The following is a 144,179-nucleotide window of genomic DNA, read 5'->3' as shown; positions in this document are numbered from 1 at the left end:
TCCCAATTAAACTACGTTCATATGCCCCAAGGGGCTTCTTGATTCAAACTTATATTGACTAGTGCAGGGCCAAAACAAGGATGAGTTGAATAAAGTGATTCCTGGGGAGTGGGGGGTTGGAGGAGAATTTAAGGGACAGTCAAGAAAAGCTCAATCAAGATAGCTTAACTGAATGGCTTAAAATAAAATTAATGCAAAAATCCATAATGAACAAAACATCAAAATTTTAAATGAAGACAGGATTAGGGTTACTGACTTTTTCTGTTGCTTCAAGTTTCATTATGGTTGTACCCATCACTGAACTGCTGTGAACAGTATGAAATGTTCATAAAAACTTTTTAGAACGCAACCACATTGAAGCAAATCAGTATGGCTCTAGCATAAACATCTAAGTCACAGTATCAGACAACAGCATTGACACACATTGGAAAAAGTCATTTTTCAAATGATTTCATACATTATCAAAAAATCTAGATGAGTAGTGACTAAAAGACATAGTACTTAATGACTTAATTGACCTCAATTAAAATTACTAACCTACTTGCGATGAAATTAGGAAGCTCTCTTTTCTCTCCTCTCCTTTCCTCCTTCCTCTCTACCTCTGTCACGTTTACTTTCTCTAATAAAAAGTCTACTGAAGACCAATAAAAAAAGAAATTATAAAGTTAAGATGACCCTTACATCTGACTCTTCTACTGGCTTGAAAACATAGACAAAATTCAATAAATATTGTAATTCAACAATTATTATAAAATTGAAAGTATTCTATTATAAACATGTCAATTATCAATAACTCATCAATAGGTATTATTAGCATTTGAAAATTTTAAATTTAAAATAACAGTGTTTTAATGGGCTCTAGATAATTGGCTATTAATATAGCATGGTCAGTGCTTTTAAATGTAGAAGTAAAAAGTACTCTGATTGAAACTTGTCTTATTTGGAGTTCCAGAATTGGTGAGCATCTATTAAATTGATCTGTGTACACATTATCAAACATCAGGATGAAAAGCAGAAAAATTCAGTCACCTGGATGTTTGTTTTTCTCAGCTACACATTGTCTTACTTGGAAAGAGCCAGCATATCTAGGCTACAAATGTTTTCTGAAAGTCTCACTAAATGCTAATGTCCATATACCAAATTTGGTTTCAAACGAATTTATAAATAATGCAAACTCACAACTTTCTGCTCTGCAATTTCAAAAAGTCAAATGAACTTTTTTTCAATGTTGGCATCTATTTACTCCATCTGAACCATGAGTAATGTGCTTTATTTTAGAGACACAATTAGGCAGTTGATCATTTGAAGCTAATGGTTTATTATTAATGAGCTTTTCTAATTGTGGATTCCACAGAGTTAACTGACCCAGGTAAAACCAGTGTAGCCTTAACTGAAACTTGGAGATATGCTCACAGATGAACTGCAAGGGAGAGTTGCCATGGTAACAGCATCAGGCAGGCCCAGGCATCTTTATGTTGTCTTTAAAGTAGAAGAGATGAAGGATGGAGGAGAAACCCTGTTAGCTTGGTAAAGGTTGGGGTTCCATTCAGATTGAGTTTCATGGAAGATAAAGTAGAGGACAGTTCTGTCTCAGTTTCAATCTGGACAGAGGGTGCTTTATACTGAAGTGTCTCTGGGAGTTTATAATAGGAGCAATTTTCCTTTAACACAATGACATGAAAATTCAGTGAGGTGAATAGAATACCTAAGATACAAGGAAATACTCTTCCCCACAACTGATTTGTGAGAAATTCTGTTAGTATATAGGCATTAGATAGATTGCTTTCCTCGTTTGTTTTAGTAATATAAATAAAACGACATGCAGTAAATACATACATATTGCTATCTGTTGCTACACTATATTTACAGAGAAGCAGCACCACACACCCCCAGTACATGAGATGTTGCCACCTGGAGTGGTTGTGAATGATTCAAGAGCAAGGATTATGTTTTTTCTTCCAGACCCCTGCATAGTGTTTAATATTATTAACTGGAGGTAAAATCTAATCCTATAAATACTGCTTTCTTATCCTCTGTACCAGTTGCATCATTTTATTTATGTTTTCTATGGAAAACTCCAAAAAGAGCCTAAGACTGCTTTCTTCTTGGAGTTGGGTAGTCCTGTTCAGACTACACAAACTTATTGTTATCATTTGTTATTCTATTTTGTTATTAAAATGGATTTCATGCTGGGATTTAACTGCCTTGTAATCCACAGATTAGTAGAGAAACTTCCATTTGATGTTTTGTAAGTGAATAAGGCAACAGTCCTTTGTAATGCAGACATGCAAGGAACTTTTAATGATAGTAGCAAATGTGAATTAGGAAAAATCTATACATTTGCTTCATCCAAAATAAACTTATCTTTTAATTCCATTTTTTTGTGAACTTTTTGAGGTATTCTTATACAAGATCCTAAAATGCTAGAGTGACAAGAATGCTTAGACACTGGATTTCCATATACCACATTTTACAGGAAAGGAAGAAGAGGCTCAGAAACTTTTTTAAAAAACACCCAGATAGGATTGTTTTTAGCCCCATCCTCATGGGAGTGCAACCTGTGCATTGAAAAATTATTCTCATCATAAAATACTCTAATTAAGGTTGCCAGATAAAATATAGATTGTTCATCAATTTATTGTTTATCTGAAATTCAAATTTGTCTTGATGGCTTGTCTTCTCATTTGTTGTATCTAGGGCGTGCTAAATCCTAGTCACATAGCCTGCGCACATTCATGAGCATCCAAAAATTAAGATGTATGTCTTTGTGTGAATATTATACATTTGTCTTTTGGACATAAATAGAAAATTCAAGTTAATTTTGCATAGCTTTTGTATTTATAAATAACGTAGTCTATACTAAGATAATATATTTTGTAAATTCATTTACAAATGTATTTACATACATTTATTGTTACTGCTTTACATGCATGACTTCTTTTAATCTTTATAGTCACTCATCTCACATACCTGTTTTGCAGAGAAAGAAATCTTGGTTTTGAGAGATAAAGGGAATTGACCAAGGTCACAAAACAAAGATGGAGCATAAAGGAGATTTACACCTGGGTCCACTGAGGGAAAAGGTTGTACTTTTGACCATTTGTGTTCTAACTGCTTCTTTAGGTGATGTAAACGGGAAGAAGTCAATTGTTTTATTAAAATGTCACACATATACACATACATATACATATACATATACATATAGGGATGTATAAGAAGGGAAGGGAAAACAAGCCAGAGTTTCAAAAATAGAAGCTCAAATTTGATTATAATTTGTGACAGACACTTCATTTTCTCATAATGGGTTGCATAGTCACATTTAAACTTATTTTGTAAATAAAATCTAAAATGTAATGTCCTGGGTGAAATCTTCCTTTGCAAATGGACAATTATATCCAATGAAAGGGAGTTCAGGTTTTTTACTTCTGCTTCTACTTTTTATTTAGTTTTTAATTTTATTTAAGTTATACAAGTTTCATGTATTTCATATATACATATTTAGGAACATAGTGGCTCTTCCTCCCCTACCCTCCCTCCCACCCATACTCTATCCCTTCTTTCTCCTCCCTTTCTTATCCCCACTCTTAATTTTTACAAAGATCTATTTTCAGTTTACTTAACAATCATATAGTTAACCTTACTCTTAGTAAAAGAGTTAAAATGTACATATTAAAAAACAAAAACAAAAACAAAAGCAAAAGCAAAAACAAAAACAAAAACTGGTTCTTTAGTGAAATAAGGCAGTCCCAAAAAGACAGACAGATATCATATGCTTTTCCTGATCCGAGGTAACTAGTAGAGTACCTGAAATGTAATGTATTGGAGTGAAATAGACATTTTGAGATTTGATGATTGTTTATAGCCCTTGTCTCTTGAAGAACAGCTTCTATCTTTTAATGTCTTTTAAGAATTAATTCAAATTTTTACCATTTCTTTGATAAGCCAATGCAGTTTATTGTACTTGAATAATAAGGTCCACACATAAGTACTGACATTTTTCTGAAACCGTATCCATTCTTTATTTTTCTGTGGTATAATTTGCCCTTAATGGGTAGGAAATGAATATGGAACGTGAGCAGTCATTTAAAATTGCCTTTATGATCATCTAATTATCCAATCCCCAAAGATGCTATTTTGTTACCCTGAAATAATTAAATGAAATGAATGAAAACTCCCCCTTTTTGCATCTCTAATCCATTAGTCAAAAAATATATGTTCCCTATCTTCTACTGGAAATAGAAATAATTCTCCCAAGAGATTTTTGCCATAAACATATACGTTTGTAGACTCTTTTCTCCTCTTACTTTTGATAATTCTATTAATTCAAAAATAATTTTTGTCCTACAATAGTATTTTTAAAGTTCAAAAATAATGACCTGAGTGCTATTATATTCTTTCTGACTCCATGCAGTATTGTTTAATATCTGCAATTCTGCTATTGTCCATTATTAATCTACATATCAAATTTTTACAAATTCACTATTAAACAAATTAAATCAGGAAATGATCCCCATTATTCTGGACAGGTCTTTTTGCTGTTGTAATCAGACTCCACATAAAAAGCGGTTTCATGGGGCACTGTGGCTTAGCGGGTAAAGCTACAGTTCTGGCATCCCATATGGGCACCCATTGAATCCCAGCTGCTCCACTTCCAATCCAGCTCTCTGTTGTGGCCTGGGAAATCAGTGGAGAATGGTCCAAGTCCTTGGGCCCCTGCACCCATGTGGGAGACCTGAAAGAAGCCCCTGGCTCCTGGCTTCGGATTGGCGCAATTCCAGCCATTGCAGCCAATTGGGAGTGAACCGTCAGATGGAAGACCTCTCTCTCTCTGCCTCTTCTCTCGCTGTGTAACTCTGCCTTAAAATAAATAAATAAATCTTAAAAAAAAACTGTTATTATTTGGATTTCTGCCAATCATAGGGACAAATGCAGTTTCAGTGACATATATGGACATGTAGCCTCTCCCAAGTTAAAACAAAAAATATGAGCAAATTTGATGATATATGAGTGATAAAACAGAGAATTAATATGTTCCTTCCTTGTTATCACTGGGAAATTGATTACAGGGCCTCCCATGGACAACCAAATCCTCAAATGCTCAAGTCCCTTATACCAAAAGGTATTGTATTTGCCTATAATCTGCATGCGTGTTCCCACATACTTTAAATCATATCTGATTGGTTATAATGACTAATTCTATTTAAATTCTATGTAAATAGTTGTTTTGCTGTATGGCTTCTGGAATGACAAAAAAGAAAAAAAAATATGTGCATGTTCTGCATGGACACACTTTTTTTTCACAGGTTTTTCTTCACCCTGGTTGGTTGGATTTATAGATGCAGAAACTTGAGATACTGAGGGCCAACTATAGCTGGGAAGCTCTGCCTACTTGAATATGCTCTTTCAATATCAGTTTTTGTCTCCATCCCTACCTCTTAAGAAGTTCCCATTTATTTCAGTTGCTATTCTGGACTTTATTTTTAACTTGTCATAATTTTCAACATGTACCTATGTCTGTTTGCACAATCTTTCTTTACAAATATATGAATAACTAATTGATAAAACAAAGGTTATTTGAAAAGGGAAATATATTCCTATTAAGTGAATGCCAGTTCTGCATCAGGTGTTCCGTATGGATTACGTATACAGTATCTTATCTAATAGTTACATCAACGTTGTGAAGCTGGTAATATTGTCAGCAGGTGAAGAACATGCTCAGAGAGGGCAATCATGTGCTCAAGGTCGCACAGTTGCTAAGAATCACAATGAGTAATCGATATTTGGTCTCGCTCAGTAAATCTGTGAGTTTTATCTGCTAAACAAGGCTGCCTCTGAGTCATTCAAGCTGTCTATTAAACATCAATAAACTGACTACTGACTTTTTGTTCAAGGACATACTGTAGTCTGTCAAAACATGCCAAACCATTCTATCAGTGCAATAAAAATGAAGTTTACATAGGTTATAGGCAAATTAACAATCGAGTAAAGTTTTTTTTTTTAAATATGTATACATTGTCCAAATGCAACGGGTGTGTATACATAGAGCAAAAACTATGGGAAAATGACAGAGATGCTTTTTGTGGTCTGTCAGTTGGATCTATGCATATGATTTCTCACCCATGCGCCTCTGCATCATTAGTAAATGTTGGTGATTATGTCAAGTGTAATCCTTTACCAGAGAGATTACTTAGCTGATGTGTTAATTTTGCTTGCACATGTTTATTTTTGATGTTAGACAGACTTTTTCAGTAAGTGTTATCTAAGTCTGAACCTTTAAACCAGCAGTCTCCTGGATTCTTTTGTAAAGGAAAAATTAGTAAATATTTTAGGGCTTATCAAATTTACTGTTTTATTGCAAAAACACTCATTGGCAATGCATAAGTGCACAGGTATATTTGCATTCTGATAAAACTCTATTTACTAAACCAGGGTGATCTGGATTTGGACAAAGGGCCAAGGTTGGCCAAATTTTGCTTTCTACCACAAGCTAATGGTGTGTGTATTCATACATGACACATATGCGTGCTCATGTGCCATTATTTTGTAATGCAAGTGAACCATTATTAAGATGCCTTTTAAATAGTTATTATAATCTGAATTTTATGTGAAATTGCTGATAACCTGCAGTTGAAGATTATTTAATTCTTCTGTAATGTTAGCACTATTCTTCTGAATAAACTACCTGATAATTAAGATGAAATTTGGTTGAATTGTATTTGAGAAAGAGATTGTAGGCAATAGATTACAGTTCTCTTCAGTTTTAATTGAAAACCAAGTTAAATTAGCTCTGCAATGGCATGGTTCTATAAAGGAGTTCATTATAAGCATTTGTAAAAGTCATGCATAGTCTAAGGGCACTTTTCTACTATTGCTATAATTAAGAGCATGTCCACATTTCCAAGGGTTATTTTAAGACTTTTCTTCTTAGTCTTATATAATCTTTTCATATTGAAACCTAATAAACAAAAATGACCTCTATTGTGAGGATTAGAGAAAGACTTTGGGAATACAAATTGCGGCCAATTGGGGAGTTGAACCAGTAGATGGAAGACCTCTCTCTCTCTCTCTCTCTCTGCCTCTCCTTCTCTCTGTGTAACTCTTTCAAATAAATAAATAAATCTTTAAAAAAGATTTTAGTTATTTATTTAAGAGGTAGAGTTACAGACAAAGAGAGGGAGAGACAAAGAGAAAGGTCTTCCTTGCAATGGTTTACTGAGCTGAGCTTATCAAAAGCCAGGAGCCAGGAGCTTCTTCCAGGTCTCCCACAGCGGAGCAGGGCCCCGAGCACTTGGGCCATCTTCTACTGCTTTTTTGGGCCGTAGTAGAGAGCTGGATTAGATGAGAAGAAGCCAGGTTACGAACTGGCACCCATATGGGATGCAGGGAGAGGCTTAGCCAACTACGCCACAGCTCTGGCCCCCAAAACACACTTTTAACATAAATTTAGCTTAACATGCCAACTCAAAATATTTGAATAAAGCTCAACTTCCATATCACGATGATCAAGGCCCTTACACTCTAACCCCAGCCTATTTTTTTTTGCTACTCTTTGCCTGTATCTTTTACCCCAGTCAAATATTCATAGAATTTGTTTCTTTTTTCCTGAAAATGCCCTGTATGGGCTGGCTTCATAAGCAACATTTTAAAATAAATAGATGAAGTTAGTTTTAAAACTCAGTGGAACCATTTATTTTAGTTCTATAGTCAGATGTCAATCACATAATATATTAGAAGTGTAGTCTAACCCGATCTTTGGTTGTTTCCAGGACATCAAAAATGTGGAATTGTTCAGCTACTTCTTATGTAGTTCCTTTATTACTTGTACTCTATACAATATTTTCTACTTTGTGATATTTTACCAATTCTGTCATCTTGATTTGTAAATTACTTTCAGACTTCAAGGATTTATTTGTGAAAACACAGAGGATTATGAATTGTGGGACCCTTGAATGGAAGCTTGTGAGAGTGCGGATGCATAATTGAATCAAGAATGAGCATAATCCCTTGTGTACAGCCTGTCTGGCTTCTTCCTCTCTTTTGTTCTCCCCTCCCCATTCAAATGATGGGCACTTGTTCTCATGAACATTAAGAAATAAATATGACAATACATTTGAAAAGAGCATCTTAACCTAAGAATGTCCATACACCTTCACCGCAAAACCCCCAAATTTTCTCTGCCTCAACTTCTGGCTACAATATGGTTATGAAGGGAGGAAAATTCCAATGTGGGTCTAGGAAGAGCCAGAAGTGTTTTGCAGAAGAATATCTACTGGGAGGAGAAAGTAGATTATAGGTAATGAGAATCATAAAAAGCATGATGATGATTATGATGACGATGATGAATGTTTCTGACCATTTACCAGTTGTCAGGCACAAGATTCAGTGCTCTCTTCAAATTATGTCAATGAATGATCATGAAAGTGGTAGGTACTATTGGTTCATGGCACTTCACAGATAGGGACTCTGAGGCTCATATACTCATTGGGGTCTTACTCTGCTGTAGTCATTATTCTAAGATATTTTTATCTACTATGAAATTCAATCTTCATAACTAATCTGTGAGGTATAGGCTATTATTATTTTCACCTTACAGATAAGAAAACTATGGAAATACAAGCCCATTGGTTTTTGAGTTTGTACTTTCAATGCCTGTGTTAATGAGCAGCTTATCTTCACTTTGCGTTCTCTTTAATTGGAATCCTTTTAGTTTTCCTTCTTTTTTTTTTTTATTTTTGGCACTGTTGCTAAGCACCATTTGGTTGTCTTGCAATGTCCAGATGCATGAAATATGCCTCTTGGCCCTGGGGACACTTTCTTTTTCGTGCCACATTCGCCATGCCCTATGACAACCTAGTAGGACCGGAATCTGGATGAGCAATCCAGAGCAAGGAGCTCTGGAAAGATGACCTATGCCAAATCAGTTACAAGTCTTTCAGGAGAGGGTTCTTGCCGTCTCGGAATTTGCTTGTCCAAGCTGCTCTCTCTATCATCATGGTAAAATCCAGAAAGGGGACTACAAAATGGCTTGACTGTATTTTCCTGTTTAGGGTGAAACTTGTATTTTATATCATTTATCTTGGACATATTTGTCTTAGTCATGTGAGCCTCCCAACATGTACCTGGTTCTGTGCATCTGTTCAATGTTAAAATAGGAATAAAATAATCTTTCCTAAACAAAAAAGAATCAGAGAAAATCTGAGTGAATTTCTGTTTTTAATAAAGATTGGGGAATCTGATCCAGAATGAAACCAATTAGTGTATGTGTCTTCAGATATTAAGAAGCTGATTTCTCAGGCAAAGTTGCTATCAGACGACGTAGTTGGGGACTTTTTCATCAGTTTCATTTTGACAGACCATCTGTTGGCTGTCAGCTTTGGATTTTTGCCTTCAGTAAGTACTGACATTTTATAAGGAATGCACTATTTTTACTTTAATTATTATATGAATGACATTGAACATTTGAATGGGAAGTTTCTTGTTATCATACCTAAGGTTCAAAGTTTCCTGATTATGAAGTCAGAGAATATAGTAAATAAAACATAGAGTATATGAAGTACATTATTTTCTTTATGTGTATTTTATTATTTCAAAACAATGATTGAATTTTCATCTGTCTCCCCCAAAAAAGTATTCTGGTTTTCAACAAACATAGGATTAATTTGTGATTTTAGCCAGCACAAATGGTATTTGGGTTATAATGCTAAAAAGCTAAATGATTCATACTTGAAAAATTTGGGGGTCCAGCAATGTGGCCCAGAGGGTTAATGCCCTGGCCTGAAGTACCGGCATCCCATATGGGCGCTGGTTTGAGACCCGGCTGCTCCACTTCCAGTCCAGCTCTCTGCTATGGCCTGCGACAGCAGTAGAAGATGGCCCAAGTTGTTGGGCCCCTGCACCTGAATGGGAGACCCGGAAGAAGCTCCTGGCTCCTGGCTTCAGATCAGCGCAGCTCCGGCCATTGCGGCCAATTGGGGAGTAAACCAGCGGATGGAAGACCTCTCTCTCTCTCTCTCTCTCTCTGCATAATTCTGACTTGCAAATAAATAAATAAATCTTTTTTTTTTAAAGAAAACTTTGGGACCTCATTTTTAAAGTGTTCTTTTTTTAGTTTTTAAATGATTTATTTTAATGATGAGGAAGTTAATTCTTATACAATGGTTTTCCTCTGAGACATTTATTTTTAAATATTTATTCATTTTTATGTATTTGAAAGGCAGAGTGATGGAAAAAAAAAAGAGAGAGTGAGAGAATCTTCCATATGCTGGTTCACTTCCCAACACTCCAATGTCTGCAAAAGCTGGGGCTGGGCCAAAGCAAAGCCAGGACGTAGGAACTACATCCAGGTCTCCTATGTGGATGGCAGAAGTCCAAGTACTTGAGCTATTATCTACTGCCTCCAAGCCACCTTAGCAGGAAGCTGGATCATGAGTAGAGGTGGAGACAAGATTAGAATCCAGGCACTGCAATATGGGATGTGAACAATCCAAACAGCAGCTTAACCCTTGTTAAAACAAAGTCTGCCTCTGGAACATCTTCAAAATTATGCTAATCCCAAACTGTTTCTATGTAAACACAGAGCATATAGTAGAAGAAACAGTAATGGCTTTTTTTGGTGAATGTCATGGTCCAAAAAGGCTCTCTTTTGTACTTCAAGCATAATATATCTGCTAGGTTTCTTGATTGCAACCAGACAAAGCTGACTCTTACCAAGTGAAAATAAGAATCATTATAAAGATATCAGGGGTTCAAAATTAAAAAGAAAAGTATTAGAAAAACCAAATTCAGAAATGAGAGACAGAAAAGTTTTAATGGAAGAGCCAAAAAGCAGAAAGCACAGCTACTGTCTTCTCTCACTACTACATGAGAATCTCCCACCCTTGTTCTCTATTTCTACTACCAAGAAAAAACCATGACATTCACCACTGAAAATTGTGAATGAACTTTTATTTTTGTGTCACTTATTCAATATTCAAAATCTTAGATGGAAGTATTCTACAGGCCTTTCCCTACTGCATACCCAAAGGTGCTGACAGAGAATACATAGAACACTGCTTCACTTTGGCTCCCAAATTAGGATGCAGAGTAAGCACAGCACCACACAAAAGGGTTAACACCCTGGCCTGGAACGCCGGCATCCCATATGAGCACTGGTTCCAGTCCCGGCTGCTCCTCTTCCGAACCAGCTCTCTATTATGGCCTAGGAAAGCATTAGAAGATGGCCCAAGTCTTGGACCCCTGCACCTGAATGGGAGACCCGGAAGAAGCTCCTGGCTCCTGGCTTCGGATCAGCGCAGCTCCGGCCATTGCGGCCAATTGGGGAGTAAACCAGCGGATGGAAGACCTCTCTCTCTCTCTCTCTCTCTCTCTCCCCGGCTCTCCTCCTCTCTCTGTGTAACTCTGACTTTAAAATAAATAAATAAATCTTTAAAAAATAATTTGTGATTTAGTTATGTTTGTATTAATGTTATAATGAATAATAGTATATATTATTAGAAATGGTTCAGTACTTTGCAAAATTCAAAGAGATTAACATAAACAGTCAGATAAATCAAAGCACATTTACCTTTGCCAATTTCATGAACTTGAATAAGTTCCTTAACCTCTTAGGCTTCAATTTTCCTCTTTTTACAATAAGAATAATGGATTCTAGGCTATATTTACCATGAAAGTTACATAATATAATGAAATTGTGCTAAGTACACAACATATATCCCAATAAATGGTATTACTAGTCTACATAGAATATGCAAGTCACTAGATTTGGATATACAAATTCACAAATTAATTTGACATCATTTTTATAACTCTATTAAAATGTATTTAACTTAACCTTGCCATATAACTGATTGAGTACTTCCATTTGTCTGTGTATAGAACGTTTATTGTGTTAACAGAATTTTATACGTCTTAAGTGAATTTAAAGAATATCATCATCATTTTCAATTACTGCTGCTAGAACTCCTGAGCAGTCTATCTTTAAAAATTCCCCAAATACAAAGGAAAGCAGTGTTGGTTTCTAATCTGGTTTTGTAAGAACAAATTACTTCAGATACAGTTCTTAGCATTCATGGGAATTAAGAAATCTTATACCCTGTGCAGATTTTCTTTATTGTTATTTTCATTCCTGAGTTTTTAATCTTCAAATTTGTTTAACATTTTAATTTTTACTCTGTTGAAAATCACTTCATGGTGCTTAATTATCTATGCCACCGTACAATTGACTAGGAATTTTGGAAATTATTCCAAACTGAAAACATTTAAATCTTCACTGTCTTCCTTGATTGGTAAATTGCTTTAATATTTCAATGACTCAACATTGAACAGTTCAGATTTTTCTAAAGACAAAAATATTCTTATTTGATATTATTCCATCCATCTCCTACATGACCTCCTACCTTACACTCAATCTCAGACAACTAATTAGCAGATTAGAAAATACTGGCTTGTGTCAATCATTTTGATCTCTTCTCTATGTACTGTTCTCAGAGACTACTATTCTCCCTTAATTTCTCTCTGAATTGTTACTGATGTTAAAAAAATTATGTTTGCTTCAGCTTTCTAATAGGTAGTCCTGCAACTTGAACACGAATAATGTAGTAACATACATGTTACTTATTACTGTGCAGGTCATGCTCTATTCTCAGTAATACCAAATAAAGAATATTGCCACTCAGATAACATTTATCACCCAAATATTTCCACAGTACTGAAATCAAGATGTATCCTGTTTAAGGCCAAAATTGCACTTTGACTTTCTTTCTATATACAGCCACCCATCTATTGAATTTTACAGATCACTAAGGGATGTGTTGCAAAGTTAAATCTATGTTGTTAAATATCCAGTGTCTAATGAATTTCAATATGCCATTTTATTAGAAATTTATAAATTTAACAATGGGTGATGTGTTGGTAAATATTTAACATCTAGCTGAGGTTTTGGATGGGGAAGTCTGAGCCACAGCATTTGCTGCTTTTCCTGGTATAAATATTCTCAACAAGGGAAATTTTAAGTTATCAATATGACATTGAATGTAAAGTTGAGAAAAAAATACAATCTTGTCTCATGCCAGAGTAAGAGCCATCTCCTACACACCACAGAATATATATTTAAACTATTTCATTTTTTCATTAAAAAATGAAACAGGAGGCTAGCAAATATATCTTCTATAGTCAGTTTAAAATATTCAATTTAACTCTAACATTTTAATAACGCTCTAACATTTTAATACAAATGCAATCTATTATATTAACCAATTCACAGTTCAAAAATGCTTCAAAGGAATCAAACAAAAAGGAATACTACTATTTAAAGTATAATATATGGAAAAGACACTCCACAGGTTAATTAGAACGTTGTTATTGTGGTCACAACCCAGATGCTGTTATTTTGCTTGTTCATTTGTTTTGTTTAATGAGACAAGGTAAGTGGGGAAACGAAACCACTTTGAGTGGATCCTTTGTCACTTGAGACAACACAAAACTAAGGTACTAAGGGAGAGTTTTATAATGAGTACTACTCACATCACATAAATGTGAAACACTTTGGATTTTCAATGCATTCAACATATTTTGTTAAGTGAAGGAAGAATACAAACAAGCCCTTTTCATACTGAGTGTATTGAAAATCCCTAGGTCATGGAGAGGAAATGGAGCATAAAACAACAGTTTAAGTTAATAGGAGACAAGTATGTCCCTGATCTATATGTTTTACACTCACATAAAGTGCTAACTATTTGCTTTGAGACAACAAACCAGCTTTTGCATGAGAAATCTCTTTCAGCTCAGTCTCATTGATTTTTTTTAAACCTTTGCTGTCAAACACTCAAAAAGCAGCAGCAGGCATAGGGTTGAAGATGATCATGAGAAATCTAATTGGAGGCATGAAAACAGAAGGTCACACATTGAGTAAAATGGTTGAACATCACAAAAAGTTTCCCCTAAAATCGAGTACTCCTTTTGTCACATTCACTGTTCCCTTTCTCCCATAATTGCCACCAGAGTGTGATCATCCACACTGTTGCATACATCATTCTCTAGTCTACAACTGTGAATTTTCCCAGACTTTTAATTGCTCAAGTTGTGGCTGACTTCCCCCAGTATGTTGGTTCTGAGAAGTTTAGAGGCACTATAATGCAATGCCATAAATACAGCCTGACTTCACTTTCTGAAATATACTTAAAAGTATATTGCTCATCTGCTTCAGATCCATTTGATCCACATAATAATAGCAATAATAATAATAGTAGTAATAAAACTTTCATTTTGAGTGCTTTCTAGTTTTCTTTCTTTTATTAATGTCTTCCAGTGTTATATTTCCTTTAATCTTCACCATAGCACTGCAAATAGGTATTATTATCTCAGTTATACAAATGGAAAATTGACACTTAGTGAGCTTCACCTGGTAAGTAGAGGAGCTAAACTTAAATTCAGTTTTATCTGGCTCCAAAGCATACCGTTTAAATTTCTTAAGCCACTTAAAACCTTAACTATACTACACAACATGCAGCAATGAAATACCTTCCAAAAGGAAAAATGATTGTAGGATGCAATGTGTTCCCTACAATTCTGTTGGCCACTGCTTGATTCTGAAAAAATGTAAGTAATATCGACATTTTGAGGGCAAACGACAATTAATAAGGTAACTCCAAATTAATTTATAGAGAGAAAAACAAACTCTCTTCAAACTAATGAACACATGAACACACAAGAACGAGCAGTCAAGGTAAATGTCTTTGTGAGAATATCTGTTTTCTGGGGGCATATTTGCTACTGTGACTTGTTTATTTTGGACTGTCATATAACACAGCCACAAAGTTCATTTTAATTTCTTGAGACTGCTCACTGGGGAAATATTTGATGTACTTGAGGGCTGTAGCACTAAAAGGATTCAAAGTTGATTTCATCACTTAATAGAAATATAATCATGGTAAATATATTGATGCAATAGCATCCACCATCTTCCTGGCCCCTTCACCTTGGGCAAGACGTGCAAGTCATTCTGGCTGTTCACTGCATACTTATTTTTGGAAATAATAAAGAGGAGAGAGAAATGGTAGGAATCAAGATCGACTTTTTAAAGTTCTCTGGAAGGGTACCCTGAAAAAGGTAGTATTTTTCGTCTGGGGGCAGTGGTATTGGAGGGAGAGTTTTCACAGTATAACTTTTTGAACTTTTAAATTTGTAACTGTTTAATGAGTGTCCTATTCACATTGCCATCTAATAACATATAATTGGGATCGGCACTGTGGTGCAGCAGGTCAAAGCCCCGCACTGCAGCCCCGACCTGCAGCACCAACATCGGTTGGACTTCCGCTGCTCCACTTCCTATCTAGCTCTCTGCTAATGTGCTTGGAAAAGCAGCGGAGGATGGTCCAAGTCCTTGGGCCTCTGAACCCACATGGAAGACCTAGAAGAAGCTCCTGAATCCTGGTTTTGGCTCTGCTAAGCTCCAGCCATTGCAGCCATTTTGGGAGTGAACCAGCAGATGGAAGACCTCTCTATCTCTCTGTCTCTACCATTCTCTGTAAATCTGTCTTTCAATTAAATAAAATAAATCTTAATAAACCACATATAATTTATATATATATATATATATATATATATATATATATATGTTTACATATGTCTTCCTGGTTGCAAAATAGGATTATTTCAATTAGAAATTTTAAACTCATGCTGGCTTGTCTTGTCTTCTGTTTTGTGATCAAATAATTTTGTTTATGAAGCAAAGAGTTACCAATGATTGGAGATATGAAAGTAGAAAAGTGATCTGCTCAATTTTAAAGGTTTACTTATTTATTTGAAAGACAGAGTTACAGAGAGAGAGGGAGAGACAAACAGAGAACTAGAGATCATCCATCCACTGGTTCACTCCCATATGGCCACAACAGCCAGGGCTGGCCCAGGATGAAGCCAGGAACCAGTAGCTTTCTCTGGTTCTCCCACATGGGTGGCAGGGCCCAAACACTTGGGTCATTTTCCACTGCTTTTCTCAGGTCATTAGCAGGGAGCTGGATTAGAAATGGAGCAGCCTAGATGTATACTAGTTCCCTTATTGGGTGGTTATGTTGCAGAGGGTGGGTTTACCGGCTATACCACAAAGCCAGCCCTATTTGCTCTTTTTTAAAAAATACATCATAGTATGAATAAAATGTTTGAATTAAACACTGGCGGCTTGAAAACAAACATGCAAAATAATTTGTACAATACCCTGAAAGTGACAGATGTCACTAAATGCTTCTGAATGTAGAAGTAAATTTAAAAAAAAAAAAACTTTTAAGTATGACTCTCAATGATATTGTTCCATCTGAATCTCATGCTTCAATACATTGTAAATTTCCTAGTAAGGTAAAAAAAGAAGAGCCTCCTTCATCTGATCTTCAAAGATCTTCTATTTCAGAGTTGAACCAGACTCAGGCACCATAATGAGCACTATATAAACTTTTGCTATCTTTTTCCCCCATACAAACCTTTTGGTTAAGGTATACAAACTTCTTGCATTTCATAAATACATCTTTAGGAACATAGTGCTTCTTCCCACAGTACCTTCCCTCCAACCCACTAGCCAATGCTTTTCCCTCCTCCCTCTCCTATTACCATTCTTATTTTTTTACAAAGATCTATTTCCAATTAACTTTATACAGATAAGATTAACTCTATGCTAAGTAATGAGTTCAACAAATAGTATGAAAAAAAAAACTATTTCTCAACAGTGACACAAGGGCTTTTCAAAGACATCATATCTCGAAGTGTCAATTTCACTTCTATAGATGACATTTTTGGTGCTCTATTAGTTACCGCAGATCAGGGAGAACATGGTATTTGACCTTTTGAAACTGGCTTATTTCATTAAGTATAATATGCTCTAGTTGTACCCATTTTGTTGCAAACAACAGGATTTCATTTTTTACCTCTGTGTAGATTTCCATGGCATACATACTGTATAATTTCCTTGTCTACTCTTCAGTTGATGGATATTTGGGTAGATTCCATATCTTAGCTATTGTGAATTGAGCTTCAATAAACACAGGGGTACAGATAACACTTTCATATGCTGATTTTATTTCCCTTGGGTAAATTCCCAGGAGTGGGATGGTTGGGTCATATGGTAGGTATATATTCAGCTTTCTGAGGTATCTTCATACTGTCTTCCACAGTGGCTTTACCAGTTTACATTCCCACCAACACTGGATTAGGCTACCTTTTTCCCTACACCCAGGCCTGCATTTGTCGTTTGTTGATTTCTGTATGAAAGCCATTCTAACAGGGGTGATGTGAAAACCTCACTGTGGTTTTGATTTGCATTTCCCTGACAGCTAGTGATCCTGACCATTTTTTCATCTGTCTGTTGGTCATTTGGATTTCCTCTTGAAAAATGTCATTTAAGTACTTGGCCCATCTCTTAACTGGGTCATTTGTTGTATTGTTGTTGAGTTTCTTGATCTCTTTGTAGATGCTGTTATTAATCCTTTATCAGTTGCATAATTTTCAAATAATTTCTCCCATTCTGTTGGTTGCCTCTTCACTTTGCTGAGTGTTTTCTTTGTAGCACAAAAGCTTCTCAATTTGATGTTATCCCATTTGTCAATATTGGCTTTGATTGCCTGTGCCTCTGGGGTCTCTTCCAAGAACTCTGCCTATGCCAATGTCTTGCAGTGTCTCCTCAATGTTTTCTAATAATTTGATGGTAATGGGTGTTAAATTTATGTCTTTGATCCACTTTGCGTGAGTTTTTGTGTTTTTGGATTTGACTGGTTAGTATTTTGTTGAGGACTTTTGGGTCTATATTTATCAAGGAAGTCTGTCTGTGGTTCTGTTTCTCTGTTGTATCTTTTTCAGGTTTAGGAATTAAGGTGATGCTGGTCTCCTAGAAAGAACTTTGGAGGATTCCCTCACTTTCACTTGTTTTGAATAGCTTGAAAATATTGAAGTTAATTCTTTATATGTCTGGTAGTATTCAGCAGTAAAGTCACCTGGTCCTAGGTTTTCCTTTGCTGGGAGGGTCTTTATTACTGATTCAATTTCTGTCTTGGTTAATGCTATGTTTAGGTTTTTATGTCTTCGTGGCTCAATTTATGTGAGTTGTATGTGTCCGGGAATCTATCCATTACTTCTATGGTTTCATTTGCTGCTGTTTTTCTAGGTCCTTGAGAACCATTGATAGCTCATTATTTAGTGCCTTTCCAATTTCTTGATGTAGGCACCAATTGCTATAAACTTTCCTCTTCATACTGCTTTTTCTATAAGTTATTATGAAGAATACCATAACAATGACTGCATATTAACTGCCTTCTGTGTGCCATATCATTTCTAAACTTCCATACAGTCCTTCAAAGTCTAAATTATTATTCTTGCTTCCCAGATAACCCAAAGCGAGGCTGAGGGAAATCATATCACTTGCAAAAGGTGACACGGCTAATATACAGGACTTTGGCTATATGACCCCAGATTTGTCAATCTCTAATATCTGAAACTCTTTGCACCATAACACCCTGTCTCCAAGTAAAGCTCTACAGTGTACTTTTTACAGAAACTAACTTCACACACCCAATACACACACACATGCACACACATAAAGGGAAGCATAATGTCCATTATGAAGAAAGGGAAGTTTATCATCTGATATGGAATGAAGTGAATTTTCCATCATTCAAGCTGAATAAATTAAATACAGGAAAAATCAGTTACCTCTCCACAGTAATAAGTTTCTTCATTTATGAGTCCTTTATCTCCCTAAGAAAGAAAAACATATATATTAAGGTTAACTATTTTAGGCATAATTCAGGTACTCAGTCTCATCTGAGAAAAATCAAATGAAATATTTCCATAACAATGTATTAAATATTTTTTAAAGATTTGTTCATTTATTTGAAAGGCAGAGCTACAGAGAGGCAGAGGCAGAGGCAGAGAGAGGTCTTCCATTCACTGGTTCACTCCCCAGAAGGCCACAAGGGCTGGAGCTGAGTCAATCTGAAGGCAAGAGCCAGGCGCTTCTTCTGAGTCTCCCACATGGATGCAGGGGCCCAAGCAGTTGGGCCATTTTTACTGCTCTCCCAGGCTATTGCAGAGAGCTGGATCGGAAGTGAAGTAGCCGTGACTGGAACCACCACCCATATGGGATGCTGGCACTGCAGGCAGTGGCTTTACCTGCTATGCCACAACTCTGACCCCATATTTATTATTTATTTGAAAGGCAGAGTTACAGAGAGGCGGGGGGGGGGGGGTCTTCCTTCCGCTGGTCCACTTCCCAAATGGCCGGGGCTGAGCCCTTCCAAAGTCAGGAGCCAGGAACTTCTTCCGGATCTCCCGTGTGGGTGCAAAGGCCCAGGGACTTGGGCCATCCTCCTCCATTTTTCCAAGCACATTAGCAGGGAGCTGGATTGGAAGTGGGGCAGTTGGGACTTGAACCAGGGTCCATATGGGATGTCAGCAGTGCAGGCGGTAGCTTTACCTGCTACGCCACAGAGCCAGCCCCCAGTTAAAATAGTTTTAAGATGATACTCGTGGGGCTGGCATTGTGACATAGCAGGTAAAGCTACCAGCTGCAATGCTGGCATCCAATATGGGCACTTTTTTGGTGTTCTGGCTGCTCTTTTTCTGATCTACTCCCTGATAACGTCCTGGGAAATCAGCAGAAGATGGCCCAAAATGTTTGGGCCCCTCAATTCCACGTGGGAGATTTGGAAAAAGCTCCTGAATCCTGGCTTCTGCCTGTTCCAGTCCTGGCCATTGTGGCCATTTGGAGAGTGAACCAGTGCATGGAAGATCTCTCTCCCACTCTGTCTCCTCTCTCTGTGTAACTATGACTTTCAAATAAATAAATAACCTTTTAAAAAACGATACAAAAGATAAAAAATACGAGGGAATTTTAAAAACTACTAGATTTATTCAATATTTTCCAGTGAGGTTTAAGTGACTAAAGCAGAAAGCAAAAACAAAAACAAAAACAAAACAAACAAAAAACCCTTCCAAAATAGCAAAAGAGTTTGCCAGTAAAATGCCTTTCTTGAGATCAATTGCTCTTGATTAGATAAAATGTAATGTATGGAAAAATGCCAGTGACTAAATCATGCCCTAAACATTACTATCCTATAAGAATTATTGATCTTGTTTTCAAATATAAAAGTTTATACCAGTGTAGATAAATTATCTTTATTTATTTATTTATTTATTTATTTATTATTTACTGGATCATAGGAATTACATGGAATGACAAAACCAAGAACAACATAACATAAATCCCAATTTCTGAAATTAAATGAATAGATATACAATGATATGCCATCAAATTGCTTCTCTCACTAATGTGGAACACAGTCAGGGGCTCATAATACAGGACAATGTCTTAGTAGCGGCTTAACACAAAGTTGTGATGTCCAATAAGGTTGATGGATTTCATTCTCTTGTCCTTCTTCGTTAATCTCATTTTAACTGCAATGCTAATAAATGTGAGTTATTGTGCTTCAAAACCCAAAATACATAAGTAGCAAATTAGAAGTGAGAGAAGTTTCTAAAGATTGCAATGCTTGCTGAAGTGGTAACATTACTACAGAATGGAATGTAAGAAAACAATAAAAAAAAAAAACCCTAAAATCTGTCTAGGGCAAATAATCTTACTGCTGTATGAATAGCTTCCAGGATGCCAAATTATATTGCAACAACTAGTATCCACAGTTAATACCTTAGCAATGGGGAATGTTTAATTACTATTTTTATTTCTCATTTAATGAAGGTATCTATTACAGAGATATTTACATCATCATTCTAACTGAATAAATTAAAATTTAAAAACTAAATTAAAATTAAAACACAGTATGTTTAAATTGGTAAAATATAAGCTATAGAGAAACCACAGATTCAGAGAAACTGGGTCTGTAAACTGTGAAATACAGATATTCAAAATATTTATTAGGCTCATATTAGGCTCACATCTTCTAACATTAGAAGAGTGTGTTTCTCATCATTAAAAAAGCAATAAACTACAAAGAAGTTGGATTAGGTGGTTTGTGTGAAATTGTAGTTATTTAGCAAAAGATACTTTACAATAGTCATTACACAATTATGTCATTGCCTTGTATTCAAAGAAAGCTTTGGCAGATACTGGTAAAAATTTGGAAAAACAAGTGGGAGACAACTGAAGCACGCTGCCATTTAGGTCCTCCAAATTATGACTGGTTGTTGTGCACTTATTAGAAGGTATTTAGATCATCCTGTCTTTGCAATTTCTGACGAGGCAGCAGCTCTTCACCCAGATGCTCTTGAATTCATTCTTCGGCTCTGGGGCCGTATTCACCGAGGGACTGCTATCCTCTGGGATTCACTGGCTGGCTTTGGACTCACCGGCAACCTTGATGCTTTCCTACGCAAATAGCATAACTCCATTAGTTGCCCTCCACTAATTTGGGATTTGCTCTGCTTTATAAACTTGAAGAGCTGCTGTTCTTTTCATCTGCTTCAAAGGGGGAAAAGGGCAAAGTCTCTGCAAGAAGCAATATGACTCTGACTGTGAGTCAGGTTATAAATTGCTAATAGTCTTAACAGAAGCAGACAGGTTGGTTTCAATAAGAACAATAATAAAAATGCACATGTTGCTGTGAGGCGTTATGTGCAGCCATGAATCAAAATTGTGTTTTCTGAGAGTAGAATATCAGGAGATTGAAGGGCTGGGAGTGGCATAGTGAGGAACCAAAAAGGGAAGGAAATTATGGCAACAGCTTGTACTTAAGCCATGGGGAGTAGAATACAGAGGTGACCTTTTCCCATTTTCAAATCAAAGAATGAATACCAACATATTGCGTTGTTCTGACAGTCCCCTGGGGATCAGGAATAGTTACTGCATTTTATTCACCAAGTAATTCTGGTTAGCCATGCAATTGCTATTTCTGCGCTAAAATGGCCAATCTCTAAGGAAGTTTCTGCCACCTTTAAGCCTGAAGGAGAACCAACAAATTCCTGCAGGTGCCTTTAACCAGACAACTATTTAGTAAAACTAGAAGCAAGCCTGTTTTTGTTTTTGTTGTTTTTACTGATTGAAATATCAGCAAGCCCTAAATAGAGCCTAATTATTAGACTATGATACAAACCTTAGAGTTATCTAAATATTAATTGATAACCCCTGAAATAGAGGCAATTTAAATTGAATTAAGTACAGTTAATAAGGCAGCTGAGTTCCAAACCCAAGTTCTGCAATAAAAACAAGAGGGCAAAACTGTCTCTTTGGGTTATAAAAACACAGAAATCATTTTAGAAAATGTTTTGGGTTAAGTTTATTTAACTAAGAAAAAGTTAGCTGAGAAATTGTGCAGGAGGGGATGTATTTATACTGTCTAAGAGACCAGATTGCTTCTAGTATCTTTGGCCACTGTCAAAGTAGCTCTTTGCATAAAGCCATCCACCTAAAGAATTATATAAAACTTATATATTCACTAAGAGAACTATATAAGGCAATACTTTGTTTTTCTAATTTGAGTTATGCATGAATCTGAAAATAACTTTCTCCTGTTTTTTTTTTTTTAAAGCATAGTTTAGACTACTAGTTTTAAAGATCTGTTCTACTTAGCCCCAGGTGCTCTACTGAGCCCCATTAAGGCAATGGACAGGGAAGGTGACTTATGGAACTGCTAACTACAAGGAATATAATGTAATCATTTGCATCTGACCCAGGAATATGTTAACTATCATTTAAATATAATGTATACTGCAGAGCAATTTGTTAGTAATGAATCATGCTCTGGCAAGAAATATAATAATGCATGCAATGGACATTACTGAAAATGCAAAAAAAATCTAGGAATAAAGAATTTGAGGACCACAAGCATATTATCCTTTCAAAGACTAAGCTTTTATTACTCAAGCAAATTCAGAAAACGAGTTTTAAAAAACTTGAGTTAGCAATTCTGTGGTTGACTCAAACTATTCTGCAGTTAATTTCTTGGTTTTGTTAATTGATTTTTATTTTGTAATCACTAACCTGTCACACCATTTACAGAAGATTAAGTCATTAATTCCACTTAAAAACACATGTAAAATACGGTGATTGGCTTTTTTCCATCTATTATTTTAAGTTTACAAGCTACAAACAAAACACTTATTTAAAGTCATTTGTAATGTGCACCATCAGAGAAGACTGAGAGCTCTTGGGCCACTTGCTTTGTGCTGGTTTATATGTGTGTGTGTGTGTGCGCATGTGTGTGTGTGTTTGAAAGGCAGAGTTAGAGAAACAGAAGAAGAGACTCAGAAAGAGAGAGATCTTCCATCTGCTGGTTTACTCCCCAAATGGCTGCAGCAGTAAGGGCTGTGCTAAGCCAAAGCCAGGATCTAGGAGCTTCTTCCAGGTCTCTCTCATGGGTGCAGGGGTATATGGTATATATTGCTTCAGTCTTCATTTTGTAAATGAGGAAATTGAGGCTAAGAGGTTAAGGGATTTCTTGAAATTCACATAGCTAATTTTAATGGGCAATAAAGCCTGAATCCAATGTATATTTCAAACTTTCCAAATCTTCTGACTTCCTTCCTTCTTTTCTTTCTCTTTGCTTCTTTCCTTCTTCATCCCTTTCTTCCTGTATTCTTGCCATTGTTTTCTTCCTTTTTCCTAGACATTGTTTGTAGGTTGCCATCATTCTAAAAATGTGCTACCTTTCTGAGCTTTTCCTTTGTTTTCCATTTTTCTTAAAGCTTTAGTCTAACTGCTCTCATTTCTATCTCTTATCCTCTGCAGTTGGAAGTCAACCCTCATAAATCTCTAACACTGTTCCCTTCAAGGTCATGAAAATCTTCTTAAATATATATCTAACAAAGGTTTCTTAGTTCTCATCAGCCTGGACTTCTTTGCTCAGGGTAATCAACAAAGACAACTGAGCAAAGAATAGGCTACTAACTTGGTTGTTTAAATGCATTACTAACATGCTTTTATTCCTTTTCTTCTTCTTTTTTTTTTTTTCTTTGTCTTTTCGGGTTTTTGTTTTGTTTTGTTTTCACCCAGAAGCCAAGACTTTGCAGTAAGTGAGCAATGTTGCTTAACCAAGGGTTCACATAAGCGGCAGCCTCAAGGATTTTTGATTCAGGAGTTCTGGAGTGGAACGAGGCATATACATTTTCAACTTGTTTTCCACATAATTCTGCCTTGTACCAAATATTGGGATTAGCTGCTGGAGAATTAGCAGCTGTTTGCCTTTCTTACTGAAATGTGCTCCACAAAATAATTATTTGGCTTCTGTGTTTCATTTGAAGAAGATGCTTTCTTGCCTTCATGTTTTCATATTTGCAGTTGTTTTTCTTGTAGAGTCTAGTGATATATTTTAACCTTCCCCCTATGCCTTTAAATCTGCAGAAATTATGGCCCTGAAAAAGACAACTAAAGAATTATAGATATTAACCTCATGAAGTTTGAAGTTTAAAGTAGTAAATAGGGAGATTGTAAATATAATTATCTTTAGAAGTTTATTAGATCATATTATCATTGGTTTTTCAATGACAATTGAAGATTTTTAAGAATTACTATGTAAACTGCAGTGTATTAAAATTTATCCTTGATGGCTTAATTGTTGGGTAAAAATGAGATCTTTTATGTCTCTTCACTTTATAAATGTCCCTCTTGCTTTTATGCACGTTAATTTTTTATAAGTGAATTCTACTGAATCACTTTGCTGCTACTTTAACTAGTGTAACTAATTTTTTAACCCAAGCCAAAAATGTCTATTGAAACATATATACCATGCACCAGAGAAAATAAAAAATTCATACAAACTGGCCTAAGTAATAATTTTCCTAGTAAAATAAAGATGTTTTAAATGAATTAATATGGGTCAGTCTAATTTCTACCAAATTCCAGAAAATATACCTCAGGGTAATTATTGTCATCCTTGAGCATTTGTAAAGTTAGAAAAGATCCTTGAAGTCTAGATACCATTTATTCATTTCAGCCTAATTTTTGCTTTGTTTCCTCTCAATAAATGGTTTTAGAAAATAATTTTGTATATTGATACATACAACTTATTTTTTCTAGGATCAAAAGGTTATTATATTTTTACCTGTGTGATTATTTTTATAATTTTCAATATCTTAGGAAATAGGTCAGTTTGGAGACACAAAAGAAGTGGTCTCAATTCCAATTTCCATAGAATCAAAACATGGGAAAGAAACTACTATGAAACAGATAATCACAAATGTTTATCTTAATTCTTTTGTGATTATGAACAAACAGTTGCTTGATTTGTAATTATTTGGCAAATTCATGCTTCAAAATATCTGCTATTTCAGAAAATAATTATTATTGTCTTGGTTAGTTTAGTTTTATGTGGGTACATAATGAAGAACATATATGAGAAATGTGACTACAAAATTTGAGTGACTATTCAACATTTCTACACTCAGAAAGCTAAGGTCATTTCCAGGGTGACCAACTAATGCTAGATGGCATTAAGAATGTCTCAATTTTATAGCTTGAAGATCCACATTTTGAGATCCCTCTGTCTTTAAATAAACCAGATGGCTTAATGTATTCTCAAAATAATGCAAAACTCAATTCCACTAATTTATTTCTTCATGGATTCATTCATTTATGCATTATTTCAATAGTTTTTTAATCAATTGTGAAAATTGTGACTACTACATCATTTCTGCCCTAAAGGAAGTTAAAATATAGTGGATGAGGGCCGGCGCCATGGCTTACTAAGCTAATCCTCCACCTGTGGCTCCAGCACCCAGGGTTCTAGTCCCAACTGGGGAGCTGGTTCTGTCCTGGTTGCTTCTCTTCCAGTCCAGCTCTCAGCTGTGGCCCGGGAAGGCAGTGGAGGATGGCCCGAGTGCTTGGGCCCTGCACCCACATGGGAGACCAGGAGGAGGTGCCTGGCTCCTGGCTTCGGATCTGCGCAGCTCACCGACCGCAGCGGCCTTGTGGGGGGTGAACCAACGGAGGTATGACCTTTCTCTCTGTCTCTCTCTCTCACTGTCTGAACTCTGCCTGTCAAAAAAATATATAGTGGATGAGATGGATAGTAAACAAATGTGGTATTGTTACCAGAAGGGAGAAGTTCAAAGTCATATAGGGAAATTTAAACAGTAAGAGACTAGGTTCTGGGAATCTAAGTGCTTCTCTCTGAGTGTTGATGGAAGGAATACAGAAAATTAGTATTGAGAGATGAGTAGAGACCTGTAAATCATGCAAAAGACTTTGGATTTTATTACAAGAGAAATGAGAAGTCAGATGTTTCCTTTCTGATAATGTTTTGACACAAAAATATCTGTTATTTATTATTATACCATTAAGAAGAAACCCACTTGAACAGTAAAAGAAAACAATGCTTGATGCCTGGCTATATCTGACTTAATAGAATCCAGCTTTTTTTTTTTTTTTTTTTTTTTTCAGACCAAGTCAGCAATAATTTGCCAAGATCCATTCAGAATCAGTGAACTTATCCCCAGATAACTTACAAAAATACAGTCACCCAAAGGAAAAGTCTGCTTTGCTGCCTTCTATTTTTGAAGTATCTTCAAACACTGTTGTAATTGTCAATTTATTTAAACTGGCATGTGAGAATGGAATCATTGTCATAAAGGCATGGAGTACACAACTACAGCTGCTGGCTAAAATAATCTTATCTAAGTAGTTTTTTCATCTGGGAGAAACACAGCCCATACTGCACATGCTCACATAGTGTGTCCTGTGTAGAGATAAACAGTTATCTGCCTTTCCTTATTGAATGCTGTCTAATGGTAAAGCCTCCTAAAGAAAGCTTGTGTGTGTAAACAATAGGGTATTATATACAGTTACATGGTTCTGGGTAATCCAGCCGAGACTCTGCCTTTTCTTCTGTATTGTATAGATCATGAAACTAAGTTGGCTGGTACTATAACTATGCAAAGTTTTCTGAGGGGCAGACATTTTACACAGTGGTTAAGTTGATGCATGAGACACTTACAATTGATATTGGAGTGACAGGGTTCGCATCCCAGTACCACATATGATCCAGCTCCCTAGCAGAAAGCAGATGATGGTTCAAGTTCTTGGGTACCTGCCACACATGTGAAAGACCTGGATGGAGTTCTAGCCTCCTGGCTTTGGCCTGACCCAGCCCAGGGTGTTGTGGGCATTTGCTGAGTGAATCATCAGGTTCTCTCTGGATATCCCCCCCCCCCAACACACACACACAAAAGTACATAAAAATTTTAAAACACAAAAATATTTTCTGTATTTTCAAATGCTGACGCTGCATAGATATAGAATCTGAATATTTTTCACAGTTTTCACCTTTAAAGCAGATTTTGGTATCACAGACATAGCTTACCTTCAAGTAGCAAGATAGATCAATCAGGCCTTTGCAGCTATTCTCAAATCAGTGTCACTGTGTATAGTCAGATTAATCTAGGAGTGAGGCCTACTAATCTACCAAATGGGAGAAGTCTTTTATTTGGGATCGTCATATTCTATATACTTTGGATACATAGCCTGAGAAACAATCATTAGTATGAATGACATGCATATTGAATCATCAGTCCAGCTCTTAGTGAAATATGATAACTGAACAAAATAAACTGATTTTAGGAAAGCTTTAAGAAACCCATAAATACTATTGCATTTTTGGAGAATATGTTTAAAATTTTAGCCATAAAGCCTAGTAATTTTTCATAATCCTCAGATACAATTTTCTTTTTGTTTGTTTTGTTCTTATGTATTTTTGAGACAGAGAGAGTAAGAGAGAGAGAGAAAGAGAATGCTCCCATATACAGATTCACGCCCCCAAATGCCTGCAACAGCTAGTACTATAGCTTGGCTAAAGTCAGAATTCACTCCATGTCTCTCACACAGGTGGCAGTGACCCAATTACTTCAGCTACCACCTGTTGTCTCTCAGGATCTGCATTGACAAGAAAACAGAATCAGGAGCAGTAGCCTCTATTAAACCACACTACTCCAATGTGGTATGTGGATGTCCTAAGCAATAGGCTGAATGCTGTACCCTCAGAATTTTTTAAAGAAAAAAAAATTATAAATTTCCAGAAAAATATGTTCTGCAAGCAGCTATCAAAGTTCATAGAACATTTTTCTTTGCTTCGGTGAATTTCTAATGGTGTTAATATGTTATATTGGAAAAATATTCATTTTAAATTTAGAAATAGTTATGTAATAGAGGTGAAAGATTTCCTGAATCATTTGTATAACATATATTGTTGCCTTAGATCTATTTGTTTTCTAGCTGGAAAATTATTAGTTTCTACATACACTTATTTTAATTAGGAACCCCTCTCCCATAAAATAGCAGTCAAGTGGCAAAAAAGACTGCGAGAGATCAATCTGGCTATATTCTGGATTCCATAAATTTGTCTATAATTAAAGGACACTTCATACTTAGAACCATGGTGTATTCATCTATAACACGACACACAAAGTTTCCATTAAATTGAATGTATGAAAAATGCTTTGTACGATATTTGGTACAAAATAGGTACTAAATGGGCCAGCACCGTGGCTCGCTTGGTTAATCCTCTGCCTGAGGCGCTGGCATCCCATATAGGCGCCGGGTTCTAGTCCCGGTTGCTCCTCTTCCAGTCCAGCTCTCTGCTGTGGCCCGAAAAGGCAGTGGAGGGTGGCCCAAGTGCTTGGGCCCCTGCACCCGCATGGGAGACCAGGAAGAGGCATCTGGTTCTTGGCTTCGGATTGGCGTAGCTCTGGCCATAGCAGTCATTTGGAGGGTGAACTAACAGAAGGAAGACCTTTCTCTCTGTCTCTCTCTCTCACTGTCTAACTCTATCTGTCAAATAAATTTTTAAAAAGGTACTTAAATATTACTTTACTCAGAAATTAATTTTAATATCACTCAGGTTGAGTGTAGACATCTCTACTTTTTAAAGATTTTATTGATTTATCTGAGAGGTAGAGTTACAGACAGAGAGAAGGAGAGACACAGAGAGAGGTCTTCCATCCATTGATTCACTCCCCAAATGGCTGCAATGGGAGGAGCTGCACCGATTCGAAGCCAAGAGACAGGTGCTTCTTCTGCATCTTCCACACAGGTGCAGGGGCCCAAGGATATGGGCCATTCTATACTGCTATCCCAGGCCATAGTAGAGAACTGGATCAGAAGTGGATCAGCTGGGACTAGAATTGGCACCCATCTAGGATGCTAGTGCTGCAGACAGAGGATTAACCTACGGTGCCACAGCTGGGGCCTCTAGACAGCTCTATTTAATGATTCCAGTCATCTTTATCTAACTTATTAAAACTGTCTTCTGAGAATATTTTCTATTCAGTATTTAAAATTTCATGGTGCGTGGGAAGCCATATAGAAATGTATTGGACAGAGCATATCATTTAGCCATGAATACAATAAAGAAGTACTGGTGTAGTTCATGTTCCTTAGCTGTCCAGTTGACATGCTTTGGTGTTATCAATAGTAGCATTATCTAATATCACTAATTCAAGTCATATTACATATTACTGCTGAATTATTTCTCTGTTAATGTTTTTGAATGGATGATTAAGTAATTATAAGCAAAATGACTCTAAGTAGCTTCTTCAATGTCAGTTTATTGCACTAATGGGGTATTAATTCCTTCACAGCTTTGAGTAGAGGCACAATCTATTGAATGTGTATAAACAAGCATTGACTTTGAACCATGTATTTTTGAGTGAGAATATCACTGAAAATTTCTTGTTTATGGGAAAGAAACTACACTGGTAATTTTCAAAGAAAGGCTTGACTAATGGAGGTTACTATCTTAGAGATGAAAAAAGTAATAATTAGAGATTAAAATTGTAGTTCATATAATTTCCCCCTTCAGAAATAAGGTTGCCAAGTTCTGAAACTCTGAAATTTTCTTGGCAGCACAATTTAACATAATTCTAAACATTTTTGTAAATTATGTACCTCTAGGAATAAAAAGCAAAAGTAGACTCATCTATTTTTTAATTTATACTCTACAGAGAGAAAGTGAATATTTTATTTTTTAAGGAATTGCTGTTGGAAAGCTCCATGGAGACATATGTTTGACTTGGTTATAGAGTTAGTTTTCAATTATTCATTTTGTTAAAAAGTTCCATATGATCATTCATACCACTGAGTAGAGTTGTTCTTATATCCACTTACTCTTAGAATTAGAAAAAGAATGCAAAAAATTAGAAGTACTAGTCCCTAAATGACACTTTCAACTAGCATATTTTATTTGATCTTCAGTGTTGTATAAGCATTTATATTTTATATCAAAATAGTCAACAAAATATGCAACTGGGAAATACTCTGATATTCATGAGCTCTAGCTGAAATATAGATTTCAGGTTTAAATTTGTATGTCACAACACAGAATATGTTCTCAGCTCAAACTATTTTCATGCATACCTTAGATTATCCCCACATCAAAGGGCACAAGAGACTGATCCCAATTTCTTGTGCTTAATAATCAATAATGGAGGTATGACTGTCAGTTTATGTGAATGAACCAGACAAAAATTCCAGGGCTTAAGACAACAAAAACTTAATTAGCGTAACATTCTATGGATAGACATTTCAGTATGGGCTCAACTCAATGGTTCTATTCTTAGCTGAGATCCATCACAATCTGTGTTCATCTGTAGGCTAGGAGGCTGATCACAGGAAGCTGGTCTGCTATTAGCTGCTTAATGGGAGTCATTGGGTCAGATATCTTTACTTCTTTATGAGATTTTCCTGGGATTATTCATATGGCAGCTTGACTGTGTTCCAAAGCAGTGAATATAGGCAATACCTCTTAAGGCTTAGATTCAGAATGGAATACTATCATTTTTATCCAGTTCTATTTGCAGTGGAATACTGGAGCCATTTGGCACCACATCATGAGAGCTGAAAATACACATTTCTTCCCAACTTTGCATCTACTTGTAATTGGCCATGGGGGAATATTTACATTTTGGAAGTCAGCAAATGCTATAAATAACAATGTTTGAGGAGAGTGGGTTATTTACCATTTGCCAGTACACTGATGTCTATTAGAAAACAAGTTACAAGACCATTCCAGGTTGAAAGAGAAACTGACTCCATCATTTGATTATAGGACCTAGAAAGTCACATTGCAAGAATCTGGATTATAGGGAAGTTAGTAATAGTGACTTTTTGTCCCCAAATAATCTATCATGTATGGTATCTGAGATCCATCATTTGGCTGTTAAATTCCACAAATTACTCTTCCCAACAAAGAAAATACACCACAAGCAAATATCATAACTTATAATCATGATGCTTTACATTTGAACAGAATTTATTTATCACAGTGTTTTTATCTTCATTATTTTATAAGTAAAACATAAAGGCAACTATTTTTCCAATTTTACCTATGATAAAATTGATAAACAGATTTTACATGACTTTCCCAAGTTAAGCAAATCATGTAAGAATACATTCAGAATCTGAATTTAACTCTTCTAAATTGTTATTTTTATGTCTCTATGCTGTCCACCCAGATTAAATCAAATGCAGAAGACTATAGAAGTACTGACTAAGAAATGTTAGTGACAAATGACTACTATGTATTCATGCTATTGTGTTAATGGGGTTGTCCTACTATCTGAATATAGATGCCATAATATCAAATAATAGCTCCTCCAAAGCAGATTTTAAAATCTAACAACACCTTAATGAAGGCACAGCTCAGGAAATTAGTTAATCCGTATATATTGAATTCCAAATATATAACTTACCGGAATGTAAATTATTAGAGGTAAAGCGTTTGCTTTTATTTAGCAATTTCTGTAAGATAAAATAGTTTATGAAGCATCAAGTCTTCAGATGTATGTTGCCTCTGGTTACCTGTTAATTTATTAATTCTCCCTACCTTGGCTGCTTTGTAGAGCCTGAGACTAGAATATAAAACTACCTATGGGGCTAAATTCTTCTCACAACTACAAACAAGTAATGATCCAGTAAATGATCAGTGTGAAATTTCCCGGCCTTCACAAGAACTGAATTTTAATATTTTGAGAATTTAAGCATCTTTTCCTCATCATGTTAGGATATTTAAAATATAGAATCTTCTATTTCAGGCTTGTTGTGTGTGTGTGTGTGTGTATGTGTGCCATTCACTACATGTGTCATTAGAAATGGAAGATGCGCAGGTAAGCTCCTATAAACATTTCGAACAATTCAGAAAAATCTATAAAAGTGAGCATTATCTTTTTTGTAAATAGAATTGTTTAACAGTGTTCTTTATAACAGTGATTCCATATGTTTTTCTTCAGACTTTCTAATTATACCACTACTAAATTGTAATTGATTCAGCACAATTCAGTAATTCATCAAATTTTAAAAATGTCTAGATTACATATATAGCTTATATAGTTTAGATGGCATCAGTATATTTAACACAATTTACTTTCATGGGGTTTGCTACTTACCTTCTTAGAGATTCTGGATGGAGAATTTGCATGAATTTCTCTTCTGAATTTTTATACTCCCTTTCAGTAAGTTTGGTAAATGGGTATTAGTAGAGATTTAAATATAGATGAAGAAGGTAAAGAATTATCTCTTCACAATTTTTCTCTGGAAGGCAATGTGATTTAATGGAGAAAGCACTCTACAAAAGTTTGAATACTTACTTCTATATCCACCTCCCTATTTTACAAATATATGGCATTGCAAAAGCCAGCTCGGCTCAATTTCCTTGAAATAAAGCATGAAAAATTTGTCTCATAGATATAGAAGAATCAAATAACACAATGTGTGGAAAAGAAGTTAAAATGATTTTTATGATACACTTCTTGATAGTATAAGATATTGATTATATATAAAAATGATATTGCATAATCATGACACCATAATGCAATATTATAACTACCTACATGTTCCTTTCATATCCAATTTCACTGAATCCTTCTATTAAGATCTTCTCCTTGCCCCCCCCCCCTTTTTTTTTTTTACAGGCAGAGTGGACAGTGAGAGAGAGACAGACAGAGAGAAAGGTCTTCCTTTTGCCCTTGGTTCACCCTCCAATGGCCGCCACAGCCGGCGCATCGCGCTGATCCGAAGCCAGGAGCCAGGTGCTTTTCCCGGTCTCCCATGCGGGTGCAGGGCCCAAGCACTTGGGCCATCCTCCACTGCACTCCCTGGCCACAGCAGAGAGCTGGCCTGGAAGAGGGGCAACCGGGACAGAATCCGGCCCAACTAGAACCCCGTGTGCCGGCGCTGCAAGGCGGAGGATTAGCCTATTGAGCCACGGCACCGACCCTCCTCGCTTTTGAAGTTTTGAATTTTCACTACAATGTTTTAATGTGTATAGTGGTCTAATATATATAGATGGTCTCTGACTTAACAATGGTTTCACTTACAACATTTCAACTTTATAATGGATTCAGTAGAAACCAAAATTCAAATTTTGAATGTACTTAAAGATTATTTATTTATTTGAAAGGCAGAGTTACACAGAAGCAGAGAAAGAATGAGAGAGAGAGAGAGAGAGAGAGAGAGAGAGAGAGAGTCTTCCATCCACTGGTTCACTCCCCAAATGGCCGTAATGGTTAGAGCTGGACCAATCCAAAGCTAGGAGCCAGGAACTTCTTCTGGGTCTCCTACATGGGTGCAGGATATACTGCTTTCCCAGGCCATCAGCAGGGAGCTGGCTCAGAAGTGGAACAGCTGGGACTTTACCTGGCATCTACATGGGATGCCCGTACTGCAGGTGGCAGCTTGACCAACTTTGCCACAGCCCGGCCCCCAAATTTTGAATTTTTCCAGACTAGCAATAGTCTATCTTTCAGTGTTGAGCAATGTCAGCAAACACAGCACCCAGTGAGTCCTGTGATCATGAGGGAAATTTGTCAATATTCTACATTATACTGTACTGTCATCATTTTATACACATTGAATTTTCTATTTTTTACATTTTGTCATGTCTACAAATTGCTCATATGTACTCATACATTCAATATTCAAAGCTTATATAATTAAATATAAATTATAAATATATATAATTAAAATAAATAAAAATAATTAAAATAATTTCTGTTATATGATTTTGCAAAACTATAGGCTAGTGTAACTGATCTGAGCATGCTGAAGGTAGGTAACACTAACTATGATATTCAGTGGATTAGATTAAGTGAATTCAACATATTTTGATTAGCAATTTATATAACTTATGATGACTTTTCTAGGATGGACCCTCATCATAAGTCAAAGAGAAGCCATCTTGCTATGCAGCCACTGTTTTTCCAGTAAGTGTATATAGGCATGTTAGTCCTTCATTATCCTAGACAATTTAGCATTACTTTATTTTTATGTACTTCCAAGTATATGCTTAATTCCCCCAAATTTCTTCAGGTTCATTTTGAAGTCAGCAATTCAGACATTTGCTGTGTTCATCTCCTGTGTAAACAATTTAATTTTTTATTTCAACAAACTTGCATATTTCAATTAAACTTCTTGAATTGGTTTGGTTTTCTTATTTTTCTGTTTTAAAGGTGTTTTGAAAATTTTGATACAAGTCGTTTATTAGGTGTTTTGCAAGTATTTTCTACTAGTCAGGGATTGCATTTTCCTTAACAGCATCTTTTGTAGAGCAGAAGTTATTATTTTTAGTAAAGTCTAGCTTATTAATTTTTTATTTCCTGCAAAATGCCTTTCGTTGTTGTATTAAAAAGTTATCACCAAACCCATGTTCATCTAAACATTTTTATGTTATTTTTAGGCATTGTATATTTATGTGATTTCATATTTATTTCTGTGTTCCATCCTGAATTATTTTTGGTTAAAGATGAGAAATGTTTCTAGATTTGGTTTTATTTACTTAATTATATGTGGATATCAACATTGTGTTATCACCGTTTGTTGAAAAGATTATACTACATTGGATTGTTTTTTGTTATTTTTCAAAGATCAATATACCATATTTATTTGGGTATATTTGGAGCTCTACTTTCATCCTATTAATTTTAGCAATATCACATTATCTTGATTACTATATATTCATAGTAAGATTTTGAAGTTGAGTAGGTCAGTTCTTGGACTCTTTTGATAACGATTTAGTTAGCTATATCTAGGTCTTTTGCCTTTTAGTATAAACTTTAAATTCAGTTTTTAATATTGGCAAAATAACTTGCAGTGACTTTGAATGGTATTGCACTGACTCTACAAATCAAGTTGGAAAAGGCTGACACTTTAAGAACATTTAGTCATCCAGTCCATAAGATGGATGGTCCCTCCATTTACTTAGACCTTTAACTTTTTTGTAATAAAATTTTGTAGATTTCCATATATATAGTATAAATTTTGTTAGACTTATACATGTTGTTTCATATGAGGTACGCTAACATAAATGGTGTTGGCATTTGCAATTTCAAACTATAAATTTTTATTTATAGTGTATAAGAAAGCAATCGTTGGTTATCTATTAACTTTGTATACTATATCCTTGGGATAATAGCTTATTAGTTACAGAATTCTTTTTAATTTTCTGATTATTCAAGATTTTTATAGAGGCAATCTTATCATCTATGAGCAAAGTTTTAATTATTTTTAACAACTCTATATATGCTTCATTCGCTTTTCTTGCCTTATTACTTCAGTTACGATTTGCAACACAGTGTTAAATAGGCATCATGAGAGGACATAATTATCTTGTTAGTAATCTTAGAGGGAAACTGCATAGTTTCTCATTGAAATAAGTTAGCTATAGGTTTTTGCAGATATTCTTTTTCTCAGGTTAAAGTTCCCTTCATTCCTGGCTTGCTGAGATTTCTTGTTTGACAAATATGGGATTGGATTTTATTAATAGTGCTTTTGTACAGCTATATATATATATATATAAAATTCTATGAATTATCTTCATTAGTCTGTTAATGTGATAGACTACATTAAATGATTTTTGAATGTTAAGATAGCCTTGAACACCTGGTAAACAACTCACTTGGTCATGTTATATGCTTACTTTCATTTTTTTTTTCCACTGATGGATTTTATCTTTGAACTGTGCATCTGTGGATTAGTGGAGGCTCTGCTCCTTCAGTGAAAACTCAGAAGCATGTGCTGGGTGAGACCAAGGAGCTCTGTTTGGTGTTCCAATGTGGGCCAAAAATCCAGGGTGACACCCAATTTGGGCATCATAGATCTCTTTTGTCAGCAGAGTAGAGGGTATGATCATACCTCTTGGCATAATCACATCGTTTCCTGTTTTCCAAGGTGATAATTTCCCCAGATTATCCCACAGCGTATATAACCCTCACCCACACTGTGCAGGAACCACACAAAGGGATCTGTGCAGTCCTCCTTGTAAGCACAGAACCCTATGCAATGAACCACCACAGACAGTCAGAGAGATCAGAGCCTCTGACGCCAGACACAGTGATTGCCCAGAGACCCAGCTATACGTCATGCCCTATCACGTAGTGTCAGAATCCTCAGTCACTGCGTACAGTGCTTCCTCAGCCACAGGGTGCAGAGGATCCCCTCTCCATACCATGAGCCTGCCCTACCCACAGAGAAAGCAGAGGCATTCCCAGATCCAGCTGCCTGTGGGTGCTCTGCCTTGGCAGTTTGATTCCCAGACCCTGTAATACATTGAAAGCTTGGGGATACCTCTCAATCCTAAGTGGGTGAGCAGTTTCCTGACAACCCTCCCTGCCAGACTCAAATCAGTATTTTTCCCTCTTGTAAAATCCCCTGGTTGTGTGCGTGAGAGCCACTGCAGCCTCCACTGGTGTCTAGATGCTGCTTCTCACCATCAGTGTCCAGCACCCAGAGGGGGATGGGGAGAAAGCAATATGCTCTTCCTTCACTGGATTAGGTGGGTAACCTGTCTCCCTCCAAGGCTTCAGGTAGGACTCAAAGTCAGTATGGTCCACAACGTCCTCCCTCATGCAGTATCACCAGTGGCATGGGCTGCCACAATGTGCCCTCACCTCTCTCTCAGAAACTGGCATCTCCTCCAGCCCCTGGCTGGGGAGTCATGTGTGGTGTCCCCCCTCTCAGCTGTGTGCTCTTTCCACACTGCTCCACAGAGGCCTCTTCTTCCACAGAATTTCCTCTGCAAATTTCTCTCGGACTCTCCCTTGGGAATACATGCCCTCTGCTGTTCTTCTGCAATCTTCCCCTGGTTAAAATCAGCATGTCTTTTCCCTCTCCAGCCATCTTGGAATCCCAATCTTACTAATCGTTTTTTTTTCCTAAGTCTCTTTATTGTTCAGTAGTATGATGCGGTGGTGGAATATTGCTTTTTGTGACTTTTGTTAATATTAAAGCAAAATATTCAAGTAGTCTGAAACATCTAAAAAGATTTAGTATGTCCTTGATATTTATTTCTGATGTCACATCTCATTCAGAGATGATTTCCAATCACCAATTCTCTAACAATCTTGGATTTCTATAATTACATGCAAGCACTATATCAATAATACCAAATAAATGCATTAAAAGAAAAACAGAAAAATTACCTGTTAGGCATTTCCTATGTCGCACTACCAGTTACATCCTTATTTTAGAATTTACTATTTTAAATTACATTGACTAAATGTTCTGATTACCAAAAAATTACTTTTTATTAAGAAGTTACCAACATCGTTAAAGTTTTCTTCCACGAAAAAATTGGTATTATTATGGACACATTCACACTTTGAATAGGTAAAGTAAAATTATATAGCTTCTCAGAAAGAAATTTCATGCCCTCTGGGTCTGTCTATGTGATTTCAATAATTAAAAAATCTTTCAAAGAAAGGCCTTCAGTTGCTTCAAATATTATGTATATGACTGATGAGAAACTGTTTTTTTTTTCTATCAAAGAAATCAGGACTCTTTTGGTGGCTGCTTTAGGTTCTAAGTAACAAAATAACCAAGGTTCAATGAACAAAGCGGTAGGAGAGTGAGACTGACCAAGAACATGGATTTTCTATCATGCCTTTATCAAACTATCTAGCCATATCATGGCTTTGCTAATTTGTGAGTGTTGGCTTTATTTACTCAGGCTGCTTATCAATTTATGGTATAGATCTTGTCAAATGTTAGCTTCTGGTTTTGGACCATTTTATACTGTGCAAGAGGAGAAAATGGGCTGCTTTCTGCAATTAGTAATTTGAAAATTCTTATTATACTGGTAAGACACATATCTACCAACGGGACTAGTCACGAGGTTTCATTTGTGGTGAAGTGCCCATTCACTAGTTCACTCATTGGGATTATGGCTACAGAATCAATGTACTCCCACTCGGGCTACTTGTAAGATTGGACAAGGGAACAAAAATTGTTCCTCCAAAATAAGCATGAGTGCAGCAAAGGCATAGCCCCTGGGGGAATTTCTTTGACTTGGGCAGCCATCCAAATTTGTGTCTGGTACAGGCCTATGATTCATAGAGTAAAAATATCCATGAATACTCTGATACCAAAAAAGGAGCTTAGATTATTTATTTTCTCCTTAAAATATACACGAGGGCACTTCAAATAGTTCATAAAATGGCATTAAAAGATAAGTTTGTTTTTATACAAAAACTTTTGAAACCTATGCATAGTTTTTTTAATAGTATACATTTCCACAAACTTTTTAAAGAAGGCTGATATAGTGCATTTCTCAATTCCTAGCTGCTCCCTGAGGAGTTAAAAGGTTTGAATCACACCTATGGATTTCAAATCACCTGGATATGCAGGTGGAGAGAAATCAGCATTTGTGACTTTCCCTGACCACGCAGAATCAAGAGTTGGTTTTGTACAGACTTGTGAACACTTCCAGCAGCTGTTGCCCCTGGAATCATTATACAGAGCATGGGTTAAAGCATCCCACTGCCCGTTCCTTTATGGAAAGGGTTTGCATGCTTTCTCAGCAGCCTTCTGAAAGGCAATCTGCCGGATAACCAATGGCACAGATAAACAAAAAACTTCCACACGCAAAAGGGAGGGTGGATACTTCTTGTGCTTTCTTTTTCTTCTCATAAATGGGCACTCTTCCTTTAGTTATTCCCTGGGCTCAAGTGTGTAATGTGAAGGACAGATCGGGCATTTTTCATAGATCCTCTCTCTGACTTAGTGCAGAGATAATGGGAGATAAACTTTAAACGTTTACAGAATTTTTCACTCGACAGTAGCAGAATACATACTCTTCTAAAGTACACATAGGATGCTTTCCAGTATAGATCACATATTAGGGAAAAAGAAGTCTTAGCAAATAATAGAAGATTAGAATTATACCAATACCTTTTCTGGCCAAAGCGGTATAAAACTATAAAGAAATAACAGTAAGAAATTGGAGAACAGTCACAAATGTGTGAAAACTAAATAACACACTTAAAAACATATTTATGGGAGCTGGCGTTGTGGCACGGTAGGTCAAAGACCAGGCCTGAAGAGCTGGCATCCCATATGAGCACTGGTTTGAGTCCCTGCTACTCCACCTCTGATTCAGTTCCCTGATAATGTGCCTGGGAAGGCAGCCAAGGATGGCCCAAGTGTTTGGGCCACTGCATCTATGTGGAAGACCTGAGAAAGAAGCTCCTGGCTCCTGGCTTCAGATAGGTTCAGCTCTGGTTGTTGCAACTATTTGGAGAGTGAACAGAGGATAGAAAATTCTCTCTCTCTCTCTCTCTCTGTGTAACTCTTTCAAATAAATAAATTAAATTAAATAAATCTTATATATATATATATGTATTTATTTATTTTTAAATCAGAATTACACAGAGAGAGGGGGAGAAAGACAAAGAGATCTTCCATCTTCTGGTTCACTTCTGAATGGCTATAATGGCCAGTTCTGGCCCAGGCTGAAGTCAGGAATCTGGAGCCAGAAGCTTCATCCAGATCTCTCACTTGGGTAGCAGGGGCCCAAGTACTTGGGTCACCTTCCACTGTTTTTCCCAGGCTATTAGCAGGGAGCTGGGTGAGAAGTGGAGAACCACAAGCACAAACCAGTACCTTCATGGAAGTCTGGCATGGCAGAGGGTGGCTTAACCCGCTACACCACAATGCTGGCCCCTTAAATAACACACGTTGGAACAATCACTGGTCACAGAGAACATCAAAAGGAATGGTTAAAAGATATCTGAGATGAATTAAAGTAAAAGCAGCAGCCCAAAACTTCAGGGATATAACAAAAGTAGTTGATAACAGGGAAAATAATAGCAATAAATTCTTATACAAGCACCTGAAATAAGAGGAGGAGATGTACAATTTCGGACATGCTCAATCGGACTTGCCCCAAATGGTGGAGTTAGAAATGTGTCAGGGGATTCCAATACAATCCCATCAAGACTGCATGTACCAATGCCATCTCACTAGTCCAAGTGATCAATTTCAATTCACAATTGATCACACTGATAGGTCTAAGAGTCAAAGGGATCACACAAACAAGACTAGTGTCTGTGAATACTAACTGATGGAATAAAAAAGGGAGAGAACGATTCAACATGGGAAGCGAGATACACAGCAGACTCATAGAATGGCAGATGTCTTAAATAGCACCCTGGCCTCAGAATCAGCCCTTAAGGCACTCAGATCTGGCTGAAGAACCCATGAGAGTATTTCAGGCATGGAAAGCCAAGACACTTTGGGGAAAAAAAAATGACCTAAATGAAAGATCTCCGCGAGTGAGATCCCAGTGGAAAGAATGGGTCATCAAAGAAGGAGGTACCTTTCTCTGAAGGGAGGAGAGAACTTCCACTTTGACTATGACCTTGTCTAAAGAAGATCGAAGTCAGCAAACTCAAAAGGCTTCCATAGCCTTGGAAACTCATTACTAGAACCTAGGGAGATTTCTGACGCCATACACAAGAGTGTCAAATTGTTAAGTCAACACCAGGTGTCACTTTGTACTTAATCCTTATGTGGGATCTCTGTCCTTAATGTGTTGTCCAATGTGAATTAATGCTATAACTAGTACTGAAACAGTATTTTACACTTTGTGTTTCTGTGTGGGTGCAAACTGATGAAATCTTTACTTAATATATACTGAATTGATCTTCTGTATATAAAGATAATTGAAAATGAATCTTGATGTGAATGGAATGGGAGAGGGAGCGGGAGATGGGAGGGATGCGGGTAGGAGGGAAGTTATGGGGGGGGAAGCCATTGTAATCCATAAACTTTAGTTTGGAAAATTATATTTACTAAATAAAAGTTTAAAAAAGGAAATATTAAAAACACACCCCTATCTCAATAGATGCAGTAAAAATATTTGACAAAGTTTGACATCTTTTCAGGTTAAAAACTCTCAACAAGATAGCTATAGGAGATATAGGTATAGGATATATAGATATATAAACATAGGCATAGGTATAGGAGACAGTTTTCTCAAATAATAAAGTATGTTTATCAGTCATGCAGGTAATATCATAATCAATATGAAAAAACTGACAGCATTTCCTTTAAAATTGGTACAAAGCAATGATGTCCCATTCTAACCACTTATAATTAATAGAATATTGTATATACTTTTATAAAGAGATTTCTTTATATTTACTAAATAAAAAAATTTTTAAAAATCACAAGGGGACTTTTCACAAAAATTGAAAAAAAATTCTAAAATTTATATGACACCAAAACACCACACATAAGAGAAACAATCTGGAGAAAGAAAAAGAGAGTTGCAGGCATCACATTTTTCTGATTTTAAATTATATACAAAGCTATCAAAGTCCATTCAATATGGCCGTAGCATTAAAACAGATATATAGAAAAGAACAAAATTGACTGCATAGAAATAAACCCAAGCATATACAAATAATTTTTGAAAAAGCCACTAAGAAGATACAACGGAGAAAGAATAGTCTCTTGAATAAATGGTGTTGGGAAAACTGGGTATTAATTTTCACAAGAATGCAACTGGAGTCTTATCTTACCACATGCACAAAAATGATCTTAAAGTGGATTAAAGATCTAAATGTAAGATACAAAAGCACAAAACCTCTGGAATAAAGCACATGGGAAATGCTCGCAATTCCATGATAGTACATGCTATGTGCTCTTTCCCCAAGAAAAGTGATGCATGGGCTAATTTTCTTACCTGTAATAATCATTTCACGATTGTGTATATCAAAACATCCTGTTGTATATCTTAAGTGCATCTGATAAACTTAAAATATATATTTGTGTATACATACATATACATTTGACTTACTCGCTATTAGAACTTCACATGTACAATCTTAAAACCAAATGAAGACAATAACCTTTATATTCTGTTTAATTTTTGAGGGTGACACAAGAGGATACATATGAAGAGTCTATACAAATTATACATCACGGTATATATTATCATAATCACTCTTTATATTGGAGGCAGAAAATTATGATAGGGGTCTCTATGTTCTTTATTAGCATTCTTGCTTTCTCTTACCCTACTTCCTAGGGGGATTATAATACAAATGAAGATTCTGATAGACGACATTTCCACAATTTAACAGTTTGGTAGGCTAGCACTGTTACACAGTGAGTTAAGACACCGCTTGTGTTGCTAGCATCTCATATCAGAGTGCTGATTCAAGGACCAGTTACCATGCTTCTAATCCAGATTCCTACTAATGCACCTGGAAAGTCGCTCACAACAAAGGTTTCAACTCTTCAAACTGACAGTTGCTACTCAAAATGCTCATGCATAGAGAAACACTGCCATAAAGCCAAAAATTCTTATAGGGAAGTAATGTCAAGAAGCTAGGCAAGATTTACAAGAAGCAGATCTTAAAGCATATTGACTGGTGAATGTGGAATCCAACATACAGAACTTAAAAGAAACTTAAAAGACAGGAGGTGATGTATACCAAATGCGGTTTGTTGAGTACAGATCCTTATAACTAAGGGAGTTAAAGGTAGTTATTTTGTCATAGTCTAGGCAGGGGTTTACTAGGGCCTAAGACAAAAAGACACAGGCTGCAGTAAAATAAAGTCTTATATTAGTTGAAATGATTAAAGTTTAAAATCACCCGTTCAGCTAAAAACTTTTAACATACTTCTCAGTATTATTAACTGAGTCCATCTAAAACTTGCTGTCAAGGCTGAAATCCTTTGGCCAGATTGCATGATTAAATTTTAAAATTATTAAGAGGTTACCAGGCTTTAGATTCACAATGTGCATTGGCTTTTGGTATTTCAAATGCAAATTTCATTTGGGAAAATATATACATATATATTTCAATATGTAAACAAATTTCATGTATTTCATATATACATATTTATGAGTATAGTGATACTTCCTATCCTACCTCCCCTCCTCATTCTTCCATGCCCATGCTTCCACCCTCCCTCCTCTTTCCATTCTTGTTCTTTTAATTTTTTTAAGATTTATTTTGTCTATTAATCCAGCAAAATCAAAATTTTATTTAATTTTTATTGCTAAATAAAATTTTTGTTGGAAATTTGGTCATACAATACTAAATACCTTTTAATGCATAAGAAAGTCACAAAAACAGATACTAATGCAAACATAATTTCTTGGGTGAGAATATAACCTAAATTGGTTCATACAAAGCTTGTTTACATTATAGATGATATTAGACTATTCCCAATTTTTCTCAGCTGTTTAAGCTTTTATTTATTTTATTTTTTACATTATCACTCTAATCACATTTTTCTTTTTTTAACTTTTGTTTAATGAATATAAATTTCCAAAGTACGACTTATGTAATCCATAAGATTTATTTTATTTATTTGAAAGACAGAGTTACAAAGAGAGGTAGAGACAGAGAGAGAGGTCTTCCATCTGCTGGTTCACTCCCCAATTGGCCACAACGGCAGAAGTTGTGCCGATCCAAAGCTGTGAGCCAGGAGCTTCTTCCGGGTCTCCCATATGCATGCAGAAGCCCAAGTACTAGGGCCATCTTCTACAGTTATCCCAGGATATATCTGAGTGTTGGACTAGAACCGGCGCCCATATGGGATGTCAGTGATTCAGGCCAGGGCTTTAACCCACTGTGCCACAGCACTGACCTCTGTTCTTTTAATTTTCATAATGACATATTTACAATTTATTTTCTAATCACAAGGTTACTCCTCCATTAGGTAAATAATTCAACAGATGGTAAAAATAAAAAAGCAGTGTTATTCAATAGACAAGGGCTGTAAACAATAACAAAATCTCAAATGTCAATTTGGCTCATATACATTACATTTTTTATACTCAATTGGCAATCACAGATCGGGGAAAACATGACATCTGTCTCTTGGGGACTGTCATTTCACTAAATGTAAGGTTTCTAGTTGCATCCATTTTGTTTTAAGGGACAGGATTTCATTCTTTACAGCTCAGTAGTATTCTATAGTGTAAATATACTGCATTTTCTTTTTCTAGTCATCAGTTTATGGACATCTGGGTTGATTCCATATCTTAGTTTTGTAAAGAGCTGAAATAAATATGGGGCTACAAGATAACTCTTTAATTTACTGATTTCATTTCCCTTCAATAAATTTCCAGGAGAGAGATGGTTGGGTCATAAGGCTGATCTATTTACAGATTTCTGGGGAATCGCCACACTGCCTTCCACAATGACTGTACCAGTTTACATTCTCACCAATAGTGGATTACGGTACCTTTTTCCAAACATACTCACCACCATTTATTGTTTTTAGATTTTTGTATGAGACTCAATCTTAATGGGGTAAGGTAAAATCTCATTATGGTTTTGATTTGCATTTTCCTAATGGCTAATGATCCTGAGCATTGTTCCATGTGTCTAGCCATGTGTATGATGTCTGTTCAAGTCCTTTGTCCATTTCTTAACTGAATTGTTTTGTTTTTGTTGAGCTTCTTTTTTTTTAACTTTTATTTAATGAATATAAATTTCCAAAGTACAGCTTATGGATTACAATGGCTTCCCCCCATAACTTCCTTCCCACCCACAACCCTCCCCTTTCCCGCTCCCTCTCACCTTCCATTCACATCAAGATTCATTTTCAATTCTCTTTATATACAGAAGATCAGTTTAACATACATTGAGTAAAGATTTCAACAGTTTGCACCCACATAGAAACACAAAGTAAAAAACACTGTTTGAGTACTAGTATAGCATTAAATCACAATGTACAGCACATTAAGGACAGAGATCCTACATGAGGAGTAAGTGCACAGTGACTCCTGTTGTTGACTTAACAGATTGACACTCTTGTTTATGGCATCAGTAATCACCCTAGGCTCTTGTCATGAGTTGCCAAGGCTATGGAAGCCTTTTGAGTTCACCAACTCTGATCATATTTAGGCAAGGTCGTAGTCAGAGTGGAAGTTCTCTCCTCCCTTCAGAGAAAGGTACCTCCTTCTTTGATGACCCGTTCTTTCCACTGGGATCTCACTCGCGGAGATCTTTCATTTAGGTTATTTTTTTTTTCCCCAAAGTGTCTTGGCTTTCCATGCCTGAAATACTCTCATGGGCTTTTCAGCCAGATCCACATGCCTTAAGGACTGATTCTGAGGCCAGAGTGCTGTTTAGGACATCTGCCACTCTGAGTCGGCTGTGTATCTTGCTTCCCATTTTGGAGTGTTCTCTCCCTTTTTTATTCCATCAGTTAGTATTTGCAGACACTAGTCTTGTTTATGTGATCCCTTTGGTTCTTAGTCCTATCATTATGATCAATTGTGAACAGAAATTGATCACTGGGACTAGTGAGATGGCATTGGTACATGCAACCTTTATGGGATTGAATTGGAGTCCCCTGGTATGTTTCTAATTCTACTGTTTGGGGTAAGTCAGCTTGAGCATGTCCCAAATTGCACATCTCTTCCCTCTCTTATTCCCATTCTTATATTTAACAGCAATCACTTTTCAGTTAAGTTTCGACACCTAAGAATAACTGTGTATTGATTACAGTATTCAATCAAAAGTATTAAGTAGAACAAACAAAAAAAATACTAAGAGGGATAACATATTAAGTTGTTTATCTTCAGTCAGGGCAAGGGCTAATCAAGTCACCATTTTTCATAGTGTTCATTTCACTTTAACAGGTTTCCTTTTTGGTGCTCGGTTAGTTGTCACCTATCAGGGAGAACAAGTGGTATTTGTCCCTTTGGGATTGGCTTATTTCACTCAGCATAATGTTTTCCAAATTCCTAACAGGGATCACTTTTCATTTAAAATTTAAACACCTAAGAATAATTGTGTGTTAATCACAGAGTTCAACCAATAGTACTAGAACAAAAAAAATACTAAAATGGATAAAGTATTACATTGTACATCAACCGTCAGGACAAGAGCTGATCAAGTCACTGTTTCTCATAGTGTCCATTTCACTTCAACAAGTTTCCCCTTTGGTGCTCAGTTAGTTGTCGCCGATCAGGGAGAACATATGATATTTGTCCCTTTGGACTGGCTTAATTCACTCAGCATGATGTTTTCCAAATTCCTCCATCTTGTTGCAAATGACCGGGTTTTGTTGTTTTTGACTGCTGTATAGTATTCTATAGAGTACATGTCCCATAATTTCTTTATCCAGTCTACTGTTGATGGGCATTTGTGTTGGTTCCAGATCTTAGCTATTGTGAATTGAGCTGCAATAAACATTAATTGTTAATGAATTAATTGTTAATGAATTGTTTGTTTTGTTGTTGTTGAGTTTCTTGAGCTCTTTAAAATTCCATATATTAATCCTTTATCAGTTGCATAGTTTGAAATATATTCTCCCATTCTGTCAGTTGCCTGTTCACTTTGTTGAATGTTTCTTTTGCAGTGGAGAAGCATCTTAGTTTGATGTAATCTCAACTGTCTATTTTGGCTTTGATTGCCTATGCTTCTGGGGTTTTTTCCTAGAAGTCTTTGCCCATGCCAATATCTTGTATTTCCCTCAGTGTTCTCCTCTAGTAATTTGATTGTATCAGGTTATAGATTTAGAGCTTTGAACCATTTTGTGTTGATTTTTATATAAGGTGTAAGATAGAGGTCTTGTTTCACACTTCAGCATGCAGAGAGAAAATATCACAGCACCATTTGTTGAAGAGACACCTTACTCCAAGTATTGATTCTAGCTCCTTTGTCAAAGTTTAGTTGGTAGGTAGTAGATGTGTGATTTGATTTCTGAGGTTTCTATTTTGTTCTAATTTGCTACAAGTTTATTTTTGCAGCAGTACCAGGCTGTACTGATTATGACTGCTTTGTAGTATGTCTTGAAATCTGGTATTATGATCCCTCCAGATTTGTTTTTGTTTTTTAACATTACTTTAGCTATTCAGGGGTCTCTTGTGTTTCCAGATGAATTTTACCATCATTTTTTTCTAGATGTGAGAAGAATGTCATTGGAATTTATATTAGAATTACATTGAATCTGGCCGGTGCCGCGGCTCACTAGGCTAATCCTCCGCCTAGCGGCGCCAGCACACCGGGTTCTAGTCCCGGTTGGGGCGCCGGATTCTGTCCCGGTTGCCCCTCTTCCAGGCCAGCTCTCTGCTGTGGCCAGGGAGTGCAGTGGAGGATGGCCCAGGTGCTTGGGTCCTGCACCCCATGGGAGACCAGGGAAAGCACCTTGCTCCTGGCTCCTGCCATCGGATCAGCGCGGTGCGCCGGCCGCAGCGCGCCAGCCGTGGCAGCCATAGGAGGGTGAACCAACGGCAAAAGGAAGACCTTTCTCTCTGTCTCTCTCTCTCACTGTCCACTCTGCCTGTCAAAAAAAAAAAAAAAAAGAATTACATTGAATCTGTAAATTGCTTTAGGCAGTGTGGGCATTTTGATGACATTAATTTTTCCTAATCATTCACATAGAAGATTTTTCCATTGATTGTGTCATATATTTATTTTTCACTGTAATCTTTCAGTGTAACCTTCATCTTAGAGATCGTTCAACTCATGATTAAATTTATTCCAAGGTTTTTAGGTTTTTTTGTAGTTATTGTGAATGGGATAGATCTTACAAGGTCTGTTTATACACAGGTACTGATTTTTGTGTGTTGACTTTTTATCTTGCCATGTTGCCAAACTTTCTTGTGAGTTCCAGTTGTTTCTTATTGAGTCTTTTGGTTCCCCTACATATGGAATCATGTCATCTGCTAACAGGGATAACCTGACTTCCTCATTTTTAATTTGTATCCTGCTGATTTCTTTTCTTGCTTACTGGCTCTGGTTAAAACTTCCAGGACTTTATTAAATAGCAATGGTGAAAGTTGGCATATTTGTCTGGTCTCATATCTTAGTGAAAATGCTTGCAACTTTCCTCATTGGAAAATTCTGAGCCGCCCTTCCTTTTTGTGAGGGCTTATAAATATATAAGAGTTTTGATATTCATGTATTAATGTAACTTTTTTCTTTGTGATTCAAGAATACTTTCAGATTTTGTGAAAAGGGTCACTAACTTATTATGTACAGACACAGAATAAATACACGAGAATTTCTTAATGATTGTATCAAAATATTGTTTCTGTTAGGCCACTCTCCATTTCACCCTTGCCTTTCACCACTCTACACAAAAGTAAACACTAACCTTTTTATTTGGATAGGTTTGCAACCTTGGGATCACAGACCTTGCAACATGATAGATGAGCCCAAGAAGCAAAATTGCTCCAAGAAATCTAATTGAGAAGAAAACCGGATGTTGGCACCTCAGCGATGATAAATGAATATAAAATGTTGTTACCCATTACCAAGTCATAATTCATAACCTGACATTCCCCCTTCTCTCCATCTACAGCTTTAGATAAATATTTGCAGGTTTTTTTTTCTCATTCCAGAGTTTGATCTAAGTGGTAAGTAGTCTATGAGATGATAGACTATTTCCCAATCACTACAGTAATTAACAAAAAAGGAGGTATAACAAAATAAATGAAAAAGCCTTCTCCAATTATTACTAAACAGTGAGATGAAATGTGTAATAAATACCTATGTCAAAGAAATATGCTCTAAAATATATTTATTTTGCCTGGTTTGTGAGAATAATATCCCTCTCTGTAAGGCATTAAGAGTAATTTATATTTCTATAAGACTAGGACAAAATTATTTGACTAGGGTCCTTTTTATATGACTAACAAAATCATTTCCACTGTATGAAATGGATCTCTACCTCCATCTTCCTCAAATTCAATTAAAAAAGGTTTAAACATAGATCCATGTCAAGTTATGTTTTGCTTTGTTTGGTGGTTTTATAAGCTTAAGCCAGCAACTGTGCATGTTTCTTCAATTCTAAAGTCAGGATTTATATATGTACTTTTTCAACAGAGAGAAAAAAAGTTAAAAAATAACTGAAGAATCACATAGAAAGCCACTGGAAGAAATATAACACCAAAGAAGATGATCTATTTCTTTTTTTCCTTTGTCAGCCTACATATTTATACAATTTATAATGGAACTGATAGAGTCCTCTCACAGAATAAGGCTTATCTTCCTATAAACTGAGTGAGTTAATATTTCATGGAGTAATTCAGAAGAACAAGCAGGATATTGATCTTTTGTATGGTTCCAAGCAGCAGATTTGAATGATGCTCTTCATGAAAAAAGCTTCAACATTACTAATAATCAGGAAAATGCTAATCAAAGACACAATAATGAAGCAGGCATTTGGTGTAGCTATTGGGAAGCTGCTTAGGATTCCAATATCCCATTTTGAAGCGCCTGGCTTCAAGTTGCAGTTCCGTTTTCAATTCTAACTTCCTGCTAGTGAACACTCTTGAAGGCATATGTTATGGCCCAAGTACTTAGGTTTCTGACACCTGCAATGGGAGACATAAATTGAGTTCCAGGCTCCTTGCTTCACTTTGGCCCAGCCCCAGCTATTGCAGGAAATTTGAAAGTAAACTAGTGGATGTAAGTTTCCTCTCTTTACCTCTCCCTCCCTATCTCTCTCTCATTGTCTCCTCCACTTTCAAATAAAATGCAAATAAATAAATAAATCTTTAAAAAACATAGTAAGACATCACTCTGGATAGAATAGCTATTATAAAAAAAGACAAATGATAGGAAATGTTGATAAGTATATGGAGAAAAGTAAATCCTTACACATTCTTAGTGGGAATGTAAACTAGAAAGGCTATTGTTGAAAATGATACGTGGCTTATTCAAAATATTAAAAATAAACCACCATATGATTCAACAATCCCTCTACTGGGGATATATGCAAGGCTTATATGCAAGTTGGATTCTCAAAGAAGCATCTGCTCTCCCATTTTTATTGCAGCAGTATTTTCAATAGCCACAAAATGGAAACAACATAACTGTCTATAAACTGATAAATATATAAAGAAAATATGAGATAGACCCATGTAAATACACACACACACACACACACACATACACTGACATCCTTTTCTGTCTCCAAAAAGGACACCCTACAATTTGTAAGAACATGGCTGAATCAGGAAGAAATTACGCTAAATGAATAAGCAGGCATATAAAGACATTTTGACTTGATCAGCCCTCACCCTGACTGTTGATGAGCAACTTAATATGTTATCCCTCTTAGTATTTTTTTTGTTTGTTCTACTTAATACTTTTGATTGAATACTGTAATCAATACACAGTTATTCTTAGGTGTCGAAACTTAACTGAAAAGTGATCGCTGTTAAATATAAGATGTGCAATTTGGGACATGCTCAAGCTGACTTACCTCAAAGGGTAGAGTTAGAAACATACCAGGGGACTCCAATTCAATCCCATAAAGGTGGCATGTACCAATACCATCTCACTAGTCCCAGTGATCAATTTCTGTTCACAATTGATCATAATGATAGGACTAAGAACCAAAGGGATCACATAAACAAGAATAGTGTCTGCAAATACTAGCTGATAGAATAAAAAAGGGAGAGAGCACTCCAACATGGGAAGTGAGATACACAGCAGACCCATAGAATGGCAGATGTCCTAAACAGCACTCTGGCCTCAGAATCAGCCCTTAAGGCATGCAGATCCAGCTGAAAAGCCCATGAGAGTATTTCAGGCATGGAAAGCCAAGACACTCTGCCAAAAAAAAGAAAAAAAAAACACCTAAATGAAAGATCTCCGCGAGTGAGATCCCAGTGGAAAGAATGGGTCATCAAAGAAGGAGGTACCTTTCTCTGAAGGGAGGAGAGAACTTCCACTCTGACGACGACCTTGCCTAAATATGATCAGAGTTGGTGAACTCAGGGGGCTTCCATAGCCTTGGCAGCTCATGACAAGAGCCTAGGGTGATTACTGATGCCATAAACAAGAGTGCCAGTTTGTTATGTCAACAACAGGAGTCACTGTGCACTTACTCCTCATGTAGGATCTTTGTCCTCAGTGTGCTGTACATTGAGATTTAATGCTATACTAGTACTCAAACAGTATTTTTCACTTTATGTTTCTGTGTGGGAGCAAACTGTTGAAATCTTTACTCAATGTATGCTAAACTGATCTTCTGTATATAAAGAGAATTGAAAATGAATCTTGCTGTGAATGGAAGGGGAGAGGGAGTGGGAAAGGGGAGGGTTGCGGGTGGGAGGGACGTTATGGGAAGGGAAGCCATTGTAATCCATAAGCTGTACTTTGGAAATTTGTATTCATTAAATAAAAGTTAAAAAAAAGACATGTATCACATTATCTCACTCAATATGTCAGATCAAAAAAAAAGTCTTACAGAAGAGGTAAGGATGATGTTGATCACCAGAGTTGGGGAAAATGGAAGGAAGAAGACTGACCAAGGAGTACTGTTATAGTCAGACAGGAGGAGCAAGTTCTGGTCCTCTGTTGCACTGTAGGGTGACTAGAGATAAAATTAATGTACTGTATACTTGGTTAAAAGGAAGTATTTTGAATGCTTTCTCCAAAAAGAAATAAATGTTTGAAGAGATAGCCCTGCTTACCCTGATTTGAATATTTCGCAAGGTATGCATATATCAAAAACTCACATAGTACCCCCACAGAGATGTACAATTTGTGTGTGTCAGTTTAAAATAAACAAGTAAGTAAATATTTCTCAACAACCTTCCTCCTGGGACACATACACCCTATCTTACTCAAAAAACTCTAAATTCAGAGTTCAGATCGCAACTGACCTTTTCTAGGATAAAGAATATTATAAAACCAGAATTGCTGGTACAGCAGAACCCCTTCAGAAGCACCAATGTTTTGCAAAATCAGCATAAATATATTTTTTAAAACCTGTCTCTTATTGGAGAGGGTAAGCAAATTGATTTGATAAAACACTACTGTATCTTTGTAGGAAGTGCTATTAAGTCACATTTCCCCCAACATTTTTCTTTGCTGAGATGGCAAAACAAAAAGAAAGAAAGAAAAAAGACGAACTCCCTTAAGCCTGAAATCTACTTTCTTTCTGGGTCTTTACATCCTTCTCCTTTGTCAGCCTTTAACTCATACCCTGGCTGTCCGACAGCTACCTGCCTTGCTGACACAGTTTACAAGTCAAATTCCTCTCCCTACTGTCACAGTTTTCACTCAAGTGTGAAGCATTATCACACCAATTTTGCACACACCTAATCTGTTGTTACTTGAATGAAGACATAGGGAAAGTTTGACTTAGTCCTATGTATATATTCAACTCAATAAGATATGCACAATAATACTGCTCATATCCTGATCTTACTGCATTAATTGAAGGCACTCAGCACCCAAACGTTGAGACACTGCAGTACCTTTGAGGCTTTCTCACAGAAGGAAGGTGTTTTTCTACTCATTTTATATCCACCCTGGAAATCTGGCAGAGGGCCATAGCTTGTGCTCTCTAAACACTAGCTTTGCCCAGGTATTAGACTCACAACATAATTTTAGCGTCACCCTTCCAGCTGAAAGATGGAGTGAAAATGAATAGAAGCCAATGTCCTTCTTTAACATTAACTTTTTAATGAATTGAGAGTTCTTTTGATTTATTATGAAGAGAAGCAAGCGAAGCTTTCCCTTCCATCTGTTTTGATCAAAATACGATTTTCCTCTGCCTTCTGCATAATACCATCAATGACCAGAATAGAAGGAAACTTTCTCTGCCTTCTATTCTGCACCCAATACACAGAACAGTGCTCAGCCTATGCAGCAAAGAGGTGCCCGGTGACTAAACATTCTGGCAATGATCCAGTACTACTCCTAATAGCAGTAGTAACAGATCATATTACCCGGATACTTTCTGCATGATGGACATTGTACTTACTACTTATGCACATCAGCTTATCAAATCTTTATTATTGCCATATTGAATGCCAGTGATGTTACCAAATCATTTTTATTTCAGCTAAAAAATCCTGACACCTAGGAGCTGGTGTTGTGTTGTCAAGGGTGAATCCACTGCCAGTGATGCCTGCAACTCATATGGGCTCCAGTTAGGCTTCCAGTTGCTCCATTTCTGATCTTCTGATCCACCTCCCTGATAATCCACCTGGGACAGCAGCAGAAGATGGCCCAAGTGCTTGTGAACCTGCACCCACGTGGGAGACCTGGAGGAGGCTCTTGGCTCCTGGCTTTGGCCAGGCCCAACCCTAGCCATTGCAGCTATCTGGAGAGTGAACCAGTAGACAGAAGCTTATTTTCTCTCTCTCTCTCTCTCTCTCTCTCTCCCTCACTTTTGCTCTCTTTCTCCCCTCTGATTTTCAAATAAATAAATCTTTAAAAAAATCCTGACATCTAACAATAGGAGGTCTACCAGAATTTTCCATTAAAAAGATCAAATATAATAGGATCAAAGAATATTGAAATATATAAGAAGCAAAATAATGGCATATTTCTTCTTGAATTGGTAAGATCCACTGTTTTAGTGTAATTTTTAAAAGATTTATGTATTTATTTGAAAGAGAGAGCTACAGAGAGAAGGAGAGAGAGACAGAAAGACAGAGAGATCTTCCATTTGTTGATTCACTCCTCAAATGGTCGCAATGACAGGGGCTGGGCTAGGCTGAAGCTAGGAGCTTCTTCTGGGTCTGCCATGTGGGTACAGGGGCCCAAGTACTTGGACCATCTTTCACTACTTTCCCAGGCACATTAGCAGGGAGCTGGATCAGAAGCAGAGCAGCCATACTTGAACTGGTGCCTATATGGGGTGCCGACTCTGCAGATGGAGGCTTAAACTTCTCACCACAAGGCCGGCCATTTAACGTAATTTTTGTATATGTTTTTTTTTTTTTTTGGTTTTAATTATAACCATTCTTAAAGAGAAAGGAGATCAAACCCATATGTGCACTAGAACCGAAAGCTGGCGCTGGACTAAAACATATGAAATCAATTTACATAGATACGTAGAAGCATCTCTCCACTAAAAGATTGACTCAGAAGTTAACAGGATATCACATTTCTCTGCTTTTCAACCCTCAGTGCTAATTTGACCTTTAAGTATGGAGTCACTGACAGATCCAGAAAGAAGGCACACTTTTTTTCTTCTTTTAAAACTCAAGTCTCCCTTTCTGTACAATTCATTTATTGATTTGATGTAAACATTCTAATACAAAGCTAATGTTACATTTCATTCACAGAAGATTTACATTTGTTATCACCAAATCCCTATCCATAGAAAAGAACTGAGAAGTTAAAATTCATTTACTCTTGAAACTTTAACTGCTGCCCATATTTCATACAACCAAGCAAATCCTTACCTTTCATTCAGTGCAAAATTATGATACTGTAAGTCTATATATGCAGAAGGATAACTTTTACAGAAGAACTGTTCAGTCATCAAATAGACAAATTATGTTTCCAGTTCAGCAATGATTTCAAAATATACTCGTTAGGATAAATTTGTCTCCTTGGTAATGACTTATAGTAAGCATTTGTTCATGGATTAAGGGAGAATTTCTTACCCTGTATTCATGTTCAGGAGAATTGAAGTCTAATTCCAGCTGTGTTATTTTGGTCAAGACATTTTCTTCTGTAGTACTTTATGCTCTCACTCTTGAAAAATGAGGGAATAGTAGTGGATGATATTAATTATTCAATCCAGATCTAAGATCCTAGGATCTTTTTTTTTTCTTTTTTTTCTTTTTCTTTTTTTTTTTTTTTTTTTTTGACAGGCAGAGTGGACAGTGAGAGAGAGAGACAGAGAGAAAGGTCTTCCTTTGCCGTTGGTTCGCCCTCCAATGGCCGCTGCGGCCGGCGCACTGCGGCCGGCGCACCGCGCTGATCCGATGGCAGGAGCCAGGTGCTTTTCCTGGTCTCCCATGGGGTGCAGGGCCCAAGCACTTGGGCCATCCTCCACTGCACTCCCTGGCCACAGCAGAGAGCTGGCCTGGAAGGGGGGCAACTGGGACAGAATCCAGAGCCCCGACCAGGACTAGAACCCGGTGTGCCGGCGCCGCAAGGCGGAGGATTAGCCTAGTGAGCCGCGGCGCCGGCTTGATCCTAGCATCTTTGATTTCAGATTTTCAGGATTTTTTAAAATTATTTTTTATTTATTTTTTAAAAAAAATTTTGACAGGCAGAGTGGACAGTGAGAGAGAGAGAGAGAGACAGAAAGAAAGGTTTTCCTTTTGCCGTTGGTTCACCCCCTAATGTCCGCTGCGGCCTGCACGCTGCAGCCAGCGCACTGAGCTGATCTGAAGCCAGGAGCCAGATGCTTCTCCTGGTCTCCCATGCGGGTGCAGGGCCCAAGCACTTGGACCATCCTCCACTGCACTCCCGGGCCACAGCAGAGAGGTGGCCTGGAAGAGGGGCAACTGGGACAGAATCCGGCGTCCCAAATGGGACTAGAACCTGGTGTGACGGCACTGCTGGCAGAGGATTAGCCTATTGAGCCACGGCGCCGGCCCAGGATATTTAAATCTGATATTTCCTACATCTCATATAAGAAAAAAAGCTGCAAGAGCTCCTTCGGTACTCATCTATAAATTACATTTGATTATACTTTAAAGGTAGAAACTCATCATAGTTCATGCTTTTATTTTCTTTTGTCCTTTCATGGACACTAGTTAGCATTTAAGTATTATGTGTAATTTTTATTAGTTGCACACTGATTAGATTTTCCCAGAATTTATTAGGCTCTTAAAAACAGAAAATCCAGGGGTCGGCATTGTGTTATAGCAGATTAAGCTGCTGCCTGCAACACCTTCATCCCATATGGCTGCTAGTTCTGGTCCTGGCTGCTCCACTTCTGATCCAGCTCCCTGCTAATGTGCCTGGGAAAGGAGCAGAAGATGGCCCAAGTGCTTGGTCTGCTGTACTCCCTTGGGTGACTGGAAGAAGTATTGCTCACTTGCGCTCTCTCTCTCTCTCTCTCTCTCATACACACACACACACATCTCTGCCTTTCAAATAAAATAAATAAATCTAAAAAAAAAAAAAAGCAAAAAACCAGAAAGTCCAGTTAAGACTGTGAGCTGCATCTTATGAGCTGAAGGAGTTGATGAATCTTTGTCTTGTTTTTATGATATGCAGGGTATACCAAATCTACATATTCATTCAGTAAATGTTTACTGAGCATCTATCACCTTTTCTCCCACTGAACAAGGCACTGATGATACAAAACAAAATACAGGTATGCTTCTTTTTATTATAGAGCTTATAGTTTGGTTTGAGTCTCAGCTGCTCCATTTCTGATTCAGCTCCCAGCTAATGTGCCTGGGAAAGCAGCCAAGGAGGATGGTCCAAGTGCTTGGGCTCCTGCAACCACATGGGAGATCTGGAAAATGCTCCTGGCTCCTGGCTTCAGATTGGCCCAGCTTTGGCAGTTGTGGCCACTTGGGGAGTGAACCATTGCAGAATGGTATAAAATCATGCACAAGGCTAAAATGTCCATTTTCCAGTATGAATGGACATTTTAGCCATGTGCATGATTTTATACCATTCTGCAATGGTCACATGTGAAACACTTGTTCACTGAGTTATTCAAATATTCCAATATCAACACTCCATTATAGGATAGCAAAATCACATTTATTAATATCAGCATCAATTTTATCAGAAAAGTCTTTCTACATTGAAGCCATCAAGCTCTTGGTCGAAAAGTTTTCTAACATTCTAAATTTGCTGGAAAACTTGATTTTTTTAATTATTGGCAACCTGTCATTTGTTTCCTGGAATTAAGAAGCTCACCTTGCTCATTTTTAGGAAAACATCTTACTAATTCCAAAATCTGAGCAACTACAGGTTGTCTGTCAGTCTGTCTTTCAAGTTAAAATAGACTTGTATGAAAAAACTGACTTATTTCATCACTTAAATAATTGCACAAGTGTTTCTCTGTGAAATAGTCATTATACTTTGGAATGCAGAAGATGGGCTTCATGTATGTTTCTTAGTTTGTTACATACAGTATAAAAATTCTGTCATCAAGGGCAAAGATCAATATTTAGTACAGTTTCCATTTTTTCACTGATGCACCAGGGATATCTAGTGAACCTAGTTCCTTCTCTTCTTTTTTCTTGTCATTTATTGTCGTGAGTGATAGTGGAGAATGCAATATCTACAAGTAATCTGTATCATAACCTCTTTTGCATAATCAGTGCAAGCATCAACATAGATAAAATGTTTATAAAATCTTTATATTAATATAAAAACAGTTTGGATCTTTTAGATGTCCTGGTAAGGGTTTCAGTGACTTCCAGAGAGCACTGGACTGCACTTTAAGGCTGCTTTATTTGTAAAACAAGGGAATTGTTTACTTATATGAAAAACATAGAGAAATGGATGATAGTTTGAGACAGATGAGGACTCAAAGAACAATTGTTAGTGTTTTTTTCTAACAAGGAAGATACTAGAATACATTTCGATCCTAATGATAGTGATCCAGTGGAGAAATAGAGGTTAATGATACAGTAGAGATAAAACTGAGATGACACAAGGAAATGAAACTCAAAGCATGTATTTGGAAGGAGATGACTGGCTATAAATTAGATTCAAGTGGTTCTGTTGATTTTATTTTGGTAAGAAGGAATTTATATTTGATGGCATCTATTTTCCCACTGAGGCAAGGTTATCAGTTAAGAGTCAGGTGTGGTAGGATGATTTGAAGAGAAGGTAGCTAATAATCATCTATGAGAATGACAAAGTGAATATAAGAAAACCCAATAATATTTCTAAGCAGTAGTGAACATCATTTTGACATTTGGAACATAAAATTTAAAAAGACCAATCAATTAATACAGCAATACTCATCTAGGTAAGTGCAATTATAAAGAAGCAATTCTGACTTCATCTGTAAACAGGATTTGAGCAAAAGTGGAAGGGGATGAATAATGTAGACATTTCATTGAAGCAAAAGCGTCATCCCATCGGGTAACTAGAATAAGTATGATGGAAGTATGGGAGATCAGAGAAAGAATCCTTGAAAAGGCAATTGCAAAAGTGTTGTAGTTAATGGAGGTAACAAGATACATGAAGTGATCATTGGATGGGGTACCTGTGTTAGGCCAGAAATAAAAATAGCTGAAAAGAAAAACATAAAGACACCGAGAGTCCAAGATACGTTCATCATCTTGGATATTGAATTTTCTTGTCATGATAACAATGCTTAGAGACAAGATGAAGAAGATTATCCAGGAGTTAAAATTGTTGATGAACAAATTGGTGGATAGCAACAATGAAGAGCAGAAGAAGGTGTTTAGTTAGATAAGTCTCTAATTAATGAGAATGCCTAAGTTATATTATTTTATTTAAGTATTTTAATATTAATATAAAAAGAACAGATTTCATGTATTTCATGGATACAGTTCTAAGAATAATAATATCTCTCTCCTACTCTAGACCCCTCTACCTTCCTTTCATTTTTCTTTTCATTTTTGTGATAACATACTTTTAATTTACTTTATAAACATGGGCTTAATGGTCCACTAAATAGAGTCCAACAAGTAAAAAGTATAAATACCACTGTTTCTAAGGACTATATACAAGGGGGCTATAAACAATAATAAAATCACAAGTTGTCAATTTCACTCATATACATGAAGGGTTAATTTGGGTACACTATATATTAGGTATAACAAATGAAAGAAACATATATTTGTCTTTTTGGGTCTGGCTTATTTCAGTAAGCATAATGGTCTCCAGTTGCATGCATTTTGTTGCAAAGATAGGATTTTATTACTTTTTCATAGCTGAGTAGTATTCCATCATATATATATATATATATATGTACACATATATATATATATAAAATTGCTTTGTCCAATCATCATTTGATGAACATCTGGGTTGCTTCCATATTTAGCTACTGTGAATTCAGCTACTATAAACATGGGGGTATAGCTAACTCGTTCACATAGGTATCTCATATTTTCAAAAGATTTCTTCACTAATTTATATAAGCAATATATTTGCATTGCAAGTAATTTTGAAAATAGAATTATTCACAATAAATAAAAATATTCATAATAACACCATCAGTGATATTTTTGTCTTCCTTTCTATGCATACACATATAAAATAATACTAAAATAAATCAGTACTAAAACTACCTAATTCCTCATTTTTATTAGTATATCTTTTTATAGCTGTGTAAATACATTTTAATATTAGACTGACATATCATTTTATGAAGAATAATTTATTGAAATAATTCACTATCTAACAATAAAGGTTTTGCTATCACAATGGGATTGAAATAAATATCCTTCCACATAAATCTTAGTTTGAATATCTGAATATTTTCTTAGAACAGGTTAGTAGAATAGAAATTTCAGGGATTGGTCAAATATATGACAAATCTTATGGGTGGACATTGTGGCACAATGGATTAAGCTGCCTCTTGGGAAGGCTGCATCCCATTTTGCAGTTCTGGTTCTTTTTCTTGGCTACTTCACTTCTGATTCAGCTCCTTGTTGATTCTCCTAGGAGACAGCAATTAATATCTCCAGTGTTTAAGTTCCTGCCACCCATATGGGCGATGTGGACAGAATTCAGACTCTTAGCTTCAACTTGGACTAGCCCTAGATATTGCAGCCATTTCGGGAGTGAATCACTGTATGGAATCTCTCTCTCTCTCTCTATTTCTCTCTTACACACCCTGCCTTTCAAATACATAAACAAGTACATAATATTTTTAAAGGCTATAACCAGTTCTAAATCTCATGATTTGTATGTTTAGAATACCTGCACCTTAACATCCCTGGTCAAACAACAAATATTTAAGGATTAAGATGATCATTCTTTATTGCTTTGTGGACTATTGAAAGAGATATTAGATTACTTTGTGTTTTAGTAGTATTACTATTTGTTCTCCTGGGGATATAGTTGAAGATTTCAGCTGATGAGAAGACTAATTAACCAATACATAAATTAGGCTAATTTATCATGATACCTGAATGATGCACTCATGAAAGCAAGTGAATTTCCGCCCATTGTAAAAGTGGAAAGTTACAGAGACTACTGTGAGGGTTCTACAATTCAGTATACAAAACTCTCTAATATGTAGGTGCAGAGTATTCTTTTGGAAAATATATATTACTTTAAAAAAATTATCTTTAAATACATTTAAAAAATAGACCAATCTATTTGCTGCCTACAAGAAAAAACATCTCACCAACAAAGATAGATGCACACTGAAAGTAAAAGGATGGAAAATAATATTCCATGGTAATAAAAACCAAATAAGAGGTTGTGTAGCCATTCTAACACCAGACAAAATATAATATAGTGCAAAAATTGTTAAAGGAGACAAAGAAGGGCACTAAGTAATGATTAAAAGATCAATTCAACAGGAAGCTGTGACTAAAATAAACATATATGCACCCAAGTACAGGGCAACCGGCCATTTAACAGAAATGTCAATGTATCTAAAGGGAGACATAGATTCCAATGCATTAGTAATGAGTTACTTCAACACCCTACTTTTAGCAATGGACAGATCGACCAGACAGAAAATCAGCAAGGAAACAACAGAGTTAATTTACACCATAGACCAATTGGACCTAATAGATAATTACAGAACTTTAAATCCTACAGTTGCAGAATACACATTCTTCTCACCAGTGCATAGAACTTTCTCTAGGATTGAGCATGTGCAAGCAAGTCTCAAGAAATTAAAAAAAAAAAATGAAATCATACCATGCTTCTTCTCTGATCACAATGAAATGAACCTGGGAATCAATAACTCAAGGATCTCTAGAACATAAGCAAAAATAAAGAGATTGAACAACATGCTATGAATGAATAGTGAGTCAGTGAAGAAATCAAAAGAGAAATCAAAAAATTTCTGGAAACAAATGAAGACGACAATACAATATATCAAAATTTATGGGATACAGCAAAAGCAGTGTTAAGATTAATGTTTCTAGAAATTGGTGCCTACACCAAGAAATTAGAAAGGCATTCAAATAAATGAACTATCAATGCATAACAAGGACCTAGAAAAACAACAGCAAATCAAACCCAATATTAGTAGGAGAAAAAAGTAATTAAAATTAGAGAAGAAATAAATAATATTGAAGCAAAAAATACAAAAGATCAGCAAAAGAAAAAACTGCTTTTTAAAAAAATAACCAAAATTGATACACCATTGGCCTAACTAATGAAAAAAAAAGAGATAGACAAAAATAGAGATGAAAAAGAAAATACAAAAACAGAGGCCACAGAAATAAAAAGAATCATTAGAAATTACTACAAAGAGCTATATACCAAAAAATTGGGAAACTTTGAAGAAGCAGAATCCTGAAAACATAAAACCTACCTAAATTAAGCCATGAAAACAGAAAACCTAAACAAATCAATAACCAACAGGGAAATTGAATCAGTCATAAAGACCCTCCCAACAAAGAGAAGCCCTGGACTGGACAGCTTTACTGCTAAATTCTACCAGAAATAACTGGTAGAACTAACTCCAATTCTTCTCAAGCTATTCAAGAAAATTGATGGAGAAAATTCTCTCAAACTCTTCTATGAAGGCAACATCACTTTAATTCCTAAGCCTGAAAAAGATACAACAGAGAGAACTACAGACTAATTTCCCTGATGAACATAGACCCCAAAGTTCTCAACAAAATACTAGCCAATTGAATCGAACAACCCATCAGAAAGATCATTCACCTGGACCAAATGTATGCAGTGATGGTTCAACATTTGCAAATCAATGTGATATATATCAGTAACAAACCGAAGAACAAAAACCGTATGGTTATCTCAATAGATGCAGAGAAAGCATTTGATAAAATACAAAATTGTTTCTTGATGAAATTTAAGCAAATTGGGTATAGAAAAAATTCTTGGCTCCTGGCTTCAGATTGGCACAGCTCCAGCCATTGTGGCCACCTGGGGAGTGAGGTAGCAGATGGAAGACTTTCTCTCTCTTTCTCCTCTGTCTCTCACTCTCCCTCTCTCTGTAATTCCTTCAAATAAATTTTAAAAATAGAAAAAATTTTAAAAAACAAACCCGAAGGCATCACAATAAAAGATTTCAAGAAATACTAGAGTGGGGCTGGCACTGTGGCATAGCAGGTAAAGCCACCGCCTGCAGTGCTGGCATCCCATATGGGAACCAGTTTTAGTTCCGGCTGCTCCACTTCTTATCTAGCTCTCTGCCATGGCCTGGGAAAGCAGTAGAAGATGGCCCAAGTCCTGGGTCCCCTGCACCCATGTGGAAACCTGGAAGAACCTCCTGGCTCCTGGCTTGGTATCAATGCAGCCCTGGCCATTGCATCCAATTGGGGAGTGAACCAGCACATGAAATACCTCTCTCTCTCTTTCTCTCTCTCTCTCTCTCTTTCTGTCTCTCTCTCTGCCTCTATTTCTCTCTCTGTGTAACTCTGACCTTCAAATAAATAAATAAATCTTTTAAAAAAAGAAATACAACAGGGCAGTTATAATCCAGACATCCTGGTACACCCACAAAAACAGATGGATAGATGACTAGAACAGAATAGAAACTCCAGAAATCAATCCACACATCTTACAAATCACTCCCTGGAGCATGGACAATCTCTTCAACAAATGCTGCTGGGAAAACTGGGTCTCCACATACAAAAGTATGAAGCAAGACCCCTACCTTATACCTTACACAAAAATCCACTCAAAATGGATCAAAGACCTAAATCTACAACTCAAATTATTAGAGAACATTAGGAAAATCCTGTAAGTCATTGGCATGGACAAAGAGTTCTTGGGAAAAAACCAGAAGCACAGGCAATCAAAGCCAACATAGACAAATGGGATTACATTAAATGGAGAAGCTTCTGCACAGCAAAGGAAACTCTCAGCAAAGTGAAGAGGCAACAAACAGAATGGGAGAAATAATTTGCAAACTATGCAACTGTTAAAGGATCAAAATGCAGAATATATAAAGAGCTCAAGAAACTCAACAACAACAAAACAAACAATCCATTTAATAAATGGGCCAACGACTTGAACAGGTGTTTTTGAGAAGAGGAAACCCAAATGGACAACAGAAATGTGTAAAAATGTTCAGGATTGCTAGCTGTCAGGGAAATGCAAATCAAAATCACAATGAGGTTTCACCTCAATCCTGTCAGAATGGCTTTCATACAGAAATCAACAAATAGCTAATGCTAGTAAGCATGTGGGGGAAAAGGTACCCCAACTCACTGTTGGTGGGAATGTAAACTGATAGAGCCACTGTAGAAGACGGTATGGAGATACTTTAGAAATCTGAATATAAACCTACCATATGATCCAGCCATTCCACTCTGGGGAATTTACCCAAGGGAAATTAAATCAGCATATGAAAATATTATCTGTACCCCTGTGTTTATTGAAGTTCAGTTCACAATAGTTAAGATATGGAATCAGCTGAAATGCTCATCAACTGAAGACTGGGAAAAGGAGTTAGGGGTTATATACACCATGGAATACTACACAGCCATGAAAAATGAAATCCCATCATTTGCAACAAAATGGATGAAACTGGAAAACATCATACTTGGTTAAATAAGTCAGTTGCAAAAAGGTAAATACCATATGTTCTCCCTGACCTGTGGTAACTAATAGAGTATTTAAAAGTTAATCTATACAAATGAAATTGACACTTTTAGGTGCAATGTCTTTGAACAGCCCATTTCTTGACTTGAGGAACACGTTGTTTTTTTTTTTTTTTCATACTATTTGTTCAACTCTGTGCTTAGTTTAGTGTTAACCTGATGTGTATAAAGTTGATTGAAAATAGATCTTAGTAAAATATAATAGGAATAGGAGAGGAAGGAGGAAAAACTGTGGAAGTGCATGTGGGAGAGAGGATAATATGGTAAGAATGAGTATGTTCCTGAATTTGTATTTATGAAATGTATGAATTTTGTATACCTCAAAAACAGTTTTCAGGAAAAAAGGAAATAAATTGATCTAAGTATATTCTATAACAATAATATATGATTATAATAAATATTATTGAACTTAAAAAATAAAAATAATATGGAACGCTTCACGAATTTGCGTGTCATCCTTGCGCAGGGGCCATGCTAATCTTCTCTGTATCGTTCCAATTTTAGTATATGTGCTGCCGAAGCGAGCACAAGTAATCTTCCTGTTTGTCTCTGACAATTTTCCTTGTTCTGAATTCCATTTATCTGAAATTAGTGTAGTACCTCCAGCTTTCTTTCAATTAGTTTTAACATATCTTTTGCTATCGCTTTATTTGAACTTGTCTGAATCAGTATATTTAGTGAATGTCCAAAAGACAAGAGGTAGCCGAATATTGTTATTATACTCACTTTGTCAATCTTTATCTTTTAATGAATATATTTAAACAATTCACATTTAAGCCTTTAAATAAGAAGATGGTTTTCATCCTATTTCACAATGGTTACTGTTCCTCTTCCCTGTCATAGCTAATAAATGATGTTTCTAAGCCCTCTACTGTGAAAAGTTGGTGGGATTCCTCAAGATAAAGCAAAGTATTGGATCCCTAAGTCCATGTTGCCTGGGAGTTTCCCATTCATGGTAGGAATGGCCTCCAGCCACTGGGCAAAATTGCCTTCACACAAAGTTACCCTCTAAGTGCTTCAGCCAGGGCTCTGTTCCAGATAAGCAGGTCCCAGCTGTGATTCCAGCTTTACGACCTTTGATGATTCCTGGGTGCTCATTGCATTGTAACTGCAACTCCTTAGTGTGCCCAGAGAAGCTGTTGATATTTGTTTTGTTTAGCTTATTATTGTTGTAATGAGGAGAGTAATGACTTTCAAGTCTTTTCATTTTGGAAATGATACTTGAAAGAACTTCCACTTTGACTATGACATTGTCTAAATAAGATCGGCGTTGGAGCCTCGGGTGATTACTGACGCCATAAATAAGAGTGTCAATTGTTAAATCAACAACAGGAGTCACTGTGCATCTACTCCCCATGTAGGATCTCTGTCCTTAATGTGTTGTACTATGTGAATTGGCGGTATAACTAATACTCAAACAGTACTTTACACTTTGTGTTTCTGTGTGGGTGCAAACTGTTGAAAACCTTACTTAGTATATACTAAATTGATCTTCTGTATATAAAGATAATTAAAAATGAATTTTGATGTGAATGGGATGGGAGAGGGAGCGGGAGACGGGATGGTTGCGGGTGGGAGGGAGGTTATGGGGAGAAAAAGCTGCTATAATCCAAAAGCTGTACTTTGGAAATTTATATTTATTAAATAAAAGTTAAAAAAATAAAAAAATACAAAGAGTGGGAATAAGAGAGGGAAGAGATGTACAATTCGGGACATGCTCAAGCTGACTTACCTCAAACGGTAGAGTTAGAAACATACCGGGGGACTCCAATTCAATCCCATCAAGGTGGCATGTACCAATGCCACCTCACTAGTCCCAGTGATCAATTTCTGTTCACAATTGATCATAATGATAGGACTAAGAACCAAAGGGATCACATAAACAAGAATAGTGTCTGCAAATACTAGCTGATAGAATCAAAAAGGGAGAGAACGATCATACATGGGAAGTGAGATACACAACAGACTCATAGAATGGCAGATGCCCTAAACAGCACTCTGGCCTCAGAATCAGCCCTTAAGGCATGCAGATCCAGCTGAAAAGCCCATGAGAGTATTTCAGGCATGGAAAGCCAAGACACTCTGGGGAAAAAAAATAACCTAAATGAAAGATCTCTGTGAGTGAGATCCCAGTGGAAAGAACAGGTCATCAAAGAAGGAGGTACCTTTCTCTGAAGGGAGGAGAGAACTTCCACTTTGACCATGGCCTTGTCTAAATATGATCAGAGTCGGTGAACTCAGGGGGCTTCCATAGCCTTGGCAGCTCATGACAAGAGCCTAGGGTGATTACTGATGCCATAAACAAGAGTGTCAATTTGTTAAGTCAACAACAGGAGTCACTGTGCACTTACTCCTCATGTAGGATCTCTGTCCTTAGTGTGCTGTACATTGAGATTTAATGCTATAACTAGTACTCAAACAGTATTTTTCACTTTATGTTTCTGTGTGGGAGCAAACTGTTGAAATCTTTGCTTAATGTATGCTAAACTGATCTTCTGTATATAAAGAGAATCGAAAATGAATCTTGATGTGAATGGAAGGGGAGAGGGAGTGGGAAAGGGGAGGGTTGCGGGTGGGAGGGACGTTATGTGGGGCAAAAAGCCATTGTAATCCATAAGCTGTACTTTGGAAATTTATATTCATTAAATAAAAGTTAAAAAAAATAAAAATAAAAGGCAGGTTGTTAAGAAATGCATTGTTTGTATACCTTAAATAAAAGATTTCTGGGAAAAAAATCAATCAAACATAAAACAGCCAGCCCCCCCAAAGAAAAAAATCCCTGATTAATTTAATCAAAGGATTGAATTGTTGCCTTAAATTTAACTTTTTCCTAATGAGAGAAATTTAACTTTTTCTAAGGATAGGAATTTTATACTGAGAAATAGAGCTTTCTTGACTATATTTTTGCAGGGTTCAAACTTCTGTAATGCTAAAATTTCTTCTCCATAACCTAAAATCAGTATTACTCTCTTGGGGGCAAAATTGGTCAAATGAATCTTGAGATTATCCCCAGTATTCTTGTGTTGTAAACATACATTCTACCTATCTCAGACACTCATCCAAGTGCTGTTGTATTTCAGTCCTAGGTAACTTGCTCTAAGATAGGGAGTTTACCAACATGAATCCGATCAAATCACTAGTATCTTACAATGGACACAGGACCCTTCTTGTGAGAAAGGTTTGAAATGTGAAAACATTTTGAAAGGTTCAAATAGCAAGGAACTGAGAGTATTTTTGGAGCAGAGGAGTACCTAACCTATAGCCAGCAAGAAAACTGGTACTTTATACACCCACACTAGAACTAATTCTGCCAAAATCTGCAAGTTTGTTAGTACATATTTTCCCAACCATGCTTCCAAAAAAGGAATTATGTTGCTGACACTCTTTTTTCCTGTAAATGTTCAATCTTTTGGGGGAGGGGCAGCACTGTGCTATAAGGGGGTATGCTGCTTCATGCAAAGCCAGCATCCCATATGCACACCAGTTTGAGTCCTCGCAATACTATTTCATATCCTGTTCCCTGCTAATGTGCCTGGGAAAGCTGCAGAAGATGGCCTAAGTCCTTGGGCCACTGAACCCATGAACCCATGTGAGAGACCTGGGTGGAGCTTCTGGCTCCTGACTTTGACATGGCTCAGCACCTGCCATTGCCAGCATTTTAGTGGTGAACCAAAAGATGGAAGATCTCTCTCTCTCTATCTCCCCCCTCCCCATAACTCTGACTTTAAAATAAGTAAAATAAATCTATATATTTTATCTTTAAAATTTTAACTGGTACATGAAATTGCACATATGTAAAGGGTACCATATGATATTTTAATACATGTATACATTGTATAATATTTAAATCAGGTAAATATATATTCAAGCACTTATTTTTTATGACTAAATAACTCAAAATATTTTAGCTATGTGAGATGCTGTTTAGAGAACTCAACTAAAATATTGCAGACTCAAGATACATGAAAACCATGAGATATTAAATGACCATTCTGTTTGAAAAAAATCCTTTCATTAAAATTATATTAGCAATAATTCTACATATGTATGAAGTACATTGTGACCATTTATTTTTAGACCCTAGTTTATATATAGAATATAGACAATGGCTATGAAAATTAATTGAATGGAAAAATGACCGTTTCAACTATACAGTAAATTTTTAAGTAATCACAGATCATTAAATTATAGTAGTATAACATTTTAATCATTGATTTGACAAGGGTATAAAACAATGTTTTGCAAAACTGTGTTTGCACAGTACTGAAACACACAGACATTTGGACATTTGCTCCTTTTTCTTTCTCTTTTGTTTGTTTTTAAATTTTAACTCCTACATGTAAGGAAGAACATTTGATATTTATGTCATCTGAGTCTAGCTTATTACACTCAACATGATGTCCTCTAGTTGTGTTCATTTTGCTGCAAATGATAGAATTCTATTCTTTTTATAGCTGAATAATATTTCATTGGTTTATATACCACATTTTCTTTATCCATTCATCTGATGATGGAAACCTTGGTTGATTCCAAATGTAGGCTATTGTGAACAGTGCTGCTATAAACATTGTGGTGCACATATATCTTTGATACATTGTGTTCAAGTCTTAGGGGAATATATACAATAGTGGGACTGCTAGATCATATGGCAAATCTCTTTCTAGTATTTTAAGAAATTGCCACACTGTTTTCCACAGTGGCTGAACTATTTTACATTCCCAGCAACAGTGTAAAAATGTTCCCCTTTGTCCACATCCTCACCAGCAATTGTTGCTCTCGGTGTTTTGAATGTTAACTATTCTGACAGGGATGAGGTGATAACTGACTGTGGTTTTGATTGGCATTTTCATGATAGCTATTGATGTTGAACATTTTTTCATGTATTGTTGGTTATTTGTATTTCTTCTTTTGAGAACTGTCTATTGACATCTTTTGCCAATTCTCAGCTGAACTGTGTTTTTCTTGTTGAGTTTTTATAAGTTGCTGATATACCTGGGATATTAATCCTTTTTCAGGCAGGTGGCTTGCAAATATTATTTCCCATTCTGTTTGATGCCCCTTCACTCTATTGATCATTTCCTTTGCTGTCTGAAAGCTTCTGAGTTTTTGTTTAATTTGCGTTTGTTGCCTGTGCTTTGGAGGTCTTGTCTAAGAAGTTGTTCTCTACATCAACATCTTGGAGCATTTTCCCTACATTTTCTTCCTGCAATGTCATAGTCTCAGGTTTAAATAAAGTTCTTTGATCCATTTTGAGTTGATTTTTGTATAGGGTGAGAGATATGGGTCTAATTTCAATCTTCTGCATATATATATATATATCCATAATCTTTTCAATATAGTTTTGAATTCAATATGCTAGGATTTTGTTGAGAATCTTTACATATATATTCACTAAGAATACAGATCTATAGTTTTCACATCATGTCTTTGTTTGGTTTTGGTATCAAAGTTATTTTGGCCTCATAAAAGTGGTTAGGCAGAATTCCATTGTATTCAATATGCTAAAATAGTTTGAAGAGTATTGGAGTTACTTCCTCTTTGAATCTTTTGTGGAATTCAGTAGTAAAGCTGGAATTTTCCTTGATGAAAGACTTTTAATTACTGCTTCAATTTCATTGCCTGTTAGGGGTCTCTTTAGATTGTCTGTCTTCTTGAGATAATCTTGGTAGGATATATGAATCCACAAATGTACCCATTTCTTTGAAGTTTCCCAGTTTATTAGCATATAGTTTTAAAGATCCTTTGTATTTTTTGGTTTCAGTTAAGAAGGAAGTTTATAGCACTAAGTGTTTATATTAAAAAAAGACAAATGTCCTGAATTAAAGACCTAATGATACATCTTGAGGACTTAGAAAAACAAGGACAAACTAAACTCAAAGTCAGCAGGAGGCAAGAAATAATAAAAATCAGAATAGAAATAAATGAAATTGAAACTAAAAAATAAATACAAAAGATCAACTAAACAAAAAGTTGTTATTTTGAGAAGATAAACAAAGAGGACAAACCTCTAGTCAGACTAACAAAGAAAAAAAAGAAAAAACTCAAATAAAATTAGATATCAAAAAGGAGACAGTGCTATTCACATTCTAGCTGGAAGTGTGTGATAATTTGTTACATAGTAATATAAAACTAGTAAATTCTATAATTAAGACTCTCATTACACTGTGGTCTTCTTTTCAGTCATTACAGAAATCAAAGATGAGATATTGGGAAGTGATTGACACTTTCATTGACCAAATTATATTCAGGTTCCTCTAATCCTTATAGGCTTAGAACTTGCATCCATCCTTGTTGTGTCTCCTTTGCATAGCTGTAGAAAGAATTTTGCTAAGTCAATTTAGTGATCATTTTCTACTTGACCATGTGATAACACTTGATACCATAGTCTGTCTTTAGCAGGAATCTGTTAATTTAGTTTGACCAAAATCCCAAATCCCACACCAACCCCCGATACCTCAAGTTTCATCCTAGTAATTTTATACCCACAGACTCCCACCTTGAACTTGGATATAAATCCTTATTTGCCTATGCTGTATTTCAAATTTAGCCCAGTAATATATTGTGGCTTTTATCCACTATTACAATAGTTCCAGAATGAAATCTGTTTTTACCTATTTATCTACTATTTAGCTCTGATTTTTCTTTTACACTTGGGAAAAGGAGATGACTAATAGTTTTCCTCTTTACCAACTTATGCTAAATATCATAAGGGCTGTGAAAAACTCATACTTTTGTTCTTTATAAACTGAATTATGGTAGAATGGATTTAAGTTATTTGTATGATGCATTAGTGTTTCTCTTATAATTGCCATTCAATTTCCATAATTGTACATTTGGTGTAGTTAATTTAGAAAGTATACATAAGAAAAAGTGAAAAAAAGTGATTATATCATCCAGAGATGATCTTTTTATTAATATAAAGAGGAGAAATTTATGCATTTCATAGATAGAATTCCAAAAAGACAACCACAATTCCCTCAGTTCCCTGCTCCCCCCCAATTACTCTCCCTCACTCAGCTCTCTTCATCAGTTTTTGCAAGGACATAATTTTAATTAACTTTATATTCACAGGCTTAATTCACCACTAATCATAATACTCAAAAAAGTAGGAAGACCTCAGTTCTACAAAAGTATAAAAATGAGCTAAAAATGGAAATAATATTCCAAAATTACCAGTACCAAGATATTTTGATTATAACTGCCCTGTAGTGTGCCTTGAAGTCTGGTATTGTGATGCTTCCAGCTCTCTTTTTGTTGTTTAAGATTGCTTTAGCTATTGGAGGTCTCTTGTGTTTCCAAATTATTTTAGCATCATTTTTTCTAGATCTGAGAAGAATGTAATTCCTATTTTGATTGAGCTCACATTTATCTGTAAATTGCTTTTGGTATTTTGGATATTTTGATGATATTGATTCTACTAATCCATGAACATGGAAAATTTTTTTCATTTTTTTGTGTGTCTTCTATTTCTTTTTAAAAATGTTTTGTAATTTTCCTTGTAGAGATCTCTCACTTCCTTGGTTATATTTATTCCAAGGTAATATTTTTAGCTTTTGTGAATGGAACTGATCTTACTAGTTCTTTCTCAGTCATGGCACTTTCTGTGAATATATCAGCTATGGATTTTTGTGTGTTGATTTTATATCCTGCAACTTTACCAAACTCTGTTATGAATTTCAATGGTAAATCCGTGGAGTCGTTTGGTTCTCCTACATATAGGATCTTGTCATCTGCAAACAGGGAAAATTTGATTCCCATCTTTCCAATTTGTATCCTTTTGATTTCTTTTGCTAGCTTAATGGTTCTGGCTAGAAATTCTTTAGCTATATTTAATAGCAATGATGAAGATGGACTTCCTTGTCTGGTTCCAGACCTTAGTGGTAATGTTTATAACTTTTCCCATACAATAAGATGCTGGTTGTGAGTTTGCCCTAAATGGCCTTGATTGTGTTGAGGAATGTTCCTTCTGTACCCAATTTTCTTAAGTTCTTTTTTTTCTATCAAGAATAGATGTTGCATTTTATTAAATCCTTTCTCTGGATCTATTGAGATAATCATGTGATTTTTAATCTTCAATTTGTTAATGTGATGTAACTAATTAATTAATTTTCTTATGTTGACAATCCTTGCATATTAAGGATAAATCCCACTTAATCCTCATATGATCTTTCTGATATGTTGTTGGGTTTGATTAGCTAGTATTCTGTTGAGGATTTTTGCATATATGTTCATCAGATATTCATCTTTAGTTCTCCTTTTTTGTAGTATCTTTTTCAGGTTTTGGAATTAAGTTGAAGCTGCCCTCACAGAAGGAGTTTCAGAGGATTCCCCCCCATTTCAATTGTTTCAAATAGTATGAGGATTAGAATTAGTTCCTATTTAAATGTTTGGTAGAATTCAGCATTGAAGCCATCCAGTCCAGGGTTTTTCTTTGTTGGAAGGGTCTATATTTCTGATTTAATTTCCTTTTTGTTTATTGGTATGTTTAGGATTTCTTTGTTTTCATGACTCAATTTTGGTAGACTGTATGTGTCCAGGAATCTATACATTTCTTCTAGATTTTCTAATTTGATGGCATATAGTTGTTTGTATTAATTCCTGATGATTCTTTATTAAAATAATAATTTCTTCATAAAATTTTTATAAAAAATTTTCTTTATAATAATAATTCTGTGGTATGTGTTATTGCAGCTCTTTTTTCATCTCATATTTTATTGATTTTCTTTTCTTTTTTGGGTTAGTCAATAGTTTATCAATTTTGTTTGCTTTTTCAAGCTCTTAATTTCACTGATCTTTTGTATTTTTAGTTTCAATTTTGTTTATTTCTTCTATTATCTTAATCATTTCTTTCCCCCTACTAAGTTTGGATTTGGTTTGTTCCTGTCTTTCTAAATTATTGAGGTACAGAGATAGCTCATTTTTTATGTCTTTCCAATTTCTTGATTTAGGCAATAATTGCTATAAATGTCCCTCTTAACATTGCTTCTTTAAATCCCATAAGTTTTTTATGTTGTATTGTAATATTTGCTCATTTCCAGGAATTTTAATTTCCCTTTTAATTTCTTCTATTACTTACTGTTCATTGAAGAGCATGTTGTTGACTCTCTATGTGAATGCATTTTTTCTATAGTTTCTTAAGTGTGTATTTCCAGCTTCATTTAATTGTGGCTAAAAATATACATGGTTTGATTTCATTTTTTTTTAATTTGCTGAGTCTTTCTTTATGGCCTAACATTATGTCTATTCTATAGAAATTTCCACGCACAGGTGAAAAGAACATGTATTCTCCAAATATGCAGTAAAATACTCTGTAGATACGAGTTAAATTCATTTGGTCCACAGTGTGGATTAGCTCGATTATTTCTTTGCTGAATTTCTGTCTAGCTGATGTGTCCAATGATGGAAGTCAGATGCTGAAGTCCCCCATTACTATTGTATTGGAGTCTATGTCTACCTTTAGCTCCTTTAATATTTGCATTAAATAGCCAGTTGCCCTTTCATTGGGTGCATATATATATTTTTTTTTTGACAGGCAGAGTGGAAAGTGAGAGAGAGAGACAGAGAGAAAGGTCTTCCTTTGCCGTTGGTTCACCCTCCAATGGCCGCTGCGGCTGGCGCACTGCGCTGATCCGAAGGCAGGAGCCAGGTGCTTCTCCTGGTCTCCCATGGGGTGCAGGGCCCAAGCACCTGGGCCATCCTCCACTGCACTCCCTGGCCACAGCGGAGAGCTGGCCTGGAAGAGGGGCAACCGGGACAGAATCCGGTGCTCCAACCGGGACTAGAACCCGGTGTGCCGGCGCCGCAAGGCGGAGGATTAGCCTAGTGAGCCGCAGCGCCAGCCTTGGGTGCATATATTTTTAATCTATTCGCATCTTCCTGTTGAATTCATTTTTTCTTTAATTTTTATTTAATAAATATATATTTCCAAAGTAAAGCTTTGGATTACAGTAGCTTCCCCACCATAACTTTGATGCCACCCACAACCCTCCTATCTCCCACTCCCTCTCCCATTCCATTCACATCAAGATTCATTTTCAATTCTCTTTATATACAGAAGATCAATTTAGTATATATTAAGTAAAGATTTCAACAGTTTGCACTCACACAGAAACACAAAGTGTAAAGTACTGTTTGATGACTAGTTATACCATTGATTCACATAGTACAACACATTAAGGACAGAGATCCTACATGGGGAGTAAGTGCACAGTAACTCCTGTTGTTGATTTAACAATTTGACACTCTTGTTTATGGTGTCAGTAATCACCCCAGACTCTTGACAAGAGCCTTACTAAGGCTATGGAAGCCTTTTGAGTTCACCAACTCTGATGTTATTTAGACAAGGTCATAGTCAAAGTGGAAGTTCTCTCCTCCCTTCAGAGAAAGTTACCTCCTCTTTGATGGCCCGTTATTTCTACTGGGATCTCACTCACAGAGATCTTTCATTTAGGTTTTTGGTTGTTCTTGTTGTTGTTTTCCCAGAGTGTCTTGGCTTTCCATGCCTGAAATACTCTCAGGGGCTTTTTAGCAGGATCCAAGTGTCTTTAGGGCTGATTCTGAGGCCAGAGTGCTGTTTAGGACATCTGCCATTCTATGGGTCTGCTGTGTATCCCGCTTCCTATGTTGGATTGTTCTTTCCTTTTTAATTCTATCTGTTAGTATTTTTTAATCATTATATAATGCCCTTTTTTGTCTGCTTTAACAGTTTTTACATAAAAACTCTGTTATGTTTGATAGTGGAATGTCCACAACTGCTTGTTTTTGTTTTCTGTTAGCATGGAATATCTTTTTCCATCCCTTCATTTTCTGTCTGTATGAGGTGTGTTTCTTATAGTCTGCAAATTGATGGGTCTTGTTTTTTAATCAGTTCATCCAATCTTTATTTGCTAATTGGAGAGTTTAGGCAGTTTACATTCAAGGTTACTATTAATAAGTAACTATTTGGTCCTACCATTTTTCTTCAAATTTTCTTATTGTTCGCTTTAGATTTCCTTTGTACTTTCACTAGAAGATGTTTTGCCTTAACGTTCTTTCATAATGATGACTATTATTCTCTATTTCTGTGAGTAGCACATCCTTAAGGCTCATTTGTAAGGCTGGTCAAATGGGGACAAATTCTTTCAGATTCTGTTTTTGATATTTCATCTTCTTTAATAAATGAGAAGGTTTAATATACTGGTTTGGTGGTTTCTTTCTTTTAGGACTAGCCTGTAGGGTTTTTGATGAGAAGTCACCTGTTAGTCTAATTGGGGAATCCTCTGAAAGTAATCTGTTGCTTCTTTAGTGCATATTTTAGAATCGTTTATTTATATTTTATTGTTAAAAGTTTGACTATATTGTATCGTGCTGAAGATCTTTTCTGATAATGTATATTAGTTCTTTGTGCTTCCTGTAGTTGCCTGGCCTTTCGTTTCTCCAAATTAGGGAAGCTTCCTGCTATTATTTTGCTGAATAGGCCTTCTAACCCATTCTCTTTCCATGCCTTCAGGAGCTCCTAAGACATGTTTGTTTCATTGGTTGAAAGTATCCCATAAATATCAAACACTATTTTCAGGTTTTTGAATTTTTTTGTCTATTTCCAAAGGATTTGTTTTTCAACTCAGATATTCTTTCTTCTGTCTCACCAAGTCTGTTGTTGAGTCTTTCCTTTGCATTTAGTATTTGACCTATTGAGTTCTTCATTTCTAATATTTCAGTTTGGTTTTCTCTTCAATATCTCAATTTCTCAGCAATGTTTTTCATCCATTTAATTTATGTATTTCTTTATCTCAATAATTTTCTTCTCATTTTTTCTGAGTAATCCTATTATTATTCTTTTGAATTCCTTTTCAGGTATTTCATCATTCTCTTCATCTTCACATTCAAATATTGAATTCTTATGTTCATGTTGTCTTCCTTGCTCTTATTTCTTGCATTTCTGCATTTATATTTAAGCATCTGGGGAAGCACTTGCTGATTTTACCATGAACTATGCCTCTGTGGCTTTGTAGAGAATCTGCTGCTTCAGTGAATATCCAGAGGCAGTTTCTGAATGGGACCAAGGAACCCTGGTCAGTTCCCAAGTGTGGGGAGAAAATCTAGGGTGACACCCAAGTTGGGCTTGGAAGATCTGTATTGTCAGCAGTGGGTACGGTATGATCACGCATGTTGGTATAGTCACAACCTCATCTCCTCTCTTCCAAGGTGATCAGTGCCAGGAGTTAGTCCACAGTGGTTACAACCCCCACCTATGCAGGCACATTAATCACACAAAGAATCTGTGCAGTCCTCAGTGTGAGCACAGAATCCTCTGTACTGATGAACCAAAGGTGGTGAGGGAACTCAAACCCCTGAAGCCAGCCACAGTAATTGCCCAGTGAACCAGTTATACCCCACATCTTGCAATCACAGAATCCCTATAGTCACAGCACACAAGGCTCCCACAGTTATAGGATATAGGGGGTCCAACTCTAAGACCCGCCAGCCTGCCATACCCACAGAAAGAGCAAAGGCATTCCCAGAACTAGCTGTATGTGGATGCTCTACTTAGCAGTTTGAGCACAGAGCATGTGATAGGTTGAGGGGATGAGAGCACCTCACAGTTTTACGTGCATACCCAGTCCTCTGTTAATCCAGCAGACTCAAAGTCAGTGGGGCATGTGAGTTTTTCCCATCTGCTAAAATTCCCTGGCCCCACCAGTGCAGAAACAACTTCAGCCTCTCTGGTGCTTTGTGCCTGCCCATTGTCAGATGCCCTTGTGCGGGGATGGGGAGAAAGAAATTTGCTTTTCCTTCACTGGATTAGGTAAGTACCCAGCCTCCCACTAGGGCTGCAGGAGAGATTCAAAGTAATGTGGTCTGTAAAGTTCTTTCTCAGGCAACATCACCAGCAGCATGGGCTGCTGATGTCTGGCTCACCTCATTCTCAAAAGCTGATATCTCATCCAGCTCTCTGCTGAGGGAGTCTTGCTGGTGCCCCTGCTTGCTGCTGTGTGTCTGTGCTTTCCACACTGCTCCACAGAATCCTCTTCTTTCTGTATAACTGCCACTGCAAAATTGTCTCCAAGTCTCTCCTGGGAATGCACTTCTTCCATTTCTCTTCAGTTACCTCCCCCTGGTGAAAATCAGCATGTATTTTCCACATTCATCCACCTTGGAATCCGGTTGGTTCAAACATCTTAGTAAATATACTTCCTTTTTTTCCTTAGTTATATGTATTGTCCATTCTGTTATCTATATTTATATCTATAACAAAACTGAAATAGTCATTTATTTTCTTAATGAAACAATCATGCTATGATAGTCAGTATTCTAGAAGTGAACACAACACAGAAAGCCCTTGCCCCTTTGTAAATTCCAATGGAAGGGTACAGAGGACAGAAAAATAAATAATAAGAATAAAGCAGATATTGATCAATGTAATTTAGAAATATAAACCAGAATAAAAGAGATAGGGAGAGTCAGACGCTACTATTTTATTCACATAGTCAGGGAAGATTTCTTTAATTAGGTAATATTTAAGAAAAGGACCAAAAATTTATGACATAACCCCAGTGGATTTAAAAGAGAAGATAATTAAAGATAGGCTTAACAATGACCATGGTCATCCTGAGGTGGGAACATGACTGATACTTTGGAGAAAAGAAAGTTCACTGAAGATAGAATTGTGTAGATTAGTAAAGAAAGCAGGTAAGAGATGAGATCAAAGAGGTAGTTTACGAGCCCAATCAAGGGGGTCCTAACAGACTATATTAAGGACTTTGAATTTTGTTTTAAATGTGATTGCAGCTCATGGAAATTTATGAAGCAGGGGATTGACACATCATGTTTGCTATTTAGAAAACTGTAGAAAGTCCAAAGCATAATCAAGCTCTCTGAAGGTGAGAAGTAGTAGATGATATCAGAGACATGATAGAGGGACAGGAACATGAAGAACTCATAGAAAGGGTTTTTAGATCAGAATGAAATTGAGAATATTTTTGGCCACAGATTTAAAAAGAGCATCAGGGAACTTTAACAGAATGACGCTGTTCCACCAGTCTTTGGTGACTGGAACCAGGTTGATACCAGATCAATTGTTGAGAAATGGCCAAGTTATGGAAGGTGGAGTGAACACTTTCTCTTAGTTTTAATTTGAGATATGAAAGAAATAGAGGAACAACGAATGATATCAAGGTTTGGGGGCATTACCAAATGAGAAAAATAGAGCTGTCATTTATGAAAACTGAGAAGACTGGGCACCAAATAGACTTTTCTTGGAGGAGGTAAAGATAAGACATCAAAATGCGGTCTCCCATCAAACACTCTTGGTGTCATGTCCTAGAAACCTCCCATTATTCATTCTGTTGTAGCCTCAGAGGCTTTATAAATCTTTTAAACGGAGTAAGTATACAAAAAGAGGAGTTGTGAAGACTGATTTCTGGAGCTCTCCTAAGTGAACAGGTGATAAAAATACAGAAGATTGATAAATTAAAATCAAGAGGTATCTTGGGTCATGTGAGTGTCCACATATCCAAAAGAGTGAAGCTGCATTGTGATAGTACCCCAGAGGAGGGAAGATGTGTGGCTTTCTAAAGGAGTTGGGAGGGCTGAGAAAACACAAACAAGTTAGACAGAAAAGTTGTTTGTATCATTCTGAGTTAACAAACAAAACTGCAATAAATTTCACAATAGTTGAGCTTTGATAGCTTGCCTAGTTTTTTTACTCAAATTAGAATTTCACATCCTTAGGCAAAAGGACTTTGACACAGTTATCACCATGTTGACTTCTAGAAAAGATTCACTAATTTATTTGGATATCTGTCAGTCTTTTATAAGTGCATATTTCTTATACCATAGCCACAAGAAACTTCATTTAAGACATTTTTTAAAGATTTATTTATTTATTTATTTATTTGAAAGAGCTACAGAGAGGGAGAAAAAGAGAGAGAGGTCTTCCATCTGCTGGTTCACTCCCCAATTAGCCACAACAATCAGAGATATGCCGATCCAAAGCCAGGAGCCAGGAGCTTCTTCCGGGTCTCCCATGTGGATAGAGGGGCCCAAGGACTTGAGCCATCTTCTACTGCATTCCCAGGCCACAGCAGGGAGCTGGATTGAAAGAGGAGCAGCCAGGACTGGAATTGAAGCCCATACGGGATGCCGGCGCTTCAGGCCAGGGCGCTAACCCACTGTGCCACAGCACAGGCCCCAAAGTATAATAGTATATGTACAGCAAGATATCCAACATTATTTTTAGTAATAGGGCCAAAGCATATTTATATTACATTAAACATGGCTCATGTCATTTATAAATGCTGCATTGTCAAGGCTCACATCATGGTCACGAAAAAGAGTCAGTGTTCAAAGTCCGGAGCTCAACGTCTCAGCAGAGACGGATCTCGAATCAGTCACTTACAGGCAGGAAGTCGTGGGAAGGCAGTCACTCGGGGCAGTAGCCTCATAGTTCCCAGGAGGATGGTGAGGCGAGGAATTGGAGAGGTCCCCTGCTGAGAGGCCTGGTCTGGCTTTGTGGTTAGATTTGGCAGTAAGCTGATAAGGGGTCCAGGCAAGGCGGTGAGGCAGCATCTTGGCTGGAGTTTTGATCCCGTAGTCACCTACTACTAGCGAGCTGGCGCTTCAGCTCCACGTGCGAGGAGATCCAGAGGTTCACAGGCAGTGGGCCCTTTATCTGTTGTCGGCTTGTGTTGCTACCTGTTCCTCACAGAGTAACCGGCTGCCTCTTCAGCTCCAGATGTGCAGAGATCCAGAGGTTCACTCACATCGGGCCATGATCCTCGAGAGGATGGAGAGCAGTGCCAAAGGCTCTCCTTTTATCCTAATTTTCCTGGCAGCTCTCCTGCTTGTTCATGTTTGAACAGTCCAATCAGTTGTACTCCCTCTCAGAGTTCCCCAGGGTGCCACCAATCCGTTGTTTGGGACCTGGTGTTTCCAGCTCATTCTCAGGTTGCATCCAATCTTCCTGTGAGTAGGAAGGTAACTCAAGGTTATCATCCAGAGCACACACGTTATCGGACTGCCCAGGGATGTCTGTTTAGTCTGATGAGGAGCATCTTTCTGGCAAGCCCTGAGTTTGACATAAGTGATGTCATCAGTCTCTGGCTTGACATGAGTGATTCTTTTTTTTTTTTTTTTTTTTTTTTTTTTTACTTTCACTTTGTGGGTAGTGGTAATTTTTGACTCTAGGCTTTTCTGTGGAGTTTCCACAGTCACCTCCTTCTGCTGGTCAGGTAAGCAGTGATCTGTGACTCTGTTTTTGTGACTCCTGTGGGATTCCCCACGAAGTTCTGAGGGGCTGGTGGTAGTGGTGTTTTTAAGCACAATTATGGGAAAGAAAGAAAAAAACTTGACAATCAACTTTACAAATCAATCACAAGACAGGACAAAACCCCTCAGAAAAAAGCTGATTTGTACACGTATTTGCCCTCTCTGGCTTGCTCCAGATAAAACGAAAGAGCCACCTATCTGGAGGGTGGAATCTTCATTCCCTTGCTATTCTCATGTCAACATTGGAAGCTCCCAATGAGTGGAGCGTGTACTTTTGTTTTGCTACAAGCAGCTTTTGAGAGACTTGAAGTATAATTCAGGACTTTGATTTTGCTAAAGATAACCTTTTGGGGGAAGCAGCCACTTTGCACCCTCAATTTCCACTGGAACCAACCTGACTGCCTATTAACCTCTCTGACTCTTCACATTGACTGAATGCCTTCTTTTTCCTCCTCGCCCCTATCATTTCCCCTGCCCCCTATTCCCAGGCAATTACTGATCTGCTTTCTGTCACTATAGATTCTAGAGATTTATATAAATGGAATCAATTTGTAGTTCTCTCCTCTTCCATTTGGCATAATCATTTTAAGATTTTTTTCAGGTTGTTGGTGTGTATTGGAAGAGTCTTTTTGTTGATGGTTTAGTAGTGTCTCATTGTATGACTACAGCATACTTTCTTTACCTTTTCTTCTGTTGATGGACATTTGAGTGGTTTCCAGCTTGTACTGTTATAAAAATAGCTTTTCTGAACTCAGTACAATATTTTTGTTAGGAAAATGGTGCAGTCTTATCTATGGCGCGGTCTATACCCTGATACCATCCTAGGCTCTTGCCCCGCTGCCATTGCTGGAAGCCAGGTGGCCACATGGTGCAACCGCCATGGTCAAGCTCCACCCCCACCCTAATGGGATTCCTGCTCCTATTTCCCTGTCCGCCCTCTGGCAAAGTTTTAAAAGGAGCTGTTCCTGAACACCTGGCTCTCGGCACTGGCACTCTCTGCTCTCTCAGTTCTCTCTCTCTTCTCTCTGCTCTCTTCTCTCTCTCTCTCCTGCTCCTCTCTCCTGCTTGCTCTCTTTTCTCTCTAGCCTCCTCTTCTCTTCTGTCTCCTCTCTCGCTCCTCTTCTCTTCTCTTAGCTCCTCTCACTCCTCTCTCCTCTTGACTCACTCTCTTCTCTCTCTTCTCTCTCTTCTCTCTCCTCTCCTCTCTCTCCTCTCCTCGCTTGCTCCTCTCCTCTCTCTCTCTCTCTCTCTCTCTCTCCTCTCTGTTTCACTCTCCTTCTCTCTTTTTCCTTCCTTGCCCCTTCCCTCCAGCCTGCTGGGTTTTCCCAATGAACCCTTTCCCTTACTCAGGTGTTTGGTGTGTTTTGTGATGATCTTACAATTTTGCATGGCACAGTCTTGTTTCTGTTGAGCAAACATGGGGCAGTAAAAAGTCTGGATCATATAATGGGCTTTACATATAACTTTTAAAGAAGTTGTCTTACTGTTCCAAAGTAGCTAAATCGATTTATGTCCACACTAGAAATGTGTAAGAGTTCAGATGCTTCATATCTTTTTCAGTCTTGTGGTAGAAAGTTGCATTTTCCAAAGAATAATGTGATTATTGTAGATGTGCAAGTGGTATCTAATCGTCATCTTCATTCATATACAAATAATACTGTTGATCGTTTTTTTTTTTGTTGTTGTTCTTATTGGTTGTCTAAGTGTCTTCTTTTTGAAATGTCTGTCCAAATCTTATATTTGCATTGTATTTTCTTAATAGTAAGTTTCGAATATCCTTTATGTATTCTGCATGCACATCTTACAGATATGTAATTTTCAACTGATTTCTCCAAATCTAATTTGTTTCATTTACCAACATCCTGCTTGTGGCTAGAAGCTTTACAGGAAAGTGGAAGAAACCTTTTTCTGCCTCAGAACACAATTTTATTTGGATTAAGTGATTTGTGGTGAATCTCCACCTTCTAGGGACTTACCTAAGCAAGAGTATTTTATCCAGTTGTAATAGATAAGAATTAAAGGGATGTCCTCTAAAAGGAAGCTTATCTGGGAAAAGTTTTGATCTCTTTTAAAAAGAGATATAGGAGCCGGTGCTGTGGCTCACTTAGTTAATCCTCTACCTGTGGTGCTGGCATCCCATATAGACACCGTTTCTAGTCCTGGTTGCTCCTCTTCCAGTCCAGCTCTCTGCTGTGGCCCGGAAAGGCAGTGGAGGATGGCCCAAGTGCTTGGGTCCTGCACCTGCATTGGAGACCAGGAAGAAGCACCTGGCTCCTGGCTTTGGATTGGCGCAGCGTGCCGGCTGTGGCGGCCATTTAGGGAGTGAACCAATGGAAGGAAGACCTTTCTCTCTGTCTCTCTCACTCTCTAACTCTGTCAAATAATAAAAAAAAAAGATATATTAAAAAGAGATATAACCCCGCTTCTTCCACTCCAAATTGCCACATCTTCAAGTGTCACTTTGAATTATAGAGGCATTTTGCAGCTTTAGGATGCTAAACTGAGGGTAAGCTGACAAACTGAGGGAGGATCACCAGAGTATTTTAAAGTATTATAGGTCCCTTCACAATAACTAAGATATGGAATCAAACCAGATGTCTATCAATTGATAACTGGATAAAGAAAATGTAAGAAAATGTAAGCTGTGTGTATATAAATATATCTATATATGCTGAGTATTTATATTTGTAAACTGTATATATATATTTGTAAGCTGTATATATATTTTTATATTTAAAGAAACGTACATATATATTATACACACTTACACACACAATGGAATACTACTCAACCATACAAAGAATGAAATACTACTGTCTTTTGAAAAAAAAAGACACAACTGGAGACCATTATGCTTAGTGAAATAAGCCAGTCCTAAAAAGACAAATATCATATGCTTTCTCTGATATGTAGTAGCTAATATAGAATAAAAAAAAGTATAAGAATGAGATTGAATAATTTGAATTGAATTGAATAATTGAAATTATTTTTAGTCCATAATCTACATCTGATGGAACGGTGGTTTTTCTATTTTTTACTTGTTGAATGTTATGGTTAGTGGTGCATTAAGCTTGAGATTATAAATTGAAAGTATGTTAACTGCAAAATTAAAAAACAAAAAGGAAAGAAGGAGGATGGTTGGAGGAGGGAAGTATGATTATCTTCTTAGAATTATATCTATGAAATATATGAAATCTACTCTCACCACTGCTATTCAATATAGTTCTGGAGGTTCTAGCCAGAGCTATTAGACAAGAAATAGAAATTAAAGGGATGCAAATTGGGAAGGAAGAACTCAAACTATCCCTCTTTGCAGATGACATGATTCTGTATTTAGGGGACCCAAAGAACTCTACTAAGAGACTATTGGAACTCATAGAAGAGTTTGGCAAAGTAGCAGGGTATAAAATCAATGCACAAAAATCAACAGCCTTTGTATACACAGACAATGCCATGGCTGAGGAAGAACTTCTAAGATCAATCCCATTCACAATAGCTACAAAAACAATCAAATACCTTGGAATAAACTTAACCAAAGACGTTAAAGATCTCTACGATGAAAATTACAAAACCTTAAAGAAAGAAATAGAAGAGGATACCAAGAAATGGAAAAATCTTCCATGCTCATGGATTGGAAGAATCAATATCATCAAAATGTCCATTCTCCCAAAAGCAATTTACAGATTCAATGCAATACCAATCAAGATACCGAAGACCTTCTTCTCAGATCTGGAAAAAATGGTGCTGAAATTTATATGGAGGCACAAGAGACCTCGAATAGCTAAAGCAATCTTGTACAACAAAAACAAAGCCGGAGGCATCACAATACCAGATTTCAGGACATACTACAGGGCAGTTGTAATTAAAACAGCATGGTACTGGTACAGAAACAGATGGATAGACCAATGGAACAGAATTGAAACACCAGTAATCAACCCAAACATCTACAGCCAACTTATATTTGATCAAGGATCTAAAACTAATTCCTGGAGCAAGGACAGTCTATTCAATAAATGGTGCTGGGAAAATTGGATTTCCACGTGCAGAAGCATGAAGCAAGACCCCTACCTTACACCTTACACAAAAATCCACTCCACATGGATTAAAGACCTAAATCTACGACCTGACACCATCAAGTTACTAGAGAACATTGGAGAAACCCTTCAAGATATTGGCACAGGCAAAGAATTTCTGGAAAAGACCCGGGAGGCACAGGCAGTCAAAGCCAAAATCAACTATTGGGATTGCATCAAATTGAGAAGTTTCTGTACTGCAAAAGAAACAGTCAGGAGAGTGAAAAGACAACCGACAGAATGGGAAAAAATATTTGCAAACTATGCAACAGACAAAGGGTTAATAACCAGAATCTACAAAGAGATCAAGAAACTCCACAAAAACAAAACCAACAACCCACTTAAGAGATGGGCCAAGGACCTCAATAGACATTTTTCAAAAGAGGAAATCCAAATGGCCAACAGGCACATGAAAAAATGTTCAAGGTCATTGGCAATCAGGGAAATGCAAATCAAAACCACAATGAGGTTTCACCTCACCCCGGTTAGAATGGCTCACATGCAGAAATCTACCAACAACAGATGCTGGCGAGGATGTGGGGAAAAAGGGACACTAACCCACTGTTGGTGGGAATGCAAACTGGTCAAGCCACTATGGAAGTCAGTCTGGAGATTCCTCAGAAACCTGAAGATAACCCTACCGTTCGACCCAGCCATCCCACTCCTTGGAATTTACCCAAAGGAATTTAAATTGGCAAATAAAAAAGCGGTCTGCACCCTAATGTTTATTGCAGCTCAATTCACAATAGCTAAGACCTGGAACCAACCTAAATGCCCATCAACGATAGACTGGATAAAGAAATTATGGGATATGTACTCTTTAGAATACTATACCGCAGTAAGAAACAACGAAATCCAGTCATTTGCAACAAAATGGAGGAATCTGGAACACATCATGCTGAGTGAAATAAGCCAGTCCCAAAGGGACAAATACCATATGTTCTCCCTGATCGGTGATGACTGACTGAACACCAAGAGGGAAACCTGTTGGAGTGAGGTGGACACTATGGGAAATGGTGGCTTGATCAGCATAGCCCTGACTGTTAATGAACAACTAAATACGTTATACCTCTTAGTAGTTTTTTTATCTGTTCTACTTAATATGACTGGTTTAGATCTGTAATTGATGCACAGTTATTCTTAAGTGTTGAAAATTAACTGAAATGTGATCCCTGTTGAACATGGTGGTGGGAATGGGAGAGGGAAGAGATGTATAATTTGGGACATGCTCAGGCTGACTTGCCCCAAGTGGTGGAGTTGGAAGCATACCAGGGGATTCCAATTCAATCCCATTGAGGTGGCATGTACCAATGCCATCTCACTGTTCCAGGTGATCAGTTTCAGTTCACAGTTGGTCATGGTGAAGGGACTGGGAGTCAAAGGGAGCACATAGACAAGTCTAGTACCTGCTAACGCTAACTGATGGAGTAAATAAAGGGGAGAGTGATCCAACATGGGAAGTGAGATACTCAGCAGACTCATAGAATGGCAGATGTCCTAAATAGCACTCTGGCCTCAGAATCAGCCCTAAAGGCATTCGGAGCTGGCTGAAAAGCCCATGAGAGTATTTCAGGCATGGAAAGCCAAGACACTCTGGCAAAAGATCTCTGCGAGTGAGATCCCAGTGGAAAGAACAGGCCATCAAAGAAGGAGGTACCTTTCTCTGAAGGGAGGAGAGAACCTCCACTTTGACTATGACCTTGTCTAAACAAGATAAGAGTCGGAGAACTCAGAGGGCTTCCATAGCCTTGGAAGCTCATGACTGGAGCATAGGGGGATTGCTGATGCCATAGACAGGAGTGTCAATTGGTAAAGTCAGCAACAGGAGTCACTGTGCACTTACTCCTCATGTAGGATCTCTATCCTTAATGTGCTGTGCATTGGGATTTAATGCTATAACGAGTACTCAAACAATATATTTCACTTTGTGTTTCTATGGGGGTGCAAACTGTTGAAATCCTTACTTAATGCATACTAAACTGATCCTCTGTAAAAAAAAAAAAAAAAAAAAGAAAGAAATTATCAATTCCCAACTTGACTCTCACTGGGATTAAACATGACAATAGGTCTAATCTGATTTCATCATCATTTTAACAAATCATCTATTATTTTTCACTTTATGTTTCTGTGTGGGAGCAAACTGTTGAAATCCATACTTAATGTATACTAAGCTGATCTTCTGTATATTAAGATAATCGAAAATGAATCTTGATGTGAATGGAAGGGGAGAGGGAGTGGGAAAGGGGAGGGTTGTGGGTGGGAGGGACGGTATGGGGGGAAAGCCATTGTAATCCATAAGTCGTACTTTGGAAATTTATATGCATTAAATAAAAGTAAAAAAAAAAATAAAAAAAAATAAAAATCATAAAAATAGAAAAATAAGTAAAATTTGCCAAAAATGGGTAATTTATGATGTTGAATTAGTAATGTCGGATCATACTGTCTCAGGATAATTTAATTCTGAAAAGAAACATTTTTAAAAATTACTTTGTACTTCCTTTATTGTAGTTATACACAACTTCATTAATACAATGTATGCAATACAATGTGTGATAACATAGATACAGTGATTGAAAGTAATTATGCTACATGAAATCCACACACTGAATTCAAGAATTGGAACCATTGTTTAAGGCTTTCAGTTAACCATAAATTCCCAGATATGGTGAAACCTCCCAAACTGTGGGTAAGCCTTTTAAAAATTCCTCTTCTTGGCACTCATTTTTCAAATCTTTCAGCTTCACATGGTTTCCTTTGTGAAGCTATTCAATACAGATTAATAATCACTAGCACATGTTAAGCACTTAATACTTGCATGGTTTTAAATCGTTTATCTCATTAAATTATCATTAAAATCCTATCAAATACAAACTATGATTTCCCAAGTTTTACAGAAGAGGAAATTGAGGCAAAGAATAATAAGTTACTTGTCCAATTCACAGTAGAAAGTGAAAGAGTCGGAATTTGGTTCCAGACATTTCACCATATAAGAAAGGCAACAGAAGCCTTGTACTTTCATTTATTGTTTTTGCTGTGTCGTTACTAAAGAGTCTCTTCATTTTATTTGATTGCATACATTTTCACTTTTTTGTACACTGGCAACAGTGACCTGCTAATGAGGCAGCTATGACTGTCTATAGCATTCCTCATGACATTCTTCTCACAGGTTCAAAGGGCTTGCTTGTCTCAACATCAATCCACTCATACTTTATGAGATGCATGCAGGTTTAGTATTTATCCTTCGATGACTGTTTTCACGTTATCTTAGGTCCCAGTTCCTGCCAACAAGATTTTTGGGGTATTAGTGAATGACTGCTCAAATTTTTTTGCCTCCTGAGCCAGTTTTTTGCTTTGAATGAAACTCTTCTCTCAATCTATTTGCCCCTGTAAATAGCTTACCGAGACAATGTATATTTCTTTTAGTTTGATGCTGTTTTGCTCAGAAAAGTGAAAATTTTGGAGGCAGGCAATCTAAGTCAGTAAATATGAGATGGTATATTAATCAGGATGACTCTTGATTCAGGTTTCAAAGGATGGATTTCTTCATCATCATGTATTATGCAAGTATATTATGCAACACCAATTTGGGGATAGATAGAAAAGTAGGCTCTTGTTCCTCAAGAGACTCAAAGAATTCAGATCAATCAAGCAAGGAAGTATGATAGTAATGATATCCTATTGAAGTCAGATTTTGTACAGAAAATCTTAAGGGTGGATCTTGGTACTCCAACTCTGGCTCTGAAAGCAATCATCTGAGTTCAAGGGATTGAATTCAGTTTTGCCTTGGTTTCCTTGTCACCGTGTTGAAAAGTAGCATATTAGCCTGAAGAAAAAACAAGTTTTTATGTAAACAGAGAAAACAATTTAGGTGGACAGGGAAAACAAATAAGAGGATGATTGTTAATGAATACCAGTATTTTAAATATATGAGTATGTGTCTTTTATTTTGTACCTGTTTGAACTTTTGTGGAAAATGAGCTCTTTCATAGTTTTGTACTGAATATGATAATTTTCAGTGGACAGATAGGTTCCTACTTAAGCCTCATTGTCTCCTCCTGATAAGAAAAAAATTTTAAGAAGTAATACATTTCTACATTAGCTGAAGTAACTTGAGATTGAATAAATCCTAATTGAGACTGGCTAGCCTAGAATTTAATGATAATTAAAAGGTCAACAACCCTTAAGGCTCTTTTCCTGTTAATGCAGAGGAACTTAAAATATTTCTCAGGCAGGGCTCACTGGACATGTGTATGGTGATGTGCTTAACACAATCATTTATTATTTTCAAAATTTTTTCTGTGTAGGTAGGTACTGATTGTGAACAAGCAATTTTGTTATTTGGCATTGAAAGGCTAAGGATTTACTGATATATATAAGATTCATATATCTTTTTAGGGTATTTTCCCATTTGAACTGCAATGCAATATTGGGAATTGTGCCCTTACTTAGTGGTGGTGGTGGGAAACATAGCTCTAGATTTCTAGTGGTTTTTCCAAGAACTGAGACAGCATGAAGAAAATATTGGTCTTATTGGTAGTTGTTTTACCACACAATACAGAGACTCTGAGAAAGGATAAATCCTCGTTTAAGATTATAAGTCACATCATTGTATATAGCTTTGATTTGGGGACAAACTGTTCCCTGCCCCTTACTTGTGATTCTTCATACTGGCATTATGGGAACAACTTGAGATGAGATGATATATCTAAGCCATCAGGGACTTTTGGTCGCAAAAATACCTTATTTGGGAGCTTTTTATCCAAGAATGAAAGCATAGTTAGCACAGAGATAACTCTTTTGAAACCACACATGTACAGAAATTTGAGTAATACAAAACTGCATTGCTATTTTCACTTTCCAAGTGTGGAAGGATAATTTAATAGTAGTATCCCTTTATTTAAGAATGTTTTTCCAAGTAAAGAATGGAATTTAAGGATAATTAAGGCTATACTTCTTTGCGTGTGTCTGTAAATTTGTAGCAGCATGAAGGGAGTAAGGAGAATCCTGCATTTGAGAAGGTTTGTGTCCACATATTAAAGGAAATGTGAAGAATGGCAAACAGCTTCTTACCTGATTTTTTCTTTCCATTGGATAAAGCAATATCACTTGCAAAAATACTTCCTTTGACTTTGTTAGTTAAAGCTTACAGGCATTATATATGGCCAAAATCTAACTTATTAGCTTCTCATTTGTGTGTTCATGAACAATTGAGGGATAAAGAATTATTAATTTTTTTTTATTTTTGCCTTCATGTATGAGGAACAGTTGATAAAAATGAATTGTTTTAAATACTTTTTCATAAATATTTGTTAGTATATACTTATTTTTTCTTATTTGTCTCAGCAAGCAAAGGAAGTTTGAAACAAACAATTCTGTATGTGAGATATATGTCCGAACATCTAGCAACACAGAGTGTAAAGAAACTTTATTCTTTTGCATTTATTAGTAGTTAAAGGTGGATACAATCATGAGTTCAAGTTCACCTCTACCACCTCATAGCTGTGTCACTTGTCAAAGTTACTCAGTGTTTCTAAACCTCAATTTCTTATCCAGAAACTAGGAAAACTAAGAGTCTCAAACCAATGGCATCATTGAGAGTACTGAATGAGATATGTGTATAAATTACTTAAAATAATACTGGCATAGAGTAAGTGTTCACTGAAGATTGTCCATTCTAAGCCAATGATAAACCTTAGTTTGTATACAGCTCTTTACAGCTAAGCTTTTTTCCCCATTCAGACTATTTACGGAGTTTACTCAGAAGTTTGTTTTCTTTTTGGCCTATAACCCATAAGAATCGGAGAACTCAGAGGGCTTCCATAGCCTTGGAAACTCATGACCGGAGCATAGGGAGACTACTGATGCCATAGACAGGAGTGTCATCTATTATTTTTCACTTTATGTTTCTGTGTGAGAGCAAACTGTTGAAATCCTTACTTAATGTATACTAAGCTGATCTTCTGTATATTAAGATAATCGAAAATGAATCTTGATGTGAATGGAAGGGGAGAGGGAGTGGGAAAGGGGAGGGTAGTGGGTGGGAGGGACGGTATGTGGGGGAAGCCATTGTAATCCATAAATCGTACTTTGGAAATTTATATTCATTAAATAAAAGTTAAAAAAAATCTTAAAAAAAAAACGAAAAAGCAACAACAACAACAAAAAAATGACCTTTGACAACATTAAGCTTAAGTGGCTTTTGTGTCTTTCATCTTTCAAACTAATGTGATGGTAATAAGCAGCCTATTTCATAGTTTTGTGAGGATAAAATTATATTCCATGTGTCCTTTGAAAAGTTAATACAATATTAGAGTAGACACTTTACCTTCATTATCTTGGTTAATCCACCCAGCAGTACAGCATATAAAATATTAATACTTTAATTTCATTCATGATAGAGGTAAGTTTCGAAAAGCTTAAGCAACATGTCTGAAATCACACAGTCAGGAAATGATAGTGTCAAGGCTTTATTAAAGTTCTGTTTCACTATAGGATTATGATATAAACCAACTCAATTAACAATTTCCCATTGGAAATTTAAAAATTAAGGTTAGTTATATGATTTCATTATTACTGTTTTTATTACTTAGTGAAACACACAGTGTTGATGTTACTTAATTCAGCACAGAGTGGTAACTAGAGGATTTAATTACTCCATAAGTAAGTTTCCTTTCCACTGTCTGTGTAATAATTGGAGGAATGATGGAGTGTATATAAACAAAAATAAGTAGGAAATAATAGAACATTTCAAGCCAATATTGTGAGAGCCTAGACTATTTAACAGCTGTGGATCTGAAGATAGATATGGGTTACTTATGATATCATGGACAATGAGATAACAGAATAGATGAATTGAGCATATGAAACACAATATAGAGTAAATCTAGGTAGCTGAATCACCAACAAGACACTGATATGACCAATTAATTTGAATTCAAATGAGTTGGCTTCTGAAAGTGAAGTAAATTAAGAAAGTTGGGTAATGGTTAAATTTTTTAAGTAGGGGAGATGAGATATAATCAATGAAATCAGTAATATCTTTATTTTCCTAGGCAACCACCTTGTATTTGTGAAACATCATGAAAATTTAACTAATCAAATTCCTCTGTCTTTTAAAGTATAAATAGTAGAATCATTTATATTACAAGAAAGTGATTGAATCTTAGTTCTGCCAAATCCTATGAAGCCTTATACAAGTAATTTGTCTTTCTGAAATGTCTTTTCTTCATTAACTGAGTGGATATATCTAGTATGAAGATAGAATGAATTACATCAATGAAAGTGTTTTCTAAAACAATAGAGATCCTGAGAGATCCTTTGTCTCCCTTTACATTTTGCCAAATTCCAGTTTAGAATGGCATTGATCTTATATCTCTACCTATTTTCATAGTTGTGTTCATTATTCCTGGATTATTCATTATACTGTTTTTCACTACTATATGTTTCAGCTGCTCTTTTCTTCCCAGATAACTGTGTAATTTTCCTCTGTCAATGCCCTAGTATTGTGTGTGCATGCATGGACACACACACACACATAATCTTTGTAATTTTACTATCTCAAGCAAGAATGCTTCCTTCTCTTCTTCCACACTGAAACTACAAAACAACTCAATGATAGGATTACCTTTTCTTTACTATATGGGGCTTGCTAAACACCAACAGGATTGAATTACATCTCAACTCAATTTCTTCTTATAGTTTAAAGCATTACATTTTGCTTTATCTTGATGGAATGGAGAAAGTGATTCTACAAATGCAATCCTTCCCCTTCCTTAAGTGCTGATATTTAATCCTTATTGCCTTTTTTCACAGAACTGTGTTTTTCTAGGTTAAATAAATCCCCCTTTTGCTTTTTCTAATCAACCTTATTTACATGGAGATTGATTAATGGAGTTATAACAATCTTTAGCAAGGAAATTTCTGCATAATATATATGCAGATTCATTTGTTATCTTTAATGGCTGTTGGAAGTGCTTTGGCCATTAACATCAAGGATAATTGTTGTCTCACTAGGTATATTCAGTAGATCCCTAAAGAGGATATGATTGAAATATATCAGATAAGATTAATTTTTTCAATAATGGAATTGAATTTGTAGTCTTTCTTTAGTGTCTAATTAAGTCAATATAACAGTGTGAAGAATTGATTCACTTTACTGGTAATTGCTACATATTTATGAGAAATAAGATTTCCAAAAACAATATCCTCTTCCTGTAGGTACGCTGATATGTTAAAACTTTGAAACCATCGCTCAGAGCCAGGGAATATCACAATGAGGTAAAAATAAAAGCTTTTAAGGTTGTTTGCAGCAAAGGCTAATGTAACTAATCTTTATACTTCTTCTTATTTTGATGAGAATAGAATGTTTGCAGCTCATGCAATATGCTTTTTACTATATTCCTTGAGTTGTTCATATTTCAGCACTTCCTCTGCATTTTCAAGTAGTTCAGTGTCTATCTTACTACTGTTATATTTTAACTATATTCATCTGAACTATGACATTTTCAAAGATCCATCTTCTTTCCTCTACTAAATACATTTAAATAAAAGTCATATTTCAATAATTTCTGATGATTTGTGGAATTTGATGTCTTACTCTCTTCTTCCTGGGCAGATTGTTAATGCATCATTCTCCAGGTAATTGGCCTGTAGGTCAGGATCTAACTTTAACCTATAGAAGGTATTAGAAATATCACTCAAGCTAAGGGTGGTATATCAGACATTATAAAAATCCACAGGGGCATTTCACTGATTTTAAACAGGGGTTTTTAAAAAGTGCTTGTCATTTGAGGAATTTTTTCAAGTAAGAAAGAATAGGCTAGTTTTACTCCTTTGTCTTAATGGTGTCATGAATTTTGGAAGAGAAAAAATTATATTCATTAAATAAAAGTTAAAAAAAAAGAAAATGAATTGGCTGCTCCCTCACTAACCAAATATATAATAGTCACATTTCAAAAATTCTTTTGTTTATTTGACATTGCAGTTCAGAAATATAACCTTACCAATTAATATGTCCATAACAACAGATTTAACAGCTCTTCACTGAGGCTTCTGGATTGACTTATTCTTCAATGAAGTTTAGTGTTAATGAGGTAAATGTTCACAAAAATGCCTCTGCCAATTTTAGTGTTGGGCTGGCCTTTTTAACCTGTTCTGCTGTTTTAAAGATTTTGTATAGGTTGCTATGCAGACAATTTGCAGTTTACTCTTTTCTTTTTTCTCTTTTATTTTCACATTCATATTTTTATTTATTTGAAAGACAGAGTTACAGAGACAGAGAGGTTTTCCATCTGCTGGTTCACTCCCCAAATGGCTACAATGGACGGAGTTGAGCCGATCCAAAGCCAAGAGCCAGGAGCTTCTTCTGGGTCTCCCATGTGGGCATAGGAGACCAAGCACTTGGGCCATCCTCCACTGCATTCCCAGTTGCATTAGCAGGGAGCTGGATCAGAAGTGGAGAAGCTGGGACTCAAACCAGCTCTCACATGGGATGCTAACACTGCAGGCTGGAGCTTAAACCCATTGTGGCACTGTGCCACAGCGCCAGTCCCTACAGTTTACTCTTGAAAAGCTATTTAGAATGGTTGCTGTGAGAATTAAATATTTAAATGACACAATATAAACCAAATATATGATGCATCATATAAATACACATACAAGCTTATATTAGTAATATCTATCATCAGGATCTAATATAATGAACCATAATATTTGATTTTCTGTAATGGAATTACTTATTTCATTATTCAAATATGTTTGCTGACATAGTTAAAGACAATAGATTATGTAATCAGATATTAAAGTATGGTTATGCTAAGAAAATTTCTTAATTTCTTAAAATTTAAAGTTTCTGAGGCTAGCATTGTGGCACAATGGGTAAAACCACTGTTTGTGATACTAGCATCCCACATTGGGATGACAGTTGGAGACTTGCCTGCTCTGTTTCTTATGCATATTCCTGCTAATGCTTCTAGGAAAGTAGCAGAGGATGACTCAAATACTTGGGCCCCTGCCACCCATATGGGAGAACAGGACGGGGTTCCTGATTGCTGGTTTTGTCCTGACCCAGACCTGTCTCATGCAGCCATTTGGGGAGTGTACCAGTGAATGGAAGGCCTCTCTCTCTCTCTCTCTTAAATAAATAAATAATTTAAAAAATTTTCTGTTACAAAATTGTCTATGAACAGTTTTGAATCTGTACAAAATAAAAAACTAAAAATAAATTTAAAAATACATTAATTCAAGAAGGAAGATATTTCTACTCCCTTCTCCTTCTAGTACATTGAAATGGCATTATATTAAAAAGAAACAAAAAAGTAATGAGAATATGATAGACATATGGACAAAAATGAGGGAAAAAAGATGGTGCTGAAATTCAGGAGAATGGAAAAGTTAGAGAATCTTATTAGCAGATGATCCTGAGTAGGGTGAATACCAGCTCAGAGCACCCACAAAAGGAGAGTACTATAGAGGAAGGAACTCTCCATCCAAGTGTAACGTTCATAAATAGTAGGTAGGGAGAACTGAAATGATAAGGCTTATATATGTAAAGAGACGTGATTAAGGGCCTGCTTTTAGAAACCTGTGAGCATTGGTCTACCTTTTTCATGTTGTGACTCTTCTTCTAGGCACCTTCTACTAAGTAGTGGCATTTACCCTCAAGCAAGACTTGAAAAATATTCTCCAAAGACAGTGCTTGGTCAGTCAGTTTGACAGGGTCTGTGCTGTCAGTTAAGAATAGTAAAAATGGAAACAACACACCTATCTAAAATTCTCTGCTTGGCTTCCAGAGAATGATGATACCCATGTGAACAACCCAGTCATTCACAAAAATGACTGCTGCCAGTGGAGGAAATTGTTATTATATGAATTAACCAATTAATTGTAAGCCAAAAGTGAAGAATCATGAAGAATTTTAGAAAACTAACAGATTAATGACACCAATATCAACCATATACAAGATTCTAGAAGAAGCAAACAATTTTTAGGGAAGAAAAGAGAATTCAAAACACAATACAGTTTATTCTTTCAGGAAGATTTGATAAGACATTTTTCTGAAAAATAAGAAAATGGCATCTACTTAAAATAACATCAGAGGAAAAGAGGAGTTCATGAAAATTAAAGATAAGGCACCAAAAATTTAAAAATCAATATATGGGTTGGGGAAAATGTCTGACAAAGACGTTCACAACAGAAGTATAGTAGACTATATTATAGGAAAGTTAACTCTACCAAGCATTTAAAGAAGGACTAATCCTGATTTCTGTAAAATATTCAAAACAACTGAAGGAAAGAATCCTCCCAAACTCCTTCCATGAGTCCAGCATCATCTTAATTCTCAAACTAGTAAAAGATACAACAAAGAAAGAGAACAACAACAACAACAACAAAAAACAGTATTCCTGATGAAACTGATATGGGATAAGGCAGGTAGCTAGGTTAGGGCCAGGAGCTAGAAGCCATGTCTCTCATGTTATGTAACCCTATCTGCCACCTGTAAGTCAAAAGACCCTTTCCCCAGGATGTACCTCCCCCTGACCAGGGGAAATTACTATGTAACCACTTCCTTATCCAAGTTCATAAGAAGGTAAGCAACAGGGAGGAGTGTTTTCTCATCCCATGGACTCAAAGGAGCTGGGTAATAAAATGCCTTTAACTTCCACTCATTTTTTCCCTTCCTGACCCATTCTATTCCTGAACATGGCCTGTGTGTGTGTGTGTGTGTGTGTTTGTATGTGTGTGTGTCTCTGTGTGTGATTTTTTCACCTTTTTAAAGAATTTTATCACTTTGTAAATTGTATTTATGTCAGTACTTAGAATATTTCTCTAAGTAAGAGGCAAGAAAATTGAGTAGAGATATTTAGACCCCACCTAGCCTATAACATACATGCAAAAATCCTCAGAAAAATACTGGCTAATTGAATCCAAGGACACATTGAAAATATCGCCCACCTGGACAAAGTTAAATTTATCATAGGAATGCAGGGATAGTTAATATATGCAAATCAATAATTAAATTAACAAATTGAAGAATAAAAACCATATATCTCAATAGATGCAGAGAAAGCATTTGATAAAATACAATTACTTTTGTGATAAATACATTAAACATATTAGGTATAGAAGGAGCATGCCTCAATACAATCATGGCAATATATGACAAACCCATATCCAGCATCATATTGAAGGTGGAAAAGCTAGAAGTATTTCTAATATGATCCAGAATCATATACTGAGGACCACACTTACCATTACTATTCAGAATAGTTATGGAAGTTTTAGCCAGAAGCATTAGGCAAGAAAAAGATATCAAAGGGATACAAATTAGAAAGGAGGAAGTCAAATTATCCCTGTTTGCAGATGACATGATTCTATGTATAGGGGATTCAAAAGACTCCAAGAGAGACTATTGGAACTCAAGTAAAGAATTTGATAAAGTTGCAGGATATAAATCAACACACAAAAATCAATAATCAATAGCCTATGTATACAGAGAAAATGACATGGTTTAGAAAAAACTTGTAAGATCTGTCCCATTCACAATAGCTACAAAAATTTGAATACCTTGAAATAAATTTAACCAAAGATGTGAAAGATCTACAGTGAAAATTACAAAACATTAAAGAAAGAAATAGAAGAAGACACACAAAAAATGGAAGCATCTTCCCGTTTTATGGATTGGAAGAAATAATATTATTAAAAAGTCCATACTACCCAAATAAATTTACGTATTCCATGTAATGACAATCAAAATACCAATGGCATTCCTCTCAGATACAGAATAAATGATCTTAAAATACATATGGAAACACAAGAGACCCTGAATAGCTAAAGCAATCTTAAACAGAAACAATGCCAGAAGCATCACAATACCAGACTTTAAGACATACTATAGGGCGGCACCGTGGCTCACTAGGCTAATCCTCTGCCTGTGGCACCAGCATCCCGGGTTCTAGTCCTGGTTGGGGTGCTGGATTCTGTCCCAGTTGTTCCTCTTCCAGTCCAGCTCTCTGTTGTGGCCCGGGATGGCAGTGGAGGATGGCCCAAGTGCTTGGGTGCTGCGCCCACATGGGAGACCAGGAGGAAGCACCTGGCTCCTGGCTTGGGATTGGCACAACGCGCCGGCCATGGCAGCCATTTGGGGGGTGAGCCAATGGAAGGAAGACCTTTCTCTCTGTCTCTTTCTCTCACTGTCTAACTCTGCCTGCCAAAAAAGACATATTATAGAGCAATTAAGCCTGTTGCTTTCAAAAAAAAAAATAGACATATGGACCAATGAAGCAGAATAGAAACTCCAGAAATTAATTCATTCATCTACTGCAAACTGATTCTTGACAAACAAGCTAAAATCATTCCCTGGAGAAAGGATAGTCTCCTCAACAAATGGTTCTGGAAAAAGTGGATACCCTAGAGTTGAATTATGAAACAAGATCCCTACTTTACATACTATACAAAATAAACTGAGAATGGATCAAAGATCTAAACCTAAAATATGAAAACATTAAATAATTAGAGAAAAATATAGGGGAAACTCTGTAAGACATTGACAGAAGCAAAGAGTATTTGAATGAGACACCAGAAGCACAGGCAATCAAAGCAAAAATAGACAAATGAGATTACATCAAGCTAAAAAGCCTCTGCATTGCAAAGGAAACACTCAATAAAGTAACATGGCAACTTACAATATAGGAGGGAATATTTGCAAACTATGCAACTGATAAAGGATTAATATACAGAATATACAAGGAGCTCAAGAAACTCAACAAAAACAAAATCCAGTTAAGAAATGGGCAAAGGACATAAACAGGCATTTTTCAAAGGATGAAATTCAAATGGTCAAAAGACACATGAAAAAATGCTCATGATCAATAGACATTAGGGAAATGCAAATCAAACCACAATGAAGTTTCACCTCACCCCAGTTAGAATGGTTATCATTCCAAAATTAAAAATCACAAATGCCTGTGAGGATGTGGAAAAAACAGTGCCCTAATATACTGTTCATGATAATGCAAACTTGTTCAAATGTTATAGAAGACAGTGCGGAGATTTCTCAGATATTTAAAATTAGATCTACAATATGACCTACAATCCAACTCTTGAACATTTACCTAAAGTAAATGAAATCAGCTTTTGAAAGAGTTATCTTCCCCCCTGCATGTTTATAGCAGCTCAATTCACAATAGCTAATATATGTAATCAACCCACATGTTCATCAATTGATGGACTGGATAAAAAATGAGGTATACATACACAATGGAATTCTACTCAGCCATGAAAAAAGAAGGAAATCTGCTTTTTGGCATTAAAATGGATGCTAATGTAGACCATTACACTTACTGAAATAAGTCAGATCCAAAAATACAAATATCCTATATTTTCTCTGATTTGTGGTAGTTTACTATAGAATATAAAATAATGTAATGTATATGAGTGAAACTGATATCTTGTGTGATTTGATTATTGTTTCTATCCCTTGTATGTATGCCTGTGGAACCACATCTTTTTACTTGCTGAATTATTTATCTAGTGATGGAGTAAGCCTATAATTGTAAAATAAATTGAATGTATGTTATTTGCAAAATTAACTGAAGAAAAAAAAGAAATAAAAGGAGGTGGGAAGTGTCATTTTTTAAAAGTTGTATCATGAAATCAGTTATATAGAGATATATAACATATACATGTGTGTGTGTGTGTGTGTGTGTATGGAGAACAAGTCTATGGAATAGCCATCTATATAAGTGTTGCAGACAGAACAGTTAAACTTAAGGATTATTAAGATATAGTACAGAAATAAGAGAAAATTTTTGAGTGTTGAAGAAAAATAAAACTATTGATTTAAAGGGTCTACTGAGTTCTGAGTATGATGAATGAAATTAAGATCTAGATAATTCCTCATTCGGTGTCATTACACCAAAGATTAAGAAAAGATCTAAAAGTCATCTAGAAAAAAAGACAAAAACATAAAAGTAGGTTTGTCTATGAAGGAATGATAAAACTATAGGCAGGAGAATTCCAGGTAATGACATAAGATTGTAGAAGAGAATGTAATAATGCCTTAAAGCAGTGAAGGACAGTGCTTTCTGATTAAGAAGTCAATTTTCAGCCCACCTGCAAGGCCTGGCAGTGGACCTGCCTTCTTATGTATCTAACCAATTAACCCACCAAACATCACTGATTGTATTGACTGGTAAAAGACTTTTCCTGCTAAAATGAGTTTGTAAACCTGGAAGAGGTGAATTCTTCTTCAAATTTGAGACACTAATGCAAGTCTGAAAGGATCACAAACAATCAGTGAAGCATGCCACCACCAAAGGAACAAAATAAAATCCCAGTAATTGACTTTAGAGAAATGGAGACATGCAAAATACTTGACAAAAACTTTCAAATAATCTTAATTAAAGCCACCACCAAAATTAGCAAATGAGAGTGAGAATCAAATTTAAAAAGAAAAAAATGCCAAGCTTAAATAATTAATTATTATTTTTAAAAAGAAGAGAGCACTTGCTATTATGCATCTAAAAATTGAAAACAGAAGAAATTGGATCTGAGGCCAGCACTGTGGCATAGTAGGCTAAACCTCTATCTGTGGGGCTGTCATCCCATATGGTTGCCAGTTTGAGTCCCAGCTGCTCCATCTCTGATCCAGCTCCTTGCTAACAGCCTGGGAAAAGCAGTGAAAGATGGTCGAAATCCTTGTGCCCTTTCACCCACATGGGAGACCTGAAAGAATCTCCTGGCTCCTGTCTTTGGATTGGTTCAGCTCCTTCCATTGTGGCCATCTGGGGAGTGAACCAGCAGATGGAAAACCTTTCTCTCTGTCTCTCCCTCTCTCTGTCTATAGCTCTACCTCTCAAATAAATAAATAAATAAAATCTCAAAAGATAAATAGGATCTAGGAAATACTAAACTAAGGTGTATAGTGAAAATAAATCCCAGGATAACAATGGCATTATAGCCCTTAGTATAAGAGTAATAATGCCTTAGTTTTTATAAAGTCAAATGCACCAATTATATTTATTTAATCCTTTCTCTTAGATATATTTCTGCAGCCATTCAAAACCCATGTTATCAGAACTTTTTTTTTTCTTTATAGTTCCCCTCAAATAGACTTGTACATAATTTTCTACATAAAGTTTCCTTCTCCTGTTATAGGGGCATGAATTACTTTTCTTTCATGTGATATGTGTATCTCAGTGTTTATGTTCATGCATCACCTATGTCATCTGAGATATTAAAGCTGATAGTCAATTATTTGAGGGGAGATAAAAGGATATTTTAATAGATGACATTAAAAAGATTCCTTTTAACCCTGGAACTTTATAATTTTATACAGAGATAACAAATTATTTTTCATTTATAATTGTCTAGGTAAGCAGTGATCTATCTAAAATTTTATAAATGTCAAACAGAAAATATTTCCTCCATAGTCTTCCAATCTTTAATAATGTGGCAATGTATATTTTGAATTGTGTATATGATATTTATTGACTGTATTATTTTTGCTTTTATCAGTGGCTACTCTTTCCTATATAAATGTGCACATAATGTATTATCAACCTTTTTACCATTTAAGAGAGGTAGGCATCCATCCATCGTACTACTATAGCATAGCTTGGCTAACAATTTGAATGTGAAAATATTAAAATTATTTTCCTTGAGCTATAAAATGACTACGATATATAGCAGGTGATTGATTCATTAAACAAGCAAATAAACTTGCTATTATTTATCATCCCAATAATATTTAAAGAATTCCCACAGAATACAGGAATGAATAGTATTTTATGATCTTAAGTCATTTTTGATTTGGGAAAAATACATAAAAACTATACACTTAACTAACTTGCAGTGATGTTTCTCAGTATTTTATCCATTGCTGCTTTACTTTTATTTAGCATTTTAACTTTTTTTGTAAGGTTCACTCAATGTCTTTAGCTATATATTGTATAGCCCTTTGCATAAAAACTGAAGTTAAAAAAAAAAAAAACTTTTCTTTCTAGTCAGCATCAAGGGAGGATATAAAATACACAAAAATTCTTCTCTTCCTGGATACACTCTCTGCAGTTCCTGGTTGTGAATATTTCTAAGAGTGCAAAACACGCTTCTATTTCTTATAGTGAAAGTTACTAGAAAAACACGTTGCTAACTTGTATCCTTTGATAATAAAGAGTTAGTGGAATATAGGTCCTATCCCAATATTGAAGTTGCCTTTTCACTGACATGTAACAATAAATTAGGGAAACTATAGAGAAGACACACAATTTTACCTATTTATTAAATAAATAAACCATTTGGGATTTGTGTGTCAAAGATCAAAAGTTTAGACTCTTTTATCCTATAAATGTTTACCACTTAATAACAAAATAGGGAGGCATGAGCTCAGCCACACATTAGTTAGATATGTTTATATCTGGTACAAAACCAAGTCCAGTATATAATGAAAAACTCAGCTTGGAAGTATTTTCTAAGTGGTTAAAGGTAGGAGAAAGAAAATGTGGTAAAGATGAAAGTAAAATTATATTTTAGCATTTTGTTTGAGCAAAGGTGTCTACAGTCAATTTTTTAAACGATAATCACTATTGTTACAGAATTTAAATTATCACCATGGGGCAGAAATTGTGCTTCACGCTTGATGGAGAAGGTGTTTGATCAGGGTGCAGATGAGGAAATGTTGCAGAAGAAAGGTTAACTGACATTTTTAGGGTCACTCAACTAGTATGTGGTAGTTTCCTTTACACTGCGAATTCTGGTGTCTTCTATTCCAAATATGTGCTTTTAAATGTATTTGAAAACTCACAAATTCATGTAGATGAAAGAAAATATTCCCTCTATCTTTCCTAAAAGGCCAGGGATATCTAGCAACCACCTAGCAATCCTTGACTATAAAGGGGTAAATTGGTACCTGCACCACAGACTTTTTTTTTAGCAGTAAAATATTCGGGCTCTTAGAATGAATCCAAGGATCAAATTTGCTGGACCTCAGGTCTATACTAAATGTTGTGTGAACTTTAAGTTTCTTCCCACTTAATGAGAATATTTAACATAAATAGGTAGGGGCTGACACTGTGGTGCAGCAGGGTAAGCCACCACCTGTGATGGTTGGCATCTCATATGGGTTCCTGTTTGAGTTCTGGCTGCTCAACTTCCTATCCACACCCCTGTTAAACTGCCTAAGAAAAGCATTGGTACTTGGGCTCACAGGTATTGGGCCCCTGCTACCCACATGGAAGACCCAAATGTAGTTCCAGGATCCTGGCTTCTGTTGCAGCCACTTGGGAAGTGAAACTCAGGATGGAAGATCTGTCTGTCTCTCCTTCTCTAACTATAACTGCCTTTTATATAAATACAGAAATTGTTCGCAAAATGTAGTCTACAAAGAAAGATAAATTGATAATGATGGTGACAATAATGATGATGTTATCAGTAATAGTTTAGAATATTTTTTCATTTGTAAAGCACTCTCTAATATATAAAATCCATGGAAATAGTCACTTGTATCAAACCCCAATCTACATTTTACAAATGAGATCATTGTGCGGCTTCATAGGTGATCTGATACAAATGTACACTTAGTAATTTTTAAAACAATAGTAACCACAACCTACTTTTTAAAAGAAGAGTGTAACTCATGACCTCAGCAAGAATTTCTAAAATCTGTCAAGAATTTTTTTAAAAATAAAATGTATAGTTTGAGAGATCCAGAAAACCTAGAAAGTTATGGTTTCAATGGAGGCCAAAGCTAACAGTTGTGCTTTAAAAAATCTAGACTTAGACTGACATGATAGAATATGCATTAACCTAAAGTACCAAGAGTGAAACATACGACTTAAGGTTCCATCACGTTGAATGGTTAAAGAAAATGTGGTATGTATACACAATGGAATACCAGTCTTAGTCAATCCTACCATTTGGGACAACATAGATGAGCCTATGATACACTACGTTTATGGGAATAAGCCAAGCACAAAGGAATAAATACTGAATTCTCTTTCTTTTGTGGAATATAAAAAAGTCCATTTCATAGAAGTGGAAAATAGAAAGGTAGTTACCAGAGGCTTGGGATAGGAGTGGGTTGGAGAAATGTTGGTCCAAGGGATAAAAGTAGCAGTTAGACAAGGAGAGTAAGTTCAAGAGCACTATTGTACAACATGTTGACAACACCTCAATATGCCCCATAAATGTATACAATTTTGATTTTTCAATTAAAATATTAATGAAAGTTTGTTTAAAAATACAGAAAATATGAAGAATATGAAGAATCAAACACAGAAAAATGCTGTGGTGGAAAACTCTGCAAGATGTAGTTGATACTCTGCAAGAACAGTGGTATGTAATGGTAGGACTCAATTTGTACAAATGAAATGAAATGAGAGCTAGGAGCCTTACTACTATCTTGTCATCATTTTTGAACTAAGGTGAAAGACTCCAGCTACAGTTGCTCTAACTCCCTTTAGCACATAATTGCCTAGCTCTTATCCCTTTATTCTGTTTCTTCACCTCTCTCATTTTTTTTTCTGTCTTATGCACCCATTCCCTAAATGTAGGTGGCCCTTAGAATTCAGACCTTATTTGTCTTATCTCTAATCCTCTACCGAGTTACCCTGGAGTGGAGGAAGAAAATCAAGTTTAAAGCCAACACTTACATTATATGTGTTTTCCAGATCTCTAACCCTAATGTTCAAGCTTATGCTTTTCACTGCTTGTGTGTTTTCTTATATCAAAGTGTTAAAAACAGAACTCACCTTTCAAAGCTGAAAGTGGCATCTTTTATTCATCCCTCTATCTTGCCTCCCACTCATTCAATTCTGCTGCTTCTAGTTTTGAAATTTCTTTTCTCCCCATCTTCTCCTCTCCATTTCCACCTATAATACTCTAATGTAGGTCATCATCATTGATTTTTATTACTATTGCAGTACTTTAGCTTACCTCTCTGAATACAGACTTCAAGTGGTTCAATGATCTTGCCCACTGATCTTCCCCTGGTAGATTTAGATCTGTGTTTCTATAACTATGTTTCAAATGTGCATCATTTCAAGAGGTGTAAATAGGGCACATGTTTTTTAGAAGAGTGTTGTCAAATGTTGTTAGGAAATACTGGGTTTGAGAAAGTAAAATATGTATCTTTTCTTTAGGACTTTTTGAAGTTCACGGTATGCTAATTTATATTAGGAATCGTTCATGTAAAATTTAATACCAAGGGGGAAAAATTATTTGTCTTTTTCAATGGTATATTTCTGGAACAGGCAAAAGATGCTCATCAAGAGTTAGATGCTCAGTAAACACAGTTTGACTACAAGAACAAAAGGTACGTATATTGTAAGAAGCATTTTCCATTTTTATTTAACTATAAAAACTTGCTTATATAGTTCTCTTTTTTTTGGACAGGCAGAGTCACACAGTGAGAAAGAGAGACAGAGAGAAAGGTCTTCCTTCCATTGGTTCACCCCCCAAATAGCCGCCACGGCTGGCGCGTTGCGCCAATCCCAAGCCAGGAGCCAGGTGCTTCCTCCTGGTCTCCCATGTGGGCGCAGCACCCAAGCACTTGGGCCATCCTCCACTGCCTTCCCAGGCCACAGCAGAGAGCAGGACTGGAAGAGGAACAACCGGGACAGAATCCAGCACCCCAAGCAGGACTAGAACCCCAGGGTGCTGGCGCCATAGGCGGAGGATTAGCCAAGTGAGCAGCGGCGCCAGCCATATAGTTACTTCTAAAGGGTACATTGTCTATGAAATATTTTCTATGATACATTTGTCAGAGGTAGAATTTCTCAACTGCAGCACTAATGTTGTTTGGGGCCACAGAATTCTTTATGATGTGGAACTTGGCCTGTGCACTATTTAGCAGCCTTGTTGGCTGGTAGCACCAATACTCCCAATTGTGACAATTAATGCCCAGATGTGCATGGGGAATAGATTGTGGGGACAGGAAGAGTAAAATTGCCCTTAGTTCAAGAACTTCTTATCTATAGTGCAATTGTATCTTATTTTCTGGATGAAAAATTTTCACAACCTCTTGCCATGAAATTAAGACCAAATTCCTTAGGCTAGTATCCAAGTTCTCTTTTGTTCCCAATCCTTTGACCTTACACACACATACTAACACAGACACAAAATCTGCTGTAGGAAATCATCGCATGTATCATCACTCCCTCATTTTCTATTCAAGATCTTCAGTTAGCCAAATATTTATTTGAACACTTTTCAAAAAATATGTACTACTCAAGGTTGCCCTTGATATTCCCCCATAGTTCCAAACTCACCTGAATATAAACATTAGAAAGAACACTGGATGAGGTGCCCTGAGTCCTATATTTATTAAGAGAGATTAAAAGCAACCATATATGACCCAGATATATAGTTACTTAACCAATATATAAAATTTTATTGAATGTTTACAATGTTCTCGTCATTGTGTAGTCTGCTGAGCTTGCAATTATTAAAGCATATTCTCTACCTTCAAGGAATTTGCATCAGAGACAGACAGAGGTACAGAGCTTAAGAAGAACAATTAACTTTGTGCACAAAGTTCTTGGCAGGTAGATAGAACAGCAGAGGTAGAAAGTAGGAGTCATGAAAATGACCACTCATCTCAGGCCCATAAGGAGCATATCCACAGGTACAAAGGCAGCAATGTCTATACAGTTGCTTTATGTTGACTGCTGGCTGTCTTTATACACTGTACTATTTATTTTTCAAAGTAAGAGACTTAAGTTCACCAAAGATGCTGGCCAGCCTTGTTTTCTTCTCACTCATGGGTATGTAGTGTTTTACTCTGTGCTTGTTAATATTAGGTAGAACGGCCATATTTATCACTGGAACATGGCCAGAAGAGGTATCATGGGAGGAGAGACAAGGGAGTGGGTGTGGGGTGGCAGTGATTAGGAAGGGATCAAGGTGTTATTCTCAAAAAGAAATGAACTGGCCATGACACAAAGAAACCTCCACCAGTTGTCCTACTCAAGATGAGTTCAGAGTAAATCAACTAACTAGAGATATTTAAACAATGAACATATTGAATATATCAAATTGTTTTTAAGGTTAAACACACACACGTACACACACACACACACACTCACACCCCAACAAAGATGTTATCTCTGTTCCTACATTGAGAGAAATTCCATTAGCAGATGTTCCCACATTAGAAGAAAATTTCAAGTGCTTCTTAAATATGCCAATGCAACTGCAAACTAATATTGTATCTGATTGAATTGTTAAAAAGTAGTGGACACAATATAGATAAAGCAAACAAAATATAGAATTCATCAAGTGTTTTTACACTCTTTATAATTTATTTGTATTATTTTTTTTAAAACTTTTATTTAATGAATATAAATTTCCAAAGTACGGCTTATGGATTACAATGGCTTCCCCCCATACCGTCTCTCCCACCCGCATCCCTCCCCTTTCCCACTCCCTCTCCCCTTCCATTCACATCAGGATTCATTTTCGATTCTCTTTATATACAGAAGATCAGTTTAGCACACATTAAGTAAAGATTTCAACAGTTTGCTCCCACACAAACATAAAGTGAAAAATAATAGATGATTTTTTAAATGATGATAAAATCAGATCAGACCTATTGTCATGTTTAATCCCAGTGAGAGTCAAGTTGGGAACTGATAATTTCTTCTTTTTTTTTTTTTTTTTTTTTACAGAAGATCAGTTTAGTATATATTAAGTAAAGATTTCAACAGTTTGCACCCCCATAGAAACACAAAGCGAAATATACTGTTTGAGTACTCGTTATAGCATTAAGTCTCAATGTACAGCACATTAAGGACAGAGATCCTACATGAGGAGTAAGTGCACAGTGACTCCTATTGTTGACTTTACAAATTGACACTCCTGTTTATGGCATCAGTAATCTCCCTATGCACCAGTCATGAGTTTCCAAGGCTATGGAAGCCTTTTGAGTTCACCAACTCTTATCTTGTTTAGACAAGGTCATATTCAAAGTGGTGGTTCTCTCCTCCCTTCAGAGAAAGGTAGTTCCTTCTTTGAAGACCTGTTCTTTCCACTGGGATCTCACTCACAGAGATCTTTCATTTAGAGTTTTTTTTGTTTGTTTGTTTTTTTTGTCTTGGATTTCCATGCCTGAAATACTCTCATGGGCTTTTCAGCCAGATCCGAATGCCTTTAGGGCTGATTCTGAGGCCAGAGTGCTGTTTAGGACATCCGCCATTCTATGAGTCTGCTGAGTATCTCGCTTCCCATGTTGGATCACTCTCCCCTTTATTTATTCTATCGGTTAGTATTAGCAGGTACTAGACTTGTTTATGTGCTTCCTTTGACTCTTAGTCCTTTCATTATGATCAATTGTGAACTGAAGTTGATCACTTGGACTGGTGAGATGGCATTGGTACATGCCACCTGGATGGGATTAAATTGGAGTCCCCTGGTATGTTTCTAACTCTACCATTTGGGGCAAGTCAGCTTGAGCATGTCCCAAATTGTACATCTCTTCCCTCTCTTATTCCTACTCTTATGTTTAACAGGGATCACATTTCAGTTAAATTTCAACACTTAAGAATAACTGTGTATTAATTACAGAATTAAACCAGTCATATTAAGTAGAACAGACAAAAAAACTACTAAGAGGGATAATGTATTAAGTTGTTCATTAACAGTCAGGGTTATGCTGATCAAGTCACCGTTTCCCATAGTGTCCATTTCACTTCAGGAGGTTTCCTTTTTGGTGTTCAGTCAGTTGTCACCGATCAGGGAGAACATATGGTATTTGTCCCTTTGGGACTGGCTTATTTCACTCAGCATGATGTGTTCCAGATTCCTCCATTTTGTTGCAAATGACTGGATTTCGTTGTTTCTTACTGTGGTATAGTATTCTAAAGAGTACATATCCATAATTTCTTTATCCAGTCTACCGTTGATGGGCATTTAGGTTGGTTCCAGGTCTTAGCTATTGTGAATTGAGCTGCAATAAACATGAATGTGCAGACAGCTTGTTTGTTTGCCAATTTTTTAAAAAGTATTTAAAATGGAAATAGATTTGTGCTTACCAAACTCTTGCTTAGTTAAATTTTCCCTGTATCAGGAGATCAGGAGTTCACAAATCCATTTGCAAATACTCTTGGCTTAAAGCAAACGAAGTTCTGGATTGAGCAAAAAATGGAATTGTGGTATCAGCTGTAATTTACCAAATGAGTGTCTGCTATAGAAAACTTTCTTTCTTCCTTTCTTTTTCTTTTTTTTTTTTTTTTTTTTTTGGCTGTGGATAGCACAGAGGTTTCATCTTGTGGAAAGGTTCAATGTTATTGATAGTAGTTTCTTGGAATTTTATTAAGATAAGGAAAGATGACTAAAGTTTGATTATGAAGTCTATCCTTGTCACAATCTCAAGAGTGGTGATATGCAGGCCAGATCATTGCCATGCCTGCTATGTGTTTTCAACCAAGCACCTGAACTCAAAGTTAATCTAATCATTTACCCATTGTCCAACACAATGATTAAAATTATCAATCTATTTGTCTTGATGTAACACTTCAAATTATATAAGGAATAAGAAAGACAATTCTTATTTTTGAGATACACATTTCAGCCAGAATCCCTTATCCCTGTCTTTTTTTTTTTTCAATAAATGTGCACATTTCTTTCTGGTATTTTTCTACATCCCAATATTTTACTTAGTTGTATAAATATCATTTTCCATGCTGCATTTGCACATAAATTTATATCATAAATGTTTCCATTTTGCCAAGCAGTCTCCCAATCATTAAATTACTAGTTTTCCATTTGCTAATTGATTGTGTTGTCACTTGGTAAACTCAACTACAGAAATTTTAAGAGTGGTTTTTGAATAGAATCTTAACACATACCATACATTCCTTCAGTGTTCATATATCTGTCTCCTTCTGAAAATAAATGATGCTTTACTAAAGTATTTAAAGAAAAACATTTATACAATCAGAATTAATTAATTCTGAATGTACAGAATAATTCAAAAAGTTCATGGAGAACATGTATTATGAACAATCCATGTATGTATTTCAAAGGTTTTTACACCAAAGTAAACTACTTTTTAGTTCCATTTTTCAATGAACTTTTTGAAAGACCTATATGATTTAGGGAATTAGCTGATCATGTTTTCAAAGGCACTATACATGTTTCTAACGTCTACATTTACAGGTAATCTGTTTGTTGTCAACTCGTTGATTCTTCAGATGGACCTAAACAAATCATATGCATTCAGAATTCCAAGCTATAAAATACATTCGTACAATTACTTATTCCATTTGTGGCACCCCCAGCAACTCTTGATCCCACCTGACTCTCTATATCAACTATTCATGCTGATAAGCAAGCCTATTCACTGCAACCCAAACACCCAGTGTTTGCCAGTCTTCTCTGCTTTTACTTACGTTGCTTTCCCTGCCTTCAAATCTTCCCTGTTCTGCAAGGCTTGTGGAAATCCTACTTACACTTAGAGTAGTAGTGTCCTCAGCAAATTTTCCCTAACTAAGGTGACCCTTAGACATTGTTCTTTTTTCTTGTTTATTTTATTGGAAACTTAAGTTTATTATTCTTCTGTTGATACTATGTTTTACTAGGTCACAAATTCCTGGTTGGTAAAAAACTGAACAAACCCTTACATTGATATGTACTAAGTTAGTGATTTATTATCAGTGAACCTCAAACTCCCAAGTAGGATCAATGATTATACTTCCTGCTGTAATCTAGAAAGACAATTTCTTTGCTCATCATGGGTATATTTTAAGCATAATATATTGTCATTTTTAAATCAGATGGATTGCTATACTTTCTATGTAGAAGTATGGTGGTTTGCCTCTGTGTTGGCTATTCTGTTAGCATTCTGGGGAACCTTAACCTCTCACTATTAGAAGATGAGTAGAACAAAAATTGTGTTGTCTTCCTTGCTTTGTAATGAGGGATCTGTTTCCAATAAAATGACAGCATACCCAGGCAGCTGAACAGCTGTTATGGTGGCAATGGGCTAGTATCACCCACAGCAACTATAACCATCAACTGGGTAGCAACAGTGATTCTGCCAAATGCAGAAAAAATTTAGTGAAATTTACAGAACTTAAAAGTGCTGCCAACAATTTAGGACTCAACAATTAGTGTTAGACATGATGTTCCCCCAGTGAAATTTTCCCTACCATCTGAATTTCTTGTCTATAAAATCTTCTAAGCAGATATTGGTTGTTGCTTATTTATACCCACAATTGGCAAAACTTTTTCTGTTACTGTAGGAGTGACTAACAGGCACAATGATGAAGTTTTTGACTGTAGCTGAGGCAGATTGAGTCAGGAAGATATAAAGGAAGGTTTGTCTAATTTTTTAAAAACATGGATTCAATGACTGAAAACCATGCTCACTTTCACTGTATAGATTTCTCTCTCACTGTTTTACAAATTTCACTAGAAGAAATAATTTATTACCAGGTATTTCTTCTTAGTTCTTTGAACCAAGATTTTCAGTTGAACATGGTGGGGAATGAGATGGAAAATTTAAATGGTAATTTTTAAAAATGGAAAGAATTGCTCAATTTAATGAGTGCTGCTTCCTTTATATATTGCAAACTCAATAATGTTTCTTTGAAAAATCTCTTTTTATTCCAAATATATGTCAACTGTTTTCTCTGCAAATCATTGAGAAAGTTAGCAGTGGAAGTTCTACTGAAAAACAGAGGACCAGTTTTAGATCCTTGTCAATGTTTATTGACTAGTAAAATAAATAAGTTGAAATAAATATCTCAGGTTATTTTCTTTTTTATTTTCATTGAGTAGATATTAATGGAGAGTTTAAGGGCAGAAAGCTTTCACTGTGAGTTATAATGTGTATGAAGATATGATAACAGCATTTTGACTTGATAATCTTACCATAGTGGTGTCTTCCATAAGTTATCAAAATTATGATGTGTCAGTTTTTTAAATTTAATATGCACTAAGATTGGTTTTAGTTACTTGACTTGAATTCCGGGAGAAGACATGAAAAAATCAAGTTAAACAGGTGTAGCCAAATGGCTGAGACTTTCCTCATTTAGTGTCTTTGTAAAATCAGAGGACTTAAGTGAGATACATCCACATACAAGGTGCACAACTTTTTTACTACTGCATTACACAATGATTGTATCATTTCATGTTATATTTGATTTACTAGAACATGACTAGAAATTCATCAAAACTAACACCATTAAAAGCATTTTTGATAGAGGAAAAATATGAATATGAAGTAACGCAATTTGGGGCTGGCACTGTGGCATAGCAGGTAAAGCCGCTATCTGTAGTGCCAACATCCCATATGGGCAGCGTTTCGAATCCTAGTTGCTCCACTTCCTATTCAGTTCCCTGCTTATGCACCTGGAAAAACAGTCGAGAATGGCCCAATTCCTTGGGCCTCTACACCTACATGAGATATCTAGAAGAAGCTCCTGGCTCCTGGCTTTCAGATCAGCACAACTATGGCTGTTGTGGCCATTTGGGGAGTGAACCAGCAGATGGAGCATCTCTCTCTCTCTTTCTCTCTAACTCTGACTTTTCAATAAATAAATAAATTTTTTTCTTAAAAATAATCTGATTTGTAATGTAGCTCCTGGGCTGTATTTATACTTATTTCTAATCACAGAATGTAAGAATTGGTTCTGGTTATTTAATTGAGAAAGCAAAACAGAAAACTAGGAAAGGAGATGAACAAAGTAGAATTTGAAGAATGCTCTGTGATAAATTATGTTTAGAAATAAATGCTCAACCGTTATTCTACTGTTTATACAACTATTTTGCTTCTCATGTCTAGAACAAAACTTTGGATAACATCTGCCTTCCATTAGACTTTGATGGGATCAGTTGACAATATGTTTGATGCCTCACATATAAGTCATACTGGCATAAAATCAAAATTGATTTGTTGCTTCTGTGTGGCCCAGGAAAGAAGTAATACAGACATTTTAAATTTAAAAAAAATACTTATTTATGAAGACTCACTTTCCACTGAATTTCACTGACTCTTTTCAAATAATGTTCACACTTTATGCATACACATTGCAATAATAGTCATCATGTCTTAAATAGTGGGTATAAACCCAGTTACTGAAAGGTTCCAAGTTCTTTCTGAATATTTTCTTTTTGTTGTCTAATGGTAACACAGAGCATGCTAGAAGCATGATATCAACCCCTACAATATATAAGGGACTCTACAAAGTTCATGGAAATGCATAATATAACTGCATGGGTTTCAAAAGCTTTTTTCATCAAAATAAACTTACCTTTTAACTCAATTTTCCATAATTTTTGATGTACTGCAGCTGTGTGAAGCAATCTCAGTTTTGTCCATTATAGAAATGGGGGAGAAAGAACTTAAAGTAACTCATCTGAGGTCATACAATCAGTAGGTTGCAGGATCAGGGCCTTAACTTTGATTTGTGACTTCAAACATAGTGCCTTTTTCTGCTACCATATGTTGCCATTTCTTCATGGAATTTATATTTTGGTAGATTTTAATAGCCAAGACATTAATCCATTTCGCTGGTTTATCATTCAACGAATTCATCAGTTTTCAATTTGCATTGACCAAATTTTGCTTTCATAAATTCAAAACAAAAGCCATACTCAACTCCAGACTTTTCTAAAGTGGCAGCTTATACTACTAAGTAAATGCACAAACTAACATTGCAACCCTCTCTTGGGGTTTTACTCAGTAAAAAAAAAAATGACCTAAGTAATTCATTATTCTTCATTATCTGTTTGGCATGATTCAAGGATAGAAAATCCTGAAATGATGACCTGGTGAAATATATCCCAGCATCATTGTTTTACTGTGTATCGTTTCCTAGGAGACTGTTGTACTCTATAATCTACTTGGAAGTATTTTTAATTCTTGAAAAGTAAGCTGAAGATAAGCTGTTCTTAGGTTGTGAAGTAGCCAAATGTTTCCTGATGTTATAACAAGTTCACATTCAGGCTAGTCCTTGAGTCATATTTTTGAATCAAGTCCTATAAATATTTAAGTGTCTAAAATAAGAGACAATATTATTACTTCAGGATTCTACATGTCAAATGTGTAGGATTCATTGACTCATTTATGCCATCAGCCAATACAGATTTACTTAGGGTGTACTACGTATGGTCAAGAAACTCATCATTTCTCTGACTTAATATCTGTATTAAGGAATGCTGTGGAATAGAAAATTTACCAGTCTACATTGCATAAATCATCTGAAATATTGGCTTTACCAATATTGCAGAAAATATATGCATATAACTTATGATATAATCTTTGAAATCAGCTAATAAGACACAATTTTTCATATACAAAACAGGAAAACCATTTTAGGTTTTGTTACATCCAATAGCATGTCACTAGTTGTGTTTTAACAAACAACTGTAGGCCGGCACCTACTTAAATTATTTATATAATTTAAGGCCGGTGCCGTGGCTCACTAGGTTAATCCTCCGCCTTGCGGCGCCAGCACACCGGGTTCTAGTCCCGGTCGGGGCGCCGGATTCTGTCCCAGTTGCCCCTCTTCCAGGCCAGCTCTCTGCTGTGGCAAGGGAGTGCAGTGGAGGATGGCCCAAGTGCTTGGGCCCTGCACCCACATGGGAGACCAGGAGAAGCACCTGGCTCCTGCCTTCGGATTAGCGCAGTGCGCTGGCCACAGCGCGCCAGCTGCGGCGGCCATTGGAGGGTGAACCAACGGCAAAGACCGACCTTTCTCTCTGTCTCTCTCTCTGTCTACTCTGCCTGTCAAAACAAACAAACAAACAACTGTGTGTGTGTGTGTCTGTGTGTGTGTGTCTACGAATACGTATCTGATGAAAAAGAAATACAACAGCTTATCTGGCTGACTGGTTAACTCAGACACTTTTTAAAGATTTATTTTATTTATTTGAAAGACAGAGTTACAAAGAAAGGGAGAAACAGAGAGAGAAGGGGAGAGAGAGAGAGAAAGAGAGAATTTTCCATTCACTGGTTCATTCTCCAAATGGCCACAATGGTCAGGGATAGATCAGGCTGAAGCCAGGAGCCAGGAGCTTTTTTCAGGTGTCCCATATGGGTGCAGGGGCTCAAGGACTTAGATGATCCTCTGCTGCTTTCCCACGTGCATTAACAGGGCACTGGATGGGAAGAGGAGCAGCCAGACCTTGAGCCAGCAACCATATGGAATGCTGGCATTCAGGCAGCAACTTAACCTGTTGTGCCACAATGCCCTCCTCAGCTTGGGCACTTTGGTTCGATGGACTGTGATTCTTGGTAAGCAAAGTGAATTAATAAATATATATTTATATTGTTTTAGGCTTCTGTCTAGTTTAGCCTGCTAGAAGGAAAGTTTTCTTGGCTAGAAATAAATTTTATCCCTTATTGTTTTTCTCTTATCTGATTTAAGTACCCTACAACAAACATTGTGCACTTCATAATGCTTAGTATTGATTGACCCCAAAACTTCCATTTTGCGAGAGTCAGTTATAATCACAAGTCTTTTCTACAAGAGGGTGCAGTGTGATGCAGTGTCAAGAATTGGAAATCAAACTAATAACTAGATATTCTACTAACTAGACCAACATGCAAACTGTGTTACTCTCGATTTCTCTGCCTTTCATTTTCATCAACTATGAAATGAGGATGCTCAATGATAAACTGGGTAATGTTTGATATGTTATTTAAATTTAAATTATTTTTGCATCACTGTCCTTGTATGGAAATGAAACTAATATCATCTACTCCAAGGGATGCTGTGAGAAAGAAATAGAACTCACTATCCCTGAGTGTTGAAAATCCAAAATAGACTCCATGGTATTTCCATACATTCATGAGACATTTCTTGGTCATCTCTGACATTATTTTCTTCTGCCCTCTTAATTCAAGTCAAGATGGTCCTACACATGCTGTCTTTATCTCACCACAGATAATCTCAAATGTGAAGCCTGGCCCCTTCCATTTCTTCAAAATGAAGGAGGAAATCACACACACACATACACACATATCCTACGTGTATCCTTGCATTGTAGGAAATGCAAGAAGCTACCCTTCAGGTATGGAGATAATTTAGAATACTCCTTATCCATGTTCTTAAGAAAAGCCCAAGAAAGTCCATTCATGATTTCTGTACTTTGAGATTTGCCCCCCTCTTGTCTGCTATCTTGCATTCCTTGATCCATGCACTCTTCAGACTCTGTAAAACAGAATAGGAATGCTTTCCTGAATCTCAGTTACAAACTCTGCTCTCAGCCTCCAATAGCATATCCCATTACTGGTATTTTTATAGAAGGACCTTCATTTTGTTACAGGTGAAATGTCAGCAGAGAAAAGATTATCATGGTTCTTTGTCTCACATGGAAGAAGAATTTCCAGGCTGGCAAGGCAGGGAGAAAAGCAAGATTTACTTAAGTCAGAGGCATCCTGAGTGGCTAGCAGTGAGGCTCCAAGAAAGGAAAAACCTGAAGGGGGCTGGTGATAGTGGGGTTTTTAAGTACAATTTTGGGGAAAAAAATGACACTCAGCTAACAGCAGCAAGGTGGGGATAAAAGATATCAAAAGAACTGATTTCTAATCTTATTTGCCCCTCTGGGATTGTTCATAATACAAAAGAGCCACCTGAAAGGTGGAATCACCACTCCCTTGATATTCTCATGATCAGATTGGAAGCGCCCAAGGAGTGGGGCAGGCATCTGTTTTGCTAAAAGCAGCTTTTGAGTAAAAGCTTGCAATGGGATTTGGCACCTTTATCTGGCTAAAAATAACTTTTGGTAGAAGCAAGTATTTTGCACCCTCGATTTCCATTGGTACCAACTTGACTGCCTATTAACCTGTCTGACTTCTCACAATGTTAAAAGGCTCTGCCTCTTAAATGCATCTAAAACCAGTCTGTCTGTCAGCTGTGCTTTCTTACATCCCTCAAGGCCTGGAAACTTCTAAATAAATGAATTTTTTTCCATTTTTCTTAAATTTCCGTACTTAGCAACATGTTTGGCATATATCGGCATGTAACCAATTTTTCTTCTTTCTGTGGGTTATAGATACAAAGATGCCTTAAAGACCCATGTTTTTCACATTTATTTAGAGTACGAGGAAGCACTTCCATAGCAGTAGTGTTAAAAATGTAGGAGTAGCTATGTGTCAGGCCATGTTTTCAGCAATTCAATACTCAGGAGAAACCAGTGAGGCTATCATCAGTTCCATTTTGCAGACAGGCAGATAGAGTTGGTAATTTGATCTAGACTGCACAATTACTATGCACAAAATAGATTTGAACCTAGACAACTGAGTTTTAGAGTTCTTATTTTTAGCTACCAGATTCTACTTCTGCTTTATGTCATAGTCATAAAAGTTCTCAGTGATCAACAAAATACATTATAGTTATATGTTCTGTATGCTGAGTATCATTTTGACTAAAAAAGAAATTAAATACATTGTATTTATGTAAGCATATGAAGGGCTTGTTTGTTATTCTTTGTTTTTGGTAAATAAAGAGTATTTTAAATGGAAGAACCGTGAAAGCCATGCATTTTAAGCCCTTTCAATTCAGCTAATGTGAACAAATTGTCTTCAGGCTGACAAAAAAGGCAGATTGTGTCATATGTCATTGAATGTGTGCAACAGTCCCATGGTTTTGCTGTAAAATTATTGTCAGGAAGCTGAAGCTACACTAGCATGTTAATAATACTGTCACATGGAGACAAGACCATTTCACATCTCTCCTCTGGGGCATGATATTATCACTAAGCAAAAAGGTCAGTAGCTTTGTCATGAATTAGGACAGGAGAAAAAAAAAAGTAGGTCACCTGAGATTGTCATCCTGTTTGAAATCGGATGTTTCTTTTGCACATATAATGTGCCCCATGAAAATATATCCTTTATTAAAATCATAATTTCTGCAGAGAAGGAGCAGAGTATGGTACTTAACTGCATATTCTTTGTACCCATGATTCCATTGTGAAAATATCAATTCGGTTTTACTGGCTGTGTGATCTTGAGCAAGTTATGTAGTTTCTCTGTGCTTACTGAGCTGTAAAATGAAGATGATAATAACACCAACTTTACTTGACTGCTTTGAGGATTAAGGAATGTAATATATGCAGAATGGTTAGAAGACATCTGAAAAGAAAAAGAAATGTTTGTTGAATGAATAAAATATACCTGCTCTCCAAAATCTTCCTGGATACTTCTAAACCTTCAATGGTCCCAGAATGCAGTTATTAAGTAATGATGTGGAGGACTTACATTATTTTTTTTTATTAAAAGAAATAAAAGAGCAAACAAACTGATTTGATGTGTAGGTTCAAAGACTAAAATATGGAGTCCTTGTTTTATCTCAGAAAAGAAAGCTAGTATTTTAAGATTAACAGTTAAAAACAATTGGAACAAGTACATAATTTTAAAAATAAAAGTATACCTATTTTTAAAGTTTCAATTCAAAAAATCTTTTGTATGAAGGGAGGAAGGTTGAGGGAATAATTTAAGTAAACATTTAAAAGGGGAAAAATTAGGGGGGGAAAGTCTATTTCCCCAGCTGGGAAATGTCTGCAGATATAGCAAATACTTAGTCAGCAGATCTCTATTTTTATTCAAGAAGCTTGCCAAGAAATACAGTGGCTGCAGTTTTCTCTCCTCTCTAATGCGAATTGCAGTTCAGCTAGGAGTACTGAAAATGGATGCCCATCCTTTAATGTGCCTGAGTGGGCGACAAGTAGCACACAGGTCAGCAGATTTCTCCTCATGCTCTCTACTTGGGGAATTGGCCCAGTTAACAAAGCCAAACTGGGTTAGGTCTGGGTTCATAAGATACCGTTACTATTTGAGTATCCTTCATGAACCACCTGTCTAAGCTCTCTTGTAAAAATCAGTGTGCAATCCCTAGTTTCCTGTTTGTCTTAGAAAGCAATCTTGTACACGAGTGTTTCCCTGTGCAATTCAAGAGTTTACAGCCTTAAAACGTGATGATGAACATTTCTACACTTTATATGATGGTTTCATGTACATAATCTATTTTATCTATCTTTATTCTTTTCTTGACATTGCTTGACAATCAGGAATGACCTTGTCTTCCCTCCAGATTTTTCCAATTCAAATCCTAGCTGCCATTTGGCACTGATGAAAATGTTACTATATCCATTGAGCACTAATTTGTAGCTCCTTTGAGAAGTGACCATTTCATTCCCTGGACTTTTGAAGTGTTTTATCAATATCTGCTTTAGCACTTCACTTTCTAACATGTACTCTACCAGGTTTGTTACAGACTTATTTTACCTTTCCTATTAGATTACAAGCTTCTGGAGGGTATTTCTTTTTTTTTTTAACTTTTATTTAATGAATATAAATTTCCAAAGTACAGCTTATGGATTATAATGGCTTCCCCCCCATAACGTCCCTCCAACCCACAACCCTCCCCTTTCCCACTCCCTCTCCCCTTCCATTCACATCAAGATTCATTTTCGATTCTCTTTATATACAGAAGATCAGTTTAGCATACATTGAGTAAAGATTTCAAAAGTTTGCTCCCACACAGAAACATAAAGTGAAAAATACTGTTTGAGTACTAGTTATAGCATTAAATCTCAATGTACAGCACACTAAGGACAAAGATCCTACATGAGGAGTAAGTGCACAGTGACTCCTGTTGTTGACTTAACAAATTGACACTCTTGTGTATGGCATCAGTAATCACCCTAGGCTCTTGTCATGAGCTGCCAAGGCTATGGAAGCCTTTTGTGTTCACCAACTCTGATCATATTTAGACAAGGCCAAGGTCAAAGTGGAAGTTCTCTCCTCCCTTCAGAGAAAGGTACCTCCTTCTTTGATGACCCGTTCTTTCCACTGGGATCTCACTCGCGGAGATCTTTCATTTAGGTGTTTTTTTTGTTTGTTTGTTTCTTTGTTTGTTTTCCCCAGAGTCTCTTGGCTTTCCATGCCTGAAATAGTCTCGTGGGCTTTTCAGCCGGATCCACATGCCTTAAGGGCTGATTCTGAGGCCAGAGTGCTGTTTAGGACATCTGCCATTTTATGGGTCTGCTGTGTATCTCACTTCTTGAGGGTATTTCTATATCATCTTGATATTACAGACTGAGTTTCAAATTATTCCCAAAACGTAGTTCATTGCATATAGTTAGAAGTATGTGCATAAACAAAGCATGTAATCCTGACAAGCATCTTGGAATAAGGTAGATCTTACTCCAGTTTTAAATGAATGTCAATAATATTAGAGTTAACAGTGACTGTTAATGTGCTAAGCACTAATGTGTGTTTTAGTCACAGCATCTCATCTAACCCTCATACCAACTGTATGAAGCCATTATTGTTGCCATTCAGAGTCATGTAACTAGGCAAGTAAGTGATTTTTAGAGCAAGCATTTGAACTTTAGGCAACCTGTTCCAGATCCTTCTCACTAAATCATCACACCATCATGCCCATGGTCTCACATTAAGTGAGTATAGGCATTTAGATTGAAATGCAGGATTTCCAACTGTAAAACCAGTGCATTTTCTATTATAAAGAGCTAGTGTTTTGCAACTCAGAGTTACAATAGACATACTGTATTCTATTTGATTCAACTAAACCCGTCTTCCTAGTCCTACAACTTATAACTGAATCTCTTGGTTTTACAGACCATTCTTTCAGAGTTCCTCTTTTTCTTTCCTGGTCCACTGTGACTTTGCAAAACCTAGCTATCTCATGAGCTAGAATATAACAGTGTAAGGCATTTCCAAAATACAGAAGTTCTATTTGGGGGCTACAACAACACACCTGGTCTATATGCCCCTGAAACTGAGAGCTTCAGGGGCTACCTTAGATTCTAATTTCTTTCAAAAAATCTCGTTGATGGATAATAGTCAGAACAGTTTAGCATTACCACCCTGGTTGAATGGTTGAGTAATACTCAACTTTGGTGATCTATCCGAATTACCTGCAAAATATGTAAAAATACAGATTTCTAGGCTTCACATACATGTAATTACATTTACATTCTAGTTTATATCATTAGTCAATTATTCAATTTACCAGAATTGTACTGATGTGCAACCAGTTTAAATAAAATCATCATTATGACATGAAATACCATTTAATAAATAACATCTGTTACTATTAAAAAGAACTTGAATGAACAAAGTTTAGAAATTCTCTTTCAATAGTCTACTTACTGCACCATGGATGTTTTATTTGCTATTACTGAAATCAATATTGTTAAAAGCACTTAATTGGGCATATACTGTTTTTAAATATTACAAATTTTAGAGATTTATTTATTTATTTAAAAAGCTGAGTTGCAGAAGAAGAGAGAGAAACAGAGAAATCTTCCATCTGCTGGTTCCCCCCCTTAAATGGCTGTAATAGCCAGAGCTGGGCTGATACAAAACCAGGAGCCTGAACTTATTCCAGGACTCCCACGTGGGTGCAGGGACCCAAACACTTGGGCCATCTTCCACTGCTTTCCCAAGCACATTAGCAGAGAGTTTGATTGCAAGTGGAGTAGCTGGGACTTGAACAGGCACCCATATAGGATGCTGGCGCTGTAGGCTGCGGCTTTAGCCCACTATGTCACAGCATCAGCCCTTAAATATTACAATGTTAAATAAAAATAGTGACCTACTATCTGCCCCTAGAAGTCAGAAAAAGAATTTAAAAACATATATCAGGGGCAGGTGCTGTGGTATAGTGGGTAAAGCCACGCCTGCAATGCTGGCATTCCATATGGGCACCGGTTCCAGTCCCAGCTGCTCCACTTCCAATCCAGCTCTCTGCTATGGCCTGGGCAAGCAGCAGAAGATGGCCCAAGTCCTTGGGTCTCTGAACCAACGTGAGAGAACTGAAAGAATCTCCTGGCTCCTGGCTTTGGATTGGCGCAACTCCAGCTACTGGGGCCATGTGAGTAGTGAACCAGTGAATGGAAGACCTTTCTCTCTCTTTCTCTCTTCCTCTGCCTCTCTGTAAATCTGCCCTTCAAATAAATAAATAAATAAAAATAAAAAAATAAAGAATCTGTGTCAGAGGTGACTGAACCTTAATTTTTATGTGAAAAATTAAATTTATATTAAAAATGGTTTCCAACAACCCAATATTATAATGATGTACTATAAACAGGATATAAAGATACCTTTTATATGTATCTAACATATACCTGATTAATTTCAGGGGAAAGATCAGATAAGTTCAAATTGTTCAATAAAGAAAATATAAGTTATATAATCCAAGAACATAGTTGTATAATTTGAGTGTTAAATAATAGGATGCTCTTGGGGAGAATTACTCACCTAAGGTAGAAAAATTAAATTTAAAAACATGGGGAGATTCAAAAAGCATATTAATATCATGAAATTTTCCAACTAAGAAAGAAGAAAAAAATCTCTGGATTATTTTTAATTCATTCAACCTAGAAGGATCTAATATTTTTGACCATATTTCAAGCTCTTTGTGGACTGAAAATATAAACTAAAAATACTCAATTGGCTAGTTTTTAAGAAATATAAACCAAAAAGTACATGTCAGCAGTAGCTTCAGCATTCAAAATTGAAGTCTGCTATATAATCCAGACAATTCATGAGAAAAATTCAGCATACATTGTTGAGCATATAATATCCATGATTTAAATTTTTATTGGGATAGTTTTTGAAATATTCACATGCAGTAAAACATCCGTGTAAATAATAAAATGCAGTGATTTTAAGCACATTTTGTGCTGGATAACCACCACCATAATCAATTTTAGAATACTTTTTAATATCTACCCCCCTCAAAATTTTGTACCCATTAGCAGTTATACACTCTTTAACACAATTATCTTCTCTTCCTCAAGCAACTCTGTTACACTGAGGGATTTAAATAACAGAAAATTGTGTTCTTTCCTTTGCTAATGAATTATATGTAAACCTTATAAAATTTAGATATTAATCTCTCATCTGATATATGGTTTATGAATATTTTCTGCCATTCCATGAGTTGTCTTTTCATATTTTGATTGTTTCATTGTGTGGAAACTTTCTATTTGATGTAATCCGATTTTTTTATATGTGCTTTTGTTTCTTGTGCTTTGAATGTCATACCAATAAATTGCCAATATCAATATCATGGAAATTTTCCCTCCAGGCATTTTATAGTTTCAGACTTCACATTTAAATGTTTACATTATTTTGATTTGAGTTTTTTAATATGATGTATGGTAAGAATCTGACTCATCTTTTCATGTGGATATCTCATTTTCTTCTCACCATTTATTGAAGAGAGTATTCTTTCCCCATTGTGCATATTGAATTCTCTCCTCAGTCTCAGGGAATTATTTTTTATTCTGATTGCTAATTCAACTTTTGAGAAAAAAATGTAACATTCAAAGTATAGTTACTAGGCATAGTCATTTTTCTTCATTTAGAAGAAAGCATAGTGACTTTTTATAATATTATGGAAAATATTTATAAGGAACAAATTGTAAATAACAAATAATACCATATACTGTTTGGAAGCTTAAATAAAAATTAATTACTAAAATGTAATAGAAGATGTGATGACTGAAATAAGTTTGAATTATATAATAAATGTTAAGCATTACTTAATTATTACATATGTAATCCAATATTATTGTTATATAATGTTCATATTTAATCAGATGATAATTATTGTTAGACATGCGAATTTCACAATAGCAAATGTTTCAATATGTGTACCTTTTTAGACTTTTGTTTAGCCCAGGAAATGACACAACTGGAGAAGGATTATACACATGTTTTAGAACTACTCACAAAGATTGCATATACGTAAACACTCTTTGAGGAGTAAGGGATTCAATGATTTTTTTTTTTTTTGACAGGCAGAGTGGACAGTGAGAGAGAGAGACAGAGAGAAAGGTCTTCCTTTGCCGTTGGATCACCCTCCAATGGCCACAGCGGCCGGTGCACTGATCCGAAGGCAGGAGCCAGGTGCTTCTCCTGGTCTCCCATGGGGTGCAGGGCCCAAGTACTTGGGTCATCCTCCACTGCACTCCCGGGCCACAGCAGAGAGCTGGCCTGGAAGAGGGGCAACTGGGACAGAATCCGGCGCCCCGACCGGGACTAGAACCCGGTGTGCTGGCGCCGCAAGGCGGAGGATTAACCTAGTGAGCCACGGCACCGGCCTTAAATTATATAAATAAAATAATGGTTTGTAACAGAAAAAGGTAAGACTCTAAATATTCTAAAAGTATCACTCTGGCCTCAGAATCAGCCCTTAAGGAGTTCTTGTGTGGCTGAAAAGCCCATGAGACTATTTAGGGATGGAAATCCAGGACACTGGCAAAAAGTGCCCTGCATGAAGGACCTCTGTGGGTGAGAACCCAGTGGAAAGAAGTGATCATCAAAGAAGGATGTACTTTTCTCTGAAGGCAGGAGAGAACTCCCTCTTGTTTATGGCCTTGTCTAAATACTGAAGGAGTTGGATTCAAAAGGCTTCCATAGCCAAGGCAGCTCATGTCAAGAGCCTCAGGTGATCACTGATGCCACACATAAGAGTGTTAACCATTAAATTAACAACAGGAGTCACTGTACACTAAATTCACATGCAGGACCTCTCTTCTAAAAGAGTTGTATTATGAGAGTTAATAGCAAATCTTGTTCTCAAAGATTTACTTAGTTTTAGTGTATTAAGTGGAAGATATTCTTATGTAAGTTATAGTTATGTCTAAGTGCTCACAATAATGCATCATTCTTGGATTCTTTTTTAAAGCTAATTACATTTCTCAAAATAAAAAGAATGCTTAAAAACAGAAAGAAATGAAATTAACTTTGATATGCAATGATTTTGAACAGCACTGTCTCAACTGTTGAAGAAATTTTTTTTCATACAATTTGTTGAACTCTTTGCTTAGTCTAGAATTAATTGTCTGTGTATAAAGCTAATTGAAAATAGATCCTAATGGGCCGGTGTTGTGGCTCACTTGGCTAATCCTCCGCCTGTGGCGCCCGCATCCCAGGTTCTAGTCCTGATTGGGGTGCTGGGTACTATCCCCGGTTGCTCCTCTTCCAGTCCAGCTCTCTGCTGTGGCCCGGGAGGGCAGTGGAGGATGGCCCAAGTGCTTGGGTCCCTGCACCTGCATGGGAGATCGGGAGGAAGTCCCCAGCTCCTGGCTTCGGATCAGCGTAACGGCCATTAAGGGAGTGAACCAACAGAAGGAAGACCTTTCTCTCTGTCTCTCTCTTACTGTCTATAACTCTTTCTCTGTCTCTCTCTCACACTGAAACTCTGCCTGGAAAAAAAAAAGAAAAAGAAAATAGATCCTAATAAAAAATAAGGCTGGGAATAGGAGAGGAAGGAGGAAGGAGGAAGGAGGAAGAGGGGTGGGAGGTCAGGAATGTTGGGAAGAATCACTATGTTCCTAAAGTTGTATTTATGAAATGCAAGTTTATATTCCTTAAATAAAAGGTTATTTGAAAAAAATAAAGCGTTCTATATTCCCTTTTAAGCAGTTTTTTTTACTTCTGGTGAATAATGCTGCAAATATCTTTTGAAATCAAAAGTCTACAACATCACAAGAAAGACAGTCACCACTGTTGACCCTTTCTATTCAAAATGAGATACTTGAGGGAGAATTAAATAATGATATACTAATTTAAATGTGAGAGTACTTCAAAAAGTTCATGGAAATGGAATTTCAAAAAAGGTTATTTTGATGTAACAAATAGGAATCCATGCTTTTTTTCATAAAATACATTTTCCATGAATTTTTTCAACTTTTATTTAATGAATATAAATTTCCAAAGTACGGCTTATGGATTACAATGGCTTCCCCCCCATAACGTCCCTCCCACCCACAACCCTCCCCTTTCCCACTCCCTCTCCCCTTCCATTCACATCAAGATTCATTTTCGATTATCTTAAAATACAGAAGATCAGCTTAGTATACATTAAGTAAGGATTTCAACAGTTTGCTCCCACACAGAAACATAAAGTGAAAAATAATAGATGGTTTTTTAAATGATGATGAAATCAGATCAGACCTATTGTCATGTTTAATCCCAGTGAGAGTCAAGTTGGGAATTGATAATTTCTTCTTTTTTTTTTTTTTTTTTACAGAATATCAGTTTAGTATACATTAAGTAAGGATTTCAACAGTTTGCACCCCCATAGAAACACAAAGTGAAATATACTGCTTGAGTACTCGCTATAGCATTAAGTCTCAATGTACAGCACATTAAGGACAGAGATCCTACATGAGGAGTAAGTGCACAGTGACTCCTGTTGACTTTACAAATCGACACTCCTGTTTATGGCATCAGTAATCTCCCTATGCTCCAGTCATGAGTTTCCAAGGCTATGGAAGCCCCTTGAGTTCTCCGACTCTTATCTTGTTCAGACAAGGTCATAGTCAAAGTGGAGGTTCTCTCCTCCCTTCAGAGAAAGGTACCTCCTTCTTTGAAGACCTGTTCTTTCCACTGGGATCTCACTCACAGAGATCTTTCATTTAGGTGTTTTGTTTTTGTTTTTGTTTTTGTTTTTGTTTTGCCAGAGTGTCTTGGCTTTCCATGCCTGAAATACTCTCATGGGCTTTTCAGCCAGATTGGAATGCCTTTAGGGCTGATTCTGAGGCCAGAGTGCTGTTTAGGACATCCGCCATTCTATGAGTCTGCTGAGTATCTCGCTTCCCATGTTGGATCACTCTCCCCTTTATTTATTCTATCAGTTAGTATTAGCAGGTACTAGACTTGTTTATGTGCTCCCTTTGACTCTTAGAACTTTCATTATGATCAATTGTGAACTGAAATTGATCACTTGTACTAGTGAGATGGCATTGGTACATGCCACCTTGATAGGATTAAATTGGAGTCCCCTGGTATGTTTCTAACTCTACCATTTGGGGCAAGTCAGCTTGAGCATGTCCCAAATTGTACATCTCTTCCCTCTCTTATTCCCACTCTTATGTTTAACAGGGATCGCATTTCAGTTCAATTTCAACACTTAAGAATAACTGTGTATTAATTACAGAATTAAACCAGTCATATTAAGTAGAACAGACAAAAAAAAAAACTACTAAGAGGGATAATGTATTAAGTTGTTCATTAACAGTCAGGGCTATGCTGATCAAGTCACCATTTATACATTTTCCATGAATTTTTTTAAGTGTTTTTATGTTTTGCTTTAGCAAGAAGTCCTTTCTCTAATGTGCTACTGGTGGCATGGCAGACAGCTTCAGTGACTTTGCAATCTTTTAAAGAAGGTTTGTTAAAGGAATATGCTCAAAGTGTGATTTTTCTGTGTGATTTTTCTGCTTGACTTCTTAGGGATGGGGAAAGAAAATTCTTCTCTGGTGACAGAGTGGCACAATAGGAAGAGCACGGGCACTGGAATCATACATGGCAAATTTTCAAGCCCAGTGTAGCAGCTAATATTTTTATCTAGACAAGTCATTTCATGTACCTGAATCTTACCCTTATTTGTAAAAGATGGAATATAGTACTGTTTCTTTCATAAGAAATTGTATGCAAAATCCTTACCACATTGTTTGGCTCAGAGTAAGTGCTCAATAAAAGTACTTTTTAATAGCAGTCATTTATGAGACACTTAAGTGTGATTTAAGGCTGCATGCAGTCTGAGCCTATGTTTAAAAAGAAATCTGTTGCTAACTGAAGCTCTTGCAAATCCTAATGTACCCAAGAATTTTGGGGACCCTACAAGGTTCAGAGAAAGTTTGTGAAATAAGAGGTTTTAAAAAGACTCAGAATGGATTCATAGAGATTCATAGAATGGATCCGAATGTGATCCATGGGTAAAAGCACCAGCAGCACCTGGGAACTTAATAGTAATATTAATATTACTATTAATACTAGTTCCCTTTCCTCATTTCAATGAGTCTGAATCTGCAATGAATCTAGAGCCCCAGGATATTCATATGAATGTTAAATTTTAGAAGTCCTAAAATGGAAAAAGTGAACTGTGTTCTGATGCTATATAAACACAAAATTTGGAGAAACTCTGAGCTTCCATATTGGGTGCTTATTCTGTCGCTAACTGCTGAGGAAGTACAACAATATTTCCACTAGTTAAAGGGGGAATGGATGAAAAAGGAAAGTATAAGCTCTACAATTCTGCTAAAGCCACATAGAGTCTCTGTTTAGTTCTCAAAACCAAGTAACAGCCTGCGTAGATAGGCATTCTCCACTAGTCAAGGGAATAAATAACTCATATGTATAAATTAATAATCCAGGGAGCTTTAATACCAGAAGTTATTATAGCTGCATATATTCCATCTTGGGAAATCAGCATCCTACTGTAACTTGTAACCCACTAGATTGCAGTTGGCCTAATACCTCAACAATATAAAACATTCCCTTTATAATATCTGAACAATGGCATTTGATAAAAGTGAAAGAAAGACAAAACAATAACCAAGTGTGGGTGAAAAATGAAACTAATCATCCAATACTGAAAAATCCAGGTGTACAAACATTGGCACATATTTACTTATTTATAAAAGGGATATATTGTCTGAAATCGGGAATACTCCTCGACTTTAGATTTATGTATTTTGGAAAACTGGCATATCTACTATTTCATACAGTACACAATAATTGAAAGAAGAACATTTACTCTTGCCAGAAACCATTTCTTCACTTCTCATTTCCCCCTGACTGATTGATCATCAGTGATACAAAACCACTGCTATATCCTTACTTTAGGGCCTCTGAATTCTTCTGCTCCCTGGGTTAGGTGACTGGGGGAAGAATGTTTGACCAGCTGTGGCTAATTTTATAACTCCTCACCAATTCTGTATCTTCTATCATCATTGTGGGATTGCACTTATTGTTCCAAATGTGACTGCGTGGAGACATGTAACTATTTCTGGGGAGTTTAATGTCTTGCATGAGATTCTTCAGATATCTTTTCCCTCTGGCAACCTGTGTGGTAACTTTGGAGGTGTTGGCTGCTCCTGTAGACTCACTCTCGGAATGACTACAATAAACAGAACACCCAGCCAGCCTAAAATGCACAGATACCAAGAGAACCAAGAGAAAGGTTACACACACACACACACACACACACTATATAGATAGATAGATAGATAGATAGATAGATATACACATATTTTGAATTTTACTTGGAAACACTAAAATGTTGAATTGTTTATTATTGCATCATATCCTAGCCTATACAGATTGATAATTCAAGGAAACTATCCCTTACTAGAAAACTGGCTCAGTAATGGGAGAATGATGAATGGTCTTCCTTCTCCTTGGTCCATTTGACAAGACTTGTTAATTAAGACTTGCTAGTTAAGAGTTTCTTAGCAAGCTACAAGTAAGAGCTCTGAATCTGGAAGTCCATGAATTTGACTACTCTCATACAAATGTTGGCCAGTTCCAATTGCAATAAAATAGTAAAAAAGAGGTTACATGTCGAAGGGTCAATTTTGGTTTTGATTGCACTATAAATGAAGTGTTTTAGTAGAAAAGTTCTGAGCTTGAGTACTTAGAAGAAAAATATTAGCCAATCAAATCATGTCATTTTATACCATATGTATCAATTAGAATTCTCTAGAGAAACAGATATATAGGTACATATATAGAGATAATTTAATTTAAGGCATTGGTTCGTGAGATTATGGTGCCTGACATGACTAAAATACATAGGTCTTGGAACCTATGATTGTCCTGGTGATCTTTTTGGAACTGTACCTATGGAATGAATAAAATCTGTTCGTTATATTAATACAATTTTTTTAAAAATCAAAAAACTCACCAGTTTGGACAGTCATATCCCATATTAGATTATCTCCGTTTGTAGACTGTGGGAGACAGGAGTGATGGCTCAACTTGTTGAGTTCCTGGTACTCACGTGGGAGACCTGATTGACTTCCCAGTCTTTGGCTACAGCCCAGCCCAGTTCTGGCCAATATGGGCATTTGGGATGTGAACCAGGAGCTAGTGCTTATTTCTCTCTCTTTCTTCCTTTCTTTCCTTCTTTCTCTCTCTCTCTCTCTCTCTCTCTCTCTCTCTGTGTGTGTGTATGTGTGTGTGTGTGTGTGTGTTTGCCTCTCTGACTCTTAAATAAGTAAATAAAAATTAAAATTCATAGGGTGGGCTAAAAAGCTGTGAATAGTAGCAGAAATTGATGCTATGATATTGAGGTATAATAACTTATCACAGATATCTTAATATTTGCTTTTAAGATCTTCAACTAATTACAAGGGTGTGCTCATATTAATGGTGTTATTCTCCTTATTTGAAGTAATCAAGAAAAATAAAATATCAACTCTAGAAAAAAACTCATAATGAGTATGATGTTTTCTTTGGTAACCTGATTAAGGACTTCCAACAGAATATGCTTTCCAAAACATAAATATGATTACATTATCCCTCTGTTATTAAACCTTGCATGAACTGCCATGACCTAAAATATAGAGTTGAAGCTCTATAGTCTCAAATGTAATTTGATCCACGACCTGACTCCAATTTTTGTATGAGCCTTTTGGCCTTTCCAATCCTCATCATTTAGCTCTAGTTACACCAAACACATGCTATTTCCTAATCATACTATACTGTTTTGGAACTATGTAATTTAAACTTGCTTTGCTCTTCCTTCTAATGACTGGTCCCCTCTTTTCCCCTAAGAAAAATCCTAGTTTATCAAGATACATTCCTCAGTGAAGCATCTCCTACCTTCCCAGAAAGCCAGTCACTCATATATCTATTTTTAAAGTTATATTTATTTATTTTGAAAGTCAGATTTACAGAGGAGGGGGAGGGGAGAGAGAGAGAGAGAGAGAGAGAGAGAGAGAGAGAATATCTTTCATCTGCTAGTTCACTCCCCAGATGGCCACAATAACCAGGCCAGGCCAAACCGAGGAGCCAGATGCTTCTTCCAGGTTTCCCACATGGATGGAAAGTGCCCAAGAATGTGGGCCATCTTCTGCTGTTTTTCCCAGGCCATTAGCAGGGAGCTAGATCAGAAATGCAGCAGTTGGGACATGAACTGGCACCATCTGGGATGTTGTCATCTCAGGTGGTGGCTTTACCTGCTAAGCCACAATACTGGCCCCTCATATATTTGTTTCCGCAAAACATATTGTACACATTGCAACAAGAATATAATCAGTTTACGGTCTGCTTACTCTTTTTTTCTTATTCCTCTGAAAAAAGATGAAATGCTTCATGTGATGGTTTATGATATTCCCAACCCTGGGCAAATGGCTGGTACACAGCTGTTGCTCTAGATATATTTAACAAAACATCTGCTCTCTCAAACAAAAAGGGGGACCTGATAAGTATAGCACTTTGTTGTACGTTGTTTTCTATTGGAAAAAAGTACATTTAAGCTTCTTTCCAACTTGTTTTTCTACAATGAGTAGGTTGCTTTCTTAAGTTTCTCTGTTATTTCAATGTGCTCCTAGTCCTTGTTCTGTTTTCAGTCCAGTAGTTCTTTGAGTTTGGCTTCTTGATGCTTTTAGCTAGAACAACTCACAGATGAATACTACCTGGTCATGACATATAAGTAGAAACTTCCTGTGAATTTTTCACTTTTCTATATTTCTGGCTCCTGTCTTCAGCCTTACCCAAATCTGGCTGTTGTGGCCATTTAGGGAGTGAAATACAGGATGGATGATGTCTTTCTTTTCCTCTCTCTCACTCTTTCCCTCTCCCTCTCCTCCCTTGAGTTCTCTCTCCCTCTCCCTGTTTCTTTTTCAAATAAATTTTAAAGATTTTTAAAGAAAACACCAGAAATAATTGCCCAATATTTTATGTATAGTACAATGTTTGCATATATTAAAAATTAATACATATCTGAAGATGGTTTTAATGAAGCATTTTTAAATGTTTATTTATTTATTTTTTGAAAGGGTGACAGAGAGAAAGGGAGAGACAGAGAGAGAGAGAGATCTTCTATCCACTGGTTTTCTCATCAAATCTCTTCAACAGAAGCCAGGAGCCTGAAACTCTGTCTGGGTCTTCCACACGGGTGGCAGGGTCCCAAGTATATGGACCTTATTCTGCTGCCTTCCTAGTCATATTAACAGGGAGCTGAATTGGAAGCACAGCAGCTAGAACTCTGACAGGTACCCGTATGGGATGCTGGTGTCCCAGAACACAACTTAATCTTCTGTGTCACAATGCAAATATACAAAGCATATATACATACATACATACATACATATACACACACACACACACACACACACTCTTACATGTATATAAACATATATATATATACGCACACATACATATAGACATATATGTGTATATGTGTATACAAGATGTGAGATACAAAATTCACCAAATGTTAGTCACCATTCATATGTTTCATTGCATGATCTACCTGAACTGGCAGTGTTGAACTCACAAAGATGAAACTTATTTCAAATTTAAAAAAAAGTGTTGTGACATAGCAGATAAAGGTGCCACCTGCAATGGGGGCATTCCACGTGGGCGCTGGTTCATGTCCTGGTTGCTCCACTTCTGATCCAACTCTCTGCTAAGGCCTAGGAAAGCAGCAGAAGATGGCCCAAGTGCTTGGGCCTCTGCACTCATGTGGAAGACACGGATGAAGCTCCTGGCTCCTGGTTTTGGTCTGGTCCAGCTGTTGTAGCCACCTGGGGAGTGAATGAGTGGATGGAAGACCTCTTTCTCTCTGCCTCTCCTCGTCTACCTGTAACTCTGACTTTTAAATTAAATAAATAAATCTTTATTAAAAAAGAAGTAAGAATGAGAGCCTAATGCAACTGTCAAGTGAGATTTCAGAAATCATGTAGTATACAAGCATACTTCACAAAGTTCATGGAAAAATAAATTAAAATATAAACTTATTTTTGTGCAAAAATTCACAAAATAGTTGTTTATTATTCAAAAAGTTTATAGAATTTGCATATTATGAACACAGTTTTTATGAATTTTTATAAAAAAAGTTGGGATATATCAAAAGTCTATAAAATCATACTATTTGGGAAGCAAATAAATGTATTAGTCATACAGAATGAAGTTGTTCTCCATGATAGTCAGGTCCAAGGCCAGTTTGTTCTCCATTGCCTTTCATACAGACACAGTTAAGTGATCTGCTTTAGTTGGTAGAAAATGAGCTTCCATGAATAATCATGACGAGCCTGTATATGTTTCAGTATGCATACTATTTTCCTTGTTTAAACAAGGAGACGCAGGCTTCTGAAGCCCATGTTGCTATGGAAGAATAAATAGAACAGAGCACCCAACACCACAGCCATGGCCAACCCAAGATGAGCGCAGAGTATGAGCCAGTAATAGAAATTGGTTCTTTTAGCCAGTGGGGTTTATAGTCTTTTATTTACTGCTATATAATCTACCCCATTTTGACAGATAGATGATAGATAGATAGATAGATAGATAGATAGATACGTAGATATACCCAATAACTAGGTTGTTAGCCTCTTGAGAGACTCCTCAGGAAATTTAAAGAAGATTAAATGTTATTGGGAATCTGGCTTCTGTGTTATGATAATTGATTCCTCCAAAGACCAACCTTGAGCAAGCTGTGGATCATCCATGAACCTTTCTTTATAGTCAAATAGAATAATTTCTGCTCTATCCTCCCTCAATGCCTTAGAATGGTCATCTGAGAGCTTCTAAGATCTCCCAAATTTCTCAAAGAAGAAAGCAGCTGTTAAAGTAAGCTTGAATGAAAGAAATTATCTCTTAATTATTGACTACTTTGAGAAATTATATTTTTAATAATTTTTAATTTTACTTTCACACATAAAAATGTGCATATTTATGGGGTATCATGTGAATTTTCCATATATGTACACATTGTGTAATGTCTACTCAGGGTAACATTTCCATATGAAGAAAACATTGAAAATCCTATCTTCAGTTTTTAATAGAGAGAAAACGTAAAGTAACATTATCTACAATGCTACTGTGCAACAGATCCCCTCTTACTCCTATCTGCTATAAGCTAATAACCTTTACTCAATCTTTTGGCATCTCCACCTCCTCTTGTCCCTCCTCAGAATCCGCTAACCCCATTATACTTTTTTTTTAATTTAAAAAGTTTAATTCTTGAATGATGGTACATATATCAGAAGATTACTGATAACATTTTATTTTTTGAAGATTTTTATTTATTTATTTGACAGGTAGAGTTATAGATAGTGAGAAAGAGAGACAGACAGAAAGGTCTTCCCTACGTCGGCCCACCCCCCAAATGGCTGCAACGGCTTGAGCTACACCGATCCGAAGCCAGGAGCCAGGTACCTCCTCCTGGTCTCCCCTTCGGGTGCAGGGGCCCAAGCACCCAGGCCATCCTCCACTGCCCTCCCAGGCCACAGCAGAGAGCCAGGTTCTGGTCCTGATAACATTTTCAAAAACATGTGATAGCTTTCAAATTAACACAATTTCAGTACCATTTCCTTAGTTGATACATAAAAATGTATATATTTTTGTATACAGAATGATGATTTTGAAACATGTATAAACTCTGGGGAAGCTTAATTGAGCTAACTAACATACATTTTCCCTCATACACTTATTTTCTATGGTGAAAACATTTAAAACTTACTCAGATTTTTAAAATAAAATTTTGCACAACAGATCTCCTGGAGGTACACATACTAGTTCAAACTCTGTCCTTTGAACAGTATCTCCCCGTTCCCCACCATTCTCAGCCCCTGTAACCACCACTCTACTTTCTGTTTCCATGATTTCCAATCCTTCAAATTTCACATATAGGGGAGATTACATGGTATTTGTCTTTTTGTGCCTGGCTTATTTCATTTAACATGATGTATTCCAGGCTTATCAGTGCTGTTAAAATAATATATTAATAAGAATGAAATAATAAAAATATTTTTAGGGCTGAATAGTATTCCATCAATACCATTTTTAGTAGACTTAAATTCTATCCATTGTGGAACTTGTGAGAGTATGCTTTGTTGGTGGCTCACTATATTGGATGTCTGTTAATTAAGAAGCTGCTTATTTTGATATTCATCATTTTCCTGGTTGGTGTGTTCATCCAATGATTTTCTTAGACAGTTCTTGAATTCTTCAATCCTTTCTCTGGTAACTGTAGAGATTGGGATGACATGTTGGAACTCCATTGTGTTCTTTCAAATAAGAGCAAAAAATCTTTAGGACTCTGGAGTTGGTTTATCAGTTCATGGAATTTATCTTGAACGTTGGGTAAGTCCATTTTATTAACTGCCAGGAGTGCAGGTTTTATCTGAAGTTCCTCTTTGTACGAATCCCAAATCTTTTGTGAGTAGTATTATGGTTTCAAAGGCAATTGCATAATGAGTTTGGGATGAAAGCTGAAATCCAGAAATATCAAAAACAATAAGTAGATATATATCTCTCTCTATGCTTGAGAAATGGTGGACCTTTCTTTTGTTCATATGTGTTCCTTCTATCAAACCAGGAAGATCAGCTACAGATATTTGTTTGAAATCAATACATATAATCTTTCCAACTTCTGACTTTAACGTAAATGCATGATCTTCAATAGTGGGCATTGCATGAGAAACTCAACTTAGTAAAGAGGATTTTCAAGCATTTGGGAACCCTGCTGGTCCTACATCAACTACAGTTTTAGATCAAGGTGAATTATTCATTTTTGCCCTTTAATGGTAAGAAATTTGTAAGTAATTTATCATCAAGACCTCCTTCAGTCACCAAAATTCTGTCCTTTTTATTGAGTTCTGTAATTTTGCCATTTTTATTTATTTATTTATTTGACAGGTAGAGTTAGACAGTGAGAGAGAGAGACAGAGAGAAAGGTCTTCCTTCCATTGGTTCACCCCCTAAATGACTGCTCCGGCCAGACCTACACTGATCCGAAGCCAGGAGCCAGGTGCTTCCTCCTGGTCTCCCATGCGGGTGCAGGGCCCAAGCACTCGGGCCATCCTCCACTGCCTTCCCGGGCCACAGCAGAGAGCTGGACTGGAAGAGGAGCAACTGAGACAGAATCCGGCGCCCATATGAGATACAGACACCGCAGGCAGAGGATTAAGCAAGAGAGCCATGGCGCCAGCCCCAATTTTGCCATTTTCACCAGTTACCGAAATACTAACAGATACACAGATTTCAGTCTTTTCCTTTGGAGCCTTTTAGGGCACTAATCTGACTGTTTGCTCCTCCTCCAGGCACAAACCATTCCTGAGGATATTTGTCTCTAACTTGGTTCAAAGCCATTTTTATGGGCTAAAACCCAGATGTTGCCACCTTTTCCACCTTCTCCACCCAAGTGAGGATAACTCATTCCACCACTTCCTCCCCTGGTCAAGATTCTGAGATTATGAAAGAAATTTCCATACTTTAGATCAAGCAGTAACTGCAGCACACCATGATTGCAGTGGACCTGGATACACTCCCATCAAAGTTGTATAAACTCCCATTATACTTGAAACTTTGATGACATCAACTCCTTTTTAGACTCCATATGTGAGTGAGGTCATGTGATACTTGTCTGTCTCTGCTTGGCTTATTTCACTTAGCACAATGACCTCTAGTCCCAAGCCATGATGTCATGAATGATAAGATTTCACCCTCTTCAATAGTTGAGGTGTATTTCTTTATGTATATGCACCACACAAGTGGAAGGACACTGAAGCTGATTTCATTTTTTAGCTACTGTCCATAGTGCTATAATAAACACTGGAGTACAGATGTCTTCTACAGTGTGAGTTCATTTTCCTTGAAAATATACCCAGTAGTGGGACTACAACTTCCATCTTTAGCTTTTTGAAGAACATGCATACTACTTCCACCTGGTAGTACTAAATTATATCCCCAGCAACAGTGTGTAAGGGCTTCCTTTTCTCCACATCCTCACCAACATTTTTTATAATTTACCCATCTAACTGGAGTAAAATAATATCTAAATGTGGTTTTCATTTACATTTCCTTGATGACTAATTTTTTTGTTTATCTTCTTTGAGTGTTGTCTGATTAGATCTACTGCCCAATTTTTAAGTGGATTTTTTTTGCTGTTGAGTTGTTTGTGTTCCTTATATATTTTAGCTATTAAACCCCTTGTAAATTGTGTAGCTTGCAAATATTTTCTTCCATTCTGTTGATTGTCTCTTTTCTTTGTTGATAGCTTTGTTGATAGCAATCTAGGCTGGCTTCATAGGCATGTAGCTTGAGTGGTCCCATTGGGAACTTATACCAGAAAGACTCATGCTTGATCCAAAGTTCTACTGTGACCATCCTGAAATTCTTAGCATTTTTGAATAAAGGGCCCAACGTTTTCATTTTACATTGGTCTACAAATTATGTAGCTAGTCCAGAATTCAACAGATTTTCAAAGGCCCTCCATAGTCTCAGTATTCTTTTCTCCAATTTGTGTCTGTTTTAATGCATAACACTCACAAGTAAGCACACTAAACTAAAAGCACCCTATGTCAATAGGGAAGAATTCGGTGTGACTACTGTCTGCCTTTTTCTGGAGAATAAATTCCTATTAATCTTGTGGCAACTATGTCATGCTGTTGACAGATGTAGAGTGCAGATGTAAGGATTCCTTGTTCTCTGCCTAAAACATTCTATACTCTACAAAGTCATTTGGTCCCATTTTCAGGCTTTTTCTCACTCCAGGCTCTGTTCAAATTCCAAGAAAATTCAGAGTCTCAGGTTAGTGTTTTGTTCTATTGTATTGTGTCCTTTTATAACTTGTCTTTTCAAGCCAACTCAAGCCAATCTGTTCATGCACAACTATTGGGTTCTGTTTGGTGAACAATAGCCAGCAATATTGAGAAGTAAATGAAAATCAGTAATCCTTTCAAAACCTCCTTTCCAGTTTATAACAGAAGCTTGTCGTGGACCAAATTTTGCCAATCACCAATATTTGTTAAACATGTATTAGCAAGTAAGCACAAATCAATTAATAGCACCTGCTTTACAAGTTCAATGAATCTCTGCTTATCTGTGTTTTTATATGCTGCCAAGTTTCTACCTTGGTTGAAAGTATCACTGGAGACAGATGCAACTTTACTCTAGAGGAAGAGTCCAGTTAGGAAAACAGAAGTCATTATAATTATTTAGAACCAAAGTATTCTGATTCAGGGATTTGCAAAGATTAGAATAGCTAAAACACAAGCCAAATGGAATAGTAAGACAACCCATGGATTAGTAAGATGAAAATGTCATTAAATTCTTGGGTTGGAGGGATAAAGGAGATGTGGTTACTGGGTCCCAGAAAGTAGAATAATTGGCTGAAACTCCAGTAGGACCTGGAGCCAGAATCAGATAGAGCTACAATTGGGAAAGCCATAGGCTTCATTCAATTCTTAAATCCTGTTTATGTATATGGGCTCACAATCTAATATTTTTATGCAATCTGCATGTCCTTAAAGCAACTAATCTCAATAACAAAAGCTTATTTTTAGTCTCTAGCATGCTAATTAGTCAAGTCTCTAGTGCTGATCAGAGACAAAGATACCTAAAGTCATTTAGTAGAATATGAACTTTCTGACTAGAATGATGCCCATTCAATCTCTGGGATGTGAATGCCTATTGAGCATTCTTAATTGCACTCAAAGTAAAACATAAATTAACAAGTATATATATATATATATATGTATATGTATATGTGTATATATATATACACACTGGAGTGTTTTAAAGGTAAAATTGAAAGCTATGATAATACCTTGTACTCCATTATCTTTGTGATAGAAGCCCTTAATTACTTTCGATAGTCTTTTTTACTCCATATTTCTACATACAGTTAGAACTCACTGAAATGTACTACAGCTTCTCCACTCAGTGGTGGCTGGCAGATATGTTTGAGAAGTTGTTCCTGGATGGTTGCACATGTGACTGTTCTCTCATTTTGGACCGCACTCATGTTCTCAGCCTGCCTATATCAAGGCCCATTTCCTTTCTGTACTTTTCTGGACCTCATCCTCTTTCTTCCTGGAAATACTTTATCATGGAAAAATTAAGTGGAAATATTTTCGTCACAGAAAACAGACAAACCCACCACAGCCAAAAAACATAGTGCATAAATACTTAGGAACTAAAGGAAAATCTAACAAATTCAATTGTTTAGGGGAAATTTGAGTGGCTTTCTCTGTTTTTGTTTTTTGATGGGTCAAATAGCAAACAAACAATACAACAATAATAATAATAACAATTTGGGTTATTGGTTGAGGAGATGGGTATAGAACAAAATATATATTCTATGAATAAATAATACAAGTAATCATGTATGGTTGCAGTTGACTCGTAACTTCAAAATGTAGAAAAACGCACCCTAATCCACTGTTGGTAGGGATGTAAATGAGTACAGCTGTTATGGAGACAGATGGAAGATTCCTCAGAAACCTGAAAATAGATCTACCATCCACCTTCCAAAGGAAATAAAATCAGCATATGAGAGAATTGCATGGAGGTAGTGTTTATTGCACCTCAATTCATAATAGCAAGATATGTAAGCAACCCAGATATCTATCAACTGATGATTGGATAAAGAAAATGTGGCCCATATACACTATGGAATGCTACTCAGCCATAAAAAAATGAAGTCCTGTCTTTTGTGACAAAATGGATGCAAATGGGAACCATTATAGTTAGCGAAATAAACCAGTCCCAAAAAGACAAATATTGTATATTTTCCCTGATTTGTGGTGATTAAGATATAAAGCACAAGAAATATAATATACATGAGTGAAACTGACATTTTGTGATTTGACTATCATTAACATCCTCTGTCTATAATCTTGAGGAACAGAGGTTTTTCTACTTACTACTGTTGAATTCTTCACTTGGTGGAGGGTTAAGATTGTGATTATAAAGTGAACTGAAAATATGTCACTGTAAAAAATTAAAAGAAGCAAGTAGGATGATGGAGGGTGGAAGATGGGTGGGAGGGAAGATAGGATGGGAAGTATCACTATTTTCTTAAATCTGTATGAAATATATGATATTTGTTCACCTTATATAAATGCAAAATTTTAAAAATATAGAATGTGAATAATATAATTTTACATGAACAGAGAGTTATTACAGTAGCTGAGAAGTTTCATGACAGGTAGTCTGCAGGCTATAGACCCTGGGACTTGGAGTGTGGCTCACTCCAATCCAAGGGCCCCAACACCAGGGAAGCAGATGGGTAATTCTCGGGTCCAATTGGAAGCCTCAGGACTGGAAAGTGGCTGCTGGTGTCCTGGAGTGCAGAGGTCAGCCACTGACATCCAAGGTAGCTGTGGAGCTGTCCTAGCTCTCAGAGCTTGGAATTAGCCTTCTGTATTTGCCCTCTCTGGTCCTCAGGTTAATGGTACAGTCCAACTCAAGCCTAGGCCATCCCATCCAGTCAACTTGGACTCACATGCTGACTCATTTGGAAACACCATGACAGACACGCCAAATAATGCTTTTCTAGGTTTCCAGGTACTTCTTAACCCAGTCAAGCTGCCTCATAAAGCTAATCACCACAGAGATGGATGGCATTACTGGTAATAAAAAATGGAATTTCAAGAAAGACGGAGAGCCCACTGTGTTAAGCACTGCTTCCTACCCAAACTCTGGGTCAGCTTCCTGGTGGATGGAAACCCAAACCTCCCCTTAGAAGCACACAGAACAACCCACTTATTTACTGGCAGCAAATAAGGAGACCACAGAGAATCATTTTCAAAGCCATAACTCCTAGAGCAGAAGGGGATGGGTATCTTTTATCTTAGGGGAAATGAATACACGGCGGTGGGGGTGGTCTTTGTCATCACAGGTAGGGCTGGGAACAAACTCACATTGAGACACACATCCTGCAATGCCCTGACAAAGCTTAAGCCCCTGCCAGGGCAGAGATCCTGGCATTAAAGTCTGGGAAAGGCTCATCTGCAGTTAACACTTAGACACTTGCCTGTGCTCTGTTGTCCTGGCTACGCTCATGTCTGCTTCTAGCTGGATTCTCAGGTCAGGCAAAAACATTTCTTTCCCCTGTTGGAGCCACCTATCTCCTCTCTCTCTTCATCTTTCAATGAACTTTTACTCTTTCGAGGATATGCGGGAGAAGAGTTTCTTCAAACTTGTTATGTGGGCTACAAAAACTGCTGAGAGCCCAAGTAAGAGGAAAACCATAACACACCTGCTGGTTTTAGCAGCAGGGAGGTCATAGGCAGAGGGCACACCTCTGTAGTGATGCCAGACCACCCAGGCACACCTGTTCACAGGAGAAAAACAAACCCAACCCTGATCTCCAGAGAAACAGATTATTATTATTACTATTACTATTATTATTATTATTACAAAGCAGCCCTGCTAGGAGATGGGGAAAGAACCAACTTGATCTCCTCATTCAAAGAGGGTTTTGGAATTTATGGAATTAGGGTAAATGGGCATTACTAGGTGAAACTAGTGGATTTGTTGGCTTTCTGTTACTTTCATTAAAATGCCTGAGGAGCTTCTTTAGGGAAAAAAGGTTTATTTCTGCTCATAAGATGAGGTTTACAGGATGGGGTGACCCCACAGTCTGCCACCTGATGGAGGAGCGGAGGCACAATCATATAGCGAAACAGGAAGAAAGAGAATGCCTAAGCTAACCTGGAGTTTCAAAAATCAAATCTTCTGGGAGAACAATGCTCTGAGGGCATGCCCCCAAAGATCTAAAGACCTCCACTGGCCCTGCCTCATAGCTGCCACCTATCCATCTTTAATCCATCAACCATAAGGACATCAGAATTTAGGGAGGCAAATCCTACTCCATCCATAACTAGTATTATGCACACACTATCACAGTTAAAAAACACTGAATTCATCTTCTGAGAAAAAGAACATTCATGATAACTGCAGGTCACATGAAAACCCAAATCAATCTCGTCATTTTGAAAGGGGGTGGGAATTTAAGGAGTTAGGGTCATTGGATGCACGTGGGTGAAACGAAGTGACAGAACACAATGGTACAGCCAACAAGGCTGGGAAAGTCCCCGAGTAGAAGCCTTGACAAATCCTGGCTTGAAACACCTTGTGTGTTCAAAGGTGGCTGCTGAAAACTCATTGAAAGTGCATTATTCAAGAAAATGAGCCACACGTAACTCTCGGGTCAGCCTCAGTCCATCTGTGGGGGCTCCAGTTACAAGGTCGGCTGTAGCCGGTTCTGCAGAGTTTTATCAGGGACCCTCTAAAGATAGCTAAGCAGTTTTTTCTCTCTTTTTAAATCTGTTTTTAGCAAAGATAGCTATCATGGGATGGCAAATTACTATTCAGCAGGCATGCTAGTGACTATTATGGGCTGTTGGCACATTAGCAGCCAAGGCAAGGGAGAGGGTTTGTTGCCCCTGGTGTCAGGACCTTGGGCTTCCCACACAAGCTCTGTGAATGAGACGTAGGTTCTGGGCTGCGGCAGAACGTCCTGAGCCTCTTCTGGAAACAAAGGGAGTCCAGCTTTAGGAGAGCCCACAGCCTCTAACCACCAGCGCTCCTGGCTTCAGCTAACTGAAAATTTCCACCCTGTCCCTCGAGGGGCTGGCGCTCAGCTACCACACCTCCTGGCTGGTTTTCCGCAGCTGTTGGGGAGTCAGAAATAAGTGACCTGCATCCTTGTGCTCATGGATGATGGAACCCTTAGAAAAGCGGCAAAAAGCTGTGACTCCACCTGCAGTTGCTTGGCGGACGGCAGCCCTGGGAGTAGGAGGTACATCAGCCAGGAATGGCTATACTCACCAATCACACAGGGTTCATACATCCGTCCTACAAGATATGAAAAACAAAACCAAATACTCTGCCGCCATCTTACAGTAGTGTGGCGTCTTTCTCGTCAAGCACTTGGCACGTACTTCTGGGACGCCTGCTGTGGCGCTGGTGGTCAGCAGCGAGGAACCCAGGCTCAGTCCCTGACCTCATAGACCTGTCTGATGGACTTAAACCTGCCCTGCACAGCGGTCACCCTATGGTAGACGTCATCCTGGCTCCTCCCCTTCATGGTGTCTCCCAGACGTCACTCTGCACGGAAGTTCCACAGAAGTGCCCGGGATGGTGGCGCAGTGTCGTGCTCTTGGGGATGACTGACTGGCGTGTTCCTCCGTACCAAAACCCTCCCCTCTACAAAAAACTGGGCATTTTCCAAATTTCCCCGATATAAAAAAACCCCAGGCGGTCAGCCTCCCTCCGTGACTTTGGTGGCTCCCCAGAGCAGACGCGAGGCCACCACACTAGTGTTCAGCGCTCAGACCCGCTGTCCATGCCCGGCCACAGCCCCGAGGCCGTCGAACCCCACACGCAGCCTGCGGCCTACCTGCAGTGACAGACAGCCGACCTCTGACCTCCTCTTCTCACACATGTCTCCTCTTTGCCCCGCGCAGCCGCATGGATGCCTTCAGTGCCGCTTTCAGACACAAGCTTTACCAGGACATCTTTTCTGACTATGGTGCAGGAAGGGCGGTGGGTGACCGCTGAAACAGAGAGAGGCTCCGAGGCCGGGTCCAGGCAACCGAGGCACGAAGCCAGGGCATCGCCCGCCGTCCACCAGACCCGCGGCCCCGGCGCCCCTGCGACCTCGCTAGCCAACCAGAGCCTGGGCAGTCAGCCCGAGAGCCTAGAAAAGTTCCGGAAGTACGCGGAAACGTGAATAATACAGCTAAACAAATAGTAATGATACCCATTTACATAACATCAAAAATACTTGGATATATAAAGGGATGCTCTTCTGAATAATTCTTTTGTCAAGAGAGTATCATGTATCATATTAAAGGCTAGAAGATATGGGAAACCTATATGTAAATGCATATGCCTCACTTTCGTCAGGAAAATGTCCACCTTTCATTTTTGTCTTGATATTTACTTAGTTTTTAATTAACATCATTATACAACAAAAAGTAAGAAACTAAATATTTTGTTTGTTATTGTAGTGAGTGTTGTGGATTTGCAGTGGCTTTGGAGAACAGAGAGATTGAGGGAAAAATGCTAAAGCTACATATCACAAGCTGTTGCAAACGTTCATCATTGATTATTGTCACTTAAATGATACGGTTTCAGACATTGTGTTCATATGCTTCTCCTGATTATGTTTATCTGGATCATTCATTATGTTTATCTGCACCATTCAGTGCAGTAGATCACTAAAGATATTCCTGATTCCCAACTAAAATTTTGTACCTTTTATGGGGCCAGCGCTGTGGTATATAGTAGATTAAGCCTCGACTTGCTGTGTGGGCATTCCATGTAGGTGCAGGTACATGTTCTGGATGTACTTCTTCTGATCAAGCTCTTTACTAATGGCTTGAGAAAGAAGTGGAAGATGGCCCATTGGGCCCCTCTGCCCGTTTGGGAGAGCCAGAAGATGTTTCTGGCTCCTGGCTTCAGATCGGCCCCACTGTGGCCGTTGAGGCCATCTGGTGAGTGAACCAGGGGATGGAGGGCTTCTCTCTGTCTTTCCGTCTGTCTGTCTATAACTCTGCCTCTCAAATAAATAAATGCATCTTTAAAAAATAAATAAATAAAATCTTGTACCCTTTTGAATCTTACTTAGTTTGTTAATATAAAGAGAATAGATTTCATGTATTTCATGGGTACAATTCTAAGAACATAATCATACTTCCCTTCCTTCCTCTCTCCCTTATCTTCTGCCTTCTCATTCGAACTTCTTCCCTACCTCTACTAACCATCATTCTATTCCTTGGTTCTCTTTTATGCACTATACTTATTTGATGTTTCCTTTAAAGACTTGGAAAATACACTAATTTTTTTCTGGTGCTACTGTTTTAGGAAACATGCCATTCTGTGTATTCTTTAAGTCATGCATTGAAAAATACTGCAGACCTGCCACTATGGTGTAGTAGGATAAGCCTCCACCAGCGGTGCTGGCATCCCATTGGGGTGCAGGTTTGTATCTCAGTTGCTCTACTTCTGACCCAGCTCCCTGCTGATGGCCTGGGAAAGCAGTAGAAGATGGCCCAAGTCCTTGGGCCCCTGCACCTGTGTGGGAGACCAGGAAGAAGCCTGGCTGCTGGTTTCAGATCGGCTCAGCTACAGCCATTGTAGCCATTTGGAGAGTGAACAAGTAGATGGAAGACTTTTCTGTGTGTCTCTCTGTTTCTCTGTCTGTAACTCTCTCAAATAAATAAATAAAATCTTAAAAAAAATAGAGCAGAGTATTGTATACTTCACTCATGTGACAATAATAACATGGAGCATTAACTGGGAAATTATCTATAGCATGAATTATATTTCTCTCTAACTCATAATTCAGTCTTTTTCTACTTTAATTTGGCTTTTTTTAGATTACACTGTTGATATTTCAGTATTTTCCCTTAATAGTGCATTCAGCTATATTTCTATCATCACACTTTTTGGCTGTACCTCAGGGCAAGTATGCCAAGTTAGTCATATTCCTCAGAA

General features: G+C 36.8%; 1 non-coding gene and 1 pseudogene across 1 annotated transcript; both read right to left on the bottom strand.

Annotated features, from left to right (window-relative positions):
- Positions 1–64,056: 64,056 nt before the first annotated feature.
- LOC127487115 (U6 spliceosomal RNA) lies at positions 64,057–64,163 on the bottom strand. Its single transcript, XR_007913649.1, has one exon. It is a non-coding gene; the product is annotated as a U6 spliceosomal RNA (small nuclear RNA).
- A 15,316-nt stretch (positions 64,164–79,479) lies between these two features.
- On the bottom strand, positions 79,480–137,694 carry LOC100346569 (GTP-binding protein 10-like; annotated as a pseudogene).
- Positions 137,695–144,179: the final 6,485 nt, after the last annotated feature.

This window comes from Oryctolagus cuniculus, chromosome X (assembly GCF_964237555.1).
Source record: "Oryctolagus cuniculus chromosome X, mOryCun1.1, whole genome shotgun sequence".
Classification (NCBI taxonomy): Eukaryota; Metazoa; Chordata; class Mammalia; order Lagomorpha; family Leporidae; genus Oryctolagus; species Oryctolagus cuniculus.
Note: the sequence above shows the minus strand (reverse complement) of the source record. Positions and strands in the feature narration are given on the sequence as shown.